Source organism: Pomacea canaliculata, linkage group LG11 (genome assembly GCF_003073045.1).
Source record: "Pomacea canaliculata isolate SZHN2017 linkage group LG11, ASM307304v1, whole genome shotgun sequence".
Classification (NCBI taxonomy): Eukaryota; Metazoa; Mollusca; class Gastropoda; order Architaenioglossa; family Ampullariidae; genus Pomacea; species Pomacea canaliculata.
Window position 1 is genome coordinate 5,165,239 of NC_037600.1, and position 144,179 is coordinate 5,309,417.

The window sequence follows — 144,179 nt, forward strand, 5'->3', positions numbered from 1 at the left end:
TTTGTCTGTCCAATGTTGATCAACTAATCCAATGAACATTTTTTTCTGTCTTTCTGTCTTTCTTTTTCTTGAATTTTCTTATCGTTTTCTCTTCTATATATTTTCTTGATATGTTTGTGCTTATTATTTACTTGCTGTATTTTCTTGTTATGTCTGTGCTTTGTTACCTTGTTATTTTCATATTATATTTTCTTGTTTATGTTTGTGCTGTATTTCTATGCTAACTAGATATCCATATCTAGAAAGTTGTATACTGTCTATGTCTCTTAGGCGCTAAGAGCATGATCCTTACGAGTGTGAGTATGCGCTTAACAAATTTTGCATTTACTATCATTAAAAGAAATAAAAACAAAAAAAAAAAGTTGACCATTTTAGTAGAGCATCAATTCTCCTTCATTCTTCACAGAATCTGTTCCTTAGTTAAGCTGTTCATTTGTAAAGTTATTGTGGAGAGATAAGCCGTAGCCATCCATCCTGGTCATAGAGTCGCAGAGTGCCAAGCTGTCTCATTCCGCCCACCCCAACTTTGCACCGACATTCCTCGGGAATTTAAAAACCCTTTTCTAGCATTTCTAGAAGAGAAAAACCACAGCACACAGGCACCCCCTCACACACTCACACCCGACTTCTGGCAGACCACCAACTGTCTTTGACAGAGGCAGGTAAGACTTGTGAAGACCGAACGGTTGCTCATCTAGAACAGCTTCCTTCTTGAGACCCACAGCGGGTATATAAAGAGGGTGCACAGCCCGAGACGGGGTGGAGACAACATGGCAGCACCAGGCATGCTGTCAGTCTTCCTTGTCTGTACTTTGTTTGTTACTGTACAGTCATGGTCAGGGTAAGTTTCTTCCTGCCAGATTTTATTCTGATTTAGTTTGGGTTATACATCAGTAGCAGAAATTTATTCTATGTAAGTCTTTAAGTCATTTAGTAAACTTAGTCTGAATGTTTTAAAAGATGGAGGATTCCATGTAATTTTGCGTTCAAGATTTGTTTTGACCTGTTCTTTAGACTTCTTAGTCAGATATGTGCTGGTTTATCACGATGATTTTTTTTAGTGTTGATTTCTTAGTAAGTTTACTGTTCCGATTATTTTCAATTATAATTTGATCGCAAGGACTGGGGTGTCATCAGCAAACTGTGAAACTGTATGCTGTTCATTACTTGCAATTCTATCTATATATGTATCACACCATCATTCGTCTATGAATTTCTACACAGAGGATGAATAAACACGATGAAACTACACTCACCTGTCTCCATCGTCTGTTTACAGGAAACCACGAAATAACTACCATTTGCTAACACTGTTGACTTAATAAAATGTTGAAACCGTTGTCTGGTCGAAGTCTCGAAGCTCTAAGCATTCTATGCATAACTTTTAATCAACTAATTTTTCCGAATAAAAAGTTGATAGCAAACCCGGCTAGTACGTCTAATATTGTCATCTCTATATTTGCTGTTATAAAGTCTGTCTGATCGGGATGTATTACATTTGTTGAATAATTTTATACATTTAGCAATTCATCATGGTCTAATATACATATACATATACATATACATATACATATACATATACATATACATATACATATACATATACATATACATATACATATACATATACATATACATATACATATACATATACATATATTCTGGACGCAGGGCACAGCTCCCATATTTAAATTGCCCATTGGGATAAATAAAGTCTGTTGTTATTGTTGTTATTGTTATTATTAATATTCTAGAGGGATTTCAAAAGCAGTGTTGTTTTTTTTTTCCTTTTCGTTTGAGTATTCAATTTATTTACCTCTTTGCCTCATCTTGGTATGCAAGTAATAAAACCTTCTTTATGAGATGGGTACATTTTCTTTTACGAAATCCTTCAATAATGACTTTTCCAACATTTTCTCGCAAACATTAGCAAATTCTTCAAGAAATCCGTCTGTCCCTGTTTTTTCGTGTTGTTAAGACCACCTATTGCCTTTTTTGAATTAATTTCTCCCTCAAGCTTCTCAGCATCATGTGATCTCAGAAGTGTTATTTAATTAGCTCAACTTGTAATCTCTTTATTTATTATTAGTTCGAGTTTCAAATGGTCTTGATAAAAGCTTTTCGTTTCATTTATCCTTTGTGTCTGAAGTTGCTATGTAATCACCGTCTAGTGTCAATTTAGCAATGCATTTAATTACATAGTGCATAGTTTCTAATAAACAAAATATGTTTTACATTTCTCCCCTTTTATCATTGTGGAATTGTACCCTCTATTTTCTTGTTTTCTAATTATTATAAAATATAGGGTTCACTTTGTTTAATCCATATGTGTTTAATATATACAATGACTATGATAATAGTTTTCATAAAGCTTTACGAATCCCGCCAAATTTAAATTGAAAGTTATTATAACTGACTTGTTTCATTCGTTGCTCAAAATACGTATTTTGTAAAAGAAAATTCTTTCATATTTCTTTGTTGAGTAGGAAGTGAATTTCACTTCTTTTTTATTACTACTTTGTTCTCGAGAGTTAAGTGTTCTGGTTCGAAACTCTAAATCAAATGACGACATTCAATCAAAAATAAAACCATCACTGTACAATAAGATAACTAACATTGCCCAACTGATATTTCCGTTAGCAATTTTGATTGAAAATGGCAAATTTAAATAGAAAAAAAAAATACCGAATCGTTATGGGCAGCAATTTACACCACACTGTCCTTAAGTGAGCAAGCCTTAAATTATTTGTGGTAGAAGTTTTTTTTTAAGTGTTTAAACATCCACACAAAAATCGGACATTCATACAGAAAAAGAGGAAAGAAAAAACGGGGAAGTAGATTAAGTTCTCTAAAAGTAAGAACTGCTCACTAGAGATTGTATTTTACTCACTAGGGGGTAAAACTGCTCACTAGAAAGAAATTACTGCTCACTAGGGGGTAATAGCTGCTTACTAGGTTATTGTAAGGGCCCACTAGGGATTTAGTTCAGTAAGGGTAAGTACTGTTCATTGTGGAGTATCCACTCAATAGCGTCAACCACCGAAGGTTTGAGCATAAAAAATCCAAGCAAAGCTAAAAGAATAAGCAAATACACAAATCACATTTCAAGATATTAAAACTTATATTCAGACCTACTTCCTGGTAGATCAAGTTTTGCCGTCTCGAAATCTTTGGCACAACCGCCAAGTATATTGTACATTTAATGAAAAGGAATTTACTGCCTTTTAGACCGGCTTTACTTTTGCTTCTTATACACTTTCATTGCGAAGTGTCCTTTTATGTATAGCAAAAGCTTTAAGAATACGAATAGAAGCAGCTCGAAAAGCTAGAGCTTTTTTATGACACAGAAACGAAGACCTACCATGACTAATTAGACCAGTAGACAGAGAAACAGAAGGCAGCTTTGATGAATGTATAAAGCTGTTGTAGTACAACTGACGACTGGCTGCAGACCTTCCTGGTTCTTTAAGTGAAGTCCATTATGATTCCCAATGAATGTACCATAGTTTTGTTTATTTTTAACAGCTGACAAACTTTGTGGACACTGTAGATGTGCAAAATATGTGATAAGGCCATGGGCAAGAATTTTAAAAATGTCGATTCTTTCTAACAGAAAAATGAGAGGAATTAAAATAACATCAAAAATAATACTTTTATCTCTGAACAAAAGAGATTTCAGAAAGGACATAAAGAACTTAGAAGGCACATGTTAACTATTGTTTGTTTAAAGAAGTTAATGACGAAGACCGGTCAAGACGGGTATGAGTCGTACTTAAATGGTGAAAACAACCCTGGCATCGCTATTGTTTTTATTTCGTTTTTATTGTTTATTTTGTTTTTATTTTTTCTTTCTTTTTCTTTCTTTATTTGTCTGGACTGCGTGTAATTTTGTTTTTGAGTGAAGATTAAAATTGCTGTTATCTTATTAATTTCTTGAGAAGCACACGCTGGGTTAGAAGGATAAAAATGGGGCATTGGATTTTTGTTGCTTCATTTTGTTGTTTTTGATACCAGCTTCTTGTTTTCATTTGACCTTTTTATTAGAGGCTGGTCGCTTTGTAAGTTATCCCTGAGAAACTGATTTAGTCTTCAAAGTTAACCGTTTAAATGTTGTCCAACTGGAAAATTAAACAAGTGGATAAATAGATAATGGGTTGGAACCCAGTATTCTTCGAAGTTAAGCACTAACCACCAAAATAAGACTGTTGCCCTGTTGATACATACATTCCTCATGGCTCACAGCCTCAGAGCACAGTTGGCATATAAGCATTAAAGCCGTACTTTATAACCGACACTTACACATAGGTGTGGACATAGCTTCACGCTTATTCTACTGTAATCCTTTGGTAAATTTTTTTTTCTTTGTCTGAAAAGCGGGTTATTTATCTTCAGATTATCCAAGCGGTATTGAATGACTGCTTTTGACCACATCAAACAGCTTAAACTCGTCGCTTATTTAACACCTTCGTGTAAACATAGGTTGGTGTAAACATAGACAAGTGCTCTCCACGGTGACTAGAGTACAGGGAAGTTGAGTGGATGCCAAGTGCCAGCGAGTGTTACAAAGACTCATGATGTCAGCAGTGTAGGTCTCCTCGTTACAAAAGTGTTTTATGTTCGAGCAAAAATCTGGGACTATTCAACTTCGTGGTGGGTTTTGTAAACAATTACAATTAACATATAGTAAGTATTTTAACATTTCATCTGTCATCAGAGTGTAATGCAAAAATGTTTGTATCTCCATAAAGTAGTTATGTTTTGATAAAAGTAAATAAACAGAATGTGGGTTGGTTGGTTTATTCTACAGGAATGTCTGCACTGTCCAGAAGGTTACATATAATAGCCGCAGTGAGTGTAGACAGTACTTTTTGTGGTAAGTGTAGTATTTTGTATCGTGTTGATCTGTGTAATTGAACGTGAACTTGAATGACTGTATCTATGCATGATTCCTGTTAGTGTGTTTGTGCGTATCTGCACATGAATGTGTCTGTATTTATGTATATATTCAGGTACGAACGTACATGTGAACAAACGAACGATTAGGCAAATATTGATTAGGCAAATCGATACCTTGTCTTGGAGACAAATACTTGACTAAAATGACTAAAGCGGATTTGTTGTCTCATTAATTTCACTCACTCACTGAAACTTTTATCAGGTGGTGCTCGACATGGGTGAGCATACCATACCCGGAATACTACATGGAGAATGTCTGCTGTCTCGGGTGGCGAGACAATGGCGGGGACCAGAACTGTAAAATCCGTGAGTACATGAACACTGGTCGTCATCTTAGACTTCACGAGCGAGTGGATTCGCTATCACAAAAACATACATAAACAGGGCTTCTGCTAAGGCTAAATTCTTTGGGGTCCCAGGGTTCTTCAGATTTCTAAGGGGTCCCAGGCTAACTCTAAGGGGTCCCTTTACAAAGTTGAAAACAAAACCCCAACAAATCAACATACTTTGTTCAACTGCTTTTCATGCGCACAAAGCACTGTAATGTCTAGTCAGAAACGGCGAGATTTCTGTGCCATGAAGAGTGTACAAGCATCTGTGATGAGCTTATGCTCACTGTACTGGGGTGCTCACTTTCTTTCCGTTTCTGAGACGATGATTCTAACCTCGCTGTCAACATCTTGGAACTCTTCCCAGCAAAGGAAGAAACTCAGTGCAAGGGAAGTAACTCTCACCTTGTAGCAGCCAACAATAGATTGGGCTACGATGTCAGACACTACACTTACCTAATTTTGTATCTGTTCTTCGTCCAGATTTGAAGGGGTCCCCTGGGACCCCATTGACGAAAATTGAAGGGGTCCTCTGAACTTTTAATGCGTACTGTACGCAATTTTTTGCGTAAGCAGAAGCCCTGATAAACACAAAATTATTTATATTTAAAAAGGTCATATGTCTGCGGTCATGTAAGCATAGAAACTCATATAACCATAGTTATACTTACGTATATACACGGCAGTAGTTGCATACAACACATCTTCATGTGCACAGCCATGAAAACACCCTTTTCACATTGGGATACTGAGGATAGCACACACACACACACTTATTTACTATTTTAAATTATCTTCTTTGTAAATTACTTTTTCATGTTTTATTGTGTTGACCATATTTACTCCAAAGAATTGGAATGAATTTTTAAAGGACCAAAGAAAGCAATAATGGAGTTTAATACCTCCGTAGAATATGTAAATCATCTTAATGATACTTTAGAGAAATTCTGAAGACTTTGTTACAGCCATCTGTACACCGCCATGTCAGAATGGTGGCACTTGCATCGCACCAAACAGGTGTCAGTGTCAAGTACAGAACACTGGACAGTTCTGTGATGGAAGTATGTTTTCCTAAAAAATGCCAAATGTTTACTCATAAATTTTCATTTGAAGTCTTTCTAACTCTTGGTCTATCCTCGACCGAAAAATATTTATTTCTTCATTGCTTTTTTCTTGCTATCTGTACTAATTAGATTCGTCATTGACATGCATGGAGCTGGCATGTAAGGTCTGTTTAATCCGTCTGCCAATATTTCCATAAGGTGAACGATCGAATTGCACAGCGAGTGAATGTAAAAGGACACCGCGAACTTATTCATTTCAATACCTTACAGGTGTCTGCTCTCACCTGAGCCCCTGTTACCCGGGGAGATGTATAACGCCGGACGGGTGTGACTGCACCAGTGGCTTCACAACTACGACAACCCGTTATGAGAATTGTCTGACAAGTAAGACTCACCTTGCTTGGCTACTCACAACAGCCTTTCTTTTGTTGTTTTCCTTCACACAGGAGAGTGACTACAGCGATAGATTTAGAGACAAACTGTACTAGAAAGAAAGAAGACAGGTTGAGAAAGTTTGTGAGATTTATTTGTATATGCAAAATAAAAAACTGGAACTTTATTCCTTGCGTCTGTGGTGCTCTAAGTGTCAGCCAAAATTACCGCTAAAAATTGCTTTTGTTTGTCCATATTTTTTTTATTTATTTGTGGTTTAGCGGTATAAGAGACGTGGTTCTTTGTTTGAATTAACCCCATCATCACTCCCTTCAACTTCGTTGACATAGTTGAAGAAAACAGGAACACGGACATCAAGATCTACCAGATGCAAGTGCGCATGTCCAACTGGCCACGTGGCGCGACGTCCCCCAATGAGTCCTACTACATCATGGCCGACTCCACCCAGAAGACTGAGATGGATTTCTGGTGGTCCAATCAGAAGTACGGCTACTTCCCCAGAAACATTAGTCACACTCTAGCTTCTCCTTAGATGTTTCTTTGTTTTTCTGTTAAATATTATTTACATTTACTGACAAAGCCAGTGTTTTCCTTCCTTAAGTTAAAAAAACCAGAAACATGCAATTTCTTAAAAAGGATAGTAAGTAAATTAGATCATATAAAATTTTATGTTCTTATTAGAGGTGCAACTTGTTTTCTAACAAACAAAAGATGGCTTTAGAGCTCTTGATTTTTGTGAGTTAAAACAACAGGCTAGTTCTGTTTCTAAGTAAGAGTACGCAGCTAATTTCTATCTGTATTTTACTTGTGTTTGAGACGATTCGGTGTTGAGTTCTGTTTTCTGGAGGTTTTCAAGTAAGAATACGTGTTTAAATAGGTACTCTTGAAGTGCTAAATTATGTTATCTGAACGCTTTTTGACAAGTATGCTTCAAGGTGTTAAGTCTGTTCTATCCAGAGACTTCAACCGTCTGGAGACGAGCTGCAGCAGTCAGTTCTTCATGCCAGATCTGCCCCTCAAGCCCAACTACATCGGTAACGCAGGCTTCGGGGTGGTCAGCGGCCGGGTGGAGGTCTGGCTGTCCAAGCGACCAGTTTATCGTATGTGACCTAGCTCTCCAACAAAATGTTTTTAGTAATACACAAACAAAAATGCTCTAACAGTAGCGTCGAAATATTATTAATTGATTATAAATTTAATATTTTTGTGGACATTCTATGCAGATTATATATCTACATGTTAATTGTGTTTATGTGTAGATTTTCACTTGTCTGTAGAAGCAAGTGCTGTGTGTCAAAAGTATAATGATTTTCTAAAGCATGTATACATTATAAAAAAATGCTTAGATGTGGTCAATCTTTACGTTTTAAGTACAACACCATCGCCAACCTGACTGAAGCCGTCAAGCATATGTTTATCAAGAACATTAGTAAACTTCTCTTTAATATCAGAATGGTAAGTATTCAAAACAGCAGTGAGCTCGAGAAGGCTGCTTACTCTCCTGTACAATGGTCCATTCCTGGAGAGAATTATGGCACGTCCACCTAAAAAATGTAAACCATGAGGAATTAGTCAACATTGGCGGCAGTAAAAACACTTGACATTCAAACTTGGAAAAGAGAATATAGTCGATGGAAAGGAAATGTCACAGGAGGATCCTCCATATCTCCCAAAAGCTCCACGACACCTAAACAAATAATTAAGCCTAATAAAGACATTATGTCTACAGCATGAAAAACAAACTAATGTTCGCAGGTCTCCTGGTCTCATGATTTGTACCAAAGATAGAGAGAGACAGAGAATTTTGGGCAGATAACTCATTTTGTGCATAAGCAGGAACAAAGGAATACCGAAAACGTTCGCAAAAGCTTGTGGTGATAGCCTTAGGAGACTTTAATAGTGAATCAGGCTCAGGGTACTAGATGATGATGATGATGATGATGATGATGATGATGATGATGATGATGATGATGATGATGATGGATGATGGATAATGATGATTAAGGCTTTTACAGTTTATATTTTTAGGTTGACATCTTACCTTCTAATATTTCAGCATCACAGCCAAGATTCTCGTCTTTGAACAGCACATCCTCCTGTATACAGCAAGCCTCGAGCACTCAGCCTGTGAGCGGCTTGTATCAGTGCAACCTCAACCTCGCAAACTTTGACAGACTCTTGGAGCATGGAGATTTGTAAATATTTCATCGATGGGACTTTCTTTGTAGCTGGACATTAAAATAAACTATATGTATGCGTATGTTAGATGTTCCCAGAAAAAAAAATAATAATCTAAAGATAAAACAGTTTAGTCCAAACGCATGAGTTCAACCAAAGACAGGAAAGGTTACACTTTTATTGTAGATACTTGCACTCGCTTAGAAAGAAAAAGTACCTGATTTTCTTTTGATTTACATGTACTGCGTATATCCTTGCAGAGAAAAGTATTAGTGGTTAAATAAAAGGTAAAGAACAAACAATAATTTTATCCAATCACAGAAATAAACCTTTCTGCGTTTTGTTTAAAATTTGTTTTTCAAGTTAGTTTGGCAAACATATTTCTATCGAGAACTAACATCTTTTTTGGCTTGCAGTCTAAGAATCACATTTCGTACTGAAGTGGGAGGATACAGAGAGCTGCTGAACTTAAACTACAATCCTCCACTGAGATTCTCACTTCAGACCTACCGCACCATCAACAGCAGCCTGTCTGTGGAATTCCGTTTTGACTTCAAGCCTCCCTACCACTGCGACGAGACTAACACTTGTCGCTCTGGGCAAAGCATTCTTGATGTACCAGATATTACTAAAGTATGAATACATTTTCCATTCTCTTGTCTGTCTTTTACTCTTTCTGTCATTCAACAAGACCATTCATCTCTCTTTTTTTTCCCTTTTTTGCTATATAGCTGGGTCTGTTTCTATGGGAAATCGTACTTTTTATGTTATACACATTAACACTCTTTATCACTCTTAAAGCAGCAGTAAAAAAAAAGCAAAAAAAATTTGATGTTTTTATCTTGTGATTTAAGGAAAAAGCCAAATCTGTCTCTCTAGGTACACCACTTGTCTGTGGTTTATTATTGCGAGGTTTTACAAATTTTAAAAGTATATTACGCTGATCATTTTGCAGGTGGCGCCATTGACAATTTCCTGGAGAGGATGGGAGGATGACGACTCCAAGATGTATCGTTATTCCATGGAAGTGTTCAAACTGGCGAAAACAATAGACAACAAGCTGGAAACTCGGTTTGATGAAGCACTGCTGCCTCTCATCAACCGTGAGGTGCTGCTAACACTCACTCACTCACTCACTCACTCACTCACTCACTCACTCACTCACTCACTCACTCACTCACTCACTCACTCACTCACTCACTCACTCACTCACTCACTCACTCACTCACTCACTCACTCACTCACTCACTCACTCACTCAAATAAAGAGTATCATCGTAGTCAATCAAATCATGGTTTTGAACGCACACATTTTTTTTTGGAAAATAATGTCAACATGTCCGTGGGAGAGTCCCTACCTGATCTTATGCACCAAATCCTCCTTACAACAGGTGTTTGAAGCCAGATATACCCCCCAAGAGTACACCCCACCCGAGCCCGGGATGTACGCCATTATCCTAGAAGCAGGCGACAGAGCCAACAACACCAAGTACGTCCGACGACTTTGTCTGTACGACCCCAGCTCGCAAATAACCCTTGACCCTAAGTTCAGACTCTACGTGACCTCTGCCAGTGATGCCGCTAATTACACCTACCAGAGCAGCCTGAGCACACCTGTGAGTGTCAACTGGACCAACTACTTCCGGAATGCTTTCCACGAAGACAATGCGTTGCTCGGTAAAAATCTAGACCCGCTTTGTTAGTTGATGAAGTTTGGTAGCATCATTTAAAAAATAGTTTAAAGATTCGGTTCCTTTTTTAAGAAGTGTGTGAACAATGCTTACAGAATTAAAAAAATGTTTGCCTCGTTGTTGTGAGCATATAAGATGATTTTTTTCATAATATTTACAGATACAGTGTTGAACTACAAGTGATCCAACCGTGTGATATAGAAACTCTTATCAGACAAAACATCACAATTAACAAATTAGAGAAATTCCCTCATTTTTGCATTAAAACTTAATTCGCTTTTCCTATATTACTTACATCCGAAAACCATGCAATAACAAAATATTTATTTAAAAATTGTCAACAATGAATATTAAGCATGCAGGTTCTTGTATATCCCGCAGAAATAGAACTTAAAAATAAAACCATTGCTCATGATGAATCTTTAGATAATGACTGTGCATTGAAATATCTGTACTGATAGTAATTAAACAATCGTGAAAACAGGTGCGGTTCTTCAGTACCCGACACAGCTGGAAAATGGAAAGAAAAACATTCCTCGAAACGGACCGTTAGATGATCACCAGGGGAGACGAACAGTGGACGCTATTACCAATGAAAGGGGAATAAGTAAGTCAGGAAATCTGATAAATCAGGAGTTAAATCCTACACTTTTCTTTAGTGAAAAACTATTGGTTCTGCTTGATAAACAAAAATAATCCTTTATTATTTAAGAGCGATGATCTTAAGAACGATTAAAAAGCACGAGTGAGATGTAACCACAATATTTCTGGGTTTATGTCTGGGTCAACCTCTATCCCAAACTCATATGGCCAGGAAATCCATTAAAACGATGAATTCATCAAAGTGTTACCTAAACTTGTAGTTGTAATGCCAGGATGAGTCAAGGGAAATAACATCTTTACTAACTTCCGGAAACGAGGAACATCGTTACATTAAAGAGCAATATAAATATTCAGGGAATTGTTAAGAGAAACTGCGACAGCAACTTTAAATGGAATATTGAAATTATTTACTTTCAGTCAATTTTAAAGTGGGATTTACGAAGGACCATGATGGAGGACAGACTCAGCCACTGACACCAACCACTCCCCTCTCTGGCTGGATAGACCTTGGCTTCAGTACTACCTACACACTGTCTTCAGAACTCAGACCCAGCGAGGCCGACACGGTGACCGTATGGGTCAAGGCCACAGACGTCATGGGCAACGAGAGAATCGAACGCACTCAGGCGACCTTTGACACCTCGTCTCCTGTTGCGCAAGGATTAAAATTTTACATGAACATGCCTGTACCAGGGGTGGACTTTAGCTCTGTGTAAGCCATGGTGGGACATTGAGCTTTTAGTCACAGTATCTCTCTTTAGAAAGTCTATGATTAAATTGATAACAAGCTACAGAAAATTTCTCACATTGCCTATTGTTTCAATTTTTTATCTTTGAAACTTCAACGTTTAAAAGTATTTGATTTGTAAAACATCTTTTGTGATGACAAATATTTGGAAGGGAAATATATAAACTTTTTTTTCAGCTTTGAGCTTGCTGTGAGAGATAAAGAGTCCGGTGTTGCCTATGTACTGTGGACGTTCAGACGGAGTAATGGAGTTATTCTTCACCAGGAGAAAATGCCAGGAAAAATGGTCGACGAAAAGGTACTAACAAGTAGATTGATGACATTGATATATTTGACAACGATGGCTTTGCTTGAATTGTTAGACGTCTGTGCCTGTGTGTGTGTGCCCGTGCGCATGTTGTATTATTTGGGAATTATTAAGCAAAGATATGCGTCGGAAACATCTGGGGTCAGTGTTTATGAAAGGTTTATCAAAAATCAGGGCTCATGAAACGTTTAATAAAAGTACAGTACTTTACGAAGAGATTAATTTTTAAGAGTTGAATTTAAAAAGAATTTTTATTTCTGCCATTGTCAGACCTGTGCTCTGGAAGTCACCAAATGTGACTGTACACCTGCTGGACATTGCTTCTACTTTAACCAATCGTACGCCGTGAGCAACTGTCACATGATGGTCGAGAAGGAGAGCCTTCAGACCGAGACCATCACCGTCACTGCTGACGTCACGAACATGGCGGGTCTCGTCTTCAGATTGACCTGGACGGTACACACAGAAATTTACGTTTACATACAGAAAAACATTTTGCCAACGAATAATTTAAACAAATCATGTTATGTAACGATCCCTGGGTATCACGTCATCGCCACAATTATCGTCTTCATTGTCATTCTATTCATCGTCACCACAAAACTAATACAATTATGTCTCACTTTTAACCTACAGAAACGAGACATTACGGAACTGAACGGGACAAAAGCATGTAAGATTTTCATTTATTTTGACTTGCTTGTTATTGTGCTGTTATTGAATTTATTTCTTTCACTATTTCCTCACCTTTATCCCCTTTATTAAATTTATTGTTTGTTTTCTTATTTGCTACTTTTACATCTGTTTTACGTTTGTGTGTGTATGAGAAAGAGACTAAGTAAATCTTTTGATTAAACATTCTGGTTAAGCTTCAAAACATAAATTTTAAATTAATCGACATATAAATTTTAACTTGTCTTGAGACTAGACCATGATAAGTAAAATATATCACCGATGTTTTCCGGATCAGATTTCCCGCCGCAGAACGTCAACGTTTCCCTTATTACAAGCGACAGTGTGATGGTAACCTGGACCTTCCCGCCATCTTGTTTCAAACGCATTGGATTGTGGGTGAGCGCTAACGACAGAAAGGTTCCGGTGCACAAGGATGCGACCGAGTTCTCTTTGACAGGTCTTGACTCAGACACATTCTACACCATCCGCATGGTCACGGAATATGAGGGCGACCAGCTGAGCGACAGTGAATCCGTGTCCTTCAAGACAGGTAACTCAGACAGCTAAAGAAGTAGTAACAGAAGACAATATGGCAGCTATAACAAAAAACTTGAAGACAGGCAGCACAGACTACTTCGAGACAGAATTTCAATAAAAAGCTTAACAGGGACAACGAACTTCACAAGTCCTTCATCCATGTGTATCACAGACATCTACACAGTTTAAAATATTCTTCACTATCAAATGTTGACGTAAATATTATTTCTGATGTTGATCAAGTCTGCTGTCTGATGTTTAATTGCTTGACAACCTTTACTCGTTGTGTAATATACTATAATGACCCTGCCTACTAACTGTCCTGACATTCACAAACATAAGGACTTTATTATTTTTTCATGATTGGTCTGTTCTCCGTCATGTCTGTCCTACGCATTCTTTGACGTCCTTGCTGCGACCTGGATGAACCCTGACTTCCGGTCATGTCCTCGGTGTTTAAAACAGCAAAAAACGACGGTGTGTACACGAGTGTTTGAAGTAAATTCTCAGATGCACCTAATGTTAAATAGTGGGAGGGGCTTAATTCTAGAATGATTTGTAATATCTCGAGACTTCAATTTTTTTGAATAATAACATTGTGATATGTCAAGATTGAGAGTGTGATGACTCAACAGTGTGATGTCTCTAGAATTATTATGTGATAACCTTAGAATGACAGTGTGATGTATGTAGCGATATCTTTAAATTGACTTTAAGAAAGTTTCAGGCATTTAAAGCAACACATGTCAAAGGTTACAGTCCCATGAGACAAATCAATTAATGGCTTGTAACACTTTCTGTAGCATCAGTTAGGACACAGTTATGGTGAACATTATAATAATATTTAATTTTGGTTACATGAGCAATTTATTAGACGAAAACTCGTGTTTAAATGTCAACCGAGCTGTCCAAGAAATGTCAAAGAACAAATTTGTTGTTTTATGTTTACAGTCTTCACAGCTGGAGCCATCACTGGAGTAGTCATCGGTATGTTGCAATACGCATTGTGTATGTTGCAGCGTTTTTGCACGCATAGATACATCTTAGGTGTCTCCTTTTCATGACTAGATGACTGGAGCATAGACTTAAATGAATTTAACTCATAAACAGGACCTCGTGACACGGAGTCGTGACATCAATTTTCCCTACTGTCAACTAGACCTGACCTGTGTCACGATATAGTTTCAATTATGATTTTCGTGCCTGTAAAACTACCCTCTGGAAAAACACATAAAAATTAAACGAAAGCCTCATTGGAAAACAAACAAAAACAAAAATAAACAAGCAAAAAATAAAAATAAAAAAATAAATAAAAATCATGGTTTACAAAGGTCTATAACTGTCTTACTCAAGCGTCTCTTTTCTCCAGGGTTGCTGATCCTGCTGGTCCTAGTGATTTTCGTCGTATTGTTTGTATTATGGCGGAAGGGCAAGGTGCTTCGGAAGGGAGCAGCACACAGGGGCATGCAGTATATGTCAGGAGTGTTTGACAACATCAGTAATATGACCAGGAGAGCTTTCACTGTAAGTGAGGCTGTGAATATGCCAGCGCTTTTGTTCTTGTGCATGCTTAACATAGGAGTTGTTGAAAAAGATTTTAAAAATGGCTTACAGGTTTTTGAGTCGTTTCCCTACAATCTAAAAACATCATACAAATAGAACTTTTTTCGATCGCAGCTTTAACCATTAACTCTTTAGTACATCCATCCTGCCGTCTTCTTGATGACTATTTCTTTTTCATTAAGTCCCTCAAAATAGCCACATACTTTTTAATTGTTCTTTTTGTTCATTCCAATATCACGTTTTTTTATTCTGAGAAACTAAACACCAACAAAAGTAATACATTGGTCCTGTAGGACTTCCGCTTATTTTGTTTATTTAAACTTGTACAGAAAAATCTCCATACTATGCCACCTACCGAGACCGAGCAAAAGTGGCATAGTAGCGAGAGTGGCTTAGTAGAGAGGGTTCGTAAAAACGGCTTTATTTGTTCAAGTTACCTAACAGTCCAAAGCAGGGGTGGGCAATTAATTTTCCCAAGGGGCCGCATGAGAAATTGGGATGGTTTTAGAGGGCCGGACTAATATAGTTAACTCAGTTTTACCCAATACTGTACGTATAGTATATATACTGGCGGGCGGGCCGGTCACAGAGAGGAGGCCTTTGCCCAGGTCTGGTCCAAAGCTCTCAAGAATCGTCGGCTTCGCTACCTGTCTCCTCTCATTCTCCCCCTCACCTCTTCATCCTCCACCCCTTCCAACCACATCCGCGCATCTGCATCCTGTCGCTAGTCGACCCCCTCACACCTTCCCTCTGTCACGTGGCTGTCACCCCGCCAGCGACCACCCCCCCCCATCGCCAGCCTCCACCCTCCCTGTGTGCGTGCTATGTTCCATCCACCTAACTGCGATGTCCCACACTACCATACAGTTTAGTAATCGAGCACTGCGCGGAATTTCACAACTTGTGTCTTTTAACAGTCACAAAAAAGTGGCATAGTAGGGAGAGTCTGGGTGGCATAGTAATTTTTTTTTTACATTGAATTTATAGTCGGGACCGAGCAAAAGTGGCATAATACCGAGAGTGGCATAGTAGAGGGGTGGCATAGTAGGGAGATTTGACTGTATTCGTGTTTACTTATTGGGAACAATGCTCTTTTGAATATTTTGTACATTTATTCAAGCTGTACGAGCACATATATATATATACACACAAAAATTAAAGGAAAGATATTGGTGAACTTCTATTTGTGTAAATTTCAATTTCTTCATACATTATGAGGATGAATGAATAAAATTAATTTCTAATATCTAATACTTGTGCAAAGTTACTTGACTTGGCGTAAACCAGAGTGAAAGTCCTCGTATTTGTTTGGTCAAAGGTCAGTTCATTCATCAAACGGCAAGCATGTGCTCATCGTATCTGCTGGACTGTTTCAGAACAGGGACAATGCTTCTAGTAATTCTAGAAGTAATACTTCTAGTAATTCTAGAAGTAATATCTACCAAACTGTGTATTTTGGTAATCGAGAACCTTGGCAGTATGATAGAGAGGCTGTCACCGTACGAGAGCGAGTGGACGAGGGCAATTTCTCCGAGATATTTATAGCCAGCATCAGAAGCAGGCCAGAGATCCTGGCGATCAAGAAGCTGAAGTGTAAGTCTTTTCAAGTTGATTCCTCCTTTAAATGCCACACACCTTAAGTAACTGAAATTATCGATAGCAATTCGACAAGCATGGCGAGAAATCTTAAATCTGTAATATACAATTATGATAATAATGATAAAAATCCACCAATTATCGTTGCAGAGGAAGAGAAGATATTAAAAGTGAAGTTTGTTTAAAGCTCTATGCTTTTAGGTTCCAGTGAGACTGACTGATTGGGTGGGCGATTTATTTTTAGTTTTTTTATTCTTCTTTTTATATACATTTACTGATATGGGCATCGTTTTGTATTTAGATGTGTGCCACGGTATTGTGTTACTAAAACTTTTAATTCAAACGAGTTTGTAAGTGCTATTTCACTCGATTCAATAGATAAAATGAAATATATGAATATCAGACGACCTTGTTGTGGACATTCATTTTAAGGTTTGTGTCAGAGGATGATTTCTGAATAAATCACTGAGTCATGATACTGAATATTCTAATAATTTGGATATCATTTTGACATATGAGTCCAGAACGCCATTTTGTAATATATTTCTTTCTTTTTTGTGTTCTGCGTGCGTGTATTTTGTGGGTTGTTGTGTGTGTGTTCGTCTTGGTGGCTGCTGTGACAGCTGGGTACTCTACAGAAGACATCGTGAGGATGACTAGGAAGATTAACTTCTTCGCCAATCACCTGTTAGAACACAGGCACGTCCTCAAGTTCATTGGTGCCGTCCTCGATCATTCTGACTGTACGTACTCATGACCACGACAAAGCTTCTTTAACTTACTTTCCCTCTTATTTATTTTTGTTATTACTTAGTTCTGAATGTGTTGTCAAAGAAGGCCGATCAGATGCTTTATACTTATAGATCTTATGAGGGCAAAATTTTGGTTTATTGTTGCTTAAAACATTTTTTTATTCCATAGGGGGGCCGACTATTATTTTGGAGTACTGCGGAAGGGGACCACTCGATCGGTGGCTCGTTCAACAGAGTCGCTCGTTTGATGATCGCATGAAAAGTCTTCTTTGCCGTTTCTCGAAGGACATCGCAAATGGCATGAAATACCTGGCGTCGAAGGGGGTAATAATATGAGTTCTACAGTCCTATTACACATTTATTTCGGAGCACCCGGTAGTGTAGTGGTTATAACTCTCATTTCTCACCTCTGCAGTGAGTGGCCCTGGGTTCAGATCTCGTCTTGGGACACTGTATGTGACACCTGTACACAGGGCTGGACGTTTGGGGGTCTCGGAAATAAGAAGAACCTTGGCTTCACATACTCCTTTATATACAAGGGGTTGTATCTGGTACCTGTTATTATGTATGCTATTACTAAATATAAAATCCACTTTCAGCCTTTTGTTGTCTCTTTATATATATAAATATTCCGTCCCTCGCTTAGTTCTAGGTTTATAGTAAATACGATTGTTTTCTCGATGGCGATAAATCACAATAATTTCATTCTCAGATTGTGCACAATCATCTGGGTGCCAGAAACATCTTGCTGACAGATGACATGGTCATCAAGGTTGCTGGCTTGGAGCCAGCAGAGGACAACAGTGACCAAAGCGAAAATGGAGAAGTGACGGTAACTGATGTTTGATATATATAATTCTTCACCGGCTACTTACTTTTTCCCACTTTCTTCTGACCTGATCTGAATACACAAAGTAACAAAGTTATTCTTATTTTGACAGATAAAATGAAGTTTTGTGAAACTTTGAGAGTAAAATAATATGATTTTTGTTTTCTTAATACCGAGTCAGTCCAAGAACAAATTTTTAGCAGTCTATAAGTATGTAAGTGTTTTGGTGAGTGCATCAATGAGAAATATTGCAAAAGCCGAGACAAGGACATTTTCAAAAGATGGGTTATATTGTTGTTGGATTTTCATTAGAGAGTGACTGGAGATTGAAGTTAATTTCTTTTTTGTATTTATGTTGGCAAAAGAGAGCAAGACTTCCTATCAAATGGTCAGCACCGGAGGTACTACAAGGGAAGCCCGCCACAGAGAAGAGTGATGTTTGGTCCTATGGGATTGTTCTCTGGGAAATCTTCAGCATGGGTATGTCAATAAGATCGCGGACTGAAGTAGAATCATTTGAAAAAAAAGTGATGTTTCTGATTTTTCTTTACTCGTGTTGATGTCATTCCCCTTGAGCAACAATATGATTAGCACGGCGCAGCTGTTCTATTAAGCTACTTTAGGTAGAATTGATTGAACTGTGATGATTTTGATTAAATAACATTGATCAAGGTCTCAGGAATCATAACAATCTATCTTTTCTTTTAAAAACAAACGCATTTTATCACAGACTTTTTTAAATATCAACAACATGCCATCAATGTTATTTAACAAAACACTTTCCAGGTAAAACTCCTTACCCTGAGATGCACACGAAGGATGTTTTGATGGCACTGGAGGGAGGCTACCGTCTGGACAAACCACGATTTGCTGATGACGTGTGAGTAGATCATCATCATCATCATCATCATCATCCAATCAATCCATCATCCAATCAATCATCAATCTATAAATCCATCCATCATCCATCATCCATCATCATTTTCTTCATGAGCGTAATGTTCTCTTCTCTTTGTTTTTCCTGATTTAGTCACTACACGGTGATGCTAAAATGCTGGATTGAGACCCCTACAGACAGACCCTCGTTTAATGCCATACACATGATACTATGAAACTTGATGCAAGACGGAATAACATCGTGTATCTACTACCACACCAGAAACCTTATACACAACGGAACACAACGGTCTGTCAGTATTTCACGAACCCATGAAGCTTAAGTAAGGGTTCTGCATTCCCTAACTGAAAACACCCTGCAACAATTTTGATGGACTTTACATACCAAACAAGTGAACGACTGCTAATCACCAGAGAGAAAAATACAATACCTGATATTTTAAAAGCAGTTCCATTCCAATCCACATTTTTCTAAGGTGTGGATGTTTACAAGAACATTTATTCCTTAAACAGAAAACCCCCTTAACTTTAAAAATCAATTAGATTACCACTATACCTGAAGTAATAGAAATTTTATATTTAATATATATATTTAGAGTAACTGAGTGATGTTTTAATTATATATATACACAAATAACCAGCTTAACGTTTACATCGGTTTACGTTTTAGCGCCTTAATCATTAAATGTGATAAACATTAATTAATTCATCAGTGCTGAAGGTTTAACATAACAGGTTTAGTTGAGTTTATATAACAGTTTAGTTTGTGTTAAATGTTAGAGATCTCAAACAAGAGAAATATGAGTATACACATTAGGGTATGTTGTTTTGTTAGTTTCAATACTAAAAATTTATTAGATAATTATAACTTAAAATCATTGTAATGCCTTATTTCTAAATATATAATTTAACAGATAGGCAAGATTTACATTATTTTATTTTTAAATGTCGAGCATAAAAATGAATACTATATACGTTTATCTCCCCTCCTTTTTACTTTTTCTCGCCTCGCTTTTTAATTTTTTTCCTGTATAACGAAAGTGTTTTAAAATATGTCTATTCGCTTGTGTGTTCGATCACGTGTTTTTACTTGCGTGTGTTTAATTTGAAGATAAGGCTTCAGCATAAACACTTACCTAGCATCACTTGACTTGGTGTACTTACTCAACCCTGGAGTCTGTCGTATTACTGCTTAAAGCTGTCATGGTTATTGTACACAAATTATGCTCTCTTCACAATGTAACTAACTTCCATAATTACCGTAGTTTTTCAAATAAAAAGAGTTGAATAATTTCATACATAATCTCAAACAAAAGCTGTTTATCTTTGTAAAAAGATTGATTTGTATTTATCATATTGAAAATGCTTACTTGCAGTGTACTAATAAAGGTCGACTTGTAATTACCGTTGAGTAAATACTGATTAGCTAAGACTAACATATCTTTCTCAAAAAGGATAAAATTTTATCTCTTACTGATTAATAAATTTGATCGCTTAGCCCCTTGTTCACTATTTTTTTGCACAGTCACATCCTTGTAGTCGCCTGTGTGTCGAATGTCTTTAATGGAAAGTCATTTCACAGACATACTTGAACATACTGACATACTGCACGAGAAAAGACGATGTATGGCAGTGTCCAGTATACTGAGATTCTTTCATTTTGAGGCTGACACTTGGTTGCCATGATTGTGAGTCTGAGGAAATCAGGTTTGTTAGTTAAAGAGTTATTTACAAACAAATCAAAATGACAAATGACTGGCTTTATTAATCCGATGGGAAACTTTAACTCTGAAGTGTTCTTAATGACAAAAGGTACAAAAAAAAATATAAAGAAAATAAGTACAAGTATTGGTTACAAAATATGAATAAGTCAAGAAGTCCATCATAGCCAAACACCAAAACATGCAATATGAACAAGCATACATTGTTTAACAATACAGACTCCATTTACAATCTTTGTGTCTTCGTACCACTGCCACGTACAACTATATAGTTATTTCAGATGAGACAGATCACACTGACAAATCTGAATTTAAGAAATAAATATTATACCAAAATTTACTCACCATAGAAAACAATTAAAATTATTTTACAGACACATTGCATTCATAATTTTCCTTTCAAGATAAAAAAGTCTTTTGTCAGTTTTCAATGGCAATGGCACTGTCGCACACCTGCACCCACTCTCACCCAAAGTTCTTGTCATTCGTCAACTTTTCCCTTCTACTTGATCACCACTGTGACATACTGTGACAAATACACTGAACTGCGCTCAACTTTCTCGAGTTCTTCCTGTTGGCCCGATTGGCTTTCAGACTTTCGAGATGAGCTTGACGTCTCTCGAAGGAGGACTGAGCATGGACTGAAGCTAACAAACAAAGAGACAGCTTCTTTTAAGCTGATTTTAATTCCCCTGTCACGACACAATCAACGAGAAGATTCTCTTGCTGCTGGAGACTAAATGAGCAGCTCGACAAGAGGGAAATGGCTTGTCTTTCACACTATTCAAACTTCTTCTTTCGAGGACGGCACAGAGGGATTACAATACAAAGGTTCCCACCAGACCGTGGCGATCAAACTAATGGATTCTTTAAAAGTTTTAAGTTTTTCCTGTTCTAGCTCTTCCTTATTTTCCAGCTTGAAAGTGTCTTCACGCGCAGATCACAATTGACCGTGCCTGTGTTTGCTTTTTTTTCCTTTTCCCTTTTTTTGTGATTATTTCTTCTAGTTTCTTTCTGGTTTTTTTTCTTTCCTTATCTGTTCTTTCATTCATAATGTCTTTATTCTTTTCTGTTCATTTTTTCTCTCAGTTCTTTCTTATATTCTTTCTTTATTTTTCACTTTCTTCATGTCCCGAGTTTGGGATATTATTGTTTCTTTCATTTATTCATTTCTACTCCGTTAGGTTGCTTGTATAGAAGAGAATGTACAAGTTACCAGCCCTTGATAAAATTTAACCGAGTTTGACAATATTGATCCAAGCTTCATATCTGTCTTAAGTAATTTTTGTTATCAATTTTAAAATAAACATGTGAATATGTTCTATTTTTAAAGTAGTCCGGTATCTTGTAGGAAAGGAGTGACTCAGGTCTGACCAAAGAATGTTTAAGCGATGATCAAAAGACTTTGGCGCAGCAAGCATCTTTGCAGAAACATTCTTGCAAAAGCGTTTCATCAACCTGACCAACTCTTCAGTTTTTGTTTTGCATATCACATGCTGAAAACACTTGCATAACTAGTGATCATATCCAGCTGTCTATATGACCTTTGTTGCTGACACGGGGAATAATAACAACATCAGTAAAGTATATTCTGTGATCAGGATGATCTAGAAGAGGCGTGTAGTTTGATTGGGACAACTGCCCGTCATCTGTACACACACTGTGTATGTATAATTGAACTTATTATGTCTGAAAGGTTTTGCATCTCTTTAAATAATATCATACACAGTAAAATTTTCCAAGATTATTCTTAATACAATACAATACAAAACAATACAATACAATACAATACAATACAATACAATACAATGCAATACAATACAATACAATACAATACAATACAATACAATACATTTTATACAATACAATACAATACAATACAATACAATACAATACAATACAATACAATACAATACAATACAATACAATACAATACAATACAATACAATACAATACAATTTGTTCACAAAGAATTGTACCTCTTTTATTGGTCTCATTCACAGCTAAATCTTACAAGCTTATTTATATATTCTTTTTCTTCTTCTTGTTCCTATTCGCCTCTAGTGGAGCATAGGGCCGCCTGGAAACCACTCGGTCCCGAACCCGGATGAAGGAGGAGGGTTGGGTGTTGGGCTAGCAACACATTAACTAAGCATTTATATATAAAAATTTACAGTTTTATAAATCCACACTGGCAATGAAATTTATTTACCCTCCCTTGAAAAATGCCCAGGACACATACGTATCCCCCAAAGCAGTAGGACAGTTGGAATCATATATACTTCCTGGTAGAGCATGTGTGTCTCGTATACAGGTGTCACCAATACGTAAGACATAATGAAGTATCTAGGGCAATTCTAGATGTCTGCCATTCGTGTCTTTGTATTGCTTGACGCAATAAAAAACCCAAGAGCTGAAAAAAGAATTAAAATATCAATGCCTGCCTGTAGATATTTACGGTCTGAAGGGCAAATGAAAACTGCCATGACCATGACTGTAAGTGAATACCGGGCTCGTGTGTAACTGTAAAGGGACTGTCACACGAGGTCCTCTTCATGCAGAGTTGTGCAGGTAAAACCCAGAAGCGAGATTGTGGGTGTCAGTGTCTTTATCTCTAATGTAACCTTTGTCAACCAGCGTGAAGCCTTGCGATGTGGACTTTTTCTACTCTGATTTAAAGTTCCTTGTTAGGGATCAAACTCTGATTATTGTCTTGACGAAGACGAAGTGACACAAGGATAACTCATTTTTTTAGATGAGAGATTCGACGTACATGCCAACATTTTATCTCTTATGCTCTTAAGCTCATCCGCTTTCTTTCTTTTTTCTGTCTGTCTGCTTAATTCTGTATTTGTCTTTCTTTGTTTTTCGCATTCTTTTTACAGACTCTCTACTTTTTCCCCTTCGGGTGTTTTGTCATTTTGTTGCTGTATTTCCTTTGCTTTGCTATGTAAACAACAGCATGTCCTGAGTTGAGATATATACTCTTAGTATATAGTATAACTGACAGTTACACAAACATACGACCACAACATGAGATAAACAACTATCCAGAAAATAAAAATAAAAATTTGAAGTGATGTTTTAGTCGAAAGGTCATTGTCTTGTAACGACCATATAAAAGGCTCACTGAATCTGCGTTGTGCTGTTTAATTGTACAATTATTGTGAAAAAAGTATTGACCAGGCATCCTGTTTGTAGAGTGTCAAGCTGTGCATTTTGCACGGACATTCCTTGAGCCTCGAATGTATTCCTTTTTCAAACATTGCTTTCAAGCAAAATGGAAGAAACAGAAGCATGTTCCCCCAACCCACACACACACACACATACAGACACCCTCCTTCAACGCAAACAAACTCCCAGACCACTGGCAAAGCACCCACTACTTTTATAGAATCGGGTAAATCTCTTAGGAGACTAACCCTATCATTGTACAACTTCCTTCTTGAAGCCCAGGTGTGGGTATATAAGGTCCTCCCACAGCCCGAGACCAGCAGAAGACAACATGGCAGCGCCAGGTGTGCTAACGGTTTTCCTTGTTTGTTTTTATTTCAGCGCCGTGCAGTCGTGGTCAGGGTAAGACTTTTTCTTCCTTCAGACTTTTTTCATTTATGTAGCGGTTTACACCAACAGCAGAAAATACACATTTTTTAACAGTCATTTTAGTTCATTTTTTAATTTTTTTGTTCGTTTGTTTACCTTTTATATTGTTGTTCTTTTATCTTTCTTAGTTTTTCTCTTTTTTTTTTATTTATTCAGTTTCTCGTCTTTGGGTTCTTTATTTGTGTTCTAATTTTCTTCTTTGTTTGTTTCTTTCATTATTTCTTTCTTCCTTTCTGATCTTTTCTTTGTTTTTTTTTTATCACTCTTTTTCTGTATCTATCTCTCTTTCTTTGTTTCTTTCTTTCATTGTTTGATTAATTTTTTTCGATTTTATTGTTTATATACACTTTTGTTTGTGGATGTTTTGTGTACAAAATAAAAGAACTAACAAGAAATGCACGGGAAGCCTAGGTTGAAGTTAGGGTTAGGTCGCTCTCGGTCAACTGATAGACAAAGAAGTATACAGTTCAGTGTATGTGTGTTCATGTGTAAGCGAGGCTTCAAAATTTGAGGATCAACAAAGATTTCGCGAGGCATGCTTGCAAATGTATAAATCCGCCTGGGACGAGCCCGCCATATTCTCCTCACTCACTTAAATGTTTGTTGAGTCTTGAGTTGCTAAGTTACTTCTTCATCTAACCGACGCCCCACGAAGTTTTGAAGCTATCTATATTCCGCACCTGAAGTTTACCTTGGGAAAATACCTGTCCCCACTGATATTGATAAAGGTCTTGAAGCGAAATTACTGAAGGTAGTTTCTTTGGCGGAAGATCGAGGTTGCATCCAGTTGTAAGGGACTTTTCTTGTATAGGTTGAGTCAAATCTTCTTCCTTGTAGAACAGGTTTTTTTAATTTCTTATTTTTCGACACTGCTTCTTCCATAAATAAGACAGGGTGGTAAATCGTGGTGTAGGTCATATAAGATGTTAAGTGTCTGCTTGTCCTCTGATCCTGACACCTTTCGCTGATAAGTGTGCTTTGATTTAAAATGCAAAGGCTTTGTTTGGAATAAAAATAGAAACTGAAGAGACAGACACGATTTAACATGTCGCACGAAGTCTGACTGCTAGGTACTTCACACGTGCTTATGTCGATCTTTAACAATGTTCAATTAATATACGGTGGTGAAACTGTAGTAGTGCTATGATAAGATTATTATAAAAAATGTTTGATGTGGAGAAATCCTAAAAGCAAAATAGAAACATAAAAAACCCTGAAAAATCAAATTTTTTATTTAGTTTTAACAATATAGTCGTCTATTAGCCACTAATAAACAAAAATATTCTTTTGTCTTCATTCGGAAAAAATGGCGATCAAGAAACGAGTGTTAGTATTATGCCATAAAATGTTAATATTTAAATAGAATTATAACTCAGGAAGTCTATAAATTTTAGTACACCGTTACAGACGACGCATTTCGGGGCAAATGTTTTGTGAGTTCAGTGCCCATTTCCATCTTTGCTTACTTCCTACAGTCCTCTAGTGGTCAGGTGTTCACTTCAACATGGGTCAAGTGGAAAAAAAGCACGCTGCGTCACAAGGGCGTCGAAGACCCTTGCTGTGATGACTAGACCTTCCAGTCTCACATGAAGATAATTTACTGTAGGACTTCCTTGTAACAGATATTGCTCATAGTATTATTCTTCCTTTTTCTCTACTCGCTAACACATTAGCTCCTCTACATTTTCAATAGTTTTTTTTAAAGGTAATGTAGTTCTTGACCATTTTACTCATTTTCTAGTCCGAAGGCTATTTTCTATCATATTTTTTCTACGAAATCCGAACTAAACCAACATTAAAGACACAGCTGAGACTAGCTTTATACTTAAAGGTTTATTAGAGTGAGATTTTTAAAGCTCAACTGAGCTCAGTACACAGTATAATTCCCATAACCTGAATGAATGTACCATTTCTGTTCTCAAAATACGCAGATACGAAGATTAATATATAGAAGTAAATGTCAACAGAACATACATTGGGACTGTACATAAATACATTTGCATTTAAGGGACAAAACTGAATGTGGACCAGAAGTAGTTTTATCTGTGGGCAGATGTAAGGTAACCAGTTCTTTGTTCACACTTGGGAGAATAATATGGAATGTGAAAAAACGGATCTCTTTCCTAAACTACTTTATTCGTCTATCTGTTCATTCATTTATTCGTTCCCACGCCTCACACTTCTGACGTCATCGCTCGGCTTTATGTTTCCCCTCTTTTAAAGGAACGAACCAGTATTTTTCTTTGGTGGTCTTCTTCTATTTTCGAGAAATCACTTCTTGAGCGCTGAAGCACCTATTCCAGGACGCAGGGACATAATTCACACTTGTGTGCAACCCTGTAACGGGTAAGCACGGGGACTTTGTAAAATTATGGTGCGACGATCTCTGTCAGGACATGTTCACTGGGTCACGTTCGTGATACATTAGCACTTTAATTACGGGTCGTTTGTCTGCTGCATTTTACAAGAAAAATGCCGAGTGAGTGAGACACCTATGTTAGCGAGCAGCCAGATCCTTATAGTATGAACAACTACTCGGACAACTAAATATAACTGTGATTTAATTTATCAGTGTGAAAAGGGTTGGCACAAATGTACTTATTCACCATACCTACCCACTGAACCATATTTTCTTCCTGGTGAGTCATTGCTCGCAATGTTCTGTGATATACAACCAAAACCTATGCCACAGCCAGTGGAGTGAAATATATTTCCCTTTTGATCTTACTTTCAGTTCGTTTGCAAAAGCTTTATTTTCTTTGCCACCACTTGTCGTTTAAAAATGCACAAGCTTTTGAAACAAGACCAGAAAGAGCTGGGAAGACTTTATGCCATTTTGTTTCTCAAGGTACGAGGACCTGTTGGGAATGGTTTGTTGAGTAGTTAAACATGCATACAGGCAACATAGGACGAGACTGACTTTTGTTTTATTCCTTCGGTAACGAAGGCTATCTTTCGTTATAAGTTTAATATGCTGATGAGCACCATGTGGTCAGAAGAATAAAAGTGTTCTGTGTTTGATACGTGTTTCTTATTTTTCTTTGAGGCTTTAATTCAAGTCTGGTCGCTTGATCAACTTTGCCTGCTTTGTGGATTATACGTCAAGGGTTGGTTAAGTTTTCAGATGGTAAACCCTGGATTTTTCTCCAAGTTGGCAATTTACCAAATTGATTAATGGAGGAGGCTGACCACGCATACTTCATTGAATCGGCAAATATTTTCTCCTCAATGAAACACTAGGCGCCACAATAAGTCATCGATCCCTAATGATTATCAGCGTCACTCATCCATGGCAAATAAATGCTAAGCCTGCTTCATTATCAATAAGTATACAGACTGGTGTACATAAACGACTGCTTCACGCTTGACTGAGCCATGCTGAAAATATTTTATTCTCTAGAATGTATATTATTTAGTGACCTCAATCATCGTTTGGTTCTTCAAGTCGTCTTTGTTGACTGATTGTGAAGAGACCAAACTATCTGTCACCCGTTTCAACTTGCCTGCATGCAGAGAACGGTGTGTGCAAAGGCCACCCCAACATACGAGGAAGTTGAAACGGGTGGCAAGTCTAAGCCAGGTATCAAAAAGCCAGCAGTGCAGCTTTGTCATGATCTGAGGTTTTGGATTTTACTTCCTGAAACAGAAAGCTTTGGATATTTTATTTCATGGGAACGTTACCAGCGTTTACTAAAAAGGTAAATAATTACAATGAACACATGTTCACCTGTTATAAAATGTGATACAGAAATGTATGCATCTTCACAAATTATTGATGTCCATGTCCAGCTAGAAGAATAAGGTTTTTGTTGTGTTGTTTGGCAGAAATGTTTGCACCACTGTTAGAGTGCGCTATGCGAGTCGCAGTACGTGTCGATCACATTTCTTGTGGTAAGTGCACATAGCTTGCTTTATATTCAATATTGGTTTAATTGTACGTGCGTGAAATAAATGTGTGCGTACTTGTTAATGAATGCGTGATTGTATCTGTAAAGATAGGTATGAGTCTATATTTATGTGTACAGCTATGAACGCATAAATACACAAAAAGGAGCAGAAAGTTACGCAGTTCCACACAGAAAACAAAGAAAAACACCACCAAAACAAAACAAACAAAAACAATTGATTACATTACTCAAGCTTCTTTGCTTATGCCTCATTTAATGCTTTTCCGTCGAAATGTTGCAATCGGTCGTTCTCTCGCCTCCTTTTCTTCTCTCACTCACTTGACGCCCCCTCTCATCTAGCTCCCCAACTCCACTTACCGCCCTCCTCGCTTTAATTACCCCTCCTCGCTGAAACTGTTATTAGGTGGTGCACGTCCACCACCACGATTATCTACCCGGTGTCCTACATGGATAACATCTGCTGTGCCGGGTGGCGAGATAATGGAGGAGACCAGAACTGTATCATTCGTGAGTACAGAAAGGTTAACTAGTCAGCTCGAATAAGTATAATAAACGTTTTTCCTACACACTACTCACGACAGCTGAAATGGCAATAGGCATAACGGATCACCCCCAAAGATTAGCCAGGGTAGGTCATGCACTGATCATAACACCATCCTCTGAATCATCATATCTAATGGCAGTCCTCCCTGTATATAACTTTTGTGGATTTTAAGAAGGTGTTTGACGGTGAAGACAGGGACATCATCTGGAGACTATCAACCCCTATGGTTTTCTCATAAACATTTCTCATAAACATTATTCAGGGATTATATTTTCGTAATTTTTAATTTAAGTCGATATAATAACAATAACAACAATAACAATAAAAATAATGCAAACTTTGTAAAGCGCATACTCACACTCCTAAGGAGTATGCTCTTAGCGCCTAAGAACAAGAACGAAACACGGACAGCATACGAGGTACAGGAAAACAAACAAATAACATATGAACTATAAAAAAAAAATAAAAATCCATACTAAACGTAGGCTGTCTTAAGAATACTCTAAAGATTTTCTGAAGCCGTTTATTTTGCGACCGTTTCAGCAATCTGTACTCCACAATGCAAGAACGGTGGGACCTGCATTAGACCGAACACCTGTCAGTGTCAGATACAGAACATTGGCCAGTTCTGTGACGGAAGTAAGTGGCAGTACTCTCAAACTATGTTTTCTGTGGTTCTGGACCTGGTATAGGTGGTCCACTAGTCCAATCTTCTTTGGTGTTTATTATTTTCCGTCGACCTTTATGGTTTTTTTTAGTGTTGTCGCTAAGCATTATCTGTCTAAATGTCTGCCTGTGTGCTGTGACAGTGATTTTTTCTCCTAAAAAAATGTACAAATTAAAAATTATTATCAAGTTAAACTTTTTCTAACTGTGTATTCATTCTTAAATCAAATTCATTATCTTTCTTTCTTTTTTGTTCTATCTTTGTGGCCGCTATGTGTGCTCACAATTTAATTTTAATTTAATTTAGTGTGTGTTGGTATAATTGTCTGATAGTGATGGCTTTCTGTGTCATACGGCATCACTGCCTGCTAGCTTTTGAATCTTGTAAAGTGAATCAAGCTCGCCTCCCTGTAGAAAAATGCGTTATATAAATCTCATTGTAATTCGTCATGACATGCATGTCGTTGGTAGATAAATTAACGAATATACGTGCAGTGTATTGTAAACTTGTCGACATTACTTCTATCTACGGTTATTAGTCGAACGACACAACTCTATATCAGGATTTGACGTGAGCTTATTTATTTCGATACCTCACAGGTGTTTGCTCTCACCTGACTCCTTGTTACCCGGGAACGTGTGTGGCACCGGACGGGTGCGACTGCACCAGTGGCTTTGCAACGACGTCAACCAAATATCAAAACTGTTTGACAAGTAAGACTCCCCCAGCATGGCAAGCAACAACACTCTTTATTTTGCAATTTTTTTTATTGCGCAGTCAGAGTGACTATTTAGAGCTATAAATGTAAGGACGATATGTACTAGAAAGAAATAAGGAAAAAAGTAAAAAAGAAGAACATAAATAATAAAAAATATTTTTTCATGATTTTTATTCTCTTATCTTTCTTTAGCTTTTTTTTATAGCTTTCTTTAATTTCGTCCACGTAGTTGAAGACAACAGGAACACGGACATCAAGATCTACCAGATGCAAGTGCGCATGTCCAACTGGCCGCGCGGCACGACGTCCCCCAATGAGTCCTACTACATCATGGCCGACTCCACCCAGAAGACTGAGATGGATTTCTGGTGGTCCAATCAGAAGTATGGCCACCTTCTCAAAGTCTTCACTCCTCACACTCACTTGTTCTTTAAATAATTCCTTCCTCATCTGAATGGATAACATTCATTGACTCTAACGTGATATTTGTTTTTAATGTATTTGAATCCCTGCCACCACAAAAAAGCTTCAAAACCAAACAAACCAAGAAATATATTTGTGGTTAAGAAAGATATTAGTAAAATTACCTGATGTACATTTTTTCAGAAAAATATTTCGTACCTTTCTTTTTCATGTCAGAGGTTGTATATAGACAATCTCCTGTTTTCTAAGTAAAAAATGTTTAAGAACCCTTTACTTTTACAAATTAAAACGATTTATTTGATTATGTTTTATGGTCATTTGGAGGTTGGCTACCTTTTATTTGTTTTTGCTTGTTTCTCAAAAAAGATTAGGCGTTGAATTCTGTGTCCTGAAAGTTTTTAAGTAAGAACATGTGACGTGTTCAAACTGTTATGGTGACGTTTCCAGGCTACGCTTTACGTGCTCTGTTCTGTCCTTGAATGCTTTGTGACACAGCGGCTAATTCTGTTCTGTTCAGAGACTTCAACCGTCTGGAGACGAGCTGCAGCAGTCAGTTCTTCATGCCGGACCTGCCGCTCAAGCCCAACTACATCGGTAACACAGGCTTCGGGGTGGTCAGCGGCCGGGTGGAGGTCTGGCTGTCCAAGCGACCCGTTTATCGTGAGTTGGCATCGTAGATCGCAGATTAAATCTTTCTTCACATTTCGCATATCGTTTTTTAAATTCACCGTTCGAGTGACTATTTATCGAGACTATTTATAACACTTTTTTTCATTATTGCTATTTTCAACCATCTCTTTCAGCCACCGAGAGGGCGTATTGCACATGCTCTAAATAGTTGAAGCATTACCCTCAATCATTGCTAGAAATTACAAAATAACATAAAATTATTAGCAAATGGTAATACTTTTGTGTGCTATTCCATCTCATCTCATACGTGTTTCAACATCAATGTGTCAAAACTAGAAGAATTATCCCCCACCAATCCCTCTTTCCCTTCGCCTTTCCCCAAGATCTCCATTCCCCAGTGTGAAAATTTCTTTAATGAGCTCGACGTGGAAGCACTTTCCCTTCCAAAATCAACAACATCATTTGCCTCGTCTTTTGGAAAGCAAAAAGATAATTTTTAGATAAATAAATAAAACTTTTTTTGGACGTTTGTAGCGGTCAGCTGATTGCTACAAGCATCCCACCCCTCGTTTCTTATTTGCGGACGCCATAATGCTAGTCTCTTGGGGGCGCTTGCGTCTACCATATCCGCCGGAAATGTTTTGATGATTCATCTTTTATCTTTGATCCCACACAGTCTTTTTCTTACAAACTATTTCAGCTTCACAGCCGAGGTTCTCGTCCCTGAACAACACGTTTCCATGTGTACAGTCGGCCTCCAGTACACAACCTGTTAGTGACTTGTATCAGTGCAACCTCTACATCACAAACTTTGACCGGTTGCTGGAGCACGGCGATTTGTGAGTATTGTCTCGAAAATGAAGCCTAGTAATTCATAGATAAATAAACTATAAGCGATCTGTTGAAGAAATAAAACATGTATTCCAAAGAAACAGAAAAAAGAAAAGAAAGTGAAAAAGAAAGTGATAAAAACAGGTAAAAAGGAAATAAAAGTAAGATAGACAAATGAAAACTAAACACAATGAAATGAAAAACAGAAAGACAGAAGGGAAATTTCGAAGAGGAAAGAAGGTTCATATTTTTTGCAAAATTAGTTTGCTGAGGTGTGTGTAAGAAATGTGAACACAACAGGAAAAGCACCTGTCTTTTCTTGCTCTTTCAGTTCTTTGTTAGTGTCTTACAAGTTCCTGCGTTTTGCATAGATCCATGTCAGTGAAAGAAAATTACTTTTTGAAAGATGTTTTGACCTACTATCGGGGTTTAGACGTAAAAAAAAACAAATGCCATAATTTTATACTTAAATTTTACTTCAAATTCGTTGGCAGGTTGAAGATGAACTAACAAACATGTCACAAAATATATATTTACTGCTTCATTGTCCTGCAGTCTCAGGATCACTTTTCGTACAGAAGGAGGAGGATACAGAGAACTGTTGGACAGGAACTTTAACCCCCCGAGGAGCTACGCCACTCAGACTTACCGCCCCATCAACAACAGTCTTTCTGTGGAATTCCGCTTTGACTTCAAGCCGCCATACCACTGTGACGAAACTCATAACTGTCGCTCAGGGGAGACCATCCTTGATGTTCCTGACATAACTAAAGTAAGAACAATAACTGCATCTATTTGTTTCTGTGTTGTAAGTGTGCAGGTCGTTTCAAACGTAATATTTAATAGTTTCATAGGTATGTTCTGTAATACATCAAAAACATCATTGTTAATCATTCAATTTGTTTATCTTTCCTTTTTGCGTGTTTCTATGTTGTTTTTATATTCTTGTTGATTTAAAAATAATTAGAACAATAATGACTTACAGGTGGCGCCTCTGAGAATTTCCTGGATAGGATGGGTGGACGATGATTCCAAGATGTATCGGTATTCTATGGAGGTCTTCAAGATGACGAAAACAACAGACAACAAGCTCGAAATCCGGGTGGATAGAGCGCTGCTACCTATCATCAACCGTGAGGTGACACTGACAGTCGCAGTGCAACTAACACTTACTAGTGACATGTCATAGATGTTATCTGTGAGGCCAGTGTAGTGTCCTTCTGTCTGTCGGCGTATTAATCCTGTCTGTCTACAGTAAATGATCCCTCACCTTTTGCCCTGTTACATTCCACACATTAACTCGGACTCCAAAGCCATACTTCGTGATTTCATAACATGACACGATACTACATTACATGATAGCTTGTATTTACTTTTTTTCACATCCATAAGTATTTTGAGGACAAACCTTACGACTAATCCTTGTGAGCCTATTGTAAAATCAATTTGTTCCATCTTCAGGTTACTATGCAAATAATTTCTTATACCTTTCTGAGTAAAAAAAAACACAATTGGTGTCTATTATTAAGCTCCAATGCCTTTGCAGTCACTTACGCCAGAGCAAAATTGGCTAAAGGTAATATCAATAGTAAGACATTGCTCTCTCTGAAAACAAATAATGTTCTTATTTTCTTTATAAAAACCCTTTGAAGTAGTAGTAAATGCATTTCGCTAGTTTGGACAAGTCTCTGACTGTATAATGTGAAACACGTTTGGATCTGTCAGGTTTTCGAAGCCAACTACACCACCCAGGAATACACGCCACCAGAGCCGGGTATGTACTCCATTATCCTAGAAGCAGGCGACAGGGCCAACAACACCAAGTACGTCCGACGGCTTTGTCTCTACGACCCCAGCTCGCAAATAACCTCTGACCCCAGCTACCGCCTCTACGTGACCTCCGCCAGTGATGCCGCTAACTACAACTACCAGAGCAGCCTGAGCACGCCTGTGAGTGTCAACTGGACCAACTACTTCCGGAATGCTCTCCACGAAGACAATGCTCTGCTCGGTAAGTTCAATATCCTTCATTTTGTCATATGTTGGCGGTGATTCAGCCCTTAAGATAATGTAGTCAGAATAATTAATTCAAATGGTAGCTTCATCTATTGAGAAGTCTGTGAACAATGTCAACTGTGTCTTTCGATGAACGTTTGGTGCTTCATCTACATATATCAGACATTTTACTTTCTACTGTTTATAATAGCTTCTGCCACATCTCATGAATATATTCCTAGACAATGGGAAACAATGGACCATTTACATAAATATTTACATATTAGCGTCTTAGTTTTGTGTGCTTTCTTGATATCTTGAAAATTGTTTTCAAAGGAAATTCACAAATGGCCATCGAAATAGATGTAATGACAATAACTAAATTTTTGCGCAAACAGGTGAGGTTCTTGTTTACCCCACACAACTGGAAAATGGAAAGAAAAACATTCCTCGAGAAGGGCCATTAGATGATCACCAAGGGAGACGAACAGTGGACGCCATTCCTAATGAACGGGGAATAAGTAAGTTGGTAAAATAGTCATAAACTTTAGTAACGCCTAACATTTCCGACGAAGATGAACTACTATCGATGTGATAATGAAATCAAAGATATTATTGTAGCATAGACAACTCCCAACACTTGCATAAAAGGGAAATAATAAGTCACAACACTATAAACCGTGTTATTTTTACTTATGAAGTCGGGTTGTCATAAACCTACAAATACAACCATGTGTGATATACCATTTTAAAGGGTATTTGTAAAACATTTACGTGGTGTGAATTTTAAGAAATATAAGTTTCGTTTTCTTGTACTAAAATCAAATGAAAGATGGTAACTGCATGGAACTGCCAGCTCACAGATTCGGAAGTAGATCATTTTTCAAAAAAAAAAAAAATTATTTACACAATATATACAAACGTAAAATGCCACACAAACGTATATTTTATTAGTAAATTACTTAGAATTTAAGTATTACTTACGGTTTTCATCTCATTAGTACAAATCCACGTTAAATTGAGAAATTAAGTCTACCTACTTTCAAACAAAACAAAATAACTGATGGATTGACTTTGTTAGTTGTTGAAGGGAAGTAATCCATGGTGGAACAATTCCTAAAGGTTCCAAATAGTTTCCTCCCTTATGTATTTATTTTTGAGTGATACAAGTCTTCTCGAAGCAGTCGTCTAGTCGTTTAATTGGTGATCGAATTAAATAATGGTCGAAATGACCTGATTCTTTTCCCCAACCGCTTACTTCTGCCACAAGTCACTGATGCTGGTATTGTGGAATTTCTAAACTGCAGGGGCAAAGGTCAAAGGACATAGCTTTCAGTCATCTCCAGATAAAAATTTATTATATGAAGGTAACATTAGTATATTGAATTTTTTTATATTTTCAGCCAATTTTAAAGCAGGATTTGCGAAGGATCATGATGGAGGAAGGAATCAGTCTCTGACGCCGACTATTCCTCCGTCTGGTTGGACCGACCTCGGCCTCAACACAACATACACGCTGCCTCAAGACCTCAGACCGAGCGAGGCCGACACGGTGACCGTGTGGGTCAAGGCCACAGATGCCATGGGCAACGAGAGGATCGAGCGCACTCAAGTGACCTTTGACACCTCGCCCCCTGTTGTGCAAAATTTGAAGCTGTATATGAACGTGCCTGTACCTGGAGTGGACTTTAGCTCTATGTAAGTCTGTTAGTGTGACTGTTAGCAAGTCCATAGTTATATTTAGACTACAATGAACTACTGTCAACTAGACTTTTCAGTGGTTCTCTAATCATGATGATGATGACGACGACGATGATGATGAAAGCGACAACAACAGCCGACTGGGACGATTATGACCAAGATGGAGGATGATGACAACAATAGTTATGGTCATGACAACGACGACGTTTACGATGAAGCTAATTATAATGATGAAACCGTTGGTGATTACAGTGGTAATAACAACGGCGATAGCGACAATAATATGGATCATTACAATGGTAATAGAGGATGTCACCTTTGTTTAGTGGCTGGATTTGATTTTGTTTTTATAAAGTGTGAAGTGAAATTTAAAATTTGTAGGTTTGACCTGACTGCAAAAGACAAGGAGTCTGGTGTCGCCTACGTGCTGTGGACATTTAGACGTGGCAGCGGGGTTGTCCTCTACCAGGAGAAAGTACCCGGAATAAGATCTGACGAAAAGGTGCTAAAACTTTATGAACTTTACAACGGTGTGGGCGAGTGTATATGGTATATATGGTATATGGTGTATATTGCTAACAATCGGCCATGGTTTGAATGTATGGGTCGTTTACAATGTTTATAAAAGTTGTTGTGAACTTCAGGGAACGGGTACACGAAATAGACAGTAGTGTTGTCATCGAGTAACTGACCTCGGGCTGATTACAGTCTCGATGCCTCCGCCACCCGTGCCGATATGAACATGTACGCGAAACATCAGTAATTGTCCCACTCCCTATTCCTAGTTGTCCCGTGACACTGATCACAAAACAAACCGTCTCACTGTCGTTAGTAGACATTTGCAGTTGAATTAAGAAGACGTCTTCATTTCTGTCCACCGACAGAGCTGTTCTCAGGATTTCACCAGATGCGACTGTACCCCTGCTGGCGATTGCTTTGTCTTCAACCAATCATACGCGTTCAGCAACTGTCACATGATGGTGGAGAAGGAGAAATTGTCAACGGAAAACATCACCGTTACAGCTGACGTCACCAACATGGCGGGTCTTGTTACCAGGCATACCTGGACGGTATGCAAGATCATATATGTTGTCAGGGAAAGAATGTATTTACAAAGAATGAAAGCACAAACATCGTTTTAGTGATAGTTCCTTGGGATCGCATTTCTGTCGGCACTGTCTTGCCTACATCATTATGACAGTCAGCAATAACAATAATGGTAATCAAGTTTTTATTTTGGTTTTTGCAGAAGCAGGATATTACAGAGCTGAACGGGACGAAAGCATGTAAGATTTATTTCCTTTTTTGCGACTAATGTCTGCTGTACGATTTCTTCTTTGGATTTTGTGTTTGTAACTTTTAGTTTTCGTTTCTTTTGGCCTTGTCTTAGTTCTCTCAAAGCCATACTATTTGTTTGCTTACTTTTTATGATTTGATTTTTATTTTATTTTAACACTGTATTTTACTGTTCTCGTTTCTTCTGATTTTCCGCTGCTTCTTTGAGATGAAGAAACTGCACTAATGCTATTTTTAAAAGCCTTAGTCATATGACGTAAAGGGTATACTTAACTGTAGAAAGTAGACACACAACTTTCAAGCAATACTTTCACAAATGGTGTTCCATTTCCGGTGCAGATTTCCCACCGCAGAACGTGAACGTGTCTCTTATTACGAGCGACAGTGTGATGGTAACTTGGACCTTCCCGCCATCTTGCTTCCAACGCAATGCATTGTGGGTAATTGCTAACGGCAGAAAGGTTCCGGTGCACAAGGACGCCACCGAGTTCTCTCTGACCGGCCTGGACTCAGACACCGTCTACACCATCCACATGGTCACGGAATACGAGGGCGACCAACAGAGCGACAGTGAATCCGTGAGCTTCAAGACAGGTAACTCGGATGATTTTTGGACATGAAAAGCAGAAAAGTTCAAAACGTGTCGAATAGGTGACTTAGGGACAAAGGTAGTACAGGAAACCTTAACAGGTAAAGCAAAAGACTAGAAACTACCATTATTTCTCAGAAGGTTCTGGGATAGTTTTAGCACCATTGTTAGCCGATCTCTACAGGTGTATTCTCAGTCTATATGATTTGGAATCTTTTCCTGAACTGTTTTCAAAAAGTATTTTTTTCGAGTATACAGACTGTTTTTATATTTTATGCATTATGCTCTATACCTATGTATAGACTTAATCTGTCTATGATTTTATTATTAAATATGTTTATATTCCTGTATTTATTGCTGAATTCATTTTTTATGTTTCATGATTGCCCATCTGTCCTCCCTCTTCGCACGATCACGGTGCTACATCATTCTTTTTTCCTTCACGTAATCCCGACGTCTCTTTTACGTGCTGGACGTCACGCTAACTTTCTGTCACGTCCTGGATGGGTCAAACAGCGGAAAACAACTGTACGTATGTCAAAACGATGAATTTCTTTTTTAGACATCCAATATAAACTAGTATTGTGCATTACATTCCAGAATAACTGTATCTCTAATAATATAATAGTTTCATACCTCTAAAATGATGAATGTGAAGACGGTAGGGTGTCTTGGGTAGGGCTGATTAAAGTTCTTTTTAGGGGTACATTCTGTTAATAAAACTCAGAAATGAAAAAAGTTAGTAGTGAAAAAGCTTTTTAATTGTTAGCACCGAAAATTGAAGTATAAATATCAGTAAAAATGTGTGTTGCATGACACGAGCAGCACACGATGCAGACTAATAAACGGATGTTTAATTGTGTGCAGCGTTTACAGCCGGATCCATAGTTGGAATTGTCATCGGTGAGTAAAGGGAGTACTCACTTTTACAGAGATTTTGAAAGCAAGAAACGGTCCTAAACACTTTTATGTAGAGGTTGTAGAAGACTTGTGTGACTCTTGTTGACAGTTAAAAGTGCGAAAATAAATGGAATAAAATAAACAACACAATGAAAATTTGGTGCACCAAAGGTCTATAAGTAGCTCATACTAGAGTCTTTCCCCAGGGTTGTTGATCCTGGTGGCCATGGTGACCTTCATCGTGTTGTTCGTCTTGTGGCGGAAGGGCAAGGTGCTGCAGACAGGAGCGGGAAACAAAGGGATGAAGGCCGTGGAGGACTTCCGGCGGAGGACCGTGCACGCTGTTCGTCGCAGCGCTTTTGTGGTGAGTATGCGCGCGCATTTGAAGATGTAAAACCGCAGTAAAGAAGTTAATTAGCTTACTTTGAAACTAAATAATTAAATATACCTTGTAGACTTAATGGTCTAGAAAATCATAAAATAACATTAGTTTGTTTGTTTTGCAATATTTCAGAACAACGCCTACGCTGCTGGCGGTGATGACATCTACCAGTATTCAGACATGGCCTTTAAATCGCGACAGACGTGGCAGTTCGACACCAACTCTGTGACCCTTGTAAACCTGGTGACTGAAGGAAGGTTCGCCACCATCTACACTGCCAACATAAGCGGCAGAAGGGAAACTGTTGCCGTCAAGATGCTGAAGCGTACGTCAGAGCAGCTTCCTGCTTCCTAATGTCCGTTGTCTAACTACAAAAAGACTTTAAAGTGATTTTGTTAAGAACCTGAAAAACCTGTTAAACACAGTCATGCCATACATGAGATGGTGGTTTCAATTAATACTGTTTGAAAAATCACTCCTTGGCTATCCTAAAATCAAAATATTTACACCATTGGGTCTGTCAGCTAGGGTTGACATATTTTGTCACATGTATCTTTCCATTGTTTGTATGAATCTTTCATCGCACGTGTCTGACTATGGTTTACAGGAGGCTTCTCTGAAGACGACGCTCGCAAGATGATGGGGAAGATTAACTTCTTTGGCACGCGCCTGGGAGAGCACGAGCACGTCCTCCAGTTTATTGGAGCCGTCACCGATCATCCCGAATGTACGTGAGCATGCGCGCGCCATCTTGTCTGTTCACATTCTGTCTCCCATCTCTGTGTGTGCGTGTTTGTGTGTGTGTGTGTGTGTTTGTACTACTTCGATTCCAAATCGAGAATCATTGGGTTTTTTCGCAGGGGGCCCAACATTAATTCTGGAGTACTGCGAGGAAGGCCAACTCGACCAGTGGCTCGTTCCTAGGAGACAAGCAATTAACGATGACGTCATGGAGCATCTCTTCCAGTTTTCGCGGGACATAGCGAGCGGCATGCAGTACCTTGCCTCTAAGAGGGTAGAAGTATTGATAATGGTCAACGATGTAACACTGCTACACGAAACACTAAGGGCTTAAAAATTAATACCCTGAAAAGCCCGAGGTTCAATTATTGCCATGGAGAAACAGAATCAAAGACTCAAAATCTGTTCTACTCACGTTTGTAACGAATAACGAAAATAAAATGACAGTCGCTTTTAAAAGTGGAAAATGTGATCTTAGTATTAGAGCTCCCTGATATGCCATCCACTTTAACATCCTCCAACCTTTAATCCAAACCAATCAAAATTTACTAAAGCAGCCTATAATGTTTCACCATCAAGGAAATTAGCTCCCTTTTCCCATCATCAGGAAAGTCTATGAGCTTCGCAAAGGAGTAAAGTCGTTTTAGGTTGAGATGATTGTCTTGATGACAATAAACTGCAATTTTATCAGATCGTGCACAACCGACTGGCTGCCAGAAACATCCTCATTACAGCCTTAATGGAGGTCAGGATCGCTGGCTTTGGGTCAGAAGGTAACGAAGATGGAAACACAGGGCAACCGGAAGCAGCTGGAGAAGCGAAAGCACAAGCAGAAACAAGAGGAGAGGTAACTGATGCCGGATTGATTGACATCACGATTTGTTTTCATTTTCTATACGACTTAATTATCGCTTTTTACGGTCGGTTTACGGTTAGACCCGTGAGAGTAAACGACAAGAATACTTTCTAATCTTTAAACTTTGCTTCCAAGCTATATAGAACTTTTCTTTAGCCTAGTATGTGTTCATACGTATATCTGCGTTTAATATCTCAAAGTCGCATAAACAGAAACCACTGATATATTTTACCTTTTGTTATTTATTCATATATAGAACTACAAGTTTATGCGTTTGTTTTGTCTGACACTATGAATGAGGATTACAATGCTCTTGTGTTGATAGAAGACTGCCAAAATCCCCATCAAGTGGGCAGCACCAGAAGTGCTAGTGAATAAGCCTGGAACGGAGAAAAGCGATGTCTGGTCCTACGGGATTGTTCTCTGGGAAATCTTCAGCATGGGTAGGTCAACGGGGTTCTTGTACGTGGTCAATGTACAAGGACGACTTATCATTATGGATTGTGTATGCATAAGAATCCTTTTTATTTGGATAAAAATAATCCTTTTGCTCTTGTGTTTCTGTTCCCTGCCCATTGAGAAATCCCTTTACAATAGAGGGAGTGGGTGTGGTTCTATAAAGCGGTACAAACGGAACTGAACTTTTCAAAACAATTTATTAGTCAAAGATTCAAATTTGCTTTTCATCATAAACTTTTTTTGTTACATCACACAATTCTTAGTTTTAACAATTTTGTACATAAACAAAATATTGTAGGCCAAGTGCCGTATCCCAACATGCACTCTGCTAACTTGGGGTCGAAGATCAATGGAGGCTACCGCATGGACAAGCCAGAGATTTGTGATGACATGTAAGTAATTTTGGCCTTGACAGTGGTATTCTACTTTGTGGCTGCAGATGAACCTTAGAAATTAAAAAAACCCGTTTCCTTACATTTTTCTTTAAACAGAGAGCAAGATTTTGATGTGCTCTAGCTAAAAGTTGTTTAAAGTCTTGTTATTTTTTCTTGTTGTTGTTCTTCTATTTATTTTTATTGTTATTTTTATTATTGTTATTGTAGTCACTACCAGGTGATGAGGGACTGCTGGCAGTACAAACCCAACAAACGACCAACCTTCCACACCATCCACTCCACGCTGTCCAAACAGTTCACGAACAGGACCAGCGCCGGGTTCTACTACGACACCACCGGCATTCAGAATGCTCTCAACCAGAAACGATGAATTTACCGGTCATTTACCCACAAAAAAGAAAGTTGGCCTGCAGAAAACCCAACACATGGTTTCGCTCACATGACCTGACACTAAACCGATGTAAAAAAAAAAAGACTACGCTTAGTATCTCTAACAAACACCTAATTTGAGGAAAGTAGAGTGGAAGAAAATTTTAATATGTAATCTTGTTCTCGCATAATTATTTCTATATAACACGTTCTTTTATGTTTATTTTTGAACAATTATGCTTACGCAGATTTTTGAATTTTTTAAAAGTTTATAACAGTCAAACAGATGACGTGTATTCTTTAGCATGTATATTTTAGTTCACCTCAAGTGATGTTATTTACTTAAGTCGATGTTTTAAATTAACGTCTATAACCGTTAGTTTATGTGATATGGGTACATTAGTTCTCTTCTCTCTGTATTTTTTTCTAATTTTTGAAGAATGATTTCGCGCGTAGGTGTTTGTGTGTGAAAGCACACAAGTATACACGCTGATGATTTATGTGCAAGTGTCTGTGTGTGTGTGTTTGAAAACATAGATATTGCCCTTTGATCTCTTGATGTACTATTCCGCCTCGCACAGAATAACTTTTTCTGCTACTGTGCTATTAACATGTGTCAGGGATCTTGTGCGCATCAAAAATGGTCCACTAAATGAATATCAAAAAAGGACCAGTATATTCACACCATCAATGGACAATAAGTGTTTAGCTATTATTTCGTTTCTGTTGCCGTCAGGACGTGCATTAACCCCTTGTGTGTCTTGAAGTTGTCCGTCCTTTAACTGATCTGCTTTCTGTCATGTCTGTTGAGGTATGTGTCATTCAGTCAATAGCAATTGTCAACTGACCTTTACTTGACTGCTAAACCTTTCTGTTACACTTCAATACTGTCTTTGGCATACTCGGTGGGAATGATTCATTTTATTGCCTTATATTTCTGATACATGACATGTTCTGTACATTTGTTGATATGTATGTTCTGTGTCTCAGTGGGTGCTATGAAAATTTTGTTTATCTGATTGCACGTGTACATTTGATCTTCTTTAAATAAAGTACATAAACAAAATATAAAGTAGGAAAGCAAACAAAAATATTATTATCAGGAAGTGTCAAAAGCACATTCTGATTCATGTTGCTTGGCTGGTTGGTTTATTTAGTAGGAAAGTGTTTCCACCTTAAGAATATTTCACGCTATGAGGGAGGAGGAGAACACCGGAGTACCCTGAGGAACCCCCCGAGGCCGAGCCCTCCTGACAGGTGTCGTCTACAGAGAGTGCTCCGAGGCGAGATCTGAACCCTGCAATTGTGACAAGCGAGTGTTTTCACCACTACACTACCGGGCGCCCCAATGATATATGCTTTGTGTGACACGCTAATATCTATACATGCATGTGGACATAAAGAAGAAACCGATTTAAAGGCACACAAACACTAATGCATGGACACGCACTCACACAAACATATAAATACACAAATAAACTTACAGTCATAAATGTCCTACATAGACCTCTGGGATTCAGCTAATTATGAATTTATTAAATCTTTATCTTTTTCTGTTCTACATGCATGAAAACACTCACAAAAACACATACGCAAAACTCAACTAACACCATATAGCTTAGACATCTGATAATTTCTATACTCTCACACACACACAAAACACACAGCGACACACTCGCGTATAAATCATGCAAATACGTGTATAAACACAGACATGCGACTCTTGCTTATTGTGGGGATAGTAGATCATCTACAGGACCTCCAGTGAAATCTTTGGCGTTCGTAATCCAGGCCTTTGTTTGGGTACCACGGTGTCAGCCATCTCTATGGTTCCTTGAAGGAAACTCAGCGACAAGTTGTCTTGTCGGGGCACATGACTGTTGCAAATACGGGTACCTTTGAGTGTGGCAACCGCCCTTCGTGCAAGGTCCTTGGTTTTAACACACACACATACTAACATGCATACACACAGACACAGTCTGGCATACAGTTTGAAGGAAAAGTTGCATTACCTAGAGAAAAGTCACAGATAGACTTCTCTCTGAACAAGTATTATTTCTCTGAACTACTATTATATCTAGATAGAGGCATGACATCTCCATGAACATGTATTATATCCAGAGAAAGGAACTGAAATTTCAACCGACTGCATTTGATTCTCATTGTAGTGATAATCGCACATTAGCCATTACACTACACCACCCACGTGTACATTCTTACATAGAAACAAGGACAGGCCCAGGTGTAAATGTTGGATTAAAGTAAATTAAAAGAGTAATTATTATTAATGCATTTTTACAGCTAAGTTTCTTACAGAAGGACTTACAACATCCAAAATGAACTACTTTAACAATTTGTTATAGGTGCACACATTAGAAATTCCTTGCAAATTATATGAATAGTCATAACTATGTTATCAACACAGGTCACTTTGAAATCAAGAAAAACAGTACCCAAACAGCATACATGCAATCATAACGGCATAGGAAAACATACAAAAGTAAAGGACCACTGTATCTGTTGCCACATCTGCACTAGGTCTTAAATTAGTGTTACAAAAGTGTTAAAATAAAATGGAATAAATAAGGCTTACTTTATGAAAATTGCACTATAATTTATGCACTTCACTATTCCACTGTTCTATTTATAGGACGGTGGGAAATGGCGCGATGTTATGTCGTTTGTGTTTGTATGATTGGAATAGAAGGTATCAATATGGACATGTGAATAGTTTTATCTACATTGTGCCAGTCCCTCCTTCTCTTCAAAGAAGCGCCACACATCTGGACTTGCACCTGTAGCGAACGTCAGAAGTTGCCTTCAAAGCCAAGTAGGTCTGTATTTAAGTAGGACACTGGTAAATAGCGGGTTTTAAAACTGTCTGTAAACTAGAGTTTCATTGAAAACCGGAGGCGTCTCTATCCACTAATGAATAGTCAGGTGCTCCGTCAGTTCAAAACGTTAGCTGACACATTCCTAAAGCATTCATGTGAGGCCACTATTATTTCCCTCCTTTGATAAACGCCCGTGACTCTCCCTAAACCAGTAGTTTTGTTTTTGCTAGGGAATCAATTCAAAGGTCTTGAGGAATACAGTGACACAAGGGTGACTCTTTTCTTCACATGAGAAACATGACGAACCGGCGATCTTTTTTGTTTCTTATGTTTTTCAGCTCATCCGTTATCTTGCTCTTTTATGTCTCCATGTCTTGGTATCTTTCTTGTGCTTGTCGTATTTTTGGCAGCCTTTCTCGTTTCCTCTCTTTGTGGGTTTATTTTTCATATTTGTGTTGTATTTCATTGCTATGTACACAGCAGCAATTCCTTGAGTTGAGATATATACTCCTAGTAAAGAACTGACACAAAATAACCAGCAAAACACAAGATAAAGAACTATCCAGTTAAGAGAAAGTAAAATGTAAAGTTATTTTTTTAGTCGAAAGGTCATTGTTTTCGTATCACGATCATATAAAAGATTCAGGGAATCTGGTCCTGTGTTAATCTATTTAATTTATAATTATTGTGAAGAAAAAAGGTCAGGGACATGCATTCTGTTTGTCTACAGTCAAGCTGTCTGGATCTATTCCCCACTTTGCTTGGACATTCTCGGGTCTCTTTCTCGAACATTTTTTTTTCAAGCGGAATGGAAGAAAGATTGACACATGTCCAGCACGGAAGAACGGATGGATGCACATATACAACATACAGACCATTGACAGGGCACCCACCGCCTCGGGTAAATCTTGTTGAGGGCTTCTAACGTTTGCTCCCTTTGTACAACTTCCTTCTTGAAGCCCAGGTGTGGGTATATAAGGTCTCCCCACAGCCCGGGACCAGCAGATGACAACATGGCAGCGCCAGGTGTGCTAGTGGTTTTCCTTGCTTGTGCTTCTTTCAGCGCTGTACAGTCGTGGTCAGGGTAAGACTTTTTAGTATGGCACGTGGGAAACGGATCCCTTTCCTAAACTATTTTATTTATCTATTCGTTCATCCATTCATTACCTTCTTGTCTTAAAGTGTAAACTTCTAGTTAACAGTAGCATATACTAACTACCAAGCCACTGACGCTTTCTGAAAGGTAAAAAGGTAGGGTAAATGTCATGAACAAGTCTTTGGAGAGTGAGGTGATAGAGACTTTGCTTTTCTCGGGACAGGGTTTACAGAAGGACGGTGCCCATCTCCTCTCTCTCGCAGCTTTACCTTCCTTAGCTCTCTATGGAGTAACCGTTTTTGCCAGCTCAATCGACTGGGGGGAAGAGACATTTGCTGCGCTATATAGGTATGGAAAGGAACGTATGGGTGTTACTTTGTCGTCTTCTGCCTTTCCCGAGAAATCATTTCTCGGCGCTTGTCCAAGGTCGCAGTGACATTATTTCACACTATTGTGCATGATTGTGAAGGGTATACACGGGAACTTTGTAGCATAATACTACAGAGACCTCTGGCTGTCAGGACACGCTCACTGGGGCGAGACCGTGGTGTTCTGAGGAATTTAGAAATGACTGCACGCACCCACCCCACAACCAGAAATAATACACGTTACATTATGTTCACCTAGTCAATACATGAATTTTTGGATGGGATCTCAAGCATTTAAAACATTTCCGATTTAAATTACTCAGATAATAAAATTTACAGCAAATACATGAAATTATTTTATTCTCTACTATTAATTTTTGTGGGTCGTTTGTCTGCCAGTATTTTATAACAAAAATCTCTAGTGAACGAGAAGCCACATTCTTATGGTTTGAACAACTGCTCGGAAACCTGAGTATAACTGAAGTGTGATTTTGATTTTTCTTTGTTAAAAGGGTTGGTACAAATGTACTTATATTATATATAGTATTATATTATGTTTGCTTTGCTCATATTATGTTTGTTATGCTCATAGTATGTTTGTTTATGTGGTTGGGCTTGTGAGCACAAGAAAAAAAATCTGTGTTGGACTTCCTCGACAGACAATGCAGTTTGATTTGATTTGATTGACTTAACCATCATACCTACCTATGGAAATAAATCTACTTGGTGGGTCAGTGCTCTCATTATGTCTCATCTGTGATGCCGGTGCAATTTCTATGTGAGTGAGTGGAGTGTAAGATATTTTCTTTTTGATCTTACTTTCAGTTTCGCAGGACTAGGCGTCGGGAATTTTTTCTGGGTATTCCAATTTCCTTCCCCTTTCTCTTCCCCTATAAGGCGAAATTACCTCAAGGAGGAATCACTTTCCTACTAAATAAGCCAACCAACCAACCGACTTGCAGTTCCTGGCGAGTATCCTCCCCCGAAAACTAGGTGCCACAAGGAGGCATTGCTCCCTGTTTGATACACACATTCCTAATGGCTACCAGTTCAGTAGCAGCGTAGGCATATAAATGCTAAGTCTACAATTCGTAATTAACAAGTATTGCTTCTGGTGTACATGAACGACTGTTTCACGCTTCGTTGAACCATGAGGCAAATATTTTAATCTCTGATTATCATTTGACGCTAACAGAGCATATAACTTTTATTTTAAAAAGTAATTCTTTCCCTTGAATGCATATTATTTACATTGACTACTTTTGGCAAGATCAAACGATATCGTCACCTGTTTAAAGTTCCTAGTTATGATAACAATGGCAATGGCAATGGCAATGGCAGTGGCAATGACAATGACAATGACAGTGACATTGATCAACTTTATTAGTATTTATAACGGGCAATTTAAACATAGGAAAGGTGCTCAGTTACTACATACTTAATTTCTAGTTACAAAAACGTTCGTGACAAAGTGAACAATAGTGAGAAAAGAGTGAAAAATATGTACTCGAGAATGGTGTGGGCAAAAGCGTGCGAGGAACTTTAAATGGCTGCCAAGTCTAAGCCGATGTTAGCAAGTCAGCAGTATAGCTTTTCTCATGATCTGAGGGTTTGGTTTTACTTTCTCAAACATGGAATTACAAAGTTTGAAAGATTTAACTCAATGAGAATGTTACTGGCTTTTACTAAAAATGTAAATAATTAAAATGAACCCATAAATAACGTTTCAAAATTTCAGCTGTAATGAAATGTGATACAGAAAATATGCATCCTTGCTAAAATAATATGGTTTTGGTTGTTTTGTTCGGCAGGCATGTTTGCACCACTGTAAAAGTGCGTTATGAGAGCCGCAGTTCGTGTCGAACACGCTACTTGATGTAAGTGCATATAATTTGCCGTGTATTGAATCGCGGTTGAATTCTCCGTGCGTGAAATAAATGTGTGATTACATGTATAATGAGCATCTGATTGTATCTGTAAACAAATGAGTGTCTTTATTTATGTGTATAAGTTCGAATGTATAAATACACAATCGATCAGAAAATTTTCTACCTCCACGCGGTAAAAAACATTTATGCCTCCTACAATACCTTTCTGTTTAAATTTTGTTTATGCATCATTTAGTGCCTTCCTGTCAAATGTTGCTGCCTAAATGTTCTTGTCGGTCGTTCCCTTGCATCATTCCTCTCCTCTCACACACTTGCCGCCCCTCCCCTCTGTCCCCACCCCCCGCCTCGCTTTAATTATCTCTCCTCGCGCAAACTGTTATTAGGTGGTGCACGTCCAGAGAGACGATTACCTACCCGGTGTACTACACGGATAACATCTGCTGTGCCGGGTGGCGAGATAATGGAGGCGACCAGAACTGTAACATTCGTAAGTACACAAAGATCAACTAGTCAGCTTGAATTCACGATCAAGTGGACTAACTAACTGTCGTAAACACTTCCCCACACACTACTCAAAGTAATAGAAATGGCACTGTTGCACTCACGTGCACTTAAATACAACGAAGGACAAAGTCCTGCTTGTGGGCTTCTGTGTACTTTGTAATAAACTCAGAACAAATTATTATTGTCAGTGTCAAGTTTAGAATTTATTAGTAGGATCAGTTGTGAATGTCAGCACTTGAAACTTGCGGACATCCTTTACTGCTCGTAAGTGTAAGACAAAGTCCTCCCAAAACTTTCGGTTCCTTGCACATGCAGCACCGAGTCCACAAGACTAACTAATGTGTTTTAGACACAAAAATTAAAAATAGCATTGTCTTCTCGTAATTTTAATTAAAGTTGATATTATATACTAAGTATACCGTTTGCAATTATACTTTCCAGAACTAAACTAGTACTTTTTCGACAAAATGGGTATGGAATAACGACGACAAGGAAAGGAATATAGTGAAAATGGATTATAGGGTCGCTCTCTCAATGCACATAGAGATAATGATGCTTACCCTGGTACCTTTCATATACCTCTATGAGACATCAACGTGAGCTTAAACAAATGTGTCATATACATACATTTCTCTTTTGTAAGTAGCACTTTGTTTTCTAGAACAACACACAATTTTTAAGTGGAATTCTTTTTACTCAAAGATTTTTCTGCGACAAATTTTTTTTAGAAGTTTAATTAAAATATAAAGGACGAAGGAAACCACTTCGGTTCATATCACGATTATATTCAAAAGTTCAAAGGGACGTACATGACTGAGAATTTCTCGAGATTATAACGAACATGCACTTCGCAGTTAAGAATGAGAAAAAACACACAATCTTGCATGAGACACTGTTTGGCAGTGGTCATATAAATGTTCACAATCATGGATGGAAAGACCTTAGACGAATGTATAACTTATAGGTGTACGAAACGATACACATGCATGTATGCAGACAGTGAGTCAAATGGACACAGAGGTATGTGAGCACACATTGTTAGTCATGCTTGCACACAATCATACAAACACAAATAATTAAACACAATGATTACATGTACAGAGATATTTGTACACAACCATAAGCCATACCTGGATATGATGATATTTACATGAATAATTAATACGTTTGTATTTGCTGTCATATGTACACATACATTTTTATATACTCAGTCATACTCACATAGAGACAGATATTTACAGCAATTATTGTATGGAAAAAATAATTTATTGTACAGATATAATTCAGTCCACGTAAGAGAAATCTGTTTCAACTTTTGATTAATGGTAGTACCAAACACGCACTTACTTTCAAGAAGTATGAGGTATTTCAATCTTTTGCTTTGCCGATTATTTGTCATGTCTTCAAAGTGTTGACCATATTGACTAAGGAGTGGAATACATTTCAAAGCAGGGAATAGTGGTAATAATGGAGTTTAATACCTATGGCAATGACTTAGGTTATCTTAATATCTTAAAGATATGCTAAAGCCATTTGGTTTTCGACTATTCCAGCAATTTGTACTCCACCATGCCAGAACGGTGGAACTTGCATTGCACCAAACACCTGTCAGTGTCAGATACAGAACTCTGGCCAGTTCTGTGACGGCAGTAAGTAATAGTACTCTCAGACAATGTTTTCTATGGTTCTTGTCCTGGTACAAGTGGTCCACTAGTCCACTATCCTCTTTCAATCTTTATCTGTCTAAATATCTGCTGGAATGTCTGCTTGGCTGGCTGCCTGTCTACTGTGACAGTTGGTGATTTATTCTCTTAGGAAAGAAATCTACAAATTAGAAATCTTTATCAAATTCTCTAACTTTTTATTCATCCTGGAATCAGATATATTGTTTTCACTTTCTTCATTTTTTTCTATCTTCCTAACCCGTCCTCACAATTTAGTTTCAATTTTATTTAATGTGTGTTTGGATAATTGCCAGATTCTGATGCCACTTTTTCTAAGATGCGGCATCACTACCTATTTTCCTTTACATCTTGTAAAGTGCATCGAGATCACCTCCATGTGGAAAAAATACGCTACATAAATCTCATTATCATCATAATTTGTCATTGGCATGCATGTAGATAAATTAATGACTATAAATATAAAGTGAATATGTCGACCATTATTTCTCTTTAATGTCACCTATCACACGACATAACCCCTTAACGAGTATTACAGGACTTGACGTGAGTTTATTCATTTCAATACCTTACAGGTGTGTGTTCTCACCTGAGTCCTTGTTACCCGGGAACGTGTGTGGCATCAGACAGCTGTGACTGCACCAGTGGCTTCACAACTACAACAACCCGCAGTGAGAATTGTCTGACAAGTAAGACTCGCCCAGCGTGGCTAGCAACGACAGTCTTTCTTCTGCTGTGTTCATGTGTACAGTCAGAGTGACTATTAATAGTTAAAGACCGAATTGTACTGTAAAGAAAGAAAAATAAAGAGAAAGAAAAATAAAAAAGAAGAAAGAAGAAATATAGATTTTTAAAAATGATATACTTCCATGTTTCTTACACCATCTTGTTTTTACATTTTTTTTACCTCTGTTAACAGAACTATATCAGAAAAGGTTAATTTCAAATGAGAAAAACTGTTGAAAAGTTAGCAAATGTAGGACAAATAGAATCATAGGGCAGGGAAGCTTTTACAAGTAGGTAAAAGGTTTTGTCTTTTATACATCAATGTTTTGTTTTTGCAATTGGCATTTGTGGTGGGTCTGTTTAGTTTAGTCCTTGTTACTCCTCGAGGAGCATAGGGCCACAACACCTCGTCAGTGGACCCGGTTTTGGGCAGTTCCCTTCAGTGGGGCCCGTGTGGTTCCCATGTCCTTTGCCTCGCTCTCTACTGTTCTTTTCCAAAACAATTGCCGCTCAAAGATATTTTGAAATGTTCAATTGTTTCCTTACATTTACTAAGGTATTCGTAACTTAGTGGTATAAAAAATGTGGACTTTTAATTTCAATTATATGTCTCTTTAATTCCCTCCACATAGTTGAAGACAACAGGAACACGGACATCAAGATCTATCAGATGCAAGTGCGCATGTCTAACTGGCCTCGCGGGACGGCGTCACCAAATGAATCCTACTACATCATGGCCGACTCCACCCAGAAGACTGAGATGGATTTCTGGTGGTCCAATCAGAAGTATGGCCACCTTTCTAAATTCGTCACTGCCCCCACTCATTTGTTCCTTAAATGTTTCTTTCCTCCTCTGTATGGAAAAGTTTTGTTGATTTTAATGCTAGCGTTTGTTTGTTTCAAACCCCACAATCCTTACAAAAACAACAACAAAAAGCCACACACAGACACAAGGAAATATTCCATTGATGAAGAAAGACATTGGGAAAAATAATCGGAATAAATGGTTTCTCATAAAAATGAATCATACATTTTGTTTTCATTTCGGATGTTATAGATAAACAACCTCTTGTTTTCTAAGTAATACCAGTGGAAGAACACTTGACTTTTGACAATTAAAGTCATGTATTTAGTTATGTTTAATGTTCGTTTGGAAGCTGGTTACCTTCCCTCACTTTTCGGTTAGTTCCTCAGCAAGCAGATTAAGTTTCAAGTAAGAACATGTCACGTATTCAAAATGCTATCTTGACAAATCTTGATGTTTCCATGCTACCACAAAGCTTTACTTGCTTTATTTCTGCCCTTGAACGCTTTGTGAAGTTTAGCGGCTACTTTTGTTCTGTCCAGAGACTTCAACCGTCTGGAGACGAACTGCAGCAGTCAGTTCTTCATGCCAGACCTGCCTCTAAAACCCAACTACATCGGTAACGCAGGCTTCGGGGTGGTCAGCGGTCAGGTGGAGGTCTGGCTGTCCAAACGACCAGTTTATCGTGAGTTGTGATTATCGTAGCTCGCAGAATATTTCTTAAAGTAAAACAATGTTACTTTACAACATAAATGGATTTTAATATGGAACACTTGGGCTTAATTTAAAACAACGGAGTAACACAGTAAAGAAAATGATAATAAATAATAATAATAATGCAAAATTTGTAAAACGCATACTCACTTTCCTACGGAGCATGCTTTTAGCGCTTAAGAACAAGAACGAAACATGGACAACATACGAGGGACAGGATAACAAACAAATAACCTATGAACTATAAAAGAATAAACAACCGTACTAAACGAACAAAAAAATCAAATACAGAAAAGACAAAGAGGAACCAAATAACAAGAACAAGAGCTGAGACTAACATGACATTGCAAAAGGAATGGTCTTCCAAACTGTTTCAGCTTCACAGCCGAGGTTCTCGTCCTTGAACAACACGTTTCCATGTGAACAGCTGGCCTCCAGTACACGACCTGTAAGCGACTTCTATCAATGCAACCTTCACATCACTAACTTTGATTGGCATCTGGATCATGGCGATTTGTGAGTATTGCCATGAAGTGGTTGGTTAATAACTAATAAATAGATAAAAGGAGTGGTATACTTTTAATTGATCTGTTAAAGAAGTGCAGATAAGAACTTTTATTGAATCTATTCGAAAAAAGAATAAAAAGAAAAGAGAAGAAAGTTATGAAGGAAAGAAGGCAAAAAAAGTTTACAAAGTAGTAAGTAGGAATAAAAATAATAAAGTGAACTAAGCAAAATAAGGAATAAGAAATGAGGAAAGAGAAAACACAAAGCAAGAAAAAAGAAAATAACAAAGGAAAAAAATGAAAGCTAAAGAATAAAGAAAAAAAACGTTTGTAGGAAATGGGAAAACGACAGGAAAATTAATTTTCAAAAAAGCTCCTGTGCTTTCGCTCTTTCAGGATTCGTTTGGTGTCTGACAAGTTCTTGCGTTTTGCATAGATTGATGGCAGTGGAAGAAAATCCCCATTTTTTTAAAAAAAAAGAGCAGTTTTATCGACTACTGGGACTTAAATGTAATAAACGATGCCATAGACATTAATTTCATTATCGTTTGAAGGTTGAAGATGAACTAACAGACATGTCACAAATCATATTTACTGCTTGGCTGTCCTGCAGTCTCAGGATCACATTTCGCACAGAAGGAGGAGGATACCGAGAACTTTTGGACAGGAACTACAACCCCCCGAGGAGCTACACAGTTCAGACTTACCACCCCATCAACAACAGTCTTTCAGTGGAATTCCGTTTTGACTTCAGGCCGCCATACCACTGTGACGAAACTAATAACTGTCGCTCAGGGGAGACCATCCTTGATATTCCTGACATAACTAAAGTAAGAACAATTTCACTACATCTATTTTTTTTCTTCGGGGGTCTTCCCTTGTTAGCTTTTGAATGCTTGTTTGTTTGCCTGTTGATTTATACATAATTAAAAGATTATTGCATAATTTACAGTTAGAGCCTCTGAGAATTTCCTGGGTAGGATGGGCTGACGACGACTCCAAAGTGTATCGGTATTCTATGGAGGTCTTCAAGATGACGCGAACAACGGACAACAAGCTCGAAATCCGGGTGGACAGAGCGCTGCTACCTCTCATCAACCGTGAGGTGATGCTGAAAGTAGGCGTATCACTCACTCACGCACGCACTCACTCGCGACATGTTATACATCTGTGAGGCCAGAGCGTAGAGTCTTCCTGTCTGTCGGCTTATTAATTCTGGCATTAAACGATCACACACCTTTTTACTCTGTTGCCTTGCAACCCAATAACTCATTTCTGCAATGGCCATACTTCCTATTACATCTCTCCTTTTTTATTTAGCATTCATACAAGTGTTTAAGGACATGCCTTACAACTAATTCTTGTAAGTCTCTTATAAAATCAATTTGTTCAGCGCGTAAATGGTTAAAGGTAAAATTATTATTAAGATATTGCTCTCTCTGATAATAAACAATCTTTTTCTTTCGCTATTTAAAGACCCTTTCAAATAGTAATAAATGCATTTCGTTAGTTTGGACAATAGTCTCTGACTGTATAACGAGAAATACGTTTGGATCTATCAGGTTTTCGAAGCCAACTACACCACCCAGGAATACACGCCACCAGAGCCGGGTATGTACGCCATTATCCTAGAAGCAGGCGACAAGGCCAACAACACCAAGTACGTCCGACGACTTTGTCTGTACGACCCCAGCTCGCAAATAACCTCTGACCCCAGCTACCGCCTCTACGTGACCTCTGCCAGTGATGCCAGTAACTACAGTTACCAGAGCAGCCTCAGTACACCTGTGAGTGTCAACTGGACCAACTACTTCCGGAATGCTTTCCACGAAGACAATGCGTTGCTCGGTAAGTTAGCAGTGATTCAGTCCTTGAGAAACATAATCTGAATGATTATTTCACATTGTAGCTTCATTTATTGAGAAGTCTCTGAACAATGTCACCTGGTTCTTTTGATGATTTTTGATGTTTCTCCTACATACATCAAACGATTTAACCCTTACAAGTGTTTAGAATATCTTATAAATAATATAAAAATCTCATGAATACATTCTTAAGCAATGGACCATTTATATAAATATTTTCGTTTTTCGTGCTTTTTTGATGTCTGAAAATCGTTTTAACAGGTGAGGTTCTTGTTTACCCTACACAGCTGGAAAATGGAAAGAAAAACATTCCTCGATACGGGCCGTTAGATGATCACCAGGGGAGACGAACAGTGGACGCCATTACTAATAAAAGGGGAATAAGTAAGTTGGAATAAACGTTAGGAGGTTTATTAATTCCTAACATTTCCGATAAAGATGAACTACTATCATGTAATTTCTCAGAGATGTTATGCCACACACAGCTCCCAACACTTGCGTACAGAGAAATAGCAAGTCCACGACCGTATTATTTCTACTTTTAAGGTCGGGTTGATATAAAGGGACGCTCAAAAATGCGTCGTTTTTGTAGCACAAAACATTGCGTCTTGCTTCTAACTTTGTTCTAACCGTGTTGGTTGATAGTCGTTATATCCTTAACGCATGAGTCATGTCTTTTGGAGGTCTTCAAGAAGAAGAAGAATCATAAAAATAAAAATAATCATAATAACATTGAAATTGTTAGTATATTAAAATTTCTTTATTTTCAGCCAATTTTAAAGCAGGATTTGCGAAGGATCATGATGGAGGAAGGAATCAGTCTCTGACGCCGACCGTTCCTCCTTCTGGTTGGACTGACCTCGGACTCAACACAACATACACCCTGCCTCTGGACCTCAGACCGAGCGAGGCCGACACGGTGACCGTGTGGGTCAAGGCCACAGATGTCATGGGCAACGAGAGGATCGAGCGCACTCAAGTGACCTTTGACACCTCGCCCCCTGTTGTGCAAAATTTGAGGCTGTATATGAACGTGCCTGTTCCTGGAGTGGATTTTAGCTCTTCGTAAGTCTGTTAGTGTGACTGTTAGAAAGTCCATAGTTATATTTAGACTACGATGAACTACTGTCATCTAGACTACTGAGTGATTCACTGATGATGATGATGATGGGCGACGAAAACAATAGACTAAAACGATTGACAAAGATGGCGATGATGACGGCAACAGTTATAATCAAGATAACGACGACATTAATGATGACGCTGATTATAACGATAACAGCGATATTGATTACGATGATAAGAATAATGGCGAGAGCGACAATGATATCGTCGTCGATAATCATGTTGGTGACGACTACGATGGTAACTGAGGATGTCACCTTTGTATACTTTCTGGATTTTGTTTTTTTTTTTTGTTTTGTTTAAAGTGTGACATGTGACAATATAAAAATATGTAGGTTTGACCTGACGGCAAAAGACAAGGAGTCTGGTGTCGCCTACGTGCTGTGGACATTTAGACGTGGCAGCGGGGCTGTCCTCTACCAAGAGAAAGTACCCGGAATAAGCGCCGACGAACAGGTGCTAACATAACTTTATGTGACAGAGGATATAAAGTTTTTGCGTTGGTTGGGTTAGGGGTATGTGTGACTGATTTATATAATTAAGTTCTAACTGATAAAACCTGCTCGCTTGTCACTAATGGCTCTTGTTTTTTGTTTTCTTTTTTTTTGAGATTTCCTCTTAGGACGTTTAAATGCAATGCCATTTTAGTTCTTAAAACTGCATAACTTATTCGCAGCAGTCTGTTAATTACTACAACAAGTGCCGGCAATCTGTCAACACATTCATTGTCACAACTTCGCTAAACTATAATGAGAGAACTATGGATGCAATAGGGAAATATTATTTATTATTAAATTATTATGATTAATAAGATAGTGATAGGTAGCCTGAAATGCTTTTTCAGAGAGTGCTTTAATTAAGGTATCGATTTATTTTCTGTTCCGGTGAGGAAGTATAAACTTTCTTCACAACGATTTCTTACAGATGGAAAGCGCGGACAAGCGTATGACCCATGAGATAATTGGTAATAATGAGGTTTTAAATGCCTATGCTGTTTACAATGCTCATGAAAGACTTATTGTCGTAGAACTTGGGAAACGGGTACGCAAAATGGACAGATGTGCCGAAATCTTTCCAACAAAGATAAAGCAATCTGATTCAAAGCCCACAGCGTTCGTTATTCCTAATCCAAGTAATATGAGTCGTGGGTGTACTTAACTTAATTACCACACACCAGGCGCTACACTCGTTCGTTTCCACACTCGTCACTTATCTTATCACACAAATGTCTCTTGCTACGTGGAGGGCACTGAGACACGACACACGTCCTTTCAGTCACCACGTATCACTTCCGACACCTATAAATAAATAAAATCGACCATGATTGTCCCACACTTGGTACACCGCAGCCTTACAATCAAGGGACGCAAGGTTAGTGGACGTCCGCGGCTCACAGTCTCTGATTGATCTCCAGGGGAGATAACGGCATCGAGACATTCCTGGCCTCTGTCCCCTTGAAATGGCTTGGCACCAACAGAGGATGACCGTTAGTTCCCCCAAGTAACGCAACCGAACAACTCCCTCCTCCCACTCCACATGAGTCCGTTTAACTGTGTGTTCGCTTGAGTTGTGCAGGAGACATGTGCAGCATTAACACTTAAGCCCCATTTCTATTTATCTCATGATAAGACTGTTTCAAACGGAGATCGTTAATAGACATTTGCAATGGAATTAAGAAATCTTCATTTCTGTCCACCGTCAGAGCTGTTCTCGGGATTTCACCAGATGCGACTGTACACCTACTGGCCATTGCTTCTTCTTTAACCAATCATACGCGTTCAGCAACTGTCACATGATGGTGGAGAAGGAAAACCTGTCAACGGAGAGTATTACCGTTACAGCTGACGTCACCAACATGGCGGGTCTTGTTACCAGGCTTACCTGGACGGTATGCACTTTCATTTATGTTGTCAGGCAGATAATGTATTTCACGAAGAATGAAAGCACAGAAATCATTTTATTGATATTTCCTCTGTATTGCTTCATTGTTGGCACTGTCTTGCCTACACCATTATCACAGTTAGCAATAGCAGTAATAGTAATCAAGCTTTCATTTTGGTTTTTGCAGAAGCAGGATATTACAGAGCTGAACGGGACGAGGGAATGTAAGATTTATTCTGACTTGTTTTTTTTTTCTTACTTTTATTTTAAATTCTTCTTGCTGTTCTTTACTTTCTTTTCGGTTCTTTCTGCCACTGCTATATTTGCTTTTTGATATTTTTACTACTTTGTTTTTTTCCCTTTAATTATTATATTTTACTATTGTACTATTCTCTTGTTGCATCTTTGAGATAAAGAAACTGCACTAATGCTTTATTAAAAAGCCTTAGTCATTTGACGTAAAGGTTAAGCTTAATAGAAAAGTAGACAGAAACTTTCAGCAATACTTTCACAAGTGGTGTTCCATTTCCGGTGCAGATTTCCCACCGCAGAATGTGAACGTGTCTCTTATTACGGGCGACAGTGTGATGGTAACTTGGACATTCCCGCCATCTTGCTTCAAACGCACTGCATTGTGGGTCATTGCTAACGACAGAAAGGTTCCGGTGCACAAGGATGCGACTGAATTCTCCCTGACCGGCCTTGACTCAGATACCTTCTACACCATCCACATGGTCACGGAATATGAGGGCAACCAGCAGAGTGACAGTGAATCCGTGTCCTTCAATACAAGTAGTGCCGTCAAAGGCAGCACAGGAGTCTCCAAGATAGGTGAGACACGCATCTTCAAGTCAGGTTACACGGACATCAACAGACGATAGACGACATTAAGACAGGTAGTACATATGACCTTAACTGGTAAAACATACGACTAGAAACCATTGTTACTTCTCAGCCAATTCAAGTGTAATTTTAGCCCTTTTTCAGACGATTTCTTCAGGGTACAGCCTAGCTTAAAGACATTTATACATAGACAATTGCCAGGTTACAAATATTGCTTTTAGTAAGTAACAGAGACGATTTAAGTCAGCTGGCAGAAGGCTTTGTCAGAAGCATGAAAACAGTTTCTAAAAAAGATAACAGAAGAGATATTATAAACGTGACACTTACAATTCACAGACAAGTAACACTATGACTTCAACACAGTTAACGCAAACATATTTAAGACGGGTACCTCATACGAATGTATGCTCACATCTACATATCTATAACCCGATAAATAAGAAGAAAACAATTATTGTTATTTAAAATATACCCCTACAATAAGACTAAGCATAAAGATAAGAAAACAAAAAAGAGTTTTTCGCTTTACTCTGAACGTTAAAGATAATATCAAAGAAGCTTAATCAACAGCTACATCATGGACCTAAAAGTTACTCATAAAGTTAAGGGGATTCTCAAGGCAAACTAAAGTTGTTTAGAAACTCATAATGAGTATAAGAATGTTAAATCTCATTTATTTTGTCTGTTCATATGCAAAAACTTCAAGGTTATATATGTTGATGTGTTTAATAATATTAATTACGAGAGACTCTTTCGTTTGCTGTACCGAAAATTCGTTGTGCGTCACGTGGCCGTACGACATCTGTGTGTGAGTTTTAGTAGCAGAACAGATAAGCGATGCCTAGAGAATGTGCCGGATCCGATTGCTAAGAAAAAGTTGAGAAGACTAAAAAGATCCTTTTCACAAATTTCCAAGAAAGAGTCTTACGAAAAGAGTGGGCTATATGAATAAAAAGACCCGATCCCAAAGCGAAAAAGCTTTGGGAGCCTAAAGACTGGAACACGTGTTTAACGCATTTTGTTGACGAGTGCTTTACCAACGGACTCGGCAATAAATTGCTCGAAAAAGAAAGAAGATTGTATGTGACAGATGAGTTTCAATCATCGAAGGACTGCAGCATAAACAGGTCAGTGTCAGGAATGCTATTGTATTTACTGCTGTTCTCATTATTTTTAGACAAATTACTATGTATATATAAGACTGCATATACGCAACAATATCTTTATATATGTTAATTATAATAAACATGTACACATAAACAGTACATGTCTAATGTGTTAGAAATGTTAGCATTAAACTGCAAGTGTAAAAAGTTACCATTGCTGTGCTAGCATTTGCTGCATTATATTTTAAAATTGGTTTTCTTTTTATGAAATAAAAGGCTGGTTTTTTATTCATATCTTTGTAAAGAAGTCCCCTGTCTTCTGTTTCTTAATATGAAATCTTAAAATAATAAAGTACATAAAAAAATGTTTTCACATGAGTTTATCAGCAGAGACCTTAGCAAATCATATTGAGATTTCAGTGCAATACAGTGGAGTCCCTAGAATTAATATGATAATATTTCAAAATTACAATAATATTAATGGCTGTGTTTAATGTTAAATGCAATACTAAGATAATTTTTTTTTACTTCAGACAATCAACATGCTGACATTATAAAACAATGGAGAGCCAAGTGCAGTGAAGGTTAAACAACAGAATAAGAAAAACAGCTCATCAGAAGACTGTTGCTTTCGGGTAGGACATAATTCTTTATGCTTTATTATGCAAATCTGCTCAATTTAAAACCAGTAACAATTCCTATATGAAAGGCTTTAATTCTTAGAAGTGATATTCAGAGATATAAACTGTAATTATAAAATATGATTAAGCTTTTAGACAGGGCTCACAGTTTGATAACATGATATCATCATATATATTCTTTATTGTTTGAACGTTTGTGGAATGCGGCGTTCAGTAAACTCTGTTGAAATTTTTCATTCAGCTGCAACAAAAGTGTGCACATAAACGGGTGCAGACAGACCTAGACCTCTAGATCAACAGAGATCGGTTATGGTCACTTTTCAGTTCTGTTTTCTATGCTACATCTCTTTTATCTGATATTATTATGAATTCACCGAACAGTGGCAGATAGTTACCATTACCTTACAAGCTAGGTCATCAAAGAGACTAAAACAGATACCGGTCTTCTGTTTGTTTACCTGTCCTTCAATTTAGGTACAGTTGCAGGGCTTCTGCTTACGCAAAAAATTGCGTACAGTACGCATTAAAAGTTCGGAGGACCCCCTCAATTTTCGTCAATGGGGTCCCCTTCAAATTTGGGCGAAGAACAGGGACCCCTTAAAAATCTGAAGAAGGGGTCCCTGGGACCCCAAAGAATTTAGCCTTAGCAGAAGCCCTGAGTTGTACCTGTTTTAAAAAAATAATCACACACGCACACACAAACAAACACACTCACACATAGGTCAGTGCATACATATACAGACACGCACACACGCTCACAAACCTCCATACACATGCACGCAAATGGACGCACGAACTCATCGCCACACTCTATTATTCACTAGAACATTATTAATGATTATCGACCTTTGGTCATCACTTTGAGTTAGCGCGTAATATATTTCTGTGGTATTTATTTTTTAATTTCATTCTTCACTTGATCGTTTTTTTTTTCAAATAGCATCACGTAAATATTTTAATTTTAAAAAAAACACATCTAATGTGCTTGTATATAGACTGTCAACTTTAACAATAAATGGTATGCTTAAAATTTCATAATTTATTTACCCATTGAATTACTTTTGGTGGTTGGTACACCTGTTGTAAGTGTTTTCATTTTCCATGTCAACAAGCCAAAATATTTGTCCACTGTTAACATTGTAGACCTGTTTGGTGTCTTTCAGTTTACTCAACCACTCACTCTGTCTACTTGTATTAAAATCATATTCAAAGTAAAAGGAATTGCAAAGGCATTTTAATCATGTTCTGTTTACAGGAACCGCTTACTCTGTCTTTACATTTGATTACTGCTGTCTTCTGTTAGCTTTGGTAGTTTGCCGCCTAGCACAACGCTGGTATTTGGCACGATTCACCACTTCCATGTTTGGTGTTTCACACTGAGCCAGCGACCAACGCTTTATCACGACAAAGCAGCCAGCCTGGTAATCATACAATAAAGAAAAAAACTCAGCTGTCCCGAGACGAGTTCTGAACCGAGGGCAGCTGATCCTCACTGTATTGGTTACAGGCTCTAACTAACCGTTGCGTCACTGGACCGCATCAAGGAAGAACGAAAAAAGGAAGGAAGAAGCAAATTAATAAATAAAAAAACAATGAGTCATTATGCAGATAGATTTTGGTAAAAATGGCCGATAAACCGAGAAAAGGAGGATGAAAAGAAAACTGTTCAGTCAAACGTCTTCTGGTGGCAACTGTTCTCATCCTCGTTAGAATTTCTTACTTCACATTGTAGAAATTATAAGTAAAAAGGAACTGTCATTTTGTGAGAAGCTTTATGCCACACCATTACTACCATTATCTTGCAGCTTTACTTATCCATAGTATTTGGGCACAAAAAACTAAATCACTAGCCATCATGTATGCTAAAACAATGACAGCTGTAAACATGAACCAAGTATTTAATTTTCCTTTCAGAATACATAAATCCCGACTAATTTTACTGAAAGTTGAAATCATGAGGTCACTAAAATATTTTTTAATCTGTCCATTACTTTCGAGAAAGAATATTGCATTGATGATTGCGCTGAATATTTTTTGAGGGTCGGGAGAATCACTAAAATTACAAAACTCCGTTGATAAAATATGATTGTAGGCATTATAAGAAACTAGTATGCACCAGTATATGAAAGAACACACACTCCTCATAATATGAGGTTTCCCAAATAAGCTAATTAAATCAAAAGACTCAAATTGTAAATCGTAAATTCGCTGTATTACTATCATTATTACTTTAAAACCTGGACACTCAAGTGTCTTACATAATAGAAACTAGGTCGTCAGGACAAGAATGACAAACATTTTGAGAAATGATTACATACCATCAAATTTCTAATTTCCAGTGAGATTAAGGATTTCGAATATATACTTCACAAAGTATAAAATAATCGTATTTATTAAGTCATACAGCTACACAAGACAGTATATCGCCATGATGACCAACTGATAGAGGACATACAAGACTCGATTTGTTGTCCTCACCATTTCTTCATGACTGATTGACAGGATGCTACAACATAACTCAAAATTTGCAAAATATGTAGTAGCATAGAAAATACTTGCTTGTTGTCAAAGCAACAGCGTTCAAGGTGCCATAAGCATGTATTTTGCTTTATGTGTATCATGTGCATTTGTGCGCTCGTGTGTGTGGAATGATATTGAAAGAAACTGTGTGCGTCGCTCGCATGGTGTTAAGTATGCTTCAATGTGTGACCAATTTTGCGAAGAGATAAACTTATGAACTCAAATATGATTTAACAGTTATATACGTTACTAGTTCATATACTTATATGCATATTAAACACACAAAGCCTGCAGTAAATGTCGGCAGCCAGTAGGTAGTTGACGATGCGCAGTCAAAAGCTACACAAATAACAATAACCTTTCGTCTATTCTCTTCTTGTCTTCCCCTTTGTATACAAATCATAATTTTACTCAAACCGCATATATCTATATTATTGTCTAGCAATTTATATCGAAGATTATGTCGAATTATATATATATATATATCGCACTAAATATGCTTCAAACCTTAAATCAGTTAAATAAAAATTAGACTTTATATAACTTTGCATAACAGGATAACTTTTAGGTCAACGCCATCTACTTTTCTTGGATATAAACCAAACAATCATCAATGTCTGCTCAATTACGATCAAAGATTGTCTGACATATGGTATAATTACTATAACACAAGTTACATGGATAGATATAAGGATTATAGCTACAAAGCATATATTTGGACAATTACAATGCGTCCTGTGTTATGCAAGGACCATATAGCTAAGTGTCCTCACATTCATCCTTCCCCACTGGCGATATCTGCTTCAAATTCCAGTTGTACCCTATTTTTCTGTTGGTCAGCTACACTGGAAATGACACATGAGTGGGCCTTCCAGTGTCATTGCTTTTGTTCTGGTCAGTGAAATTCATCGTTTCTTGTTTAGAGCATTCTCAATGCCGCTGGTGTCGTAGTAGAACCCGGCGTCGGTCCTGTTCGTGAACTGCTTGGACAGCGTGGAGTGGATGGTGTGGAAGGTTGGTCGTTTGTTGGGCTTGTGCTGCCAGCAGTCCCTCATCACCTGGTAGTGACTGAAAAAAAGATCATTATCATCATCATGATAATCATTGGAAAAAGAAAGAGCGGGACTAACAAAATAAAATATAGTAAAGAAAACTTAACTTGTACATCAAAGGACTGTTGTCTAATTAAAGAAAATTAAATAAAACGTAGTGTATTGTACTTTGACATTCCTCTGGCGTTATGGAAGGAAATAGAATGCAATGCTAGTGAAGGTATTCTACTCACATATCATCGCAAAATTCAGGCTTGTCCATGCGGTAGCCTCCCAAAATCTTCGGCCAAGGTCGGCAGAATGCATGTTGGAATACGGCAGTCGGCCTGAAATTATATATACATCTACTTAACAAGAACAAATATTTGCTGCGTTCGCCGTAAGGAAAGTGACAGTTTTTTTATTGTTCTATTTTTTATTTTAGTTGACGAGCACATTACTACTTTGTTTTAATGAAGAATAGTTAGAACCGCTCAACCAACACATCGCTTATGTCGTATAGTAGAATGGGTATTTTGTACTTGTAGAGTCATTTTTGAGTTCACTTTTTTATCTAGACATCTAAGAATCTAATTCACAACTGCAGGCGCACACAGTTTTGTGCACCACGCAGTCCATGCTGACATTTTCCAAGTACATTTATGAACGTAAGAACCACGTTGACCTACCCATGCTAAAGATTTCCCAGAGAACAATCCCGTACGACCAGACGTCACTCTTCTCCGTGCCTCGCTTGTTCATCAGCACTTCCGGTGCTGCCCACTTGATTGGGATTCTTGCAGTCTTCTGTCAACACAAGTGAAATGCGCTTTGTTTTTATTTACACTCACCCTTAATAATAAAGACAATACATATACTTCTCGTCCTCTCTGTAAGCATGAAAACAAAGAGAAACCACGATATATCGGTGATTCGTGTTGGTGTTCGTGTTTGTGTTATATTGTGCTCTGTAACATACATACACGTACTAATTAATACGGTATGTTGGATTTGTTCGGAAGTGAAGTACACAGAGCAACCAGAGATTCTGGAAGAAGGAGCATTTTCTTTTTAATTTACCTGCCTCAGGTCATACAATCTGTTCAAAACTACTAAAATAAGTAAATTTTAAACACCCTTTTTATTTGAAATGTATTAAAGAAATTAAAATGTAAAAGTGCGAGGAAACTGGAGTGTTTCAAGTTCCAAGATTGCCCCTCACACTTATATCTTAAGACCTCTAGAATTTTGAGAAGTGGGTGAAAAGTCGATTACGAATTTTAACACATGGATCCATAATAACATTAATAGAAATATGTGAAAAAAAATGAAAATATACTGATAACGTAAACAAATCGTGTTGTCGGATAATCCACTTATGCTTCAGTTACCTCGCCTTTCGTTTCTGCGTGTACTTTTTCTTCTGACTGCTCATGGCTGCCATCATCTTCGTTGACCTCTGACCCAAAGCCAGCGATCCTGACCTCCATGACGGCCTTGAGGAAGATGTTCCTGGCTGCAAGTCGGTTGTGCACGATCTGAAAAATATAATTACAGTTTACCGTTCTTGTGAAAGTAGGGTAATGGGTTATTAGTATTAGAAATTTGAGAAAAATGTTGAAAATGTTACAAATGCTTGTGCGTAACATGTCGAAAATGTTGGAAAGGAAACGGTTTATTACTGTACAATACTTCGTCACAGATCACTATCAACAATCACTTCATATTTCACATGATTTTCAGATTTTGTCACAGTTTAGCACCACAGACCAAAGAGTGGTGTGTGTACATGTTGCTCCACTAGGTAAGGCGTTGTGGTTGATCTTGTGTTGGTTAAAAAGAGATATTTTTTTATACGGTGAATGCCTGAAGTTCTTCACAATCATTTTTACAGATGTAAGGCGATAATATTTTACAGAAAGAGCATTCAAAGGGGAAGTCTAAATGAAGCACTAATTCATTTCACATTTTCTATGTTATATTACAATTGTCCATCTTGTTTCGGCAGGCTCTAAGAAGTCTGTTTTGCTTATAAACAAAAACAAAACATGTGTTATACTGAGAAAATAGACAGTGTCTCGGCGACTCGCAGTTATTTCATACTACAGTGTCTTATCGCTGCAGCACGGATGTCTACCTTTTTGGATGCCAGGTACTGCATGCCGTGCGCGATGTCTCGCGAGAACCGGAAGAGATTCTCCATGACGTCATCGCTAACTGCCTGTCTCTGGACAGCGAGCCATTGATCGAGTTGTCCCTCCTCACAGTATTCCATAATTAACGTTGGGCCCCCTGTGAAGAAAAGAACACAATGAAAGTCTTGCGATAAGTTTTTCTATTAAATTTCTTTCACGGACTGACTAACGAAACTAAAACAGTGAAATTAGACGAATTGATGAAAAGTACAGGTTGGAAAACTATAGAACGTCATAGAGGACAGAAAACAACAACAAACAAACCAAAAAAGAAAATATATAGAAGGTGGAGAATTTGTCGTAGTTGTGAAATTAAACACATAGCAAAGAGCAGGTTATCATTAGAAACATTCTCGAAACCTTAATGTTTGTAACGGGTGTGAGCAAGTACGACTGGAACGAAGCCAGATAGAAGATGGCGCATGTTTACGTACATTCGGGATGATCAGTGACGGCTCCGATGAACTGGAGGACGTGCTCGTGGTCTCCCAGACGCGTGGCAAAGAAATTAATCTTCCCCATCATCTTGCGAGCGTCGTCTTCAGAGAATCCGCCTGTTACCACAGTCAGTAGAACGAACATTATACAGATGTACAGAAACTACACAATGCATATTAACACACACACATACGCATATGCATACACACATACATTTGTGCAATAAGTGACGTACGCTTCAGCATCTTGACGGCAACAGTTTCCCTTCTGCCGGCTACGCTGGCAGTGTAGATGGCGGCGAACCTTCCTTCAGTCAGGTGGTCCACAAGGGTCACAGAGTTGGTGTCGAACTGCCACGTCTGTCGGGATTTAAAGGCCATGTCTGAATACTGGTAGATGTCATCACCGCCAGCGTAGGCGTTGTTCTGAAAATTGAGGATCATAACAAACAAAAATAATGCCATTTTATGACTTGTTCATGTCTAAACTACAAATAGCTTGTTATCGGAATGTTAACTTTTAAGTACGCTATTAACTTCCTAACTTCAGTTTTAGATCTTTATATGCGTGCGAATACTTACAACAAAAGCACTTCCACGAACAGCGTGCACGGTCTTCCGCCTGAAGTTGTCCACGGCTTTCATCCCTTTATTCCCCGCTCCTGTCTGCAGCACCTTGCCCTTCCGCCACAAGACGAACAACACAAGGAAGGTCACTAAGGCAGCCAGGATCAACAACCCTGGGGAAAGAGGCTAGTATGGGTTAAGTGCTCTTGTCATTAGAGTTTCAGTATGTGTGTGTCTTGAGAGGGGGGGGGGGATATCTTACTTCATGACCTCGCGTGTCATAAATCTGTTCGTGAATATTGGTCACACCTTGCCGTCACTAATAGATATCGAGCTGTCAACAAGAACTGAACAGTTTTCTGCAACCTCTCCCTACAAGAGTAAACGAACGTGTCTTTTAAATCTCTGTAACAAACGTACTACCGTTACTTACCAATAACTATTCCAGTAATGGACCCGGCTGTAAAATCTGCAAAAATTTTTTTTGAGAAGTTTGTTTGTAACACGATTGTCAACGCAAGCACATGGGACAGCATACGTGGATTGCATCACACATTTCTACAATATTTAAACTGTATTTTGTAATGGTAACAGTGAAATAACGATTTGTTTATAGTAATTTTTGCATTTCTTAGCTTCGGAAACAGAAAGAAGCAAACGCCACACTTCTCCCTTCAATAACGTTGCTGTAGATGCTTCCAACTATTAAATAATAAATCTCAAGATATCACTCTGTTATTTATAAATTTACAGAATTTCATTTGGCTTATGTCAAATGCATAGAAAAATGTAAATTATACATACAGCTTCTTTCCGCTACGGCAGAAATCCAGGAAGTGGCAAAAGGTTGAGTCCAGAACATAAAATGAAATTCGGGATTACGTCCAGGTAATGACAAGGAACGAGGACGTAACACAGACGTTGCGTGTCAAGGGACAACAGACAGATGGCGGAACCATGAAACAAATAAAAACTGAATGCAGCAATAAATAAGCCATTTCCCGATTCTATTATTAGTGAAAATCCTCGACTTTCTGAGTTAGGTTGATAATATAAACACTGCTATATTTAAAATCGCCAAAAAGAATATTTTCTTCAATTTTTTTCACCTTTATTTCTTTTTATTTACCTTTTCCATTACTTTTGTGGCATAGATAAAGTTATTGTAGTGAGGTCTACACCATTCTCTATTTGTACATACATGTTAGCATGTCAGCATGTAAACTGTGCTATGTTAAGTAACTTAAGAAATATTCTATCCAGGTGACAAAGTCATATGTGTTATATGTCACGAAGTGAACCTGTAAGTCTGTAGAAAGTGACTGCAAAAGTGGTAGCATGATGACAAATCTGTTTCAAAAATAGTTGAGAAGTTCAAGCCATTTTTATTGGTAATGTCTTAGAATCACTCACTGTCGAAGTAGTCTTTACTGCCTATTTTAAAGTAGTCCATTACCTGTATTAACTATTTGATATTTGTTTGACGTGTCTTTGACCACCTAGTTGGGTTACCTGTCTTGAAGGACACGGATTTACTATCACTGATCTGGTCGCCTTCATACGTCGTGACCATGTGGATGGTGTAGACAGTATCTGGGTCAAGACCGCTCAAAGAAAACTCAGTCGCATCCTTGTGTACCGGGACCTTTCTGTCGTTAGCGATCACCCACAATCCAATACGATTGAAGCAAGATGGCGGGAAGGTCCAAGTTACCATCGCACTGTCACTCGTAATGAGAGAAACGTTGACGTTCTGCGGTGGGTAATCTAAACCGGAAGTGGAGCACAATCAGTAAAAGTGTTAAGTTTGGTGTCTACTTTCCCGAAGAAGAGTCCCAACAAAAAGCTAAAGTTTTTTTTTCCGTTCGTTTACAAATAATAATGCAATTTTATGGCAAAGTTGATAAGCTATAATTATTAAAAAATTGAACAAGAATGAAAAATAAAAGAAAATATAAAGGCATTACTTTGAGAAAAAGGACACAAAGGAGCGAAAAAAAAAGCATAAGCAAAATCAAGCAACCGAGAAATTACACAGCAAAGTAGAATGACAAGAAAAAAAAATAACGCTCACATTCCTTTGTTCCATTCAGCTCCCTAATATCCTCCTTCTGTGAAACAGAAATAAAATCTTTACTGTTATACTTTTTTGTTGATGACTGTAGGGAGGATGTGGGAGATGACAATGTCGACAATGAAGAACATGATGCAAATGCTGACAGGGATGACAATGCGATAGTCGGGATCAATCAACAAAAAAATGTTATGTGTTATGCTCGTTCGTAAAACAACTATTTCTCTGCACAAAAACAAAAATGACTATGCACACCGTCCAAGTAAGGCGCCTAACAAGACCCGCCATGTTAGTGACGTCAGCTGTGACGATGATGTTTGCTGTTGACAGTTTCTCCTTCTCCACCATCATGTGACAGTTGCTGAACGCGTGCGATTGGTTGAAGACGAAGCAATGGTCAGCAGGGGTACAGTCACATCTGGTGAAATCCTGAGAACAGGTCTGTTCAAAGAAAACAATAAAAACGCTTTTGCATTTCTTTTCAAAGGTCTGCTTAAAATGTTTTTAGGCAGTTTGATTTGCGATGAGCCCTTCATGAGTGTTGCGACAACCCACATTAATGTCTTACTTGTTTCTCGGCACGTCTTCCCGCTACTTTCTCTTGGTAGAGGACAACCCCACTGCTACGACTGAACGTCCACAGCACGTAGGCAATGCCGGACTCTTTGTCTTTTGCCGTCAGGTCAAATCTGAAGAAAAGTACCTATAATTCATGTCACACTTTTTTTCAAAATCAAAGAATTTTACATCATTATTTATAATAATCACAATCATCATCGTCGTCGTCATCGTCGCCCAGCTGCCGCCACCGACGCTGTCACAGTCGTGGTCATTACCATTCTCATCATCTTCCACATTCTATCTGCCATTAATCATTCTAGCTGGCATTCATTCTGTTTAGTGTAGTTATAGCTTCAACCTCAAACTTTTACAATTTAACAATGTAACTTACACAGAGCTGAAATCTACTCCCGGTACAGCTACGTTCATGTAAAATGTTACATTTTGCACAACAGGGGGCGTGGTGTCAAAGGTCACTTGAGTTCGCTCGATTCTCTCCTTGCCCATGGCATCTGTTGCTTTGACCCAAACGGTCACCGTGTCGGCCTCGCTCGGTCTCAGATCCAAAGGCAGTGTGAAAGTTGTGTTGAGGCCAAGGTCTGTCCATCCAGAAAGAGGAGTTGCCGGCCCAAGTGATTGATTTCGTCCTCCATCATGATCCTTGGCAAAGCCTGCTTTGAAGTTGGCTGAAAGTAAAACGATTCTAATAAATTAAAGCTATTGATGCTGCTATTGCTGATTTGAAAATATTTACTCGATATCATTTAATTATGTATTTTATTAATGTTTGAAGCAAGACCCAAAGTGTCAGTGGTACATAAACGGCGTATTTTGGCTCGTTTCTTAACACCAAACTAATTTCAAGTTAGAAAAATATGCCTTTCAGTGACCTCTATTCACTTTCCCACAAACGAAAGCGAAGTGTTGTGTCTCGTGAATGCTAAAATAGCATTTTGATAAATTATACAGTAATAACTTACTTGTCTAAGGCAATCTCTAAGTCACTTAGAAGTAATCAGTTTCTTCTAACTTACTTATCCCCCTTTTGTTAGGAATGGCGTCCACTGTTCGGTTCCCTTGGTGATCATCTAACGGTCCGTTACGATGAATGCTTTTCTTCCCATTTTCCAGTTGTGTGGGGTACTCAAGGACCTCTCCTATTTCCACCATAATTAATCTCTTGTTAGCATACCTACCTTAATACACACTTTCTTTAGTTTTAACAAGACTGAGTTATTGGAAATCGATAAGAATGAACAATCATCAAATTGTGAATATTCATGTAAAATGTTTATGATAAAATTAATTAGATGTGACCGAAATGGAAAACAAATCAGGTAAAAACATGTAATGCATTAGAAACATGGTATTGTCTCCAGATTCCTCAACAGATAACGTTAAAATTTGAAATAACTGTTGAAATCTCTTAGTTACCCAGCAAGGCATTGTCTTCGTGAAGAGCATTCAGGAAGTAGTTGGTCCAGTTGACACTCACAGGCGTGTTGAGGCTGCTCTGGTAACTGTAGTTAGCGGCATCACTGGCAGAGGTCACGTAGAGGCTGAAGTTAGGGTCAAGGGTTATTTGCGAGCTGGGGTCGTAGAGACAAAGCCGTCGGACGTACTTGGTGTTGTTGGCCTTGTCGCCTGCTTCCAGGATAATGGAGTACATACCCGGCTCTGGCGGAGTGTATTCCTGGGTGGTGTAGTTGGCTTCGAACACCTGTCAAATAAAACTCATTGAGAAGGATTACACGTCATCTCTTCCTTATAGAAGTTAATATTAAATTCACTTACTGTATAGGTTTTATATGTCTGATGACAAAGTAGAGTTAATGGGTTTTAAGGTATAAAGAAAAACGAGATGTCGCAATGACATGTCAACGCCGATCTACAACTTTATCTTTTCTCTAGTGACATGTGTGAGTTAGAGTTTCAGTGAATAAAAATGAGTCAGCCAATGAAAGTCTGTTGCACGCAAACGAACAGTAGCACCTCACGGTTGATAAGAGGCAGCAGCGCTCTGTCCACCCGGATTTCGAGATTGTTGTCTGTTGTTCGCGTCATCTTAAAGACCTCCATAGAATACCGATACATCTTGGAGTCGTCGTCCGACCAACCAGTCCAAGAAATTCTCAGAGGCGCCACCTGTCAATTGTTTAATTTGTAATTATTTAATGATCTACAAACAAAAAAGAATACGAAAAAACAAATAAAGAAAGAAATAAGAAAAAGATTATTAAGATAAAATACACAAAAATCGCACAAAGAACTTTTTTCAAACACGCTGTATGTATTGTAAACAAATTGTAAAATAAGCAATAATGCAGTAAATAAAAGAGTTATATAACCTGCTTAAATAACTGAGTTTTAAGTATAAAGTGAAAGAAAGTAAAAGAGAGAGTTCCTACTTTAGTTATGTCAGGAACATCAAGGATGGTCTCCCCTGAGCGACAGTTATGATTTTCGTCACAGTGGTATGGCGGCTTGAAGTCAAAACGGAATTCCACAGAAAGGTTGCTGCTGATGGAGCGGTAAGTCTGAACTGCGTAGCTCCTCGGGGGGTTGGGGTTTCTGTCCAACAGTTCTCGGTATCCTCCTCCTTCTGTGCGAAATGTGATCCTGAGACTGCAGGGCAAAAGAATGCATCGTTCAAATAAAGAAAAAGTACAGAAATAAAGAAAGAATTAAAAGTACTTGCTTTAAAACAGGATTGTTAGTTTATCTTCGACATTCTTATGGCACTGAAATTATTTTTGATGCATATAATCATTGTTCACATGAAACTCCCGGTACTGGAATAATAGCCGTTTTAAGTCATTTTTCCTCTGTCATGATATACAAATTTTTTATACTAGGAGTAGTGACGTTAACAAAACACCAGAAAGAAAAAAATTAAAGAGTATGAGAAAAAAGAAAAAGTTGTGTTCTTCTTCTGTATTTACCATAATTATGTCCTCACAGTGCATTGGTAAAATTTAACCCGCAAAATTTAAGTTTAATGTTCATTTTTTTTTTTCTTTATGTTTTTACACATATTTATTTCTTACACAGAATACTCGGATGCATGCTTTTAAACTAATGAATTTTTATTAAGTTTAATTTGTTATTGTATCATCAAATTAAGGCAATACTCACAAATCGCCATGCTCCAGCAACCTATCAAAGTTAGTGATGTGAAGGTTGCATTGATAGAAGTCACTAACAGGTTGTGTACTGGATGCCAGCTGTTCACATGGAAACGTGTTGTTCAAGGACGAGGTCCTCGGCTGTGAAGCTGAAATAGTTTGTAGGAAATAGTTCGTGAACATGACAGTCGACATACAACGAGTTAATTACAAGCCAAAGATTATTTTATAGCCTATTTAGATTATAATAAAATGTGTGGATGTTCTATTTAAATACTTTATTTTATCTTTATAAAAACATATTATCTTGCCTCATATTATCATTAAAGGTATAGTTCCAATAATTTTTACAGTTTTTCAAATATCTGGTCTAATTATCAACTACTTGCTGACTCGCATTCATAATCAAGCGTCTATTAGTAAGAATAGAAAATGATTTTATTTTACAACCACAATAAATATACTCTAAATTTTGTCCCAAACACCTTTTTTGATAACTGAGTGATCCTAGATTTAACTTACCTATTTAGTGCTGTTATAAATATCGCTTTGCAAACATAATACTTTCTTATTACAATAAAGATTTAATTTCAGAAGGAGAGTCACAACTCACGATCAACGGGTGGCTTGGACAGCCAGACCTCCACCTTGCCGATGACCACACCAAAACCTGCGTTACCGATGTAGTTGGGCTTGAGGGGCAGGTCCGCAATGAAGAACTGACTGCTGCAGTTCGTCTCCAGACGGTTAAAATCCCTGTAAATAGAAGAGAACAGAAACAATTGCTGCCAAGTTCAAATAACGGAATTGAGCCCGTTTAGTGTTCTGGGCTAGGAATTAAAAAAAAAACCAAACTAATTGACCATGTGAATACTTTCACTTAGAAACTTACAAAATTGTTCGTTTAAACATTTAAGAAAAAAAATGGACGGTGAGGAATGACGCTGGAGAAGAGGCCGTACTTTTGATTGGACCAGATGATATCCATGTCAGTCCTCTGAGTGGAGTCGGCCATCATGTAGAAGGACTCCATCGGTGACGTCGTGCCACGAGGCCAGTAGGACATGCGCACTTGCATTTGTTGGATCTTGATGTCCGTGTTCCTGCTGTTTTCAACTACGACAATAAAGTTAGAAAGAGCAGTATAAAATGGTTATTTTAAGAAAAAAGATCACATCTCCACTTAATTCAGTATATCTCTGGAAATAAAACAAAATATCTGCACATGTGAGAACTTTCCAAAAAATAATTGTGATTGACAACTAGACAGTTGCAAATGCCATATACATAGCAGAAGACTTTGGTTAAAATAGGAAGCAAAGTATACTTACTTTCAGTTTCTGATAGCGTGAAACGCAAAAGAAGAAATAATAGTTTTTGTTTGTACAATAACCAAAGAGAATACCATAGCCGACAACCATTTTATACTTTATAAATTTTTATTTGAATTTTGATTTGAATAAGCACACTGAAAAAGATTCCGTTTCTATTTTTTCTTTCTTTTTTCTTTCTTTCTCGTTTTTTGTCTATCTAGCCAAGTTAGGCGAGTCTTACTTGTCAGGCAGTTCTCATTGTTGTTTGACCCAGTTAAGAAGCCTGTGGTGCAGTTACAGTCGGATAACCCCGGCATACACATTCCCGGGTAACAAGCAGTCAAGTGAGAGCAAATACCTGTAAGTAATTGAAACGAGTAAGCTTCCCTGATGTAGTGCAAAAGTGTGAAAGTGTAGACTGGCAGATTAAGCAGACGTTTAATGTATATTTGTTATTATCTACAAGCTGCATACATGTCAATGAGAAATTCAAATATGTTAATACTGATAACACAGACACAAATCAGTAAGGTGAAGATATGAAAATATAAAAATCTATTACCTGGAAGATGAACCAAAAATTAGAAAAACTAGAAATAAATATATGTGATAATCCATTTCACTTTGTAAATTTATCTTCCATGAAAATAAGTCACTAACTGCTGAAAATCCAAACAGGTAAGCAGACAAAAAAATTATACTCGAAAAATATATAAAAAATCGACGAGAATTTTTTTTAAAATCGCACAAACTTTGAAATACCAGAAAGGACCAGCGGACTATTTGTACCAGTCCACAGCAACTAGTCTATTCAGGAGCACTGGTGTTACTTACTGCCATCACAGAACTGGCCACTGTTTTGTATTTGGCACTGACAAGTGTTCGGTGCTATGCAGGTCCCGCCGTTCTGGCATGGTGGAGTACAGATTGCTGAAACCGGAAATTCGGATGTTTCAAGCAGTAGATAAGCAAAGAGTTTTGCGAGAGAGAGAGAGAGAGAGAGTTCTATCTGTGAAGTCAGTCTGACTATTTGAACTTAAGCCTCTTGTCTCTTTAACTGCATGCGTTTGAGATTGTCCTAGACGCCAGACAAAAAGTTTTTCATTCGAATACCTTCATTACGGGATAAACCCAAGCATTTATTTGGAAGAACGGAGAGCTTAACTTCATGACGAGAACTTGAACAAAGATGACCATAAACCTATCTTACGTGAGTGCAGCTTCTCACAGAAGCAATAGTTAATGATTAAGGTTAAGGGTCTGATTAGCTGGTGTACTCACGAATGTTGCAGTTCTGGTCGCCCATATTGTCTGTCCAACCGGAACAGCAGATATTGTCTATGTAGTATATTGTATAGGTGGTGGTGGTGTGGGAGCAACACACGCTAATGAAATTACAGTGAGTGGTGAGACATGCACTCATGAATTTAATGTAACTTTCTTATTTCTTTTGTAAATGTTTATCGTAAGGAAACTTTCTGTATTTGCCTGATCGTCCACTTTAATGTCTGTACGTTCACACCTCTTATGTGACCAAATATGCACATAAAAATAAGCACATCTGTATGTATAAATGCATATCTCTACAACACATTACACATGCATACCTTCATTGTTACTCATGTTTAATCGAATCAGGATGCAGAACAACATAAGATTTTTTGTGCTTACCCGAATATTCTTCTTCGACATGAAGTGCTAGTTTCATAACGAACTTTTACAGTGGTGCAAACATGCCTGCCGATTAAAGAAACCAACCAAAAAACTGTTTATACGCCTTTTGAAAGACATTGATATTTTCTGGAGGTAGAAAATATTATTGTATCACATTTCAAGAAAACTCTCTAAACCTTTACCAATTTCTTCGGATGTTTCTTCGTCCATCTACAATAAGAACAAACATTTGCTGCATGGTTCCGTTTTAGTTTTTTCTATCCATGGAAATCAATGAATCAGAAATCTTAAAGAAAGAACTTACCCAGACCACGACTGCACAATGCTAACTGTAACGAACACAAGGAGCAAGGCTAGAGCCATTGGTGCAGCCATGTTGTTCCAGCGCCCTCTGTCGGACACCTTCTTCAGTCAAATATCGGCCAGTGGGTTTGAAGGAGAAACTGTTGCATTTAAACTTTTAGATCTTCAGTGATGCTTATCAAAATGTTAACAAGTAAAATAATATTCATATTTTTTAGTTTATCATTATTTACGCCAGTAAGTCTGAAAGGACCTTAAATGCATACTACTTATCAGCCGGGAAGTTTTGGCCAGGACGTGTCAATACATGAACCCAGAGGACATAAAACAAAATAACACAGACCATTGGCCGATTGGATACATCAGCCGCAATCTTGCCCGCCCTATAAAGACTGCATAGCTAGAGGCTTAACAGGACTTCTATGTCTGTGAAAGTCAACGATTATCTCTTTGGTTTAAGAAACGTTTAACTGCAGACCATTATCTCTGCTCCAAGCAACCAAGTAATCTACTTCCTGGTGGTAAGCAAACTGATCGTTGCCACTATGGCTGGCAATTTCTTGTCATCGGCATATAGTTCTTTTCTTTACCAAGATCATGCATTTCCTGATGGTTCACTTCGAGAAATGCACACAGTATATACTGGAAGACAGTACCAAGTGTATTTTCTGACACCTGTACATGGCCTTCCCTGTTAAATTTGTATCACGTGACTCAACAGACCCTTTCTTTTTCTCCCGACTTGTCTTAGCGATTGGTGCTTCATGTTTACAGGACTTATCACAATCTGACACAACGATCAAAGTCCAGTTTCTTTGACCTCTAACTGTCCTACTCTCCCTTAGTACTATTGTCCTTAGAAGACTTGGAGTGTGTGGGTTCGTGGCTCCATATCACAAGTGATTTACTCTTTTTTTTAAATCTTATTTCTGAAGAAAAGATTGCAATCTTTAAAAAGATGTATAAATTATCACATCACTAAACATTTAAAGCAGATCACTATGACCTTATTTGTCAAAAGAAAAAAGGCTTCTTAGACAATTGGTAGATTGGAAACTGTATACTCATTGAGTTGCAGAATTACAAATACAAGAAAACTAAAATGTTGGTGTGCTCAAAACTTCTTCTACCACAGAAAAATATGCACTGCGAGGTGGCATTTTAAGACTAAAAATTAGTGCTTTACGCCGGTAGGGAGATTCTTGCGTTTAAAATAAAGTTTAAACAGGATTAATAAAATATTTTCCATGAAGACACTCTTGTATTCCCGATATATTGAACACATTAGCAAAATGCTTTTACTGTAAAACAAATACCAAAAAGCAAAGGAAAACAACTCGAAACAGAACTCACCTCTAGCAAGTAGACTTCGCATAAATGTTTATTGCAACAAGACAATGATTTTGTCCCTACTGTGACGGAAATAATTAAACCAGGAAGGGAAACGCATGTTTCAGATTATTAGTCGTCTGATGATTGGCTTTTCTGAGTCACGTGAAGTGTCACGTGTGTGTTTTTTGCCACTAATGACATTTTTTTCTGACTGTTAGAAACACGTTTTATCTAAAGTGCAAGACTTTAGTACTTGTCGATATGTTAACAAAACTGAGAATCTCAACTGTTTTATTGACATTTTGCGCACAACAAAACTGACAATCACAAGAATTAGAGAGATTAATTACAAAATTAAACTAAAAAAAGACAGTTAATGAAAGTAGTCATGCTGGCAGCTATTTGGACACTTCAAGACTGACATTAAATTCGTTTTTGATCGACAAAACTCAATCGTTCTCAAAAGGTTATTGTAAACACCATCGGAAGAGTGGCTGATAAAAGGGAGGAAACTCAATGTCACGATGGTGTTAATAGTGTACTCTGGCAGAGAGTGATTCTTGATAGATTGTCTTTTCATGCGCCCTCTAGATAAATATACTTGTGGAAACACTAAAACACCTGCCCATCTTAACAAACTGCACAGGTAGGGTTATCACTAAAAGAGGAAATAGTAAGATGGGAGGAAGTATGATTGAACCAGCGTTATTATCTGCCCCTGAATAACGCTAGTGCGAATGTATTTAGTATTGAAACATCTTTAATGTGAACTTTATTACTGTTTATCTGAAGGTGTATAGCAACCTACAACAATATCCTCCCGCTCCCAACACCCCTTCCCTACTAAAATTACTGCATTAATTTGAATTATGATGGCCTCAGTTTCTATAGTGGAAAAATTGATTAAGTTAATTCAAATGTAGTGTTTAATTGTCAAACACGTGTTTGCCGATTATTAGTCGTCTGGTAACTGGCTTGTTTTGGTTACATGAACTGTGACAAATTTGTTTTATACCACAGAGAATCTTTGTTTTGTCCGTTAAGAACACGTGTATCTAAAATGCGTGAGTTCAGTATGTGTTGATGTCTTCACATAGCTTAGAATCTCATTTATTTATCATTAAAGCTGTTCCCCAAGATCTTTTATCGACATTTTAAGCACACAGAAGTGACCTACACAAAAACTTATTTAGATACTAACTATATACACAGAAATAATATATATATATACAAATTTTCACAGAGAGAGAACAAAAAGTAGGAGCAAAGAGGAACAAGATACTGTTGGTCTGTTCAAATAAAAAATACCGTCAAATGCAACTCGCAATACTCTGTGTGTGTGTGTGTGACACTTTACAGTATATGTCGGGCTATGAGTCTTCTCACATTTAATCTCAAAGTAAGTATTCCTTATAAGCGAGCTTCTTTTTTCCGCCATTATTTCTCAGGTAGTCCATATAAAACCTAAGAACTACCAGTGTACCACTCCAGCACTTGAGCAGAATCTTTCCCTTTTTTGCTGCACTTTCTGTCATTGTTTTAATCTTTATCTACATTCTGAAAGCAGGACCAGTTAGAAATAAATGTTCTTTTACTTTCTAAGATTTACATCAATATGAAAAATTTCTTTATATGCAGCTACAACTAACTTTCTCTTCTTTTCAAATATTTTCGTACTTAAACGACTTTCTGCGTACACATGGGAAGAAGAACTGCCAAAGGAAAGAAGCACAGCCGACAGGAACTAACACTGGTCGGTTTGATTTCCCGTGTACTTCCATCCGCTCATTTACGTGTTGAGTGGGTATCTAACCCCTTAAGCAGGATTAGCCCCTAGATACCGAGGTCTCTTAAACCTCTTCCATGTTGCTAAGTGGATACATGAGATATCACAAGTCGACGAGATAGGCTCCTCCCTGATAAAGCCACTGATCTGGTGATAAGATGTCTCGAAAACGAATACTTCTCAACAACGTTAGTTTTTATACATACAACTTTATTTTACAAAAACTATATTTTCTTTTTAATCTATATCATTCTCAGTGTTTAGGTTCGTCATAAATTAATCAACAACACGCAGCTTTGTTTTCGGTGTACGATGTAACAGAACAAACATTAGAATGAGGAAACGCTTTGTGAAGTTGGAGGATATTTTTCTGATAAAGTTTCTTGAGGAAGGTAAATTTCCATTACGTTTTCAATAAAACAGTGCTTTTAAATAAATTTGGATTGGGTGTGAGATAAATTAGTTGCTCTTTGTCAATATCAAAGAAAATGCATACATGTATATGTCAAGCCACACGCAGAAGTGAAATATTGCAGAAATATGGAGGAGAACCAAAAAAAGAAGAGAAAAGAAGAAAGAGACAAGCAGGGCGGGAGGAAATTACACCTACCAATTATAACCTACGAACTTTAAATCATCAAAACACATATTTGGGCTAGTTTTGAGGTTTAAACAAACTAAGAGGATTCTATTAGAGCTTGTGAATAGACAAAGTAGTGAATATGAGTAAGTTAGCAAGTGTACAACACTGATTGACTAAATATGGCTGCGAGCATAGGAAATGTACAGCCAACCTTCTGTGGATAGGACAGATTAACTGGGGGACTGATAGACGAAGGAGAAATTACATCCTTCTCCACGACATTCGACCGTACATTGTGAAAGGTGGGAATCTTGCCCCCTCTCTACACACAGCTTGTATTGTGAACGAGGTCAAAGCATTTCTCCAGCTTTTTTTTTTTTTTTTTGCTGAAAAAGGCTTTTCAGATTTCGACCGAGCCTTGATTCTTCTTTATAAGACACATATCACTTTCCTCGCTATTGTTCCTCAAGTGATTCCCGCTTGAAAACTTCTATTGTACTCTCCCAGCCATTGTTCAGGTCTGTTCTGGCTCCACCCTTTGTAGCTGGGTTCTTGTTAATTTTTGTTTCTTTTGTGTTTTAGCCGTTAGCAACTTTTATAGAAGCACGATCAGTTGATAATAATTTTATTCTCAAAGATTTTTCAGAGCATGTAACTAAGAATTCTTTCCCACAAAATAATCTAAAGATGACTCTGTGTGTGTGTGTGTGTAAAGGAGAAGGGGGGACATCCTGTTGAATTGTGTACTGGTGGGAGATGTGCACAGTAGCTGGTTTGATGCTTTTAGTTCAGTATGCCACAGCTGACCTACCTGTTAAATGGGTAGCTAACCCGTTTAACTGCAGCAAGAATAGCCCAAGATAAGTGTCTTCCCAGTTGTTGAATGGCTACACGACTTTTCAAGCGACGATGAGACTGGCCCCAAAACCGTTACACAAACACATTTCGTTAAGGGACTTGTCATTATCTAAATAGGTTTCTTTTAATTTACAGCTTAAAGACCTACAAGAATGGTTACATACATCACGATCAAAAGACTGCTGTTTTAATACTCGTACTTATTAATGCCTCGAACATGAAATCTCAAAGAGTTTAATTTCGAGAAATTAAATAAAACTGTTTCCTCTACTGCTAAATCTCCATTTGGTGTGTTAATCCAGTACCGGCGAAATTAAGCCTGCACCTTTAATCTAATGTCTTCTCTCCACCTGTCTCTATTTTTCTCGTTCACTTCTCACCTCTACCTGTCTCTCTCGACAATTTCACAGACACCAGTATCTTTGCAGAAACATTCAGATCTGGACAAGCCAAGTTTTTTTTTTTTTTTTTTTGTTTTGTTCCACACAATACGCTGCGCTGCTTCTGATCTCATTCTGCAAGGCAACAATCAGTTCCCGGGGTATTTATCCACATATTTCACGCGTGATTCTTACATCCAGCCAATAAGAATCCCCCTCTGTCTTCTCACCCACCCATCCACCCCTTTCTCTCTATCAGACAGCTCGTCATTCACTTAATGTACTACCTCCCGCTGACAAAGACTCATAAAAGCCAAGCCCGAAACGTTTTGAATCTGAAGCGTTTGCTGAAATATTTTTATAATTCCAACTTTCACTAATAGTAACAGGACAAAAGTTACGAACCACCGATTCTCTGAAAACAAAGTACCTTTATTTGAAAAAAAAATTAAATTCAACAGTTAGATAAAAAAATTAGAAGATTCTGGCTTCATCATTTTATAGCAACCTTTTTAGCAAAATAAAGTTTAACATTCTGTTGGGTTTTTTTTTTACATTAAAAATGTGTCGTTTTGAATCAAGCTGTAAAATGAAAAAAAAAAAGACGAAATACATTACTGCATTGTTTATTCCTTATTTTCTGATTAAAAATATATTTGGTAGACTAATTTTCAACTACAACTGTCTGAGCTTCGCCCGGTAAGAACATTCTATTTTACAAAGGAAAAGAAAAAAGACAAAAATATCGTTTTACTGTAAAACGAGAAATAATTTTTTTTCTTGAGAATTCAAAAGCGACAATATATTTTTATGTAAAATATATAAATTGTTTCTGATACAGTTGTGTGCAAAATAGTTCTCTCTTAAATTCAAGCAAAGAAAATAAATTTTAATTCTTTTCCTGAAAATAAAATTAGACTGGAATATTGCCTGAAAGATCTTTTATAAGGCAGCAATAAATAGCCAGACTAAATTATGTATTTAGATGGTCGTCTGCTCTTGTTCTCGTGCTTGCTGCCAGTTCTTCAGAAATTTTCTGGGGTAGCTGCTGAGAACAAAACATTTGCCTTATACTCTTGTCTGTTGTCGGACAGCACAGCGTGATGGACTGGGTTGTAAAAGCGATCATTAGCATTCTTTTCTTTAATTTCTCATCCAACTTCTCTACGGAAAAATTTAGCAGACTGATGAACTTGTCTCTAAATGAGGTAAACATCAGTGAACACAGTATTGGACTACACAGCATCCCGTATACCTCAGACTACCCTCGTGGTAATCACAGGAACAGCACGAGTCACGAATCCCCGGCTATTTGTGACAATAGTAATACGATCACGGAGATGTTTCCTTCTTTCACTAACAAGTCTGTTATCGAGATGCAAGATGTGATAACAGTGCAAAATACATTTCAAACCACACAAAAGAAGGAGAGATCATATCATCCCAATTTAGAATTAAGAAACTGCACTAACCGCCATGTCAGGTATAAGATAAACGATAGAGAGAGTAGAATTCACTGGTCATTTGATGCCAAAGGACTCCATATAATTTTGCCAGCCAATACTTTGTTTTGTGACCTGGAGGTGAGCGTCCCACAAGGGATGGTGGCTGTCGTGCAGGTAGTTCACATGATCACGAATTGTGAATTGGAGAACATTACTGTGTTGGACGACGCAAATGCAGTTCTGTATACTGGTTGTCCACAGTTTTTACCGTTGAATTTTGTTACTTATTCTCATCTAGTGACCTTTCATTTGACTGTCACTAAGACAAAATATATGAAAAAAATATATTTCTCCATGGACATGAACATTACTACACTTCCAGAGACCAGCCGCCCACAGTTTGAAATCACCTTTAATTCTTCAACATCAGGTATACTGCTTTATTAGCGTTTATGTTGACTACATCCTTACAGTCCTAGGCCAAATTGAACAGAGCTTTAAAGCAAATAAACTAATTAAGGAAGTCAAAAAGTTGTATTGGTGTTTTCTAACATTACTTTTAGAAGTATGTAGCTTTTCTATAAAATTACGAAAATTCTTTTCAAATAATTTGCAGGAAAAATTGAAATGAAAAACTGGAAATTCGTTTATCGGAATCCACCCTTTGTAAAAACGTCGCTACACCTGATGGCTCCAGACCAACACATTGTTGTTGTTCATTTTATCCTTTATCGTTATCTTTGCGGAAATTACGATGTAACCAGTGATCAAATAACCTTCCGTACAGAAAACAACACCGTAACGTACAACTTATGCCTACTACCAGTGACTATGTGCATTGCCCTAGCTTTCTATTCCGGGTGGGTGCTTATAGAATTTATGAGTTATCAGGAATCTTTTGAAAAAAACTTTACATTAACTTTTAATTTCCAACATGTCTCACAAGGACTTGTTGGCCTGTCTGAAGACCATTGGAACTGTTCAGTAAAGGACTGGCCAGAAATGTGGCAAGGGGTTCCCTGTATCTTTATGCTCGACTGTTACGACAAGGAGGCTGAAGTTGCTTGCTGGCAAGGTGATGGAGCATTGAAGCAAGGAATATTTCAGGTCGACGGAATATGCATTGGTATTTCGCGAACAGATACAATAAAATCAACCTGGAACCATGAGAGCGAATGGTGTCAGAAACGTGGAGGGCAGCTGGTCAGTCTGAGTACCACAAAAATTAAAGTCCGTCTGCCGGCAATTCTGCGAAGGTTTAATCTGAATGTCACTTGTGCCATTGGTCTGACGACGATAACGAACGTATTATCACCGATGTAAGTACACATTACACGTTTTCACATAATTAGTCAATTTTACTTCGTCAAAAGTTTTGCTCGATAATTACGAATAATTTTTAATGAAATAAACTGTTTAAACAACTGATAACTGTTTTTATTTTACCAGGTATAGGCACAACCTACAGTGGCTTGATAAGACGACTGCACATACCCGGAATACGAAGTACATGATAGGTAATAAATATTGTTTTTATTTTGACGCCACTTTTTGTCGAGATTTGTACATTTGGTCTTTCCTGTTGATAAACGACTGTACAACGACTTTTTCAATTACCTGTCGCTTATGCCAGCTTTCGGGTGGACCTAGATTACGTCATCACGTCCAGCCGCCGGTGATTTCCACAAATCATCCCAAGTACACACTCTCAAAGGTAAGTAATAGTCTTAGTCATCTTGATTGGTAGGAAAGTCGTTTCTCCCTTCGACTTCCGGTACCAGCTGGGAAATGAGAAAAATATTTATAAAATGTGTCATATATAGATATATAGCATGAAAAAAGCAAAATATTTTAATATTTAAAAGTAAAACACAAAAAAATATTAAAATAAAGTTTTGCTATAAAGTATTTATCGGTATTTAACAGTTCATTCTTTCTGCTACCTTTAGCAGACTGTAAATGTTATTTATTGTGGATATTTGTTCAATATTCAACAGTCTGCATACATACAATGTCCGGCTAATCACTTCACTCACGTGTTCCTGGCTTGTGATGACGTCTCTGCCTGTTGGTCCAATAAGTCTGGCGTGGCGACTTCCTGTTCGGCACCGCTGACGCCACTTCCGCCATCCTTTAAGTGCGGCGGTGTGGATAGTGTCCCCTACACGTTAGTCTGTGACCATCGGCTTGACTGTCAAGACGGAAGTGACGAAGATTTCTGCTTTTTTGCGCCATGCAACAGTCCATTAGCTATACTTTGCAGTAATAAAAAGGTTTGTATACTTACAGTCCTGATTACAATACAGATTTGTGTTGATTTTTGCAGAAACCATTTTATTTACTCTTCTGCAAGAGCAGAAAAATAAACTGACCCTAACCAGTGAAAAAAAGTAAACATTTGAAGCATTCTATGTCAAGTGAGTTTTCTCCATCATCCTCTGACAATCTCTGTAACTAGCTTTCAAAGCTGAGCGATCTTTACCTTAAATTAAATAGAGAAGCTATGTAAATATCAATTGCTGCTATTAAATTAATCCTTTTTGTACAAATAATGAGCTGACTGAAATTATTTATGCTGTTGGCAGTGTGTTGATTACAAGATGGTCTGTAATGATCAAGTGGACTGCGATGACAATGCAGACGAATACCTGTGTCGCACATCTCTTTGGACAAATGTTATTTCCTTCGACGACATGATTTCTACATTTGTTAAACTTGATTATAAAGAGGGACGGCTGACATTGACTGATTACAACATGTCTGAAATGTCCACGTTTTCTTGTCCTGTGTCCGACTTCATGTGCGCCAGTTTCCAGCAGGTTTGTCTTCCTGTCTACCTTCGTTGTAACGGACAGTACGACTGTCCTGATCACGAAGACGAGGAGGAATGCGACAGGTACACGTGTCCCGGCTTTTACCGCTGCCGTCAGTCTCAGGTGTGTGTCCACGAGAGTCACGTGTGTGACGGGGTGTACCATTGTCCTCAACGCGATGATGAAATATTGTGTGATCACACATGTCCACAAAACTGTGTCTGCCACGGACTGGCCTTCATTTGCTCTAATAGTTTCCATGCTGCTGACTATTCTAACCTTCGATACCTGGATGCCAGTGGGACCTTGATGACCCTCGCTGACCTGTGGAACAACACTTTTCTCGTTCACCTCAGTCTCGTCCATTGTAATCTGACTAAACTGCATGAAGTTTTTTTGCCAAATCTTCGCATTCTGGATCTGAGCTACAATAAGTTAACTGAAATAAGTGGCAAGATTTTTAAAGGTCTAACAAATATAGTGTTTCTGAAGATCAGTAATAATCCTTTAACAAGCTTCTACTTCCACAATTTCAGTTACACAAGTCCTCTTCAAATATTGGACATTTCTTCTGTCCAAATTTTAGAAATCGACTTTTCACTTATCACCTTCTTTCCAACCTTAAAGACTCTTAACCTCTCCGATAGTCAAATAAAATATGTGACAGGACAAGGATTTCCTAGAATGATGAACTTGCAAGTGCTAGACCTGCGACAATGTCCTATCACACATTTTCCAAAAGGAATATTTCAGGCTCTAGACCGACTGGAGACTGTATTTGCTGACAACTACAAGCTGTGCTGTCCGGTCACACTACCCAAAGGGTTCAACGTGCTCAACTGTCACGCTCCTTCAGACGAAGTGTCTTCCTGTGACGATCTGCTGCGCTCCAACGTGTACCGCGTCGCCCTGGCAACCTTCGCCTCGTTATCGTTACTGGGAAATGTCGGCACGTTGCTTTACCGCTTTATCTTCCACAAAACAGCAGCCAACGTCGGGTATGATGTCTTCGTGTCCAACTTGTGCGTGGCGGACTTTCTGATGGGTGTGTATCTGTTGATCATCGGAGTGGCTGACCACAAGTACCGAGGGGTCTACGTGTGGGAGGACGTGGGCTGGAGAAACAGCGCCTGGTGCACAGTCACAGGTTTTGTGTGTTTGTTGTCAATGGAGGTGTCTGTTCTGATCATCTTTCTGATTACAGTCGATCGCTTTATGGTTCTTCGCTTTCCTTTTAGTTCCTTCCATTTTAGAAAACGCTCAGCACAGCTTACATGCGGGGTAGTGTGGGTGGCAGGTCTTGTCCTAGCAGTAACCCCTTGTCTTCCTATGACGTCACACTGGCAGTTTTACAGCCAGACTAGCATTTGTTTTCCTCTTCCTACGTCGAGGGTAGATTTTCCTGGCCGTAAGTATTCTTTTATCCTCATAGTTATCTTTAATTTTATTTGTTTTCTTTTTATTTTTGTGGGCCAGGTGCTAATTTACTGGTCTATTCGCTCCAGCTCCATGTCTGTGTCCAACACATCCAAAGCTGTTCACGACATCACCATAGCCCGACGTCTAGTCACCGTAGTGATGTCAGACTTTCTTTGCTGGTTTCCTGTGGGTTTAACGGGAATTCTCGCGTCCTACGATATTTCAATAGCAGGTGAGGTCAACGTGGCAATGGCTATTTTTATTTTACCCGTTAACTCCGCGCTGAACCCCTTCCTTTACACATTCAACATTTATTCGGAGCGCCGACGCCGTGCAAGAGAAGAAGAAAGAGCAAAACGCATCAAGTGTGTCAAATTAAAGTCGCTAAAAATTGTAACGAAGGTGGATATCTGAATGCTAGATGAAACAGTTATCATCTAACAAGGGGAAAGGGGTAATTTTTTTTCTAAGAGTAGCGAGGAATTACCTTTCTTGTCTGCGGGACGTTACGAGTAAAAGGTTGAGAAACACGGCTTTAGAGTGTTATTCAGAAAATTGTAAAAAATCCCTTTTTTTTTATAAAAAGGAAGATTACATTTGCTTGTAATAACTTTTTTTTATTATCATTTTGATTGAACATAGCCAAAATTTAAAATAGTTTTGTTCATTAGATGCAAAGAACAGAGTTTTTATAACCTAATAAGTAAATGTTTGTATTAGTGTTATGTGCAAATTAGTGCATATATTCCAGCGAGCATGTTTGTGTAAATCGAGAGATAAAAAAAATTACTCAAGGGATCTGATTTATCAGGAAATGAAATAGTAAACTAATATAAGAGTAACTTAACTGTTAAATAAATATCGGTTTACTTATCATCGCAAATGATGCAGAGTTGAAATGTTTAAATGAATAATATTTGGTTATGATGATTTCAAAAACGCTTTGCAAAATGACTTTAAAATATTCTTAGAGATCAATATTGTAAAAATTTTATTTCCCATAAAAGTAGAGCGATTGCTGATGGAACGAAGGATAAAGCCAGAGCATTTAATGTTCATCGACTAATTTATCTGTTTATAACGAGATTATATGACAGTGTTGCTACTGACAGGGGTAATGAACTGAAACAGAACGAGCACTATGACGTTTAAAATACATGCTAATATTATGAGTAGACACTCATTAACCATATCACGTGATCTGATCAAGGTATAGAACTGTTTAATGCAAGCTTTTTGTTGAGTTTTAATATACCGTCTGTGTAGCAGGTAGGAATGTGGGAAATGTTTAGGACATGTCTAACTTTTTATGTCTGGAAGACATAAAATAAAAAAAAAGTAGAAAATCTAGGCGATGACTAATTCAAGCATCTTGGCGTAGCACACAATGAAGACTGGATGTGTCTGCACTATGACTATTGTAGGTTGGTAACATATATTGAATAACATGTGATGAGAAAGATTACTTTCACATGGCATACAACGACGGGTTCTGAACCTAGCATGTACTGCTCGTCACCTTTACGGGTTTGTGTGACTACCACTCTCCAGATATTACAATAATTCATAAAAAATTAAGATTGCATTTTAGAAATTTAATAGCATGCAATAATTTCTCTTCATGACTTTTATTGCTGTCACTTATTAACGACCTGGTTTCTATTTAATAAAACACTTGATTGTTAAGACTGTTAAGATTTTTAAAAAAAAAAAAAAACAAATAACAGCAAATATGCGAGGGGTTGTTAAGAACTAAAATTACAGTATTTTCATTCAATTTATTGGTGAAACCTGAAGTTTCAAGAGAATGTGTTCTTCGATATACTGCTGAATACTAATTTCTTTCAACGCCAGATATAACCATATTTTGTCAACGAGTTTAGTATTTTTAGTGTCTATTTCAGACGACACACATTTTTCCCGGCCCTTAAATATTTTTTCAACGCAATCATGAATGCAATATTGTTTTTCGGAAGTAATGGATAGATTAAAAAGAAATGTTAGCGACCTCGGGATTTTCACTTTCTGAAAAAGATATTTAAGCACATGGTTCATGTTGAATTACTAACACATAATTATTATGAAAACTGGCGACTCATTATTTTTATTACTCGCTTCTGGAATTGAGAGATTATGGCAGCAGTAATGTTGTGCCACAAAACTACACACAAAATCACATAGTTCCGTTTGATTTATAACTCCTATAACCGGAAAATAACTGAAAGGCTAAACCAGTAAGGGGTTCTAACGAAGACATGAACAGTTACTACAGAAGACGTTTGATCGAACACTTTCTTATTTCAAAGCGAACCAGAAATGAAAGACACGAATTTTGTTAGAGAAAATTATTTAAAAAGAATTGTTTTGGCTGCTGTTTTTTTTTTTTTTTTTCTTGGCTCATCCAACATATTTTATAGTCCAAGCGCACATTCTTTCTGATTTTTTTTTAGCAGTTATGATAGAAACATTTTGGGTTAATAATTAGTTTATTAGGATAGTCTTTTTTATTTATGACATCTATCAATATATTTATCCAAATAACCATTTACTACATTTTCTTTAAATGTAGTCAATGGAAGTTGTTTAAATTATATTAGTTTTGTGTTGTAAACTTTTTATTATTTTTTATGAAAATTTTATTTATTTTGTTCATCATTAGTTTTTATTTATTCATAACTTTCAAGTTATTAAAAGCCCTTAACTGCATATTTCATATTATAATATATATAATTATTTATAAAATCAAAGACCATACACACACAGCTATTGAATGTTCTTAGTTTTGTTTGTCCTTTTACAAGAATGAAAACAAAGAAAGACGAAACTTAAATTTTAAAGAAGGGTTAATTTGCCTTTTTTCAATCCTTTTACATTTTAAATTAAAGGTATACAACATAGCCTTGACCATTTTTTATGTGCTTAAATTAAGCACTTAGCTTTCTACAAATTCAACCATTCTGGTCACTTAGATAATACACATTTGTAATGTCAAAGAATACTATAGCAACACAATTTTATGTTAGAAGAAAAGAACACAGCAAGAGAGATTTTAAACAATGTTTGTCCTTGATTTGATTTTTATGGCACTATAACCATGGATCAATTTCTTCCCATTTCAGATGGGTTTTAGTATCTAAAGTTAAGCTTCAAACTTGTGACATTGACCTTAGCTAACCTCAGCATCTAATTAAGAGTCACAAAAAGACTGAAACAAATTTGACATTCCAATTTCTAGTTATAAAAGAATCAGGGAGTAAAATTTTACGAATTTTCAAAAGAGTATACTGCTTCTTCTTCTTTTTATTAACTCAGAAAAACAAGCAGGAGTTATTCATTTTAAAGTTTGAAGAAGGATTTATACGAAAAAAAATCAACATTTTAATGGATGTCCAAACTATAATAAGGACCTACATGAATATTTTAAATGTTAGATTTTCTTGTAGTAAACCTATTATTCTAACCACAAATACCTCTCATTTATTTTCATAATATCTTACCAGTTCTGTTTTACTAAAATTTCATATGCGTGGATGGATTTGTTTTAAATAACTACCTTCATATCGCATCTCTATATGATAACACACTCTTTAGAAAGAATTGAACTGTAACAAGTTTTCTACAGTAAGATGGTCATCATACCTGAGCATTTTATGTATTGATGGATCTGGCATTTGTGCTTTCAGCAAATTGTTGGTTTTAGTCTTTAAACAAATGCTTATAGATGTGGTATGCTTAGTGTTTGACTGAGTTTTTTACCATAAATTCATAGCTATTGTTCCTGTGTTAAAACCCACAAGGCCATATGCACAGGACACCAATAATATCATTGAAGTCTTCTCAGAGAGCTCTAACACAAAACTAAAGCGAAGCCAGACATAATCCAGGCCAACGAACTACACAATGTTCTTTATGTAATATGATAAATTGCTGTCATATGTATTCCCGTCCTGAAATAAAAAAAAGGATTTTCTTAAGAAAGAAGTCGAAATTTTGCCTTACTCTGCATGAGATTGGGTGTGATGTTCCCCTGCCTAGCTGAGCGTCTCCCCAATACTCCACATTAGTATTTTAAATTCTTGATTATTGCATGACATTATACCTAGTATTTCTCATCATTACATTTTCTTCAGTTTTCCTCTCTTGTTCTTTCTTACTTTTGTTTTCGTGTTAAATTTTTGTTCTGATTTCCTCTCTTGTCTTTAGTAAATTCAAGCACAAATGGAATAAACATACTTCTGCTGGTATGAACTTATTAACTGCTGTCAAATTAAAAGGTTTTTTTTCATAATTTTACAAATCTGCAATATTAGTCAGTAAATTAAAAGCACCTGTGTCGTGGACAGGAGAATGTTACACTGCTCTGATAACACTGTTTCCAGAGAAAAAGTTAACTTGCTTAACACAGTGCCTTCCAGTCTCTTTGTGGTCGTACCACCCAACAAGTAAAACCGTGGTTCTGCTGATGATGAGTATAGAATGGCTGAGATGTGGTCACAACGTCTACATTGTAAGTACCTAGCGGGTTAATCGTGCAGTATACAGTATCACCAGAAACTAAAGACAATAAAAAACCAACCGACAGCAGCACCCTGCCAGCTTCACAACCGGCGACATCATTATGTGATCACACAAACAGAAGCAAACATGTAACTGTAACACTCAAAACCGTAAATAAAAGGCACTCGTATGAAGCTCGAATATTCTCATTATTCTGTCGTCTCATATCGAAAAAAAACCAACTCAACTTTCAAACTTACATCGGGTACAGGAACTCACACCGTGCATGTCATGTAGAAAATTTTACCCTCTCGCCACATCATTAAGGGAGATAAATATAAAAGGATTGAACAAGTAAATTTATGAAGTTGTCTCCCGTAGACCGCTAAACTGCCTCAGCATTTCAAAAACTACTCTCCATATCCCATTTTAGTGTCAGTGGATGCTACTGTTGTGGGGGATGGGGAAGGGACGGTGGTGGGGGTGGGGGGCATATGTGTGCAGGGCCGTTCTTAGGGGCAGGCGGACGAGGCATCTGCCTAGGGCCCCGCGCTTCAAGGGGCCCCGCGCTTTTGATTGATATGGAAACTAGGCATATGGAAGTGTAGTCAGCCGTATCACATTCTCGCTGGACGCGCTTGGAGACAGAAGGCTGCTGGACACCGAGGATTTATCGCGCATGAACCGTGTGATCGTGGCGCGAGGGCCCCGCACATGCCCTTTGCCTCGGGCCCCGCGGGGGCTAAGAACGGGCCTGTATGTGTGTGTCTGTGTGAGAAAATGAGAAGGGATGAAAAGTGAGAGAGTGAATCAGTGAATGCACTACTTTCCTTCTAGTACAACGGGACTATGTAATCAGTTGATGGGGCTTTTATCTGCTAGTTCACCGTGTACTCCTGCCACGAGTGTGACAAGTTTGTGAACTTTGGTACAGAGGAGATAATACGGAGTTAATACTAAAAGAAAAGAAACGATCATATTGCTCTTGGATTATGAGTTCCTGCTTCCAGTGCACCGTGAATTAAAACTGACCAAGTGAACTTTTTGCTTCCTCCTATATGAGTATGTGTGCGATTTGGAGTGTCTCTGTGTTATAAGTATTTGTGTGTGTGTCTTTGTGTGTGTGTGCAGTTTGGAGTGTCTCTGGTTTATCACTATTTTTGCACGCACATCAAACTCTTCTTCCATTTACAAGCCCGAGCTATAATGAAAAAAAATGTTGACTCTTGCCCCATATCTCTGATCAGAAATTTTTTCTACAAAATGTATGGACATCTTCAAGATGGAATGAAATTTCACATTTTCTTTTTTGGTGACTCTTTCTCGATGTTCTGTTTCCCGTCTAACATAACATAACTTAGGTTATAAACTTGAATACATGGAGAATAGCTTGTTTGTATCAGATCACTAGGCTGACCTCAATACAAGATGCTGTTTCTCAAAATCTTTATGAGGAAGTCAAACCCGTGCGTCAAGTGTGCTCACCAAGAGGCCTAACAAACATTCGGCCCCATGTAACCCAACCCTTGAGAAGGTAAGTTGATTCACTCCCACTTATGACGGTGATGCCGACCTCTGCAAATTGCTTCTGTGCAGAAAGCAAAAATCTTCCTCGTTCAATAATTTTTAAACAATATGTTCCTACTTCTATATAATCAAAGCTTTTCCTGTTTGTCTATTTTTACCAGACAAATTTTAATTGAATGAGGAACAAAATACTTTTTCATATCCGTTAATGATCATCCTACATTGAGATCAGTAACTTCTATTGTTCACGATTTTGAACAGAATCATTCTGCTAGTTGTAGATGTCAGACACTTATTCAAGAATGTGGGGGTAGCTATTTAAAATACAACAAAAAATACAGATGTGTGATAATGTTCTCCTCCTTTGCATACGGGCATGTCATCACATACTTCATAGGAAAAACCACGCTTTTATCAGGTTGTAAAATCTCAATAGCCCTTAGTGTCGGCAGTGAATGGATTAATATTACACATGATGGTCGTTTCAGGGAGCAGGAGGATTCCCGTCTCCTCGAAACTGTATACAGCTGTCTTAAAAAATAAAAAGTTTTCTTTAGCTGTAGAATAGCTATCATATTTTCAACGTAATTATTTGTCATTAGTCATAGTCAAGATTGCCTTAAAGTGTAGGGCGACTGTTGTAAATAGCAGAATTGTTGACCTCACAAGTTGGGAACACACTCCTTAGTCTCGGTAAGCAAACACTCACCAAACTAGAAGCCCTCCTACATAGCTATGCTGCGTCGTTCTTTTCATTCACAACTTAAAAAACACATTGACAGAGAACCTATAAACTTCCTTCTTGAGATAATATTTGAGTTATTGAAAGACACATTCCGATACTTGCGTATCTGTAATTTAGTTTGAAGTACTGTCTAGACGGCTGGAGTTTCCATTATAAACCTCAACAGTGTCTGACCTATGACCCGCCTATAGTATCGTTAAAAGTGTTTTAAACACCTGAAACTAAATTTTACTTGCCCAATATTTTTTCACTGACACTTGTTATCGCTGTCTACAGGCAGGTAAACATGTACTTGATTGAGAAGCAAAAAAAAAAAAAAAAAATAACAAACAAAAACAAACAAAAAGAAAAGAAGACAAATTCACACACAGTGACCCAAGACAAGACAAAAAGTATTATGGAGGTATGTGTATATAGGTTTAACAGTATAAGCATAAACGACATATGCATTTAGGTTGTATACTTGAATACATGGAGACAAAATATAAATTTACAACCAGCAGATGTCGCTCTCCAAACTATCGCATTATCTGAAAATGTTTCGAGATCGAGAACATTTGACAATAAAAAGATTTAGAAAGTGTACTTAAACCAAGTATCCTAGCCTGTATGTATGTCTTTTCCTATCTCAAGCTGCTCAACAAACTTACGATGACAAGAATGTCACCCTCCCCCTAGCTCTCTTTCCAAGTGTTTTTCTTCTCACATACTCTGAAAAAAAAAGCAGGTCACCTGAAACTCATCATCAATTACGTAACTGCAGTCAACGAACAGTTCAATGTTCGATGTGAAATGAAATTAAAAAAATCCCGACAACAGCCTCAGGTGTATGACGCAGGTAACCGATCTTTTCCGCGCTTCAAATGAAAGCTTATTTAACTTTCACGCAGCGTGTTGGCCCACCTGGAACACACAAAGCTTTGTTAGAAAGAGATATTTTACGGGGTACCGAGCCTCCAGCCCCATGGACCACCAGCTCTGGCTTTTTGTTTCTCTGGCATGTGGCCAACAAACACACTGCGAAGGACGTGTTTTCGCTTTGTATCACCCGCTTCACGCCCAACCTCAGGTATACATATCGTCCAAGGAATGGAGACCTGCTACAGAGGAGACTATTGTTCGTCTTTGTCGCATAATGATTTCCAGAAATTCTACAGCTTATCTGTTCTGCTGTTGCGTCTTCTTTCTTGTGGAAAAAAGAATTAATGTTTATTTGGACACGCTATGATAAGAACGGACAATGAAGTTTGGATCGTGAACTGGTACAAGAGAGCGAATGGTTGAAAGTAGTGTGAGGGTCATTGTCATCACAAGTCTAGAAAATGCATGACAAGTCTACAAATGACAGTACAATTCAGATACACCTAAATTGAAATCCACTGCCACAATGGAGTCTCGTCCTAGGTATCCCGCCATTGCGACTATATCGACTAGTTTCTACACCCCTCATACGTCTTCGTCGTTGTCTTCATTTGATTGGTGAGACTCGACGAGTAACCAACAGCGAACTGAGATGGAAACATATTGAAAACTTGAAGACTGTTTCATCCACCAAGAGTGCAATGGCCAGAAGAGTTGTTGACAATGACTCCCACCTTTATTTTTTTGTTCGGGGTTGCCCGCAACTTACGTCATTCAGCAATAAGGTGTGATTATTTGTCCATCATGAAACTGCCACAGCCAGGCTATTTTATGTCTTACATCTGACTGACTTTCAATCAGATATTACATACAATCGATATCCAAGCCGTTATTCGTGTCAGGCGATACGCAGGAACAGTCAAACATTATACGCACTTTTGTCCTTTCACGCTTCGAATCCTACAGGGCCAGTACTTTCTTTTGTTGGTGCCTGCATGCAGTTTTGTTAGCAGAAGTGCCATACAAGTCTTTCCGCACCATTAGAGACGCTGATCTTCGAAGCATATGCACATAATGCCTCAGTAGGGCCTGTCTGGGTCGCTCGCTGCATTCCGTGACCCTGTGACCTCGGCGTGCGACAAGATGTAGCGTGCAAACAAACCGCTTGAGCCGAGTGTCGCAGACGAGTACTTTGTGGACTTGAGGCGATGAGCCATTTGAGGGGTAACCAGGGGACGGCAACGAGGATTCCATTCAGAGGACATGTCAGATGACAGCTGGAGTTCACGGGATTCAAAGACGAAAGGACGTGTGTTTAAAAAGGATTCAATACAGACGAAAGTATCAAAGGTTAGTGTGGAGAAGTAAGTCCAAATGACCCAGTGATCATCGGTGTAAGGAATACTTGTTAAATTATCGAAGACTCGTTAAAGATCAGTCTGCAAGATAAAATATAAATGTAATACTGACGGTTAGTGTACAGAATTTAGGTTCAGATAAGTCTAATACTCAAGATTAGTGTACACATTTTGTTCTGTTCAGATAAATGAAGGACTGGTGCATAGAATACAGTTAGGACAACGATTTTGAAAAGTTTGTTGTGAAATTCACATCCGAATTTGGTGCAGTCTCTTACATAGTCGATACCTAAGGACAGAGCATATTTATTTCAAAGACTTCCTAGTTTACTAAAACAAATGGATATGTTGTCAATTATATCTCGTTTCGTTAATCTATAGGGAGTGTGCAATGAAAAAGAAACACTAACGGCTATGAAATAACATTTACAGACTGAATAGGTTACACGAAAAAAGAAAATAACATTCAGATTAACACTACTTACGTGCTTGTGTGTGTATGAGAAGGGGGATGTTAATATATGCAAATGAGTATCTGGCAGTGATATGTGCAAGTCTTCAATATGTGGCTGTATAGTCTTGTTTCACGGCACCTTCATTCCGTCGTTTGCTCACATGCAAGTGCGGAAGGTGTTATTCTTTTTGAGGAGCTGCAATGAGTGAATCAGGGCAAGTGTTTGTTCATTCACGAATACGCACCCGCGGTCATAAACATTCTTTTATTAACGTGCCGACGCGTGTTCAAACGATGTGACAGCTCCGACATTCAGCTCGTGAGAGTAATAAGAACTCTGCAGTTGTGCGATCGTAAAGCAATCCTGAACCAAAAGCCCTCGGCAGCAAATCTCGCCCTGGTCTCGCGTAAATCGCGATTCTCCTCTCGGATTCTCAGAGCTCCAGGGCACGACCAGCAGTTACGCATGCGCGCAAAACAAGTCCTTGTTCATGAACCTGCCATGGTGCCTGTGGAGCTTGCCGCGGAGTGATTTCTCTCTTCCTTGACAGGGGACGATCGAACGGTGACAGATAAAACTGTTCGGGCCCATGACACCAAGTCAGAAGATCTTGGGAACCGGTCGTGAGATTCAGGGGCACTTGCGTTAGAGGACGGTGGCATGACCGTTTAACTCTTCTCTTTTGACAGGTGAGGCCATGATTACCCAGCACACAGATCATTTATTTGACAGTCACGGGTCATATACTTCTGAAACTGTTTTCGCTTTGATGCCTGCCATTACGAAGAACATAACACTCCTGAATTTGTGACCTATCCTGTTTGCCATGACTTAGCGTGTCATGCAGCTAAGGCGACCAGCAATAACAACCAGTTCTTCCTAAATTGGTTAATTAATTAATTTGATGAGAATTATTGAAGTTGAAATTCAATGGTCACATTGTTGTTGGTGTTGTTTTTTAGGTTTATGCCAACATTGCTCGTAAAGATTGCATAGTTTATACTGTCTAAAATAACACGTTTACATTACTAGAGAACATGTTTAATTATAACATAGTTGGTAAACCTTCCAGAGGCCAATAAGACCATGGAAATGTTTCAGTGTTCAAACTTTTATAGAAATTTTGATAAAATTTCTTGAGTGCCCCAGGATGTTTAGAAGAGTTTCGATTCTGGGGATCTGAAAGAAAAGGAGCTTCAAATCACCGAAACTAGGAAGCTGTATACTCTTTACACAAAATAAGCTGTCAGAAGATTCAAGACGCTCAGACTTATTTTTGACTACCCTGCCATAAGGTTTGAAAAAGGGTCGTAAACAATATCTTTAGAATTCTTTGTCTGATTTTTGCCTATAGGCTTAATGAAAGGTGTAGACAACTGATGAAAGTTGTTTATGTCGATGGGTGTCAGCGGACTGACGTCCCACACTCACCGACCCACCGGCACTTGGCAGCGATTTACTCGGGATTTGTTTTGTCAGATGGTCTGACAGCCATTGGTAGGCAGCGAGAGTTTGTGATTATGTCTGGCTCTGTTAGGTAACTCGAGCGGTTAAGTGCCTGTTAAGTTTCTCTTGTGTGGTACGCCTGCAAGGACAGTTTCTAAAGGAGTAATGTTCGCTTCTAGACAGAACTGAGTGAAGCGTAAAGACACGCACACATACACACATTATCTCACCCCCACGCGCGCGCGCGCACACACACACACACACATATTCTTCTCTCAAACTCGCATACACAATCTCTCTCTCTTTCACACACACACACAAGACTAATTCCGTGGCAATTCCTATATATCTTACACCTGAAGTTTGTCAGAAATTGCATTGTACATGCCAAAATGAGGTAGATAAAAATATTCGACATATACCATGACAGATCATTTGAAGGGCTAGTCGCGAAGTCCTTTTTTTCAAGCGCTTTACACAAATGATATACAGAAGTCAAATCACTAGCAGGCATGCAATCTCATTCACCTATAACAGACACGCCCACTTCTACAAAAGAAATACCCGCTCATACACGAAATAAAAAGAAGACGTTAATTGCGTCTTACATTTAGACTTAAGGGTGGTATGAGAATCAGTGACGAGGGCCGACGGGTAGTGTTCCGGGTTGATGGGGTTTGTATACACTATATTTAGCGGCGACCTGTCCCTTGCTGTAAACATAATTGTGGTTGATACAGCAAATCTCGTGGATTACTAAACCGATTGTGTTATTACACATTTTTGGGGTCCTTGTGTAATTTTATAAATGATCGTTATGGCTTGTGACTGTGAGTACCATTGTTTGATTATTTATTTTAAATCTGTTGGTCAGTCTCCCACAGTTCGTTCTCTGCCTCTTGATTGCCTCTGACAACCGTACAGCAAACGCACACCTCAATCCACACATCTAAGATGGACGAAGGACGGCTGGCGATGGTGCTGCGGCGGGTGGAGCAGCAGCGGAAGTACGTCTACATGGTCAACGACATCGTGCGCGCGCAGCACGGCCTGCTGCACGGATGCCTGGCACGTGAAGAGCGCGAGGCGACCCTGAAGCTGACCAAGTCTACCCTAGAGGTCCGGCGCGCCATCGTCCGCCAGAGGGTGCTTCTGCAGTGCCTGGACATGCGAAGGAGGAAGGTGTTGGCCCGCGACCCGACCCCCATGTGCGGGGCCTACGGTGGCAAGCCGCTCTGGGCCATGTCACGCGACATCGATCACGTGATCGCTGACAACCACCCGCGCATGCGCAGAATGCGTCGTGTGCGAGACATCATGCGCCGCAGCCTGGAGACCGGTGCCATCTTGGACAAGGAGGCTGTCTCGCGCAGGATGGATGAGTTTTTCGAGGAGAAGAAGAAACAAGATGGCAAGAACGCCAATCGCCGGCCTGCCGAAGAAGCGCCGAGAGATCGGAAGCGCATCGGGTTACCTCCCTTGGGGAACAAGGCTCAAGCTTTTGCAAGTTTGGCGATCGCTACCAATGGGGGAAAAAACGATCAGAGAATCTTAAAAGGAGGGCAAATTATAAATGATTTTTCTCCTCCGGTTGAAGTACAAGTGGTTGCATCTGAGAAGGTTGTAGAGAAGAGCGAGTTGAAAGACGAAAGCGAACAGTCCCATTCACTCTTAAAACCAGTAGCGGAGGAAGAGCAGAATCAACCCCAAGAAGAACAGAGTGACTTTGATAACAAAAATGATGAAGATGTTACCGTTGAAACAACTTCCGCTATAAACCACCAGGATGATCATGTGACGGAGGCAAAGAGGTCGGACCAGCACGAGAATAATGTCAACGACAGAATGACCAGCCCGAGGAAGAGCATCAGAAACTGTAGAGACGACAGTTCAGACTTGGGCCTAGCGCTCAGCAGGCGGGCATCCCTTGTGCTTCCACCCATACAGATAACACAGTCCTTAGCTTCAGTAAGGAAGAGCTAGCTACAGAAAAAGTAGCTTACAACTAAACAAATAATGTAACTGTAGTGTAGATGGAATTTCTGTGTGTGGCTAATGTATTGAGTCTTAATACATCAACGAAAAGTGCACTTTATACAAATGTGCGTTGCTGCTTAGTGAAAATTTTCAACCAGCTGTGTGTTTCAAGTCACAGCTTAGAAAATAGTATTCCTTTACTGTGTTTGTGAGCTTGTGACAGATGTCCGAACAATCCAAAACTAATCAGGACGTGCACTGTTATTTCATAAGATAAAATTTTGAAATATTTTTCTCGATGGCACTCGCAAATATGCTCTTTCCTCACGCTCTCTCTATATATTCCTCAAATACATTTAACAGGATGAAAGTACACACAAAGAGAGGGAAAGCTATTTTGTACATACTGCTTTACGAGTTTGAATTCGAAGCAGTCACCGACTCTTTTAAAAAAAGGTAACCTACAAACAACAGCTTGATAAAAAGGATTGGTACAAACAGCGGCACGGCGTCTATCCTGTTCTTTATGAGCGCAGGTGTGAAAGAAAGCACTTACAGCAAGTAGATAAAGTGGGCAGCCTTACATCTCAGGTAAAAGGGGGTATTAAGGTCACTCGAGACAATAGACTACCTGTGAGGGTTCGATATACTGGAATTGTCATTGTCAACTAGCATTAGATTTCAGGTGCATGTCTCTCGAGATGTGAGGGCTGGATGGGATATTACTGTTAATATTACTGATGGGATACTGCTACTAATGTTGCTATTACTGTTACTGCTGACTGTAAACTCAGCTAGCTGTCCCTCACAGCAAAAGTTCTTGCGCAATAAGGTCAGAAGGAGATGTTCAGTGAGAAAAGAGCTATTACTGTATTTTGCTGAAATAATGTAAAGAGTATTGTACTTAGCGACTTTCTTTTTTAACCTGCAGAACTTATTGATCAGGGAAATAAGGATGGGGGACGTTGGAGAGAGAGAGAAAGGGAAAGATAGTGGATGGAGAGAAAACCTGGCAGATGGTGAAAGGTACAGACTGGCTCACACAGACACATGTCGCACGCACACACACTAAGGCCACGCAGTAATGCATAATGTAGCTTTTAACCCCACCGCACAAGTCCACCTTAAGGAGCTATTAATTTTACTGTCTAAGCAGACAAAAACAGTTCCGTTTTACCGCAATGCGAAATCGTGTCAGAAACAGTTACGTTGAGTCAACAAACGAAATCTCCTATCGGTTTTTTTTTTTTTTTGCTAAAAAAATTAGTGAGATTGGTGTGATAGACTGAACATACGTCCAAAGAAAAAAATTAATACAAATAGGAGAAGAAGGGGACGGCTAGCGTGCTCTCCCTCAAAATGAAGTATCCTCCTCCTCGGCATCATCTTCTTCTCCTCCTCCTCCTCCTCCTGTATTTCTTCGATTCTGTTTTCGTCTCTTTTTGTGTTCTGACTTTAAACTAAACAATAATGGCAGCAGTCCGACAGAAAAATCGTAAAATGGAAAAACATTCCGATTCCGTTATCGAATTTCCGACGCGATCGTTATGGTAATTTTCTGCAAGAGGAGCATGCATTGTGTCACCGACACGCGGCCTTCCCCAGACATGTTAAAAGTCCGTGCACTGGACAGTCTCGGGGAAGTGGGAGAGGTTACTGTTTTCTAGGTGACAAAAAAAGGAAGGGCGTATCCCGAGATGAAATTTCGATCAATGTCCCCTTTACTTATAATTCTTTACACAAATAAAGTTTTGGGTCATAATTGTTGTTATGGGCGGGATAAACTTCGCCAAAGCCTTTTGTATTTTTTTCACAACAGATTTTAATTCAAAAGGAGAGGGGCCGGCAGCCCCAATCCTAGCACAGCCTTTGCTAGATTCGTAGTCTCTTCAAGGTATTTTATTTTGAAAGCTGTGACATCAAACCGATAGTAAGATTATCTGCTAGGTTGAAGAAGAGTCCTTGAATGAGCTTTTCAGGACATTCTATCTGTAAAGATAAGAAAGTGTTATGAGTGTCGTCTTTGTCATGCGAATCTTTTCAGGCAGTCTGATATGCACACAATGGTTTCTGAGGTGAATGTGGATTAGTATGTCTTCCTGCTGATATCCTGCTGTCCAAATATGACCATAAAGAGCCTTAAAAGGATCGAGCAAAGAGGATGTGAAATCGTAATATTGGTCGTACTGCACCCTATACTTTATTTCCGAGTAACTAAAGACAAACATGAAATATTAACAGTAGTCCCTATTTATACATACATTCATAATTCGAAAGAAGGACGTGGCTCTTAAATCTGCATTACAAAGGGTTTTTTAATATAAATTCAAAACTGACTAAATACTTCGATCATTTCGCTGGCTTATATAGGTATATCTAAATGAGCGGTACCGAAATCACTGACAGCTGCACTCTGCCATCGAGGCAATTCGTCGAATGATTTACACTATATTCATTATCACTCTAATGTATAAATATTATTTGGAAGTTTCTCTTATGAATCAGCGCATTAATGTGCTTTCACAGACAAGTCGCCGGCCATTACGAACATGGCGGAGCTGAAGGGGGCGTACGTACGTGGAGTTGATCGAATACGTCGTTTGCTCCACTCACTCGATACCCTTAGCCTGAGCTAAATCTCGCTTTAAAATAAAATCTTAACTCGTGTGATTTTACAACGCCCTAGCCTAATTTAAATCGACGAAAACACCTAAAACATCCCTATCACACGGAGCACGACTCGATCCTCTCTCCCCTTCCAATCTGTTTTAATTAAAGCTAGTAATGGATACCCATACTCTCTGGCTCACTTCCACTCCCTACTGCTCAATGGAATCGTACTCGATACCTGTGCTGAAGCATTGTCATCTCCGTTTCAGACAAGTCATAAATACTACTGCTCTTAATTTATTGAGCAGACGCGAAGGAACTCCAAAAATGTAACTGGGAATGCGCCAAATTTAAAGTTAATGAATCTGATAAAATGACTTTTGTCACGAACCCCATCTGTGTCATGTGAACTTACGTTTATTTTAGAGTGCTTTTATTCCCGGATTTTAAAGTCATTATTATTTTATACAGGAATAACTATTTCCTGGAATAGTTTTCATCGCTTTCTTTTAAACCCGGAAAAAATTCTTCTATCAGGGGCAGCAACTGGCAACATCATTCCGATCTAGCCGTCTGCTGCATTCAGAATTATTTTCGTGGGCAAACAGCAGGGATTCCTAAGTTTAGTAAGTATATATAAAGTTCATTGTTACTCATTTATTTTATAATAAACAAAGTTTACTTCTCTTTAAAAGTAAAAATTATTTCCAAACATATTTTTCGATTTAGTGTTGGGTTTCACTGACCCAGACCGGTGCTCGCCTTTGACTGACACATCACCACAGTGAAAGTTAAACAGTAACAAGAAAAATAAGTAAACAGCATCAGTATAGTTAGTTACTTATTTTGGGATCATCGATATTATATGAATATCCTCAGTAACCTGGAAGAATCCTAAGTGAATTATCAGGATGTAACTAGCAGAATCACTAGTGTGGCTGTCTGCTACACTAGATGGCTGTGACAATAGTATTTCAAATGTAATTCTTACCTGCGTTCTGTTGTCAGTCACTGTATAAATATAATTTTGAGCATAACTGATATTAATATTCTTGCTGTGGATTGGAAGTTAGTCAAAATTATTGCAAGTCAGAATCACAGCCTGCATGTTATCACTGCATTGATATTCCCATACTCACATTATTAGTTGCATTGATCCTCACATTATAAGTGTTACAGAAAAGCATAATGCGAAGAATACAGAGCAAAACATTTTTTGAGCATTGCAAAATGTCCTGTGTTGCAAGGGTTAACAATACTTATGTGGTGGCAAATTTAACATCTTAATTGTTGATCGAGTAACCTATTCAGAGCAGTCTAAACTGAAAAGAGGTGTGGCAGTTGCAAGATAAAAAAAATAAACCTTTGTTTCTTGACTTTTTTCCAAAATCAGGGTTAATATTTTCAAATTTGTGTGTGAGTGTTTGTGTGCATGCACACGCATTCATGTACACATGTGTAAGAAAGAAAAAGTTATTAAAAGACAGATTTGTAGCAATGACACAGTTAAACTTGTGTAAAATGACCTATATTTTTATGTGACAGGTTTAGAAAGTCTTCCTTTTTTGTGACAGTGCAACAATTTTCCTTAATAATAGTAATGAAGCTTATGCTATGCTTCTGTAAATTATTGTGCATGCAGAATTTAAAACCAAACAGTTTGTATATGCAAGCACTACTATGCAAATAAATATTTTTTCACTAATAATTGGAGGAAAGAATTTTAGATTCAGGGTGATTTTAATTTCTTTTGCAATTTACAGAGCTACACAAAGGTTTTATTTTATTCTTAATATGGCCACTACAATTGAAGTAGCTGATGGAAATGCCTTCCATGAAGCTATAGCGTCAGTTCGTAGTGATGCAACCGAAGACACCTATGTCCTTTGTGGTCATGTAAATGGGGACCCTAATCGCATTCAGGTGATTTATAGCTTCTTTTATTTAATAAATAAAGCTTTTTTTTGCTCTGTATATAACTTGTAAAACTTATAAATTGTGTGTGAATTTGTGCAGTCATGAGAGAATGCATGCACATTTATTAATGTGTATTTTGATTACACAGGAACAACTTTTTTTTATTGAAGATGCTTGGAGATATTAATGTATAGACCCAGGTATTAATGTATTGATTCATGTTTATGTATGAAACAGGTGTTAAAAGTGGGTCAAGATACGTCTGAACTGGCAACTTTGCTGGATGACTCTCAGGTCATGTATGCTTTAGGTCGATATGAGACCAAGTTTGATATGTCTACCACAGTAAAGTTTGTCTATTTCCGATGGTAAGTGAAGCATTAGCTTGCAGAATATTTCAAAATTAATCTTTTCTTAAAATAAAATCTTATAGGATGTAACTGTAAGTACTTTGCAGTAAAAGTCATCTTGAGATTCTAAATAAAAGTTTTTCAGTGAAAATTTGTATGTATTCCTAACTGACTATTTAATCACATAACTGGTCAACTCACACCTGATATAATTTTGCAGCAGTCAGTCATCAAACTTTGGAACTAGCTACATGGATTGCAATCTTGTCTAAAGGTCCTAAATGCTTGTGAATGTTTATACAGAAGACCACCTTTGTTCAACACATGAGTATATCTGATTTAAGCATTGTCAGTCAATATCTAGCTATAAATATAAGCATTTCCTTTCTGCAGAAACAGTTGTTTGACGCTTTTGTTGAAAAAAAGTGCGTTTTGATCTCTAGTGTTTGAGCATGCCTTATATTTTGTGCAAAACACTTGAGCATAGAGATTTAAAAGCATAGGGCAATAAAAAGTTATGTATATACATTTTTGCAGCCCCATTCCTTAAACCATACCACACATTGCGGATGAAATATTTAATTTTGAATCTCAAATACTCCTAAGAACTTTCCTAAGACAAAATTTTTTATGTCCCTAGACGATGTATAACCACATTACCATAAAAGATATCATAACTAAAAATGACATCAATCCCCACCACCCTTTTTCGATGTCAGCTAACATATTGTAGGGATTCCAAAGTTGCGATAATACTCATATTAGTTCAGTGTGTTTAGTGTTTATGTTATAATGATCAGAATGAAGTGAAATGCTTAAGATATTCATGACCAACATATAGATAAGTCACAAAATAGCTCAGATTGTTGGATTGGTGTCTGCTTGTCTTACAGGCTTGAGGGAGGCAGCTCTCCACATTTTACGTATTTCTCTTTGATTTGTTTGTTATTTTATGACTATTGCAAGTGCTTTCTTTTTTTGTTAATAGTGTGCGGAACTGTGACTTTTTATTTTTCATCCACGTCTTTCTAATTCTGAGTTAATTTTTTTAACGCGCTCTGAGTCTTTCTTGATACTGGGAAAGGCGCTGTGGAAATCACCCTTATTATTATTATTATTAGTTTTTTCCCTTAGATGTTTCAAACTCTTTCATCATCAAACCCAAAACTTCTTTTTTTAAAAAAATCTGGCTGCAGGATTGGGGATAAAGTGCCAGTTGCCAAGAAGGGTCGATATGGAGTAGTAAGAGGAGAAGCAGAAGCACTATTTTCCCCATACCACCTTTTTGTAGAGTCCAGCAATGCAGAAGATTTTAACAATGATCGTATTCTGCAGCAGGTAAGAGAGAAGATATTGAATTTTCAGTCAAATGGTAGAATTGCAATGTAAATTTATGATAAACATTCTACCTGATAATGTTAAATATATTTCATTTCTCATTGCACTTTAATTTTCTTCTTCGGCTTTGCTTGTTTCAACATAAATCTATACAATAACAACTTTTGAACTTCCTTACAATATCTATAAGAGAGCAACAAAATGATGTTCTATTAAAATTATGTTAGATATTACAAAATATTTTTTTAAACTTATAAAAGTCAATAAATTGAGGGGTTTTTAATAATTAAATTATTGATAACACAGAACATAAAAAATACACATCAAGTGATAAAATGTTGAACTGCATACACATACTTCTACATAAAATACACTGTGTACTTTTTATAAAAAAAAAAGTATTGTCCTTTCTTTTTAACCCTTCACAGGAAAATCATTCTCTATAATTCCAACCAATTTCTCACAGTATCTGCTGATTAATGCAGTATATTCACACATGCTAATGGCGCCTCCACTTCAGTTTGAACTACCATTACTTATGCTCACATATGCAGCCATTATTTTATAAATTAAATAACATATTTTTTTTAAATTGTTGCTTAAGCTGGAGGAGACATCAGGAACAAAATCTAAAGTTCTGGACTCAACAGAAGGTCGCCAGATGCGAGGTTTTACTCAGACTCAACTGCCAACACGTGACAACCGTGCCAAATTTGGTGTCAGTAATGTTGCCAAGGAGGGGGCAGCTGTTGGTGTTGAAGATGAGGTTCTGGCTCAAGTTGCAGCAGTATGCAATGATGCTAATCCAGTCAGCTGGCTTGTGGCAGGTGATTCAATTCCCCACTCCCCCCACCATTGTTTTCTCAAGTAGCTGACATTTTTTATTAAGAAGATTAAAACAAGCATAAAGGTAACAATGTTTGAATCTCAGGAATTTATTTAAAAGATAAACGATACTTAAATAGAACTTTTACATTGATGTTTAAAGGATACAAGGACAATAATCCAAAAGGTCCAATCGTGGTAGTTGGAAGTGGAGAAGGGGGCCTTGGTGAGGTAACTTCTTTGCTGGATCCTGCAGTCCCCATGTATGCTTTCTACCGTGTCACTGACAAAGTGGATGACATCACCACTGTCAAGTTTGTGTACATTGTTTGGTAAGTGATGATGATATACTTTGGAGGACATCTCCTTCTCAACCTTTTATCTCACTCTCCCTTGAGTATATGGTGTTGTTTTCTCTCGATTTTGATGGTGATGATGAAAATAAAGAAGTAATAATTGCAGGTTCCTAAAAAAAAATAATGAAAGTGAAATAGATCGATTTTTAGACAACAGACTCCTAATTTGATTGAAAGAAAAGATAAGAACCCGGTTCTCTTAGCTTAGAAGGCATGAGAGATTGTGATTTTCAATGTCTAGGACTTTCCATCTCTCTTCTACGACTTTTTACTATCCATAGCAAAGAGAATGAGCTTTAAATATGCAACCATTTGTGCTGAAGTGTAACAGCCACACACAAGGTTATTTGTCATCTCTGCTGTGGTAGTAAAAACTTCAGTCTTAAGCTTAATTTTAAAAAGAAACTTAAAAACCTTATGCTAAATGGTCAAGCTTCTCAGTACACATGGAATGCAAAAGGGAGGTAGAAACTGCTCTGGAGATAACACCATATATTTCTTATCTTGCTGTGTTGGGTATCAAGTTTGTGGTGCCTCTGCCTGGACAGCTGGGTCTGCCACATTAGGTAGACTTCAAGCTACTTAAGATAAAGCCTATTCATTAGTGTAGATAGAATCTCATGTGTGCCTTGTACTCCTCTGTCCACTGGTGTGAAAACTTTCTGCCTTTAAACTTACAACTACCCCAACCTGGCAAGTACAACTAAGGGAGAATCCTTGTTTTTATAACTTATGATGCTGTCTCCAACTCTGACACAGTGTAATAGGTCAGTCTGAATGGCGAGCTGGTCAGAGGTCTGAATAGATTTGTTAAAAGATTGTATTTCTTATTTAGATAATTTTTTTTTATTTTACTTTTTTTTAAGGATTGGAGAATCAACAAAGCCAATGACACGTGCTAAAATCTCAACACATAAAGGTGTGGCAGAGCAAACGTTCACACCTGCCCACATCACTATCTTTGCTTCTGATCTTTCAGATCTGTCAGAGAACATTATCATGCAAAAGGTTTGTACTTCTAATGATAACTCTAATGGTATTCTTGTTCCTGCCATGCACAGTGTGCTAGCATACTTGCCTTTTGTTTGTGTGTGAATGTGAGAGAAAAGGGGAGGGTGTGTGTAAATGTGTATGTGGTTATTACATGGGATCATAGAGAGTTTCTTTGTGTGTGTGTGAATGTGAGCAAGAAGGGCAAGGTGTGTATGATGTGTATGTGATTATTATTCATGTCTAAGAAAATTTCTCTATATATGTGTGTGTGTTGATCTAAGTGGTTGTAAAAGGTCATAGAGTGTAAAAGAGAAAATGTGCATGCGTGCACGCACGTGCATATATGATAGAGAATAGATCTTTACCTTGTCTATTATATATATATTAATCAAAGCATGAAGCACATTTGTTATACACAGTAAGTCATAATAACTGTATATTGTTATTGTTGATGTTTTCCTGGTATGTGTACATGTGCATGAATAACTAATCACTTCACTACAGATACATGTACACACTGATTGTTTGGCCGGTGGGTTGATTAACTGATTGATTTGTTTCAGGTCAGGTCTGCCTCGGGCTCTCAGTCTCATGTCAAGTAGGCTTGCATCAGACCCTTACTTAGCTTGAATGCCAGCCAGATCCACTTGCCATCTGTATGTTATCTGCACCAGTATGTCCATTCCTCCTAACCTGTATGCAGACCCTGGAGTCCTCCACCTCAGTTTAATCAAAATATAGCTGGCTTCCAGACTTTACATTTCCCTATACCATGCACCTCTGAACAGCAGGATTCTTCTTTCTCCCTGACCATAATTTTGCAGTAAATCAAATGGGTCCTGGATCATTACCCCTCATCTCAGAAAAATAATTATTATCCATTTGTGGCATTGTGAATGGTTGAATGTTTATGTAGGAAAGCATTTCATATAAGTGTGTTCATGCCTGTTTACAGGTAGTGTGCATTGTGCATACACACACAGCCACATCCACACACAAGTTAACAGATCCTTCTGCATGTGTACTCTTGTAGTCAAAACAGCTCTGAATTAAAGTACAAGAAAGAAGTTGAGTTTTGTGCAAGACTACCACAGATAAAACTATTGTTTGTTATAACATTCTTATATTATTAATTTAAATAAGATCTGAATATTTCTCTAGAAATACATAGCAGTATTGTTGATCTGAGGTTTCCGATGATCAAAGGCAACTGGAAATGTTCATTGCAGCATTGTGTTATTGCATTGTTAGCATCTGAATTAACAAGATGTGATTTTACATGATGTTAAATATTCAATCAGGTCAAATAGCAAATTTCCCTTAACATCTGTAGTTCAGAAGAAACTGTACAAAGTACAAAGATTTGATTTATGCAGGTTTCAGTTGGGTTGTTAATCAAAGTTTTCTTTTACTGGGAGGAACTGCAGTCATATACAAGTTATTAAGTATATTGTGATGATTGCTGAAACTTGAAAAAGTATGAAGAACAGATTAATTTTTGGTTTGTGAGAAATTAAAAACTGTTAAAAGTAATTGGAAATATGCCTTCTAAAGTTTTCATTGTTTTTATCATCTTTCTTTGATACTAATCCTGAAAGCACAGCATTTTTATTTGTTTATTTTACCTAAAATATATACCTCTGAAACTGAGCAGGCTAAGTTAAAGGGTGATCAACTAAGTGACAAATTATAAAACTTGAATTGATGTATGTCTCTGAGAAAATACTTGGCATTTAATCCTGCTTAGCCAGTGAGAACAGCATTCTAGTCACAGTAAAGCTCCAAGATTTAAAAGAAATTGATGCATTTAGATGTTGACTTGGTTGAAATTTTAAACTGATTGGTATTAGAAATGAACAATTTTTTAAAAGCGTTTCTGGTATTTTCCTACATGTGTATTAGATGATCATGTATTATTATTTAAATAACAATGACTGAGTATTCTTCTAGCTTTTCATTTTGTAATAAGTCAACTCCATATAGCCATAGTGGGAATTAAGTAAGCCTATTGTTAATGTTTGTCATTATTCAGCAGAGAAAGTGTTTATAAAGTGAGGAAAATATGATAGCAGAATACGATTGGCTAGAAGGGATGTTTACAAACAACAAAACTACCTTCTTTCAGCTCGTTAGTGAAACACCATGAATTTATATGTACACCCAAGCCCTAAAGCGAGAACTGAATCTGAATGCTTGAAATCTTTGAAAGCTAATTTTATTGGCTATATATCAGTAGTATTATAATTCCATTCGTTATTATTGTCTTCCAGGATGATTTTACAATCATTTGAAGATGTATTAACTTTAACTTTCAAGGTGGAAATCAGTTGCTCAACTTCATTTTCTTCTTCTCACAGCAGTTTACTGAAAGGGGGACCATGCGTAAATCTTTCTCTGTCTAGCTGTCTTAGTGAATTTTTGTGCATTAATGAATGTAAATGCAAGAGTCCTTACAAAAAAAAAGTGTTAAATGATCCTACCACTTTTTGAGTGTTCCATAGTACTTTGCTGATTCTAGGACATCTTGCTCTGCGACAGTTTAACCACATCATTAGTCAAATTAGCATGATGTTAATATGACACGTCGGTTAATATGACACGTCGTTAATATAACATGAGCCCAACTTAAGGGGGTCTGTCCAAACTGGGTCCACTGGAAAGGTGTTGAGGCCCTATGCTCCTTGATGAGTAACAAGGAAGAAACTAAAGTAAACAAAACTAATATGATACTCATGCAACTGTTGGAGAAGTTAAATTAGATTTTTAGTAAAAGTTAATAATCTTTATGAGTTACAACACTTAATGTTTGGACTGAGAACATAGTTCATGATTTCACTTCTGATTTAATTTGCTATGAAAGCAAATGGGCCTACAAAAAATTAATTCCTTGTGTTAATTTGTGTTTGAGTAAAGTTTTGTTATAAATTACATTCCCAAAATGCATTCTTGACTTAATTGTGAGCAAAGAAATTTGTTAGAACAAATTCATCACAAAAGGCATTCCGTTTGTCCACTTTGATTCAAGTTATGCAATACAACTCTTAATCTGAAAAGAACAACTTTTGTTTAACTTTTTTAGTCATGATTGTTTTTTCTTTGTAATGTTTTTTCACTTGTTGCACTTGTTATACATTTTAATGAAAGAAAGCATTTGTTTATTCATATCTTTAAGGATATAAAATGCTCATTTAGCTCATTTTTTGTATTTTGCAATTGGTTCTTTCTACACACAAACTTGTATTTTTTTCTGGGCTGCTGCCGTAGATCTCAAAAAAGTACCCAAATTGATGGTAGACAAGTCAAGTCTGGTCGGCACATTGGTTTATTTACTCATTTGTTCACTGATACCTGTTGACAAACATGCTTGTCAGCCCATACTGATCATCAGGGGGAGCAACTGAATAGCAGTGGTTGACAAATCTCGCCACATAAGCCTGTCTTAAGCAGTGGTAAACAAGTCCGGCATGGAATCAAAAGATACTTAATACCATGACCTAAGACCCACCTTGTAGTATTTGGTATCTTTTATGGATTTGCCAGTCCAGTTCTTGCAAGCCATTTGGCACATGTCCTAGTAGCTTTACTACTGCATAAAGTGAGCAGACATAGCTGTTTCTTTGTGCCACACCATTGGCCTGCTCAGAACTATTGAATGGGGAAGAAGAGAAGGAAGAAGGAGAAATGGCAGTCTGGTCATATATTCTACATAGCATAAATTGTAGCATATTTTTTGGCTAAAAAAAATTTTTTTTGATACAATGAAAATGCACAACAATTATCATTACTGCATGAAAATTGTTATTCCCTATATGCATTTGTTTTTATTGCTTTGTTATCCCTTATACATTTATCTCTTTTGGATATATATATATTTTTTTAAGATCAGAACATTTATTCAACATGTGTTTGTAATGGATTTGGGGAAACTACTGCCACAAGTATTTTTCAATTTGAAAATAGATTATTTTGCTCTGAAGGGGTTTCCTCTGACCTTAGTAGTAACTGCTGTGCCTTTCAAGCTGCATTTAGCACCATCAGTGTATGGAATTGTTCATGTGAGGATGTTCATTTATTTTTAATAGTGATGATGACCTTGCTTGGTCACAAAATAAACTTTTATTTATAAACTGTTTTGTGGAGAGAATGAGATAATTTTAGATTTCTTGCTGTAGCTGTGGCCTTAATTGACAAAACACTTCTGGATTAAATATTCTAGAATCTTCTTTTCCTCAGAAGCATTTTGCAAAAAATCTATGTTGGCTTGTAGAATTCAGACTGAAGCTTCATTACTGGTTGTTGTGTTAACCTGAAAACATATCTTGTTTATTACTTATACTTGTTTGTATTTTAAACACATTAATCAGCATGCATGTGTTGTAGCTTTCACTGATTCCACCTTGTTTGATTAGCCACTCCTTTGCAAACTCTAAACAATGAACCAAACTTGGTTTTAGCAGAAATTTTGACATATATATATATACTGATTATTGTATTTTACTTTAAAATCTAACAACAATCCCCAAGATGCTTTGGAGCATTCCAGTGTATGGCAGGCATGGAACCAGTTTTGGCTTACAGTGCTGATTTCACTGTGAGCTTAAAGGACTTTAAAATCATTGTTCTTGCTTAGATCTGCATATTTCTTTTTTTAAATTCAAATGTGCTGTGCTTTTTCTACAGCAGCCCTGTTAAGATATTTTAAAATATTTTTAGCATTCTCTAATATCCTACCATTGATCATAAAATTTGCTAAAAAATTTCACTGAATCTCTACGTAAATTAGTTTTTGTGATGAAGTCTGTCTAACCAAGGATTCCACAAGGCTTTGTTAAAGTCTGGGAAAATGAAATCCATATTTTAGACCAAAATATTTTATTCAAGAGGCACTTACTACTTTCACCACAAGCCTGGCATTTTGGTTTCTTTTTAATTTCAGCTGTAACATTCTGCTGGGGTGTTATTATCTCACTAGTTTAAGAAGCACAAAAATTGTGCACCATACCTTCTGCTAGAATTAATGAAAATGCCTCCCTGAAGTTGTATAGACTACCATAATACATTGAATTTTAAAAAAAGCAAATTGAAGACTTGCTGTGTATCTTTTTATTTGTCAATATTTTGTTAGACAGCATGTCAACAAATTTTGGATTTTTGTTCAGTGATTAGTTAGGAAGTAATGTATTGTCTTGATATTTGTTTTGTTTTGTTATTTTTGGCACTTCCGAGTATTATTTCTTTTATGAATAATTTGCATGCCCAAATATGTTGCTTTGCATCTTAATTTGCTTTTTTTTCCATGTATTGATTTAGAGGCTCTCTTTATAAACTAAATCTCTGCTTCAGGTTTGGTTAATCTGGGATTTTATTTTAAACCTGTCAACTGGTTTGGCAAAAGCAAAGACTTAGGTAGTATAACAGATGTTTTCTGTGATGTCTTTTTAAAATAAATTTTCTTTTACATTTTGCTTTTGTCACAGGGGTGTGTTATCATTTGATCAGTGACCTGTGATTCTTACATTTTAGATATTACAGAAGGGGAGAACAGCATCTTGCAGATTTTAAGCAGAAAGGAAAAGTAATGGTCCTACAGCTCAGTAACCATGTGGTTTGCCATGTCTAGAGAATGGCATGGGAAGTCTCTTTCATCCATGTCATGTTGCAGTCTTTTTGAATGTATTACAAAAAAGAAACTAAACAAATAAGGCAAAAAGGCCAGAAAGATTTAAAAGTGTAGATTATTAGTCTTTTGAGCATGTAAGGTAGGGAAAACAAAAAACATATAAGTATTTATTAGATTACAGTCTTTTGATCATGCAATAATAATTGAAAATGAAGATGAGTAAAATCAATAGGTGCCTCCCTGTAACCTCAAGAGCTGAATTGAATTTTGCTCTAGCATTAGCCATAATCTTAGGAGCATGTACTGGCTAGCATCAACAGGTCAAAAGTTATTCCTCAGGCAGCAATCGACTGCAGCTAATTTCTTTATCAAAAATTTTATGATTCAGACATTTTGTTTAGTTTTAAAGAGGGAGAGATGTGATGGATTCAGAAAAATCAACAATTTGGTAATTTCAGACATATGAATCCTTGGCAGAAAAACAAAATGTCTGAATCACAAAACTGTTCCTATTTGGGACTTTTGTACTTCTACTGTATTAAGCTTTCAGATACATATGCCTTGTGTTAAATATTATGACAGAGAGAATAGGAGAAAATATGAGAGATTTCAGCATCTAGCACTTTTTGCAATCATGCATGGCAACATACATCACGTCTCTTCTACAAAACACCTTATAGGTTCCATTTGAAATATTCATCCATTTATTAGATTCATCATACTTAAGAAAAAAAAAAATGCACCAAATGGAATTATGACAGAATCACTCAGAAACTTTTTACACCAGCAGATGCATTCAAATTTAACATTTAAAACTAAGATTAAGTGATAACCTCAAACACTTTAAAATGATCATGCAACATGAGTGATCTGACCTCACCAATATTTTTTGCAGTAAATCTTACATCATTGTGAAAATACATGTCAATGCAAGTGTAGGTGACTTGGAAAATGAATGGACCCAGACATCGCACCAGAACCACAAAACACTATGTATAAAGGGATCTAGTTTGACAAGAAGATATGAGACAGGAAATATAATTGAAGCTAAAGGCTGGGAACTGTGTAAGGCATGAGGAGTATTTGTAATCCTTTTTACATGCAGTAAGGTTGAATACTTGGCACATTGCTAGTTGTGGAATTTGTCTTGTATTGTAGGTTACATTTCACAATGTTTGATAAAAAGCATTGTGAACATTGAGGTATGTCTCACATGCAACATAATTTCTCTCTCTCTTGAAGAAGGTACATTTCGTAATGTTAGAATGAGTCATTGCTAAACAACTTTTAAAGCCAAAGGCTAATATGGTAACATTTCCTTTTTATTTTTTTTCTTCAAAGGAATTGGAGGTATGTTGATTAACAATGGGGAGGAAAAACAGCAAGAAGAGAATGAAAAGTGAAGATATTCTGACTTCTTGAAAATGTTCATATGGTGCAAGTTCACTAAAATCAGAACTACTCATAAAATCCTAATTTCGAACCAGTGGCAACATTTGTCTGTTATGTAAACAACATGATAAAGACTAATCAGAGGCAGTCAATACATAAAAGTTGATATCAACAATCCTAGCTTGGATATCAACACTTTTTTCATCTGTTGCATTCATATAAATGCACATTTATAGATTCCTCAAAATGCAAACTGTCATGTACAGCAGTGAAAATTGTAAGGCAAAAAAGGTGTTCAATGTTGTCAAAGAGAAAAGATTGATTAACAATTAAAAGTGCTGATTAAGCTGACACCCTGTACATCATAAAACTCACAACCATTTACAAGTCTAACCCCTGACATCACACCTACAGTCCCAACATAACAACAACAAAACTCAAATATATTTATGTATAATTTCCTCCAAATGCATCAGTTTGATTCTGAAGAAAGTGAAAAACAGCTGTTTTTATTGTTGTGTTTACTGTTAAGCAGGAAAATGGATATTTATTACACCAAGAGACCATGTTTGAGCTTTAGAAAAATAATGAATACAATAAAATTTAAAATAATAGCAAATAAGCACCTTTTTTCCAAGTATTTGTTCCTGTTTCATGATACATGGTGATTGCTGATCACTTCCTTCCTGATCCATTACAGTAACATACATTCTGCATCCATGCAAATCACACAAAGCTGTCCAGCAAGCTTTGTGATTGCATTACTAAACAGTGAGACAAACTAACATAATGCAACACATGCAACTCAAATTATATGCGCATAGTTTTTTCCTTTCCAAGAGAAATTTGAATTATAATGAGTGTGGTGATATTAGGATCTTATCAAAGTTTGAGAATTAACATTGAGCAATACTTTGGATTCCTTATCTAAGGTAGGTAATGTTCACTTTTTTAAAAGGTAATGTGATAAAAAATAAAAATGAAACAAAACAATGAAAGGAGTAATAAGATTTCTTTCTTTTTTTTTATAATCTATTTAATTCGTTTTGTAATGTTTCATGAAGCCTCCCACTGAACAGCAAAACAAGACTCAGATCTTGCTCTATCTGCGTACATACAAATGTGTCACATCTCTAAGTTGCATGAATTATTGCTGCCTTGTTGAATTCTTAACAACCTTTAAGCCCATTTACTCATATAAACTAACAAACACACATATATATATAAATTAAAAAATAAGAAAAAATTTTGTAAAAAACTCTAAGCACTCCAGCTTGAAAAAAGATTATGCAACATGACAAAAAAAGCTTCCAGCCATAACACTGTTTTCTGTGCTGATTATAAAAATTGGCAGTGTTGGGGCTACCAAAACATTACAGGTCAAACAGATGTAATCTTTGCTTCATCCTCCTTCAATCAGGTCTCAGATGTAATATGGTCAATACAAAATTAATTCTATATCAACATGACATGGCTCTTCATCTAAATCTCTTAACTTTACAGATTTTACTGCAGCCATCAGGTTACTCCATTTTTAAAGAAAAAAACTTGCACAATAACCTTAAATGCAATGAATATAAATGAATTAAAATGGTAACGTACCAGTTTTATGAGAGGTTTACAGACCTTTAATTTGAAATTGCAATGACCATTCAACCTTCAGATGATGTTGGTCACAAAGGCTCATACTGTGCATGGATGCATGATACTATACAGTTAGATCTCATCTGCTATTTGTATGAAGCATTTGCTGTACATAATAAAATGTTTTCTGGTGTAAAAAAAGGTGGCCCATATAGTTTTCCATAAAGCAAGGAACACTTTCTCAAAAAATATTGACAAGTTCACAAAGACACAGACCTTCAAGGACAAACAGGTGATCACTCATTTTATTATTTACAAAGAGGAGATTAATATGAAGCCAACGAATTTATAGTAAGGTTGTGATTATTTAAAGCAGCGATTGGAGGTATACAGTTAATTAGAAATGTAATACAAATATACATATTTTCCTAAATGACAATATTGAATCTTTATATGGGTGGGCTTTGATCAGCCACTTAAAAAACAAAATACTTGTACAATATTTATGGTTAATTTATGAAAACCCTTACTTTGTGTAATGTCACAAGCTACTCCCAGCTACAGACCACAGTTTGCTAATCCTTGTGATAAAGAAATCCATCTCTTAGCACAGTTCAACTCTTTATATCACTTGAAATGAGCTGATGCAGAAGTTGGACCTTCACTGAAGCATATTTGCACATGCCTTCATAGCAATTTGAGTATAAACAAAGTATAGTAACCGATACACACCACAGTGATGTATTACTAAAGGAACTGCACCTTCAATATAGTTTCCTAGCAATCCACTACTGCAAAGGACTTAGCATAAATTAGATAAGCTTAACAGGGTACCAAGGTTGTGCTCCTTGAAGTGACATACATGCTGACATGCACATTTGCAGTTTACCAAGATCTGGGTGACACATTTCACTTGCAAATCTTATGCTTCATTCAAGATATCTTTTACTTAAGAAGTCCAAGAACATGTTACTCAGTCACTGTATTAATAGCAATCCCTCACTGGCTTTGAAAAAGCATTTCATTAATCACAAAAAAGTCAACAAGGTCCTTAAGTCTAGTGGCTGTAAGGACTTTGATAAGCTGTAAGCGCGCATGTCTAAGGCATGTCAGTTTGAAAGGGAGCCCAACCCTCTCCGTTCATTACCTTTTTACTTCCCCTGATAAGTACTCTGCTGGGGGAGGGTGGGCAGGCGACTTTTCCAGTCACAAGCTTTCAAGTCAAGCACACACAAACTCTATTTTCAGACCACTAAAGATTTGTCACCAATAATATTTAAATGAAGTTATAATGATATATACATTTGTATTTATGTTTTTTTTAATGATTTGGTTAGCAACCAACACTATGCACAAACCAGTTTGTGCAGCTGCCAAATACCCATCATTTTTTTTATATTTGTTAACAAATCTCAAGTTTTCATGACTCAATTCTTATATGCAGCTTCAACTTGCCGGTGTTCTGTTCAATTTCGGTAGAGTATCTCACAGCACTTAAATTACACCTAATGTATCTAGGATTTACAAGACAACAGAAATTTTATAGCCTAGACATCGAGATTACCACAGCTAAGTTGGCACCATAAAAAATTTTCACATTACAAATGTATCAAATCACCATGCAGATGATGCTAAATATTCAAGCAAGAAAGTCAAGAAACGACATTTGACCCATGACCTCGTAAAGACTAAAAATAAAATTTCAAGGGGGGATAAGCACTTTGCCCCATCTAATTAAATGATTATATTAATTAAATTAAGCTATTTAATTAATTTTAAATATTATTTTTATAATAAACACTTGCAACTTATGCCATTGCAAATTGGTCATGACACACAGTTATTCTCAAATATATATAAAAATAAAGCTTAACCAATAAAAGCAGCAAAACCAATAATAAACCATTGCACTGTAAAGAGACACAAACACCACAAAATGTTTAATTTTTTAAGATACTTTCCTAAATAATACTAACAGAGTCTTTGTGCTCAAGAGGCAGTAATTTTCATGTCACACACATGAATGCCTAATCATCTGCCTGCAACTTATAACCAAATTGTTGATCTCAAACAAAATAGATTAAATAATAATTTTTCGTTCTTTTTGAAGACTATAACTTCATACCCTTACTACTAAACGCTATGCTTAAAACAATATCCATTTCAGAAATGCTGAAATTATATGGGATCTTTTGCTGTGTTCATAACAAGCAAACAAATTTTAAACAATGACCACCTACTTTCTTCGCTTTTTCCTTTGCAGTGGAGGAAACACAGTCCCATTACCAGTCCTGGATTCTAACTTTATGTGTTCTCCAGATGTCTGAGGGGGTGAATGGGAAGCCTCTTTTCTAGCATCTGATGCTCCTGTTTTACTCCTATTGGAGGATGGAGGTTCACTGTTGTGAGTCTGATTGGCAAAGTTATGTGCATTTTTGTTAAACTCAGGTGGGAGGACAGACTTGTGAACATGAATCAGCTGGGTATCGAATATTTCACAGTTGATCTGCATCATACCAATGCTTCCCTCTGGGGGCTGCATGGAATCTGCAAATAAAAAAAGGGAAAAAAAGCCCAAAATTTAAAGTTGGAGATTTTTAAACATTTCTTCTTGAGTGACAGGATATAAAAACATTTATTAAACAATGTATTACAAAAGGTCTACATATTTTACCCTGTGTGGGTTTTCTAAAATGGTGACAACTCAGCCCAACTTTAGTCTATTTAGAAAAAGTAAATTTTGCTAATGGCTGTAACAATCCCAAAACCTATCATCATCCAGTTAGTTAATGCCACTCACCATTGAGGGTTCCACTTAAGAAAGGCATGACAAGAGACATTCGTGGTCGTGCAGTCTTGTTATGAGCAGTGGCGGGGACTAGGAAGTAGTCCTTTAAGGAAAACCAAAGAAAATATCAGCAAGCTGAGTCACCTCAAATCACACTTCTCTACTTGCAGAAATATGCGTGCATGCATAAATGCACACACACACACACAAGCTGTACACGGTGAGATCAAATGAAACATAAAGGACTAAAATGCAACATTAAAATTAACATTCAATACAAAACAAGAAACAAAGGCAATTAGACATCAAATGCTAGTTACATAGGGCACATACAGAAAGAAAAAAGAACCTACCGTATTAAACGAAAGCACATAAAATGTGTCATTACGTCGTGGGATAGCGCTTAGCAATGTCTGTCTGGGTCTGGTAGGAATACACTTGCATCTGGTAACTATGAAGGTAGGAGCTGTAACAACCATAGCAGTTACAGATGTTACATAAAAGGGCATATAAATTACACATGCAATGGCTCTTCAAAATAGATTTGCTTCAATTTTTGTACCACTTACTTCCCTTGTTCAGTCACGTACCCGCCTCAAGGTAAAAAGTTTCACGACCACAAACTTCCAGAAATGTTAAAGTCTTTAAGGAAAAAGTTGTGCATAATTTCTATTTTTAAAACTCTGACTTCAATCTGTACAAAGATCTTTTAATATTTATAAAATATATGTCAAACATATATTACAGCCTGTCTGAAAGTGGACCAAAGGAGGCGTAGGGCACAACTTGCCCCTGCACCAATGGTGCTAACATATCTCATCTCAACAGCAGTTCCAAGATAGGGATGAACTTCAATCTGGCCAAGTGCTGAAGACTGCAGAACATCGTCCTTCTCACCTGTGCTGATGGCCCTCCACGTCTTTGGTGTAGTGGCCCTGCATGGCTGCTTTCAAGGTGTTGATGGGCGGGTAGGCCTTGACCCTCTTTTTGCTGGGCACCTGCTGCTGCTGTTGTGGTTGCCTTGTGCTGACCTTTCTCTGCTTTTCCTCCTCCTCACGGATCATCCAGCCACGCAGCTGCTCAGCCAGTCTGTGTAGGTCCAAAAAAAAGATACTAAACAATGTTGTTTGACAACAAACATTGATACACAACATGAAGTGGCTTTCTTTCAAAAGGGAATATACTCCAATAAATGCAACCTTTTAAACAATAAGGGAAAAGAGAATATCAGAATATCTCCCAAATAATTCCAACCTTTGGAAAAAAATGGGGAGAAAAAAGATTGCCCAATCAATACCAAACTTAAAAAACAAAAAATTCTACTATTTTTGTGTTTGTGCACATGACAAAAGTGGCTGAAAACCATGTGTCCTATAGACGTTAATGGAAAATTTATGCTACAGCAGGTAATTAGGATGTGACAATGGTGGTGTTCACAGAGACAATGCCAGAAATGGATGCACAACATCACTAGATTACATGAAGCGTTTTACATGCCAGCCCTTCAGCCAGCACCTATCAATATGAGGTACACCTGGCCCCAAGCATCTTTTAACAGTGAAACACAGTGAAACAGGATTGGGGAGGATTAATTGACTAGATGAAAAAACAGCATATAAATGCTGCTGCCATAGCTGTCATGGACAAATCATTTTGTCACTGTGTGATCTTCTACAACAGGGATGCCCAACCTACGGCCCGCGGGCCATATCCGGCCCGCGAAACTTCTGCCTACAGTGCAAGAAATCGGCATGTTAATAATAAAAAAAGACCTAAAAAAAAAACGAAAAAAAGGGAAGAAGAAATATTTATCCCTACGTAGGGGTGTCTCTAAATCTTTTTTTCGATGGACGAACATTTCGATTCAGTGCTCCGACTTGGTGTCTCTATGATGCAGCCGGACATTCAGAAGTTGGTTTCGGGTAAACAACTTCAAATATCCCACTAATTACTACATAATTAATGGTAAGTACAACTTGTTACTAATAAAAATGGTATCTGCTCTATTTTTTTTCTTTTTTGTATTTTTGCGGTGAAGCGGCCCGTGACGCGCATGTCGGAAATGTGTATGGCCCGCAGGCCGAAAAACGTTGGACATCACTGTTCTACAACAAAACAGACTGGAAGTGGCCAAATCCCTAGACATGTGAAGCACCTTTTTTAAATGCTTCCAAAGTCATTTTCCATGCATATCAAAGCTCTTCTCCAAGCACTTCTTTAAAAGTCTATTCAATAGCATTTCCTTTGGTTACCTTGAAGATTCAGTGCTATTGAAGTAAATGGGACAAAAATGGGCCGCCATGGTTGATTCGTTTAGCATCCCCTTTGAGAGGAGATGGTGCAGCTCTCGGTCAAACTCCAGCACATGCTGCATGCGGTCACTTGTGCCAAACAAACGAGTGCTTGGGCCTGTGTATGCATCATCAGAGGTGTCTGTGGTGGTTGTATTTTCCGGTAAGGACAGTAAGTGTCGACTGTTGATTCGGGACGTGGAGATTGTATTTCGTACATTTGTTGTATCTATCTCCTTGAAAAATGAACTGCAAGCACAAGCTAAAAATTGTTAACACAAATCTGGGTTGGGAAGAAAGTGAATTACAGAATCATCTGTTTCATAGCAATGTGCATCTCTGCTCAAGTAGATTCATAAACAAATTTATCCTATTTAAAATCCATTTTTGACCTCTCATAAGTAAGTAGAGACTACTTCGCAATTTAAAAAAAAAGTGTATGAATTGTAGGTTTTAACCTACAGCCTTAAAGTTTGAGAACAAGTTGGGAAAATCTTATATTACCAATTGTTTTAGAAGTTATAAACTTGGACATAATGACAGGCATAGACTGACTGGGCTGATCTTTGAGAACTCTTTGTGTTGGCTAAAATAAGTTATCAGTGTCCTGACAGACCTTTTAAATTTAACTACATATGACTTGGAATGCATTCCTACTATGCTAAATGAAGCCACTCAATAATGCTTGAAAGCACTATAAGACGACATAATTCATACCTGAAAGGTGCAAGGTTAAGAGACAACAACAAGGCCACTGCCAGCAAACAGGCCTTCTTAGCCGGTGACAGTCCTGAGGCTTGGCGCAGCTGACTATTCTGAAATAATAAGCAGGCAGCTAAAGACCATTTGATCAATGTGAGAAAAAGTAAATTACTTTAAGCATGCTTGTAAAACACAGCATAAACTAATGATGCTTCATGATTTTTTTAAGAAGAACAGTGAATCAAGTATAGCAGATTTTGTGCATAAAGCTGCAGTATTCAGTCTCCTAACCAGGACCTCATTACACAGTCTGCAGGAATTGCTTAAGACTGCAGTGAAATAAAATAGCAACGAAAAGTACAAAAAAAATTTTTTCAATGGAAAATTAAAAAAATGGATAATTGAGAAGTGGAAAATTTTGTTTACGTAAGAAAAAAAATCTGGGATAGCTCAGAATACTCCACAAACAGCTTATAGAAATAACAAAAGGCATAATTCTTGCATCAAGATTGGATTGTGCATTTCCATAAAAACATGGGATTGCATTGTCCCGGCTGCTCAAACATGAACTGACAGTAACACTAACCTCTGACTGCAGCACGTGAATGTGCTGTTTGAGAGCCTCATTCTCATTCTTCAATTTCTGATTCTCAAAGTTAAACTCCTTCACTTGCTGCTCTAGCGATACCAGGTACTGCAAAATTTTTAAAAAGACCAAATCACCGCCACCATCACACTCTGCATCCTCTGTGACTGATCGAAGCGTAAGGATGAATCAAAACTTCTCAAAAAACAGAAATATTAATAATTATAATGGTTCTACCTTCAGCGCTTTTACACTTTTCATGGTCTCCATAAATAAGTTTTTGAAAACATCAAACGTTCTGATTTTTCATGATAATTTTCATCCTCATTTCATTCATACAGCACTGTTTATGCTTTCCACAAATTAGTATTCAAAAATATCATGCATTCCATGTTTTGATGGTGGTTTTCCAGCTCACCTCTTTCTTTCGTTTCCTTGACAGGCTTGCTGACTCTCTGTTCTTTATCATCCTCTGCTGCCGCTTTGACTTCGTCTGTATTAAGGGAACAACAACAAAAATTGTTATACTAAGCTGAAAGACTGAAACAAGAAGTTGGAGCTTGGTGGACAGTTGAACTGATCAAGCAGATGAAGTCAAACAAAATAATCAACAGCATCACCTGGTAATTGCTTCCTTTGTTCAACTGCTGAGTGTGAGAGAGAGAATATAAAATAAAGGTTTTAACCACAATTGTATGTAAAAATACACTGAACACAAAATATGAATCCTACTTAAAAGATTGTTCTGCAGTCTAAAATTTCATCTGTCAGTCAACTTGTATAGGGCATAAACAGCACAGATGAAATTTAGTGGGAAAGACTTAAGTATTACTGGGTTACCCAGGACATCCCTGTTAACAAGATGTATCTGAGTGTAACTGACTGAAATCTGACAAAGCTCTCTTACCAAGTCACAAATCTGACCCTGTGGCGCATATGCTGATGAGGTTGAAGATGTAGGAGACAGTGACGTTACAAAGCTCGAGTCTGATAAGGGAGGAGACCATCGCAGAACTCCCGACTCTGTCAACTTTTGAAACTGTTCTGCACTCACCACCAGAGGCCTGCCTCCCCCTGCTTGCAGAAATATGCATGCTTAAACATCATGTGCATCAAATTAGAAAAAAAGCATATGTAAAGAGTCTCATAGCTTACTGGTTTTAGGGGCAATGAATTACAGTGATAAACCATGTCAAGGGCATAGTATGTGGAAAATGGAACCCGATCTCTTCCATCTGTTGTATCTTGCTATACAAATGGTTTGAAATAGAAAGCAGAGCTAATGTCAAATTAAAATTTATAAAAACTGCCTAATGACTGACCTGATTTCACTGACATGGTTCTGACTTCTACCTTTGGCACCACCTGACACACTACGTCTTCAGCAGCGACAGCAGAACTTATGGGCACTGACGTGACTGCATTAGCAGTCCTTGGGGATAAAACATGGTTGGCAGATGGTTTTGTTGTAACAGAGCCTGATGTCACCGTTGGTTTTGGTTGGATCTTGATCTTTCGATTGAGAATTGAGTGGACATTGGCTTGCTTGATTGATGAACCTAGGGTCACAGTAGGAGCTGTCAACACCACAGATGTTGGAGACGACAAAGAAGTCCCTGTTGATGAGGTGAGGATAGAACCAGGGAATGGAGAAACATCTGAAGGGAGGACCAACTGCTCGGAGACTGAGTCCCCATCCACTTGTGGAATGAAGATCAAAGTCTGATCGCCAGGCAAAGATGGAGAGCCAGGTGGTGAGAGTGATGCAGCAGATGTGGAAAAGCTGCTCAGACTTGGTGGTGAGAGTGGAGGCGACAGTATAAACCCAGAATCATTGGAATACGAGAAAGATGGTGAATCCAAGGGTGAGACAGACTCCTCTTTGATCACTGCCTGTAGCAGTAAGTCGGAGCACTAAAAGACAAAAGAAAACAGAGGCTCAGTCTTACAATTTCAATGTGAATTCAAAGCAAGAATTTTTCTAGCTTTTTTAAAATGTGTTATTATTGTGATTGATCTGCATGTGCTGCAAGCAATGACAGTAACAATGTACACACACTTCAAACTAAAGAAGCAACAAAGTCAAATTAAGCAAGCATATAATAAACAGATATACACAAACAAATAATTGAGAAAGCACATTTGCCATTAACAGGATTATCTCACAAAAGAAACATGCAGGAGTTTGTATGATTGCCATGTATTTGAGACTTTATCCAAATAATCCAGATTAGTTTTGTCTGTAACATGTCTGCGTGAGACAATTTTTAACTTCTGATTGTGTTGCAACAGTTTGTTTTGAGACCATAAATGGCCTGTTTGGCCGGATACTCACGGAACTGTATCCTTCAGAGCTGCCTTCTGATATTTGTGATGAAGCAGGTGATGGTGGTTCTTGCTTTATGATGATACCTGAAACAGGTGTAGTCTTATATCACCCACAGCTAAACAGTGCTTCACACGTTAAGTGTACATATTTTAATTTTGGTACGTTTCTTTCATCAGACAGGAGAAACTTAGGTGTAGCTCCATCTTCTCAGGCCCAACTGTTAGGAATTCTCTGCCCTTTTGTACAAATAGCATTAGACAAGTATTGGGAGCTTTTTCCTACAGAAAATAATGAGGAAAGAATGAGATAAGAGAAAGAAAGTATGTAGATATTTTATAAATAATACGAGTTACAGGTTTACCTGGCAGAGTACACATGTGGTGCTAAATGACCTGAGTGACAAGTATGGCACGTGACCTTTCTTCCAGTAGCAAGTAAAATATTTATGCTGACCTTGGTGACCTACAATGGGTTTCTCTATCCCCACACAAGAATCCGGGAGAACATCGACAGCTTCTATGGCATCCAATAGGGCAACATTTTGTATACCATTCTATGAGCAATCTTCCCACCCTGGATGCTCCTTGGGATAACTCTGTGGTGAATTCATTTGGAATTTTTTGTGCATGCAAAATGTTTCAATCTACAGATACATGTACACAGTATGTGCACAAGGTCAGGCTAAGTATGTGTTGATGTTGTGGATCGGCCAGTGATACAATACCGTGTTAGACACTACCAAACAGTATTATGGTGACCTGATCACCGAGTTTTATGACTACCTTAAATATGTATGATTGAATATGATGACATTCATGAACTTTTAGTTTTATTAGTACAGAGAGCAAATCAGCATGAATGGTCTCTTAGCGTGTTAATGGTGTGAACAATTAGTATTTTTGCTCATGCTTGGATAAGAGATATTGGAGTTGTAATATGCATTAATCATTCTGATCTTTGTATTTTGAAACAGAAGGTTGGGTGTCTGGCTTTGAGAACTACTGTAGAACTACTCGAGCCCAGCCACTCTGAGAACTATCGTAACCAGCGTCTCAGAAGTTTAACCACTCATCTTCAATGTTCGGCGCACGAATTGTGATCCTTCCTGATGCCTGCGTCCGCCTGCCCCTCTGCTTTACCCTGCAAAAGTAATATGTGTATATTACAGTGCAAAAGGAATCGTGTCCACTACCAAATTGTTAACCTCTACTTACCACTGTCTGAACTGTCGCTGTGACTCTGCTCTTGCAAAAGCTCATCAAAATCAAATGTGTCGAACTTCACGGGGTCAAAGTCTGCCTGCTCAAACAAAACATTACTGGCTGAGTTCTTATAGTATTTTAATCAAAATATCTCTATAAATACTAACAGGAAGAGGCAATGCTAAACTGCTACAACAATTTCTATCACTCCTCTATATTTCTGTCCTGTTTGCTATTGCAATTGCACAAAAACTCAAAAAACCAAGGCCCATACACACCACAAAAAAACATTTGAAGCTGAACACCTTTTTCCTTTCTCCCTCAAACACTGAAACTGATATAACTGTTGTAATTGTACACATTTACACAAGCTATGGTTATATTATCTTATTCCCAATTTAGTATTATATTCGCACTCTAATGTTCTTATTACAATTTGATACTTCAATTATTTTGTCTGACATTTCATTTAACATAATATTGGTAAGAATGACCACAAACTCAGAGAATCAGAAAAATACAGATGTCTAAACATGCTAGAACATCTCCTGGAGGAGATAAGATATTTCAGCTATGGATTTGTCAATGGTAAGAGATAAAAGGAAAAAGGTCACTTTTTAAATAAATTTCTGCAAAAAAATAATTTAAATTTAGTATGAAAAGCTTTACATTATAGTATTATAGTCATAACAGGGACAATGGGTTAGCATCCTCAGACTAGAAATTACAGGTTGTCACCTGTAAAAGTCATGAAGGAGATTGTAAATGATAAGCTTTGAGAAAAAGACAATCCAGTTGCAAGCTACTTCAACGTACATCATGACCAGACATTGATATAATAGCATGAGAAGTTATGGCTTTTGCCCAGTGGAATAATGAACACAAGAATGAGTAGAAAAGAGAGGTATTTAGAATGTAGAATGACATTAAACATAAAATGGTCTCTCAGCCCACCTAAAGAATTAAGCATAATTATAGTAAGGTCATTGTCATAATGATGGTGGCAAGCCTACACAGTTCCAGATTTATATGAATTAAAGAGGAAAAAAAGAGGAACAATCAAAACATAAAATTCTAAAGGAAAACAAGATTATTAATGCCTTTCCATAAATGAATTATGGCCATCACTAAAAAATCAGCTAGCCTATGCATTACTTTCAAAAGATTAAAACTATGTGCATTTCCTAACATTGCTAACAAAGTCTGTAAACAAGCGCTACTTAAGTATTTTGGTAGAATAATAAAAGAAGATCTACATCCCCAATAATAAACAGATAAATGGAATAACATTTTTTTAAAAATCAGTGAAGACTACAGAAACAGTACAATGTAAGAATCTTAGTAAACAGCACAGTATGTCACAACTGTGAACCTGTCAGGTCTCCAGTACCAAAGAACGACAGCTGGAAGTTGGCATCTCAAAACCAACCAACAACTAGGGCATTAGTTACGGCTACCATCCTCCCACAATCACCACCACCACTCATACCTCCTTCCATAGTCCTCACTCATTTTATCCATTTCCTCCTATATACATAAGGTTCCTCATCTCTAGATACCACTCCCCTGATCCACACACCACACAATTTCAGTACAAAATGGCCTTAACCTAGAAGCACTGGAAATCCCCCTCTCCAGGTCCCAAAGACAGATAAGACATCCCAAATCAGGTCTCATATCCCTGCACAGCTTTACACAGCCTGCAAAAGACCTCAACAGGTGATGAGTGGAACCCCTCACCACCTGGACCTGCTGTCGATTGAGATGAAAGAAAGCTGTCATCATGAGCACTAAAAGAGGGCATCAAGTGTGTTCCACCATGAGCAGTCTAAGCCTGGGAGACTGTAGAAGTTTGCTGGAGTTTTTGCTTTGTTGAGGTCACACTTTATACCCTAAGCAACAAGCAAGCAGTCATTACAGCAAAGCTTTACCACCTTCCCACCATGGATTTAGCTTGTCTCCAAGAACCGTGTGTGAAAGCGCATGCTTTGCGGTAGGCAATATCAGTTACATAACATGTCTGGATATTGCAAACACTAAAACGCCAAGAGAAGAGAATAAATTAGAAGTTTAATGTAAATAAACTCACCAACTCATCTGGCAAAGCATTAGGATCAAAAGCTAAGGTCTGGTTAAAAACGTGTGCCAGGTCTGTGTTGTCTGATACCCCAGCATCTGCACAAATAATAGGCATACATTACTCAAACATATCACCGTCTCCTGCAATATATATATTAACTGTGAGGGAGAGGGAGATTATTACTGCAAGCTATGCAAACCTAGGGCAAGGAGGCTAAGGGTGTTCTCAAATAGGAAAATAATATTCTTAACAGAACGAAGAGTATTTTTGATCATGGCATCACATATGACAGCCACAAATCATGTATTCCTGTGTATCAGTTTAGTAACCAAAATCTTGTATTTCCCATTGAAATTCAAAGAACTATCATTAGAGCAAACAGTCTTAATATGTATTCACAATAAAAACAAAGGTATTAACTAAAAGAATTTTCATATGCACCATCCAATCTCCTCCTGACCACAATGGTAAACAGCACTGAATGTTCATGGGGAAGTATGAAGGAGGTTGGACAAACAGGATCTCCAACCAGTTTATTTACATATTAGCTTTGTGTAAATGACACTGTCTCAGCAATCCCATTAGAAGACTTGGAGGTTATCCAGGAAAGTCTTCCCTCTCTTGCACTGGTTTTAATACTTTTGTCAACAGCTGTTGCAACTGTGTAAACCATGCCTCATGAACAAGTCTTAAAGCTGAATGCAGCAAGTACTGACAGTTTGAACAACAAAATGGTTGTCCATGAGAGAGAGAATGTGTATGTTTGTATGCATGTGCACATACAAGCATGCACGTGCTACATAAATGAGAAAACAAGTAGCAAGACATTGAAGCGGTCCGAGAAGAGACCAATCTGTGTAAGCATGTCTTTATAACACATGGCACATTTAATACCCTTTTTGACATATTATTCTGCCTGCTGTTAGACATTAGTTAAAAGCTTTACCTCCACAAGGAAATAAGTGCTTCACCAATTAAGTCCTCTTAAAGTTAATATTGATTTGGCACAGATGGCAAGACTGCAGCTATCCAGGTTGTCAAAAAGGTTTTCCTTTATTTTATGGATGAAAGACCTCAGGACTAAGCAACAGCTGTGCCTGCAGTATAATAGGCACTTGTATAACACGGCCTCTTACTGCTTAAATTAAGAACCTTTTCATGAATAAGACATTGATTTACCCATCCAGATCCTGCAAAGCTTTCAGTACAGAACTTTACTCTTTAAATGCTTGGCCTAAGCTGGGCACAAGGCTACAGGCAAGCATGTTCAGAAGGGAAACTGGGAAAGTGACCATAATGCTTATCTGATCAGCAAATAGGCCGGCAGAACACAATTAGGGGAAGACCATGCACTGTTTATCACTGTGTTTGCATCTGCCCTACATAGTCTATACTCCTTTCTTCAAGGAAATGTACTCTCTATACCAGACCTGGGCAAGGGGCGACCTGCCCGCATCCGGCCCGCCCGCCCGCGTCCAGTATATACACTATATTCTATATATACAGTACAGGGTAAAACTGAGTTAACTATATTGGTCCGGCCCTCTAAAACCACCCCAATTTCTCATGCGGCCCCTTGGGAAAATTAATTGCCCACCCCTGCTCTATACCCCTCACAATCAAGGAAACGCAGGCTTTGTTATCACTTTGCATGAATCCACCCCGCTACAAATATACTCTCCACAAGAAGTTCAGTAGTATTTAATATCACAGACCTGACACATTCTTATATTTGAATGGCCCAGGAAATGACCCTCTTGCATTTAGGACAAGTGTGTAAGGCAGACTAGTTTAGATGCCTAAACCTTTTGAAGAAATCCATGAATGTAAAAAAGGTTACTTAACCTGCCTCCTGCAGTGTGAGGCACGTGCCATGTTCCTAAATTACAAGCTGCATAAACCTTCTACATAGAGCTGATTTAGACAATGTGGTTCAAAGACAATCCCAAAGTACCGGCTGGTTACAGTCAGTACCTTGCATTTCATGCAGATGAACAGAAAGTTAATAGATATGTTTTTCAACTCTACAAACAGTAGAATTTAGACCTTAAGTTATTCAGGCCTAGTATAGTGGATCAGAACAATTGTTGGGCGTTTATAACTGAAAAGTACCCACCAAACTATCAAGCTATCCCTTCCTGTTACTTCCATCAAATGTTATTAGTAGCTATTAAAAAATGAACTGAGAGTGGAATTTCAACTAATGCAGCTTGTCTCTAAACAGCTCGGTAGTTAATTTATTTTTTGTTGGTTTTTCTTTCCTGACGTTTATTACAGGTATAAGCAGTTTGGCATTTTTAAGGTCTTGGTGTAGCAACATCTTTTGGTTGATATGCTGCATCTAAACATTTGAACAGAATTTTCAAATGAATCATCTTTCAGATAATGCACTACTACTTTAGCAGCAAGCCTAATTATCTTCTCTCCCCTACCCTTCTCTCACACACATACACACAGATTATATACACATTCTGTCTACTGCCTATTCTAAATTAAAGCTGACATTTAATAATAGTAATACTTAACCAAGCAATATTCTAGTTATTGATTTGTCTTTAGGGAATATCATTTTTTTTTCTTCTTTTTGTCAATTTGCAGTTCTCGGTGGTCCCAGTGTAACCTATTACTGAATGCCACGTAGCAATACTGTGCCATAGATCTTCCATACAGGAAGCATGGCATAGATCTTTAATGTACATAGGTTTTTTGAGGGCTTCGTAGCACATCTCTTCTCTAAGCATGATACACTTCATACAGGAAGAAACAAGCATTTTTTGTCTCATAATATAAATATAACCCTGACAATTCTAAAGACTAGTCAAATCTCTCTCACACAGTTCAATGCAGCAAAAACTCAAGGCGTGCTTCTACAAGTAACATGATAGCTTTCTCTTCCAACAAATCTATAAAATGTGGGGTATTGCTGTAGACAGAAGACTTGCAACTGTCACTTAAAAAAAAGGGGGGAGGGCCTCAGAAGCTTTGATCTCCACTGCCAAAAAAAAAAGCAGCTTAATTTTTGTATAAATTTTCTGAACAATGTGCGATCTATTTTTTTTTTTTTAAATTCACTTACACCAATATTTAATTTTCACTGAAATATTACTTCCTTATTTAAATAGCGACCAGTTCTTAAATGACTAGTTCACTCTGTCTCCAGCAAGCGTTTCCTGTTCCATCTTTCTTTCATGCTTTGCTTGTTTGTCAAAGGAAAACAAACTTACCATCCATGACTATGCCAACATGCCCGTCATACATCTTGACCGACCACATAGTGACTATAGTATCCCCACAACAGAACGGTTATCACCACACCAACTGGTCCATCTCCTTACAGCCTGTGTCACCAGCTCTGGCTCCGCTGTCACTAGTCTCACTTTCCCCTTCCTCTCACTTTTCCCAGACGAAGAGTCTCTCTGTGGACTTATCTTACTCCCATCACACCACGACACCAACACCGGCCCATGTGCTTGCAGGTGTCGCCGTGTGAAGCCCTGCCTGCCTCCTCCCACAAGCTGTTTCAGACAACGTCAGCTGCGACGCGGAACAACTGTTGCTAGCGGCAGATGAAGATCGAAAGACGGCGAACAGACAGCCACGCGCCGATTTCCCGACACAGGACCTGTCGTACATCAGTTTCTGCCATCTCGGCCTCGTTGCACTAACCGACTAAAGTACTTTTTCTTGGCGACGGAAGGGGTTTGGAGGGGTGTGTGTCCGGGGTGGGGGGGGGGGAGGGCGTAACCCAAGCTTTACAATGTGACGATTTATCTCACGGTACCGACGTCAGAGAAAACAATACGTCATCATTTAAACAAAAATGATCTCATCAGAGATTATTAGTCCTCAGTCTTCTGGTGCAAACAAGAACTGTAAAATTTACTTACTTTTCATAAACCATGAGTCAAAATATTTATATTGCCTTCAATAGGAAAGTTTTTTTAAAAGTTAATAACTAGTGAGAAAGTGTGTGAGAGCCTGCATACAAAAGAAATAATTACCCTGTATGATGCTACCATTAAACCATATACCTTCAGACCAGTTCACTAGCATTGCCATAAGGAAATCGCCTAAACAAAATGGGACATCTAACAGGTCTATTTCCTTCTTAACCAGTCTGATATAATCTGAGCAAAGTTTTAATGCATGTAAAATCATACTTGCCTGCCAATACCTTTGTCAGTACAATTCGACTATGTGGTATTTCAGATGTCTGACACATAAAATTTGTGGAGTTAAAGAACAGTCTGTGGAAATTGTGTCATGGGCTCTTCTTTGAGGGCGTGTATGTGTGTGTGGCAAACATGCTAATAATAATAAACAGATGATTTATAAAGTATATCTCCTCACATGACACACAGCTCTATGTACTGTACAGTTCTCAAAGACATATCCATATAAAATGATAAAGTCTGGAGAACAGGAGTATCTCACACAGCAATACATTCAACACAGCCTTTACATTGAGACAATGTACAAAGCATCACAAAAATAGAAGACACCACAGACAAAAGTGGCAACAAAATCCAAAATGCCCTCTTCAGGAAAGATGAATGATCATTGACAATGTGTGTCTGCATGTCTGATAAATCCTTACAAAGTAGGCAGTTTGCTACATGATATTAATAATTTAATATTAAATGCAGCATCATGAAGCAAAAACCTTTCTAACTAAAAACATTTCTCTTTACTGTTTAAATAACATGAAAATACTATACCAATAATTTAACATTTTATACTTAGCTTTGTTACTAGCTGCTCCTTTGTTGTACACAATGTACATTAGAACATTTCACTATCTCCAGATCAGCTATGATTTTTTTAAAGTGACATTCTAAAAGCATGCACTCTCTTCTACCCACAAATTTGTATTACTGGACTGCTGGCAGATGATATTTTTCCAGTTAACTACTAAAACAAGGCATTAGACGACAAAGCTTCTGGTTTATTCACATTCTTTGTTTAGGCTCGCTGAGACTAACAGCAGATCACTTTCGCAAGAGGCTAAGCGTTGGTCTTGGCAGACAGCAATCCACCTATACACGTCCATGCTTCTACCCACACTTCTCCTCATTTCTTTCATGCACACACATTAGAAATATTTCAAAATATTAGTTTAATATTATATGTTAATCATTATTTCCAGTTTAATCTCCTTTTTATGAAGCAGAGGTTTCTTGCAGGGTTCCCAGGGACAGGGATGGTGCCAAGTAAGGACCTTATAAGGACCTTTCATGCATTCGTAAGGACCTAAGTGACAGTCATCAATGCTTAAGTTTTTCTCTTGTATGGTCGGAAAGATGTATTATTTATGAATCTGTGGTCTTCTCTATGTTCTCAAAATACATGTATTTCTAGTAATAAATAATCAAAGAGTTAATTTTGATGCCTGTCTGCCATATTTAGATTAGATAACTTAAAAAGTCTCCTTAGCGCGCTGATAACATACACCGTTAATATTCCAAGTTTTCTAGAAATCTAAGTAATAATAATTGCAAAACCTGAAAGCCATTCTTTGGTGTAATGCAAAAGTCAGTTCATGTCTCTCTCTCGCACACACACTCTAACGGGAAGAGAGAGAGAAATAGAGCTATGCACAGTAGTACTAGAAGATCAAGGTTCAAGAAAGAGTAAGTTTCTAAAGACCTTTTGAAAAAAGAGTGTTTTTTTGCGAATACGGAAGGGCAACTACTGTTGTACAGATGTGTAGACCAAGCATGCGGCGAAAAATCGTCAGTATTTTGCGCCAAAGACGACTCCGAAAATAAATTTGTGGTAATATTTTATCGATATAAGGACTTGTAAGGGTCACTGAGAAAATGTAAGGACGTGTGAGAATTTGTAAGGACCGCATGGCAAATATAAGGACTTATAAGGCCTTACGGTGAAAATTCAATATGTAAGGACTTGTAAGGACCTGGGAACCCTGTTCTTGACTAAATCTTTCTGTTGATAAGAATGTCTTCATATTTGTTATGGGCATCTGTTTACATCGTGACCCAATCAAGATACATAACTGCAAACATGTAAAAACTCCACAGTAATTCTCAATAAATATTTGAGTAGCTGTAAGCACAAATTTATTTTTTGTCTGGTTTTGCTAAAAGAAGTTATCCTGAAATAACTCAGCAGTGCATCACTAATATAAACATGTGACCATTTTGGAAAAGACAATCAATATTATTAGAGAGTGTCCAAAAGGAAGCAACAAGATTACTATTAGAATGTAAAGATAAGACTAATGTAAAGACTAAAATATTTAAGATTTCATTCACTTTAGAGTAGAAGACTAAGAAGGAAGATTTAATTCAGACATAAAATAATTATAGGCATTATGATGCCACTAGTGATTAAGAAGCAGGGATGTTTCATATAAGAAAATCTGAAAGCAACACATTTACTAAGCATTTATGTACAAATATAAGAAAATTAATTTTCTCACAATGAGTTGCTCGACTATGGAACACAGTAAATACAGCTTCAAGAATTTTCTAGTTAGATCTCCAAATTTCGTAGATCATTTTTATGAATATGATTGTCATGAAGGTCTTCTGGCACGCAAATTACAATGAACAGATGGAAAAGAAAAGACATTTAAAAGGCAAAGGTTCAAAAGAGCTGGTCGCTGAGCACGCTACAGTAGTACTACTAATAACAGACGACTTGTCAACCTGGTTGTCAGTAATACACTACAGCGCCAAGTAGTAAGAATTCCCCACACCTCCGCATTCCGGGGCCGAATACTACCCCAGTCTTCATCTGCGAGAAAATGATTAGCAAGGAACTTTCTGTCAACTTCTGATACGCAGTCTTTTGCCATTGTAGGTCGTATATCTCAGTCACGTTCACATATGCAAGCACGATCCGACATACTTCTTCGTTCCGGAAGTTGATTCTTGCTGGTAGTCCCAAACCCGGATGCCATACGTGTCATGTCAGAGTGAAGCCGAGACTGCAGCAGAAGGCGTGTCCCGACACATTGCCTAGTCGCCCGGCGACTGAGTCTCAGTCTTTCACAATTTGTAATGATCGTCATATATTGATCGCGTTCTTCTTTGTTCAGTTAGTGTAGTTAATTTTGCGGCTTATTTTTTGTGCTTTTAATGATAATTACTTGATAATTTTCTGTTCAATATACATTATGGTTCAATATGATGGACTGGTGCAATCAACACTATTTTACTCCTCACTTTTACTCCTAACTGTGTGTTAAATGTCTGTATGGGTCTGTGAGCAAAGACAAATTTCTGCCCTGGGTCTCCTGGGCAGACAATAAAGTCTGTTTTGATTTGATTTGATTTGATTTGATTATACTAGAAAGAGGAATTACTAATAGGTATGTACATTTGACGGGGGATGAGATGGCATGATGTTTCTAAATTTAAAAATAATTCCAACAAAAAGACACGCCATAACATTCTTGTCAATTATGCTAACACCATGGTCTGCGCAGTGAGTGGGATCTATCTTGGTCGTGCTGCGCATTATAAATACTTATTATTATTTTATTAATATTATAACCCCCATCCATTATTATTATGTTTGTGCGTTTTTCCTTTCAGTAAAAAGCGCTTTGAGTTCGCCTTTAACATAGGAGAAAAGCGCTATAAAATCACCGTATTATTATAATTTTTTTAATACAAAGCACTTTGTAGATTGATCGAGTTCGAGAAAATCGCAAGTGAAGGGTAAGAATATATATTTTGCTCCTCTCCCCTCGCCCCAGCGCAGTGATTGAGATGTGATTCTTCACAAAGTACCAAAAGGTAGAGTAGCCGAAAGATAGAGCCAAATGATAAATCTTTATTTACGAGTGTAACAGAATAAGCAAAATTTATGCTTTTCACGCCTATAGCGCTCGATCAGAAAAAAAGAAAAAGAAAAAGGAGCGCTACTTTACTACTAAACAAAGACATTAATCACAGAAGACTCAGGATTTTTTTTCTAGCACACTGACTTGCAAACCTTGAATGTGATTGATATGATTCTAACATTTATCTAGTCTGAATATTACATATTTTCTTGCGATTGAAATAGTTAATAATAATAATAGTTGTTGTAGTGCTGCGTTCATTGTATAACGCTTCCAGGACTTGAAGGAAGCCCTCGTCGGTGTCACATACCACAGCCCCTCGTTCCAGACACTCTAAAGTCTATAAGGCTGTGGAATTGATCTCCTTGGTGCTATAGATGTTTTTCTGTTAACATTAGTTGAAAACAGACTCAGTTGAGCTCCTGCCTGCAGAAGTCCGCCTTTTCTTCTGTTAGAAATTCCTCAGTGGTGGTGTTAATGAGATTCTCAATTATTTTCGGCATGTCATTAGGAACGTGGTTCTGTTTCGACACTGCTTCCTTCATTTGAAAAAGGATATGACCAGCGAATGAGTCTATTCTTTGAGCCAGTCCTTTTGTTCCCAAATTCTTTGATACAGATCGGTAAGGGTCTTTGTTGTGTCTTCCCTACTATGGTTGAGAAGTTCAGCTGGGACGTTCTCAACGCCAGGTGGTTCTCCTTCTTTCAGTCAGCACAAAGCTTTATCGACATCTTCTGTAGTATTGGTGAACTCGCAGTCTCTCTGATGGTCTAGTTGCTTTGGAAGACGTTGGTGTCATCGTCCTCTGGACATCTACAAGTCGATGCAATAAAATGTCCATTGTCGTAATACTTCAGAGCTTTCTATTAATAGGTAGTCACTGTTTTTTTTTTGGTGACTAAAGTGTTGTGTTGACCTATCTCGCAATTTGCTTTAGGAGTTTCTTATCTCTCCCACGATTACCTACAGAGACGTAAGTCTATTGATCCATGACTGGGAGGGCCGGGGGACACTTGCTGCAAAGGAAGGATAATTTCTAGAGCTCTAGACTACTCAACTATCGGAGCACATAGTAATTTTCTGGAAATGTAACTTATTTGTATCTTGTTTTATTCCTGTATGGCGTGTGCAGATTCCATCCTTTCACTTCCTATTAAGCAATGGCTTTTGGTAACGACTCAACTCTCGTGCCAAGAGAATTAATTTACAAGTTACACAGAACTGAATTTTCTCCCTTTTATTGATTCTATGCTTTCTGGAGTAACAAAGATTAAGACCGTGATGTATGAGTGAATCTGACAAAACGTACATTCATCTGCATTGAATAACAATTTCTTGCATCTGTACTCGTGTGTGCTGCACGTGTTGCAAAGGTAACGCACTTTTTCAGTACTTTCGTCATGCACATCGAAATAATCCTTCAATTAAAATAACATTATTGATGTACAGAGAAGCTTTATAAAGTAGTCAATGTCTGGAAATGATTTACAATGATTGACTGAACCACTCTTTTCACTCTTTCAAACTCACCCCTACCTCCCACCATAAACTGATATAACAGTCAACACAGAAAACAAACAAGTCCATAAATAATAATGATTTTTTGGTATCCCCTTTCGAAAAACCCGAAGACGACTTAGATATAATTTATAACTTACTGCCGTCTGAGGGAAACTTTCACATGAAAATTGAAATGTGTCTGGACATGTCCTTGATCATTACTTACTTGTCCTTTACAGGTCTACCCAGACTTTTCCTTCTTTCAAATGACTGAACAGCGCTTAAGACAAGACACAGTTGATGACATAATCATATTTCAACATGCAAATGAATGTCACAAGTGTCCACAGGTACGTATAATTAACGTATTGTCTTGACTTCCTCATTGTAGCCACAACGATGCAGGTATAATCACATTCCCGGTGTCCAGATTTATAGCCTCTTTCTGTGCAAGATGATGCTTGTACGCCTAAGCCTTCAGATTTTGCAAGATACTAAATCATATTCTGAGCTCTGACCAGTCATTTGAAAAAATATATTTCCTTTGAAATCCTCAAATCAATGGCGCCTGCAACAGCTGTCTTTGCCCCAATCTCACCTGGCCACCCTCCAGCGACCCAGCTCAACTTTAAGTGTCTTTCCAGGTGAACTTTGCGTCTTCTTGAACCTCACTCAAAGTGCGAATGAAAGGGTCGTAAAACTGATTGAGCAAGTTGACTGTTTCTGGCAAGAAAGAATCTCCAGGATTGTGGTTCCTAACGAGTTCTCGAAACTCTTCAGATGTCGGGTCTACCACCATGCTTAACTGGCCTTCGTCGATTTCCGCTAAGAGCGAAGAAAAAGTGTTAGTTTTTTTTTATGTTTCTTTGTGAGTTAAAAGAAAAAAACGGAGAAGATAATTAAATAGTAAATACAAATATAACTGCAACTTAGGGAAAGAAAAAGAAGTAAAGGAAGCTTATATAGAGATGCCGTTCACGTATGCTAGTAAACAGACACACAAAAAATAATTCAACTGAAAATAATTGAAGAAAATAAATAATAATATGACGAAGAAAAGAACGGTAAAAGATGCTAAATTAAATGTTAAAAGTGATATACAGAAACAGAAAATTACGGAAAAAAAGTTAATCAACCAGTGTTATTTTTGAACATGAAGTCGGTAAACATGCAAGGTTCGTGTAAATATTGCTTTGCTTGGATGGTTTAAACACGACTGTTGCAGAGAAATTACTCTTGCAGTTAAAATACTTACGAAGTCCTAGAAAGGCGTATATAGACCTGAGGGTTGGTACAGGACTCTTGACGTAGTCTTCAAAGCGAAGGACCAGAAACTGTTCCGGCGGAAAGATTCGGATCCAGTCTTCCATGTAGGTTGAGTACATCCCTTCGTGAAGTGAAATCTGGAAACATCCACAGTAGTGTGGTTAAGTCCTGCTGACTATTGTTCTGCAGTTGTTTGTGATTTGTAAAATGGTGTTTTTACTTATTTCTGTAATATTATAAGGATAGTGGACATGTCAAGCATGTCTCTTTTCTACGCTTGCCTGCCTGTATGTTTCTCTCTCTCTCTTCCCTCCCTCCTCGGCCATCTCTATATTTTTCTGTTTAAATGTGTGTACATGTGTTTTTGAGTATATGTATTTGTATGTATGTGTAGGTATAAGTGTTTGAATTCAATATGTGTGCGTGTCTGTGTTTCTCGTAGTTAGCTGGGTTACCATCGTGATCATGGGCAATAATAAGAAAAATTTGTTTACTTTGACGCTGTCGGCTACAGTTTTGTTGTAGGCACACTGTCGGATGGAGAAGGTCTGGAAGCAGTTCTTATAGGCACCGATGGCCTGCTCCACATACTCGTGAAACTGCTTGGCATTGGGCTTGCCTTTGGACAGCATGCGGAACTCTGCCAGTAACCTGGCGACACACAGATATTGCCTAGAATTACTAAAGAATAAATAGTATTCTAAATAACCACTAACACGTCCCCTTCGACAAACCTCTTTGAAGTTTGCTGTTATTTTCATCATAATCAACAACAATGAAAAAAACCCACAAAACAACAGCACAACAAAACAACAAAACAAAATAATAACAAACCAAAACAATAGAAAAACAACAAACAACAGCACAACAAAACACCAAAGCAAACCAATAACAAACCAAAACCACAAAACAACAACACAACAAAACCAGCAGCAGCAGCATTTGTCACCTTGAACAGAACATATACATCCACATCGTGACAGCTCCCACCTTCGTGTCGGGTGTGGAAGCACGGCCATGATGAGTCCCTTAACTCGCAGACGTCGCAGATGACTGGCAAGAGTGATGCGCGGCTCCTCGCAGTTTTCGTTCCCTGACAGTCGCTCCCAACCCGTAGGGGAAGCGAAGTAAGTGCTAGTACTATCACCTAGCGACAAACATCGAGCTGTCATCATGGACCTCGCCTTGTAGGCTAATTAATACTTCAAAACGACAAGTATTTTCAAGGATAACTACTAAATAAGTTGTTTATTTGAAGTCATCACGAAAAGTCGATAATAAAAGTCAAAAAGACTTAACAATTTAAAATAAAATAAGTAAAAGCAATATTTTAAAAACGCTTTTATTTGAAATTAAAAAAATACAAATAAAGTATAAAAGTGTGAGGAGCACTCTTAAAACGTGCAACACTACTTGGTGAAAATTTCCTATTATCCAGGACGATTGGAAGTGAGTGAAAATTGATTTCAAAATGTCCAGGACAAATGGTAGTGAGTTAAATAAAAGTCTGAAAAAGAGAACGATATCTTACCAAATATTTTAGTGGAACTTTTCATGCTATTGATGTCCAGTAGGATTTGCTCTGTTTCCTTCTGAAATCGTTCTCTGTATGAATCCCAAGACTGACCTTCAAGAAAATGGCCAGTGATTCATGGGATGAGTTAAACATATTGAGTAGCCGTGCTACAAGTTATGTCAGATGTTATTATTTTTTTTAAATGAGCGCTTTATTTCTTGTCAATGCCCTCCTGCTGCATTTTATCATTGAAAACAACAAAAACAGCAACAAATGCGATGAACAAAATGTCGAAACCAACAACAACAGCACCAAACTAACAACAAAAAGGCAAAAAATATCAACAGCAACAACAACAACACCAGTTAAAGAAACGAGAAGATGACAATGTGATCCCAAAGAACATGCTTTATATTTAGGTCTTGTGAACATTCAGCAGCAGCTTACCTGCATGTCTGCCTACATCCCACCAGTTGACCTGCTCCATGCTCCCCAGGACATCGGGGTGCAGCATGATCTTCTGCATGATGTCCGCGCTGCCTGGTCCCGCCGCCCCGGCCAGGAAGAAGTAGGGTATACAGGTGAACTTACCATCATCAGGGTACCAGCAGGGGTTCTTACTCCTTGCCATGTAACGGAATGGTCCCTATGACACACCAATCAGACATGAGGGACACGAAACATCGTTCAGAATTAAAAGATACTGTTCAGAACTGAAATATATATATATTGTGACACAACACGAATATCTACATGAAATACGAATGTCTACATGTCAAGATGGAAGACATGAAGGACAGACACATAATGACACAAAATAAGAGTATGCTGTGATTGACTGAACGCACAAGCGTGAGAAAGGTTTGCGTCCATTGGCGCTGAACCACGACGTCACTGGCGCACGACTTGTAGAGTGGCTCATCCTCCACAAAGACGGTTTTCATGCCATAGGTGGCGCTCTTCTTATAGGATGCCTGGAACCATTCATCATTCCTAAGGGCAGACAATACGCGACTGTGAACAAGGCTCCAAACGCTTTGAAGAAAGTCCTAAATATTAAATATATTAAATAATAATTATTAAAAGTGAGTAGACTCGAGCACAAATATGCACATACATACGTTCACAAACACACACACACACAATCAGACTATCTACCAGACAGAAAGACAGTCATAGAGTCAGGCAGATACACAGACAGTTAAGCAGGCTTTGCAGGCAGAAAGAAAAATAAAACAGAAGTGTCAGAGCAACTATTACCACCCAGCAGGAACTGGCTCAAACTTCTGTAGTTCTTCAGGAGGTCCGACATCTTTCTTCGACTTCTTGGATTTTTTCTTGGCTTCCCGGACAGAAGATCTGCCACCGGGGGCAGGTTCATGATCCTCACGGGCTGTACTGCTGGTGCTTTACCTGGTGGGAGGGAGCAGTATATAAGAACGATATAGGTATGCAAATAACATAGAACAGGCCAGTAAAAAGAGTCGAGAAAATATTAATTCTTTTTTCGTGTGATGAAAGCGGTACGAGTGAGTTGCATTCTTCAGACATTGCTGGTGTTCCTCATGCGGTTAAAGAACAACCTAAATGGTTTTGCTTTTTGCAGATATAGGTAGATATGGGAGATATAAACCTAACCTGTACATTTCAGCTTCCAAACCCATCTTTTAATTAATTTATCCGCTAACAAAGTACGCGATTCGCACCTGCGAACAACGAGCGTTAACAACAGTACTACGTGCTAACAGTGCACGTCACGTTGGTACACCATTCACAATATTACCAGCTGTCAAACTGTCACATGAAAGAAGAAAAGAAAGAATGGGATAAAGAAACAAAAGGCGGGAACTCACTCACCGGCCATAGCGCCGTCTCTAGGAACAGCACCAGCTTTCATAGCGCCATCTTTAGGGACAGCAGGTGCCCCTCCTCCCCCGCCCCCGCCTCCGCCCCCTGCTGGTGGTTTGTTGGGGGGTAAGGGAGGTTCGTCCTTGACATTGGCCCCCACGGCGCCTTCGTTTAGGAAAGATGACCACGCCACCTCGTCAAAGATCTAGTGTGCGCCAATCATGACATGAACACCAGATAATTGCTAACAGTCATTACAATTCAGTTCAGAATGCGCATCCATCACACTACCCATCTACACTCTATAAATAACATTATTATTATTGTTATTATTATCGTTCTTAGTGATGCTGTTCACTGTTTCACGCTCACAAACAAAAATCAACTCAAGCGATGAAAGAGAGCTTACTGAATCCCAGTCATCGTCGTCTGTGACTGCGTTCCAGGCATCTTGGGAGAATAACAGAGTCTTCTCGCTCCTCTTATTCTGGTTTTCCTCCGCCTGTAGCTCCTTGACCTCCATGTCCCTTGACCTCGAGTTGAAGACAAACAAGTTCAGGGTCAGGATGAAAACGAGGCCGATCGTCGCTGCCAGCAGCGGCAAACGCATTCGTTTGAAGTAGGTCGTCGGAGATGTGCCTGGAAAGATTGACATAACGACGAATGAATGAATTGACATTTTAGGTGATGACTAAAGCACATAGCAGATGACTAAAAACATTGACCATATTGAGATCGCCGTCCAGTTTCATACTCAAACATGTTAACAAAGCTAGGTTTTCTTATTAGCTGGTACAAAGGACATGAAAAACGTTCAAGAACTCTGAGTACCCAGCGTTCCAATAAGAGCAGGAGGGAAAAATTTCTGTACTGGCAATCATTAATATAGCCGTCGTCGTGGTTGTTAGATATGTCGATATGTGGCCATAGTGTTTACGTCAACACGCTGAGGTATTGACATATTCACACGTTGACAAATCGACAAATTAAATCAACAATCAACCATAAAATGTTATTGAGACTAAACAGTCATAGATAACCTAACCAGTGACTGTCTTCGATTTAGAAAGATCAAAGCAAAACACAGAGAACAGTTTACAAATCCAAAACAAGAATATAAATGTCCTTCTCTCAAACATCAGCACTGGACATATTACCTGAGGTGGACCTTTCTCTCACACATCTACATCTAGGTCAAGAGCAAAAAGGTCAAAGGCAACATTCTGAAAGGTGATCGAGATCTGGACGTTGTAAGCTGGTGCGTGTTACCACCTGTTCATTTTCGACAGTTCAGCAATAATTAAGTTCAGTTAGCGACTTCTTACACCATGGGCTTCCTAGGAATACCGTGAATCCTTTATTGTGCTGTTAGCAGTGGTTGTATTCATTTTTAAAGCATTTGAAGAAAAAAATTTATGATGTTTCAGCCATATTATTCAGCCATTAGTATGTAACCGGTGCGATGTCTCCTCTATTTTGATTTCACAGGGTTGGGCCAGTTGCATGAGAAGGACAATGCCAGGGAGGAATAATACTGTGTATCGGTGAATAACCTGTAGC

General features: G+C 37.8%; 5 protein-coding genes across 15 annotated transcripts in view; 3 read left to right on the forward strand and 2 right to left on the reverse strand.

Annotated features, from left to right (window-relative positions):
• Window positions 1–679: 679 nt before the first annotated feature.
• On the forward strand, window positions 680–42,917 carry LOC112575392. Of its 6 annotated transcripts, none has more exons than XM_025257232.1 (27): window positions 680–841; window positions 4,808–4,873; window positions 5,159–5,262; window positions 6,251–6,346; window positions 6,620–6,733; window positions 7,072–7,225; window positions 7,700–7,842; window positions 8,799–8,937; window positions 9,337–9,553; window positions 9,876–10,028; window positions 10,311–10,596; window positions 11,095–11,217; window positions 11,631–11,925; window positions 12,139–12,259; window positions 12,539–12,724; window positions 12,905–12,941; window positions 13,239–13,493; window positions 13,946–13,957; window positions 14,432–14,467; window positions 14,850–15,004; window positions 16,420–16,636; window positions 17,263–17,382; window positions 17,561–17,715; window positions 18,104–18,223; window positions 18,586–18,700; window positions 19,007–19,100; window positions 19,251–20,614. In XM_025257232.1, exons 1-27 carry the CDS (start codon window positions 771–773, stop codon window positions 19,330–19,332), a joined length of 3,666 nt encoding a protein of 1,221 aa, XP_025113017.1. In that variant the 5' UTR covers window positions 680–770; the 3' UTR covers window positions 19,333–20,614. The 6 variants fall into 6 exon arrangements, with proteins under 6 accessions (XP_025113017.1, XP_025113015.1, XP_025113014.1 ...); XM_025257230.1 differs by lacking the exons at window positions 11,095–11,217; window positions 11,631–11,925; window positions 12,139–12,259; ... (11 more) ...; window positions 19,007–19,100; window positions 19,251–20,614 and adding exons at window positions 34,556–34,678; window positions 35,561–35,855; window positions 36,240–36,360; ... (11 more) ...; window positions 41,380–41,473; window positions 41,684–42,917 and having other exon boundaries at window positions 756–841; XM_025257229.1 differs by lacking the exons at window positions 7,072–7,225; window positions 7,700–7,842; window positions 8,799–8,937; ... (17 more) ...; window positions 19,007–19,100; window positions 19,251–20,614 and adding exons at window positions 30,508–30,661; window positions 31,219–31,361; window positions 32,032–32,170; ... (17 more) ...; window positions 41,380–41,473; window positions 41,684–42,917 and having other exon boundaries at window positions 756–841.
• A 2,746-nt stretch (window positions 42,918–45,663) lies between these two features.
• Window positions 45,664–60,983, forward strand: LOC112575393. Of its 2 annotated transcripts, none has more exons than XM_025257234.1 (17): window positions 45,664–45,763; window positions 47,955–48,020; window positions 48,416–48,519; window positions 50,090–50,185; window positions 50,794–50,907; window positions 51,577–51,730; window positions 52,292–52,434; window positions 52,841–52,979; window positions 53,583–53,799; window positions 53,922–54,074; window positions 54,532–54,817; window positions 55,096–55,218; window positions 55,605–55,899; window positions 56,295–56,415; window positions 57,662–57,847; window positions 58,028–58,064; window positions 58,378–60,983. In XM_025257234.1, exons 1-17 carry the CDS (start codon window positions 45,693–45,695, stop codon window positions 58,719–58,721), a joined length of 2,649 nt encoding a protein of 882 aa, XP_025113019.1. In that variant the 5' UTR covers window positions 45,664–45,692; the 3' UTR covers window positions 58,722–60,983. The 2 variants fall into 2 exon arrangements, with proteins under 2 accessions (XP_025113019.1, XP_025113020.1); XM_025257235.1 differs by lacking the exon at window positions 45,664–45,763 and adding an exon at window positions 46,803–46,921.
• A 33,683-nt stretch (window positions 60,984–94,666) lies between these two features.
• Window positions 94,667–113,564, forward strand: LOC112576354. Of its 5 annotated transcripts, none has more exons than XM_025258726.1 (9): window positions 95,496–95,840; window positions 102,860–102,952; window positions 104,086–104,245; window positions 104,477–104,607; window positions 105,786–105,927; window positions 106,532–106,754; window positions 106,916–107,084; window positions 107,975–108,116; window positions 108,665–113,564. In XM_025258726.1, exons 1-9 carry the CDS (start codon window positions 95,740–95,742, stop codon window positions 108,701–108,703), a joined length of 1,200 nt encoding a protein of 399 aa, XP_025114511.1. In that variant the 5' UTR covers window positions 95,496–95,739; the 3' UTR covers window positions 108,704–113,564. The 5 variants fall into 5 exon arrangements, with proteins under 5 accessions (XP_025114514.1, XP_025114511.1, XP_025114512.1 ...); XM_025258727.1 differs by having other exon boundaries at window positions 95,500–95,826; XM_025258730.1 differs by lacking the exon at window positions 95,496–95,840 and having other exon boundaries at window positions 102,854–102,948.
• Window positions 113,327–135,580, reverse strand: LOC112575671 (cyclic AMP-dependent transcription factor ATF-6 beta-like). Its single transcript, XM_025257647.1, has 14 exons — window positions 135,423–135,580; window positions 128,685–128,770; window positions 126,608–126,692; window positions 125,400–125,476; window positions 124,387–124,978; window positions 123,972–124,141; window positions 123,483–123,557; window positions 123,065–123,172; window positions 122,494–122,591; window positions 121,738–122,025; window positions 120,383–120,574; window positions 119,839–119,908; window positions 119,498–119,588; window positions 113,327–119,244 (listed from the first exon to the last, which is right to left on the reverse strand). The coding sequence occupies exons 1-14, from the start codon at window positions 135,493–135,495 to the stop codon at window positions 118,934–118,936; spliced, it is 2,316 nt and encodes a 771-aa protein (XP_025113432.1). The 5' UTR covers window positions 135,496–135,580; the 3' UTR covers window positions 113,327–118,933.
• Window positions 135,581–137,711: 2,131 nt separating this feature from the next.
• Window positions 137,712–144,179, reverse strand: part of LOC112576227 (carbohydrate sulfotransferase 15-like) — a 6,861-nt gene continuing 393 nt past the window's right edge. The window contains exons 2-11 of the mRNA XM_025258523.1: window positions 143,029–143,258; window positions 142,629–142,824; window positions 142,035–142,184; window positions 141,620–141,764; window positions 141,219–141,417; window positions 140,787–140,882; window positions 140,246–140,402; window positions 139,750–139,906; window positions 139,245–139,392; window positions 137,712–138,814 (exon numbers count right to left, since the gene is read on the reverse strand). Coding sequence (XP_025114308.1) covers window positions 138,618–138,814; window positions 139,245–139,392; window positions 139,750–139,906; window positions 140,246–140,402; window positions 140,787–140,882; window positions 141,219–141,417; window positions 141,620–141,715 — 1,050 coding nt within the window. The 5' untranslated portion in view covers window positions 141,716–141,764; window positions 142,035–142,184; window positions 142,629–142,824; window positions 143,029–143,258 and the 3' untranslated portion in view covers window positions 137,712–138,617. The remainder of the gene's footprint in view (window positions 138,815–139,244; window positions 139,393–139,749; window positions 139,907–140,245; window positions 140,403–140,786; window positions 140,883–141,218; window positions 141,418–141,619; window positions 141,765–142,034; window positions 142,185–142,628; window positions 142,825–143,028; window positions 143,259–144,179) is intronic.

Excerpts from the sequence above, each read along its gene's own strand:
- LOC112575392 (XM_025257230.1), top strand. The coding sequence starts at position 771 with ATGGCAGCACCAGGCATGCTGTCAGTCTTCCTTGTCTGTACTTTGTTT. Across the intron at positions 842-4,807 it reads ACTGTACAGTCATGGTCAGG|GAATGTCTGCACTGTCCAGA; the intron begins GTAAGTTTCTTC and ends TTTATTCTACAG. Across the intron at positions 10,029-10,310 it reads TGCCTCTCATCAACCGTGAG|GTGTTTGAAGCCAGATATAC; the intron begins GTGCTGCTAACA and ends TCCTTACAACAG.
- LOC112575393 (XM_025257234.1), top strand. The coding sequence starts at position 45,693 with ATGGCAGCGCCAGGTGTGCTAGTGGTTTTCCTTGCTTGTGCTTCTTTC. Across the intron at positions 45,764-47,954 it reads GCTGTACAGTCGTGGTCAGG|GCATGTTTGCACCACTGTAA; the intron begins GTAAGACTTTTT and ends TTTGTTCGGCAG. Across the intron at positions 48,520-50,089 it reads CGACCAGAACTGTAACATTC|CAATTTGTACTCCACCATGC; the intron begins GTAAGTACACAA and ends CGACTATTCCAG.
- LOC112576354 (XM_025258726.1), top strand. The coding sequence starts at position 95,740 with ATGTCAGATGACAGCTGGAGTTCACGGGATTCAAAGACGAAAGGACGT. Across the intron at positions 104,608-105,785 it reads AAGTTTGTCTATTTCCGATG|GATTGGGGATAAAGTGCCAG; the intron begins GTAAGTGAAGCA and ends ATCTGGCTGCAG. Across the intron at positions 108,117-108,664 it reads AGAACATTATCATGCAAAAG|GTCAGGTCTGCCTCGGGCTC; the intron begins GTTTGTACTTCT and ends GATTTGTTTCAG.
- LOC112575671 (XM_025257647.1), bottom strand. The coding sequence starts at position 135,495 with ATGGCAAAAGACTGCGTATCAGAAGTTGACAGAAAGTTCCTTGCTAAT. Across the intron at positions 124,142-124,386 it reads AACCATGTCAGTGAAATCAG|CAGGGGGAGGCAGGCCTCTG; the intron begins GTCAGTCATTAG and ends TATTTCTGCAAG. Across the intron at positions 119,909-120,382 it reads GTGGAGGGCCATCAGCACAG|ACCCAGACAGACATTGCTAA; the intron begins GTGAGAAGGACG and ends TATTCCTACCAG.